Source organism: Equus quagga, chromosome 6 (genome assembly GCF_021613505.1).
Source record: "Equus quagga isolate Etosha38 chromosome 6, UCLA_HA_Equagga_1.0, whole genome shotgun sequence".
NCBI classification, from domain to species: Eukaryota; Metazoa; Chordata; class Mammalia; order Perissodactyla; family Equidae; genus Equus; species Equus quagga.
The window spans coordinates 125,740,767-125,884,945 of NC_060272.1; the positions used below are offsets into that span (position 1 = coordinate 125,740,767).

Here is a 144,179-nt window from a genome sequence, read left to right on the forward strand (position 1 = left end):
ATGCATTGTGCCATGCTGGGATTGTGTGATTGTGAGTTTTGAAAGCAGCTACCACGTCTTCTATATCTGTGTCTTTTCCTACAGTGACTAGCGCAGTGCTTGCCATTTAGACGTGAAAAAAAAAGGTTTCGAGTAAATGGGGTTCAGAGAGGGTCAGGTATTTTCCATAGCCATCAGCTCCACTCCAGACCAGAGTGGGTGTTGCCACTTAACTGTGGTGTCCTGGCTGAAGACCAAGACTTAATTGTTGATGTCCCTTCCTTTTCTGCTAGCTACTGTTGCGTACTGCGGGTTCACAAAAAAACTCATGACAGTCCTTAAGATGCCAGATGTGATTGTTCTGGAAGTTCAGTGCCCACAGCCACACGAAAGGCAGAAGGCCAAGACTGCGCTGCGCGAAGTCAACACCCTGATCTTTTGGCTCACCTCCTGTGGGCTGAGGTGCACTGGATTCTGTGCCTTATTTGCCAGTGGGTGTTTTAAGACACATCCTGCCCTGGGTCAGCCGTCTCAAGGATTTCCCCCCAGTCTTCTTCATTTGTACACATGTGCCCATTATTTTTTAAAATGTTGCAATTATAGAAATTTATTTAAAAAGAAAATAAAAATCAGTTTCTGACAACCCAGAAATAATAACTTTTAACATTTTGGTGTATAGTTGTCTTATATATGTGTGTGCATGTGTATGTGTAGAAATCTCGTGTTGTTCAAACTGTTTTTTCTCAATCAACAATATACTATAAACATCTCTACATCTTCCCATGTCAGTATATACTTCCACCACAACATTTTGACATTTGTCCGATATTTCATGGTGTGCCGTGATCTATATAAATAATCCATGTTTGTTGGCTATTTAGATTGTTTATAGGCTTTGATTATTATCAGCAATGCTTCTATAAGGCCCTTATACGTAAATTTGGAGGCACATCTTTGATTTGGGTTTGGGGTGTATCGTAAAAGTGGGTTTTCTGAGCCAAAGGATAAGTGCTATGTGTTTGTGATACCGACCTCTAGACGTGTGGTACCAGTTTACAGTAACGCTGTGTAAGTTATTTTCTACACCCCTTCACAAACATTTTTTATTATCCATTGATATTTTTGTTCATGTATCTCAAAGACTTTTAATGTTTTCTATAGGTGTGTTTTCATATATCGAGTGCAAAAAGCACAGACTAAAAATCGAATATCAGCCGAGTGCCTTGTTCACTCGTTCATTGGTTTGGTTTTATTTTTGTTCTGCTCTCAGTGTGTCTGGAAAAATCAAATTAAGCTGAGTAAGCTTGACTCATGAGGAATCCCCCTTTCATTCCCTGGAACAAGGCAGTGGAGACCCACAGATCCTGATATTAGTTACTACTGTCATGGAAGCACAGTGAGAATTGATGGCATTTCTCAGTGTCATCGAACTTTTCCATTATCTGTCAAAGTTCCATTTCAAATTCTTTCTAAGGCCTGGGTGTACCCTCCTGGTGTTTGGGATGTTTCCTACATTTCTCTTTATCTACATTTCTGTACGCTGTGGTCTAAAGGTGAACTATGAAAAAAAAGAGTCATACATTAAACTTGCAAAAATCGGAGGCCAAGAGACCAGGATTCTAACATTGCCTCTGCTACTCACAGCTGAGCAAGTTACTTTGCCTGTTTGGGTCTTCCTTTCCTCATTGCCGATAGGTCCGTGTAATAGTCCAGGAGTGGTGGTGGTGGTTGTGGGTGGGGAGGGAACCTGTAGGGAGCCTTTATTAAATACATACTTGTGTCAGATACTGTGCATATATTATCTCGCTAAGTATGCATTATTTTCCCCCATTTTAAAGATGAGGAGCCTGAGGTTCAGAGACGTGAATTAAATTGCCCAGGTCATGCAGAGAGTAAATTACAGCTATACCATGCAATCTAGGTTTGCCTGACTCCAAAGCCTTTTCTAGATATGAGTCTATGAGTAACAATGGGATTATTTTCATTTCTTAGTTCACTGAATATTTATTTAAGACCTATTATGTGCTAGACACTGTGCTCAGCTCTGGGACTTCAGTGGTGAATAGATTAGACATGGTCTTTGCATCATGAAGATTGTGGTCAACTGGGGGGAAAGACACATTGAAAACAATACAAATGCGAATATATGATTATCAATTGTGATTTATACCATGAAAAAATTACAGGGTGTTGTGAGAGAACAACAGGGGAGACAATTTGGATTGAACAGTCAGGGATGACCTTTCAGACTGAGACCTGGAACCTAACTAGCAGTTAGTCAGTCAAGGATAGAAAGAGCATTTCAACCATTCCAGGTGGATGGAGCAGCTGAGGATAGAGAGCGGATCCAGCTGGTCCCCAACATGGCTCTTCAGGGAATGGAGATGCCCTGATGATGGCCACAGCCAGCTTTCTAGAGAGGGGTTGTGGCCATGTCCAACTGTGTGGTATTTCCTTAATATGTTATGTATTGGGGAAAGTCCTGTCCAGACATGGATGTGGCCTCTCCCTTCCCTTGGAAATCCTGGCATACCATCCAGTTTTGCAACTTCCCAACCTGGTGCCAGTCAGCTCTGCTGACCTATTGGCCCCACAGTGCATGGCGAAGCTCGTGTCATTGTTCCTTGATTGGTTCTCCATGTTCTAAAATCCATGGAGCAGAAAGCCGGAGCAGAGCATGTCTGGATACTTTTGTCCACAAGGTATCTTCACTTTACCTGGAATTTATGTACTAAAGATTTAGACATCCCAGAGAAAAGGTGCTCAGCCTTTTGACTAGCTGTATAGTCATAGGCTCGGGAAATCCAGCAGTATTTACTAAATGGATAACAGTGGAAAGAATTAAATGGAATAATCTTTCTGGATCCTGGTCCTGGAAGAGGAGATTAAACTGCATAGCTCTTTGGATAATGGAGAAATAAATTAACTGAACAACATTTCTGGATTTCAGAGAGAAGAATGAAACAGAGTCACTCTTTCTGGATAATGGAGAGAGGAAGAACATGACTAACAATTCTGGGTAAGGATAGATCATTCCAGATAATGGGGGAAGGATGAAACTGAACCACTTTTCTGGATAAGAGGGAGGCAGCCCAGAAAAGGAAGCAAGGTAGTAACACCTTCAGCCTCCAAGAAAGAACTAGCCAGCAGGTGGGATTGTGAGCAATGACAACTTCCTTGTGTGGCCATCAAGCACGAACAGAGGAAGCTGTGCCTGGGGAGGCAGGTGCCCTAGAGTTTGTTTATTTCTAAGGCCTTCCACTGCTGCTCCATATGGCCTGGGGCCAGTGGACCTCCCAAAGTCTCAGCCACCATGTTCTTAAAATAGGGCACATCTGTGACCCTCTCAGGCTTTCACAGTGACAGAAATACAAAGCTAGTATCTTCTTGGAACTGCCTGGATGAAGGGACCTGGAAATCAACTTGGGGATGCTGAGAGTAGGACAATGTAGTCCTTCCGACTTAGGAGGTGTTACAATCAGAAGGGAAGTTAGTCACATCCAGTTTAAATCCTTCATTTTACACTTGAGGAAACTGAAGCCTGGAGATGGGAAATGACTTGTCCAGGGCCTCATAGGCCAATCACAGCAGAGCTGGGACTACAACCCAGAATCCCTGACTCCTGGAATGGTTGTTCACAAGGCCAAACTTAAAGCCATCCCGTGGGAATAGAGAATGGCTTTCTAGTGGAAACTCTGGGACTGAAATCAGAGACAGAATGGAAAGACAAAAGGAAATGAGTATGTTAACATTTCACGAAAGCCGTCTGTGAATTAGGCACAGTGCCAGATGTTTTTACGTATTTTTAAACCTCATCTAATCCTCTCAAAAATCCCCATGATGGCGATATTATTGCCATTTTACAGCTGTTAAAAACTGAGGCTCAAAGACGTTAAGTAACCTGTCTCACATATGTGGCCAAGCCCGTATTTGAATCCAGGTCTGCTTGCAAACAGAGCCTGAGCTTCTTCACCCCAGCAGACTGGAAACATCAGTTGGTTCTCAAGGTCATCGCTGATGTGCTAAAACCTGGGACAGAAATTAGGCAAGACTAGCAGCCTCTGCCTTTTCCTGTGGTGAATAGGAAAAGGAGGAGTAGACGGTTCTTTGCTCAAGTATGAGGGCAGGGTGATGGACAGAGTATGGACTCTATTCTAAGGTCATAGTTTGTGTTATGGAGAAATTACCATCTGGAGAAATTTGGGGTGTCTGCTCTCATTTTAGGTAAGGTGACTCAGATAGCTATCTTCCTTTTGGCCTCTCTCTGCGCTTATGAATAATATTTTTATCCCAATCCAATCACTTATATTTGGTTTTTACATAGGTTATTTTAAAAAGTTTTGGATATAATTTGCTTCTGAAACACCCTTGGCTAATAACCACAAAATCCCTCTCCTTGCTGATTTCTATGCCAAATTCTTTAAGAGATTAGATCACCTTCAGATGAATTGTTAATAAAAACTAAAGCAATAGCCAGTAGCATGGATATCTTTGGGCTCTTGGCCAACAAATAAACCATCTGTGTGAAAGAAAACAGACTAACAATTTTGGACTCTGGTCTCTGTGGCCACATTGAGCGTTGACCTCACCGGTAATTACCTAAATTAATTGCCTTTTGGGTTGTGTTTTCTCCTCACACGAAAACTTCTTTTCCCAATTCAAACCATGTGGTTAAAATGAGAAAACAAAAGCAAAAACTACTCCCACACCCTAAAGCCCCCTCTGTCAGGCCTCCCAAGGGGACCCAGGAGAGCCGTTAGAAGGCTGAGAGGGGCCATCATCGCATACCATACATAGGTGGAGGGCTTGTTATTCGCCGTTCCCGCCCACGAGAGGATACCCCTATTGTTTCTGAAAATGCTGACCAGGACCCACACTTCCAACAAAAATTCCTCTACCCCTACAACCGCAGCAGCAAAAGCAGCAGCAGAAGCAACAGCAATAGATAAGTGTTTTGATGAATTGCAAGATGGATAGGGCTCACGGTGCCCCCAGCTCTGCTGATACCAAATGCCTTTAAGATACAGCCTTTCCCATCCTAATCTACAAAGGAAACAGGAAAAAGGAACTTAAAACTCCCTGTGCTCAGACAGAAATGAGACTGTTACAGCCTGCTTCTGTGCTGCTCCTTCTTGCCTCTGACTTGTAAACAAGACCTAGTAGAACACGCGAATGGAAAGTCAGAAAGCTCTGGGTGTTTGAAAGGATCCTTGGGACCTCATGCACATCTGCAGAACCTGGATGGAGAGATCTGGGGAAGCATGGACTCTTTAGCTGGCTTAGTTCTCTACGGAGTCAGCTTGCTCCTTTCTGGTAAGGTTTGGCCTTGTTTTTTTAATTTAGTTTTTTTGTTTTAAACCGAGTTGGTGCTTCTGGGCTCTCTTATCAACTCTTAGTGCTGGTTAATAAGGGGCAGCTGTGACATAGGGGCGACTTCTCTGGGACTCTCCATTTAATATACGTAAGGATTGAAATGCAAAGTCCCCGAGGCGTGAAGTAATTTTTCTAGAATTTCTCTTCTGGGTAATTGCCCCCTGTGTTGCCACAGACCCTGAGGGCTGATTAGGTCACTTTGTTTGAAGAGACATGCTACTGTGGTACTTTATTTTATTGCTCCTTAATTGTGATTGTTTCCTTATGTAAGAAAAAAAAAAGAAGAAGAAACTTGGCTTTACCTGCTCCAAAGAAAACCTTCAGTAATTTTTATAAAATGAAATTCATGCTGAGAATTATGGGGACCCACTTCAGACAGAGTACAGATTGTCATTTTTAAATGAGAACAAAAATCCTTTTCTATCAAGATTTCATATCGGCATGCTATTTGAGTCAAAGCAGTCAAATGCTAAGCTTTTTGTTTTTTCTTGTATTTGGGGGGTCAGAGAGATTAGCACTATATAATTTTTATTGTGTTTTTAAAAAATATTTGGCATATGGTAATTCATAAAGTCTTCATTGCCCAATGAAACGAAAGTTTAGGCAGTCACCGAGACCCGTGGGCGCAGGAGAGTATCGAAACCTGTTGTGGAGTTAAGGACCGGTTGGCCTGAATGTTTTCAGATTTAGTGCGTCTGTTGCTCAGGTTCCCTAGATAGTGGCATATTTCTGTCGTTCATTCACCCTATGGGACACTGGCTGAAAGGGTTATCAAAACCTGAAGCGCAAACCACAGCCATGATCGCCATCAATCTCTCCCCTTCACTTTGAAAGCGTTCTAATTATTGTACTGAAAATAGAATTGATATGGGAAGTGAACTTGGGAAACTTTACTGAACTTAATGGTGCCGGCTCTATTATATTATTAGAATTTGAGCCAAATATACATAAATATCTGCTATATTATTTTTATATTTTTCCGTATCTTTGAAATATTATTAAATATTCAAAAACTAAATCCAATAAGCTAAGAGAATTTCATGTAAAGTAACTTGTTTATAGCTCTTCAGTTTGTTTTCAACAACCAATTATATTGAGGACTTAATAATATTTTTAAGACTAATGATGTATAATACAAATTGCTGAAAGTGAAAGATTATCTGAGATGGTTTCAATATTTACATAGAAGTTGTCTATGTTAACGTAGAAATGTTGATTTCTCCAATAATATGTACCTTTAAACCAAATAATTATCACAATTCTATGTTGGGTTTGTTTCTTTTCTGTGTGACGTATGTATCAGTGACGTGAAATCTGGAACTGATTCTACACCAGGGCTTGCAGTAATGCAAAGCCCAACAGTCTACAGTCGCTCTGAGATACTTTTTAGGTTAAATAAAACACATACACACAGAAACACACACACAAGTTTTAATTCACTTCTTTTCCTCAGAGTGACTATGTTATGGTACTTTGCAATATAGGCTCAGAAGAGCTGTCATATAATCAAACAAAAAAGTTTTGTGGCCACAATAATTTCTCCGTGTCTAGACCTTAGATCCCTGAAAACACAGCACTGACTTCAGCAGGCAGAGGCCCAAGGAGAGGGCTTCATGCTCCTATTGAAAAGGAAGGGTGACACTAACAAGGTTGTTTCTGGGGTAGGTCTGTTGTGTTGAATCCTACCTTACATCCCTGGTCTAAGCCTCTATGAACATGAATATCCAAGGCTTGGCAATTGCAATAACAAGAATCCAGCATGACCGTGTCCACAGGCATAGGGGCCCATTCCTCACACCAGACTCCACCGGTGGGCTACAGCAGTGGGGCAAGGGACTTATGGCTTATGGGTTTATCTCTCTAGTCCTGTGGGTTCTCATTCCTTTTTTCAGAACAAATAGAACTGAAAAAATATATCACATTTGCCTCAATCATGGTGGCAGATGCTGACCCATAAGAGAGTTGGAGGAGGTATGTAGTTTTCAGAAGCCTTCCCCCTAAACCCACCTGGATTCTGGTACATTCTCATCCAACTGAGAATTGTGGCCAATTTCAGCTTATTAACAAGTTCTAATAAACACACTAGCTTTTCCCTACTCCCGCATCCTCACCAAACCAGGCTTCTTTCTCTAAAGGGTCATATGTACAGAAGAACAAAATGAAACAAATCACTCTTTCTGCTTTATCATCGTATGTCCTATGTGATCACCATGATCTGGTGGGAAGTCTCTAGTAGCATGCCTTCTTTCCTGTCTTATTTGACATTTTAAGTAACAACCTGGATTCAGAGAGAGTGGATAGCTTGTTTGAGTGGCAGAGGCAATTCGGTTATAAGATCAGGGAAGTGGTCCCAGATGGAACCTCCCTGTTAGAGCTGGTCTTGGAAGGCCAGTATCAAGTCTGAGTAATCAAGGGTGGAGGTCTAGAAGCTGGGATCAGAGACACACCTAGGAATTATTCTCAGAGGGAGGAGTTTTCTTTCTTCATGGATGCTCCCTTCTAAGCATTGTCTTTGTTGGGAAGTCTCAGCATTTCCCTTTCAGCCCTACCCTTGGAGAGCTTCCTGTAAGGTCTAATTCTTCTAAGACATCCCTCCAGGAGGGAAGGACTCTTCAAAGTCCGTCTCAGAAGGCCATGCTGTGTCGTCTGGGGGATTCAGAGGGGTGGGCTCCAAATTTTTCTGACATTATCAATTTGTCCTCTGGGGCTCTACCCGTAAGAAGATATGTATGTGATTGTGTCACTTAACTTATTCCCTGTAGATGGCATATTGGTTAGAGCACAGAATCAGGATTTAAGTAGATGTCTCTAGGCTGGAAGGGTGGGACCAAACCCAAAAATACCACTTCATAATAGGTAAACATCAAGTCGTGCATTTGGGTTCAATAAATGAGTTATGTATGTTCAAAGTGAGGCCTAGGTTTGGTGCGTTATAGTGAATGACCCCCGAGTTTTGGTGATACACAAAATTCATGAGAGCCAACACATACTGTGCTTGCTGAAAATGTAAAATAAGTTGTAATAGTTTGCATTTGTAGAAACATAAGGTCCAAGTTAGAAATGGCAGTCACTTCAGTTCACACTACTGCTCAAAGCATATCCATTACTACCTTTTTTATTTTGAGGAAGATTAGCCCTGAGTTAACTACTGCCAATCCTCCTCTTTTTGCTAAGCAAGACTGGCCCTGAACTAACAGCCATGCCCATCTTCCTCTACTTTATACATGGGACACCTGCCACAGCATGGCTTTTGCCAAGAGGTGCCATGTTCGCACATAGGATCTGAACCGGCGAACCCCGGGCTGCCGAGAAGTGGAACGTGCGTACTTAACCACTGTGCCACTGGGCCGACCCTCAAAGCATATCCATTAAACACTTAAGACACTTGAGAAATTTGACAGCAAGTGGAGTAGGCAAAGAGGAAGGTAGGTGCTTTAGAAACCATGTCATATGGGAATATTTAGCCAGCAGAAAAGAAATGAAGAGCAGTGTTTTTAAGGGTTTCCATATAGAAGACATCCTTCATTGACATTCGATTTTGCCAGATCTAGGATCTGGGGATGGAAGGAGTTGTACAAAGACAGTTTGGCTTTACTGATGGGAACCTTCTAAAAATTGAACCATCACCTCCACCGGGAGGAGAGTTCAGGCAAAGGTCAGGTGATCATCTATTAGGGATGTGAAAAGAGGATGTGGAGTGTGACGGTTACTCCCTTTCACATCCTTTTCATTTCACTGTCTTTTTGTGGCTTCTCACTGATCACTTGGCAGGTGGATAAGGGTTCAGAAAAGTCACAAAGATCTTTGCCCAGCGATATCAAACTGGTGTGTTTCCTGAATGTGGACCCTAGCATGGTCAATTTACACTGAATTTTAACTCAATCAACATGCCTTATGAGAAAAAAAAGCACATGTGCGTGTGCTATGATGACTCTTTTGAAGCCACTGCTCTGTGGGACCAAGGTAGGGCTAATCAAGAAGGCAGGAGAAGAAGTGAAGGGTGTGGACTGTGAAGTCACAGACCTGGGGTTAAGCTTGAATTGGATGACCATGGGCAAGTTATTTGATTTCTCTGTCGCAGTTTTCTCATCTTTTATGGATGCGAATGCCTATTTCCCAGAGTTGTTATAAGCCTGAAGTGTGATAGTGCATGTAAAGTGCTTCACCAGTAAGAACTCTCTTAAATGAAGCCGGTGTAATCAAAAGAGGCGTGTTGCTGTGAGGACCACTGGGCTAGTTCAAGACTGGTCTAATGTTTCCTAGGACGTAGGGGAGTCACTTACCACTCACAGAAGCAGTCTCCTTCTAAAAGACCTCCCCATAATCCAGTTCCTCAAATTTTGTGCTGGTCACTTACCACTTGGCCAGCCAGCCCGCTTGGCCCGCTAACCAGTGCCTCCCCTCACCTCTCCATTTATCCCTGCTTATGGCCCTTCTACTTCAACCAGGTCCATCTCCACAATCTATGCATTCTTTCCTCTTGGCTCTTGTTCACACTGTTCCATCCATTTGGAAATGACATTGTCCAGGTCCACTCTGCAAACACAATTCAACTCAACTTGCCTAGGCCAGCTCTTCCTCATGATGTTATTCCCCTAATTCTGAGTTCCTTTCTACACAGGCTGTGTCTTTGAGCTTTGGGCACATAGATTTAGCTCAATTAGCCTCTAACATTTTGACGAGGGATATTATTTCTTTTTTATTCTCCCTAGTGCATGTATTTAATGTTCAGTAATCTTTATTGAATGAAATTTAATATTCCATTGTAAGAAGCCATTGAGATGCCACAGCAGACCTGAAAGAAAGAGGAATTGTGTGGAAAGAGTTTTAGCCATGTTGAAGTAATAATAATGATAATAACAAAAATAATAATAAATCAATTTCATAAACATGGCAGGTACTATTCACTCATATCTTAAAAGGTTGGTTTATGTTAAATATTTGATGTAAATAAGGCCAAAAGAAAACCCCCTTCTTCCCTTAGGTATGAAATGTAAAAGATACACTCATGAAAGTGGGTTTAACCAGTCCTTTATCTAATAGTAGGTATTGTACAATTGTTGAATATTACCCAAAAGAGATGCATACTTTTTACTCAGTACACATTTATTGAGTTGTTACCTGCCTATCATTCATTCATTCATTTACTCAACTCTCATTTCAATCAATGAACACATATTGAGGACTTACTTTGTGCTATGTACTGTACTGGACACCAGGAATGCAAAAAAGGCTGAGTCATTTTTTTGCCTTTGCTAAACTCACATTTAGTAGGAAAGATGACTATAGCAGATGAATTATAAGATGCTGTGATAACTGCTATATTAGGGTATGTACAAAATCTGGTTTTTCAAGAGCTACAAAAATTCTTATTGGCTCCAATAATAAAATATGAAACGTTAAAATCTAAATTAAACATAATAATTAAATGTCTAAAAACATATAATGTCAACTTCATTAATTGCTAAACTTAGTATGAATAAAATTAATAATATTTGAAAACAATCTGTAGGGTAGATTTTCCTCACTTTGCAAGAACTCCTAAATAGTCATGAATATTACCAAAATTATGGCCAATTATAGTTATGAGTTACTCATAGCTGAATGATTTTAAAACTAAAAGGATGAAAAGGAAAAAGGGAGAAAAGAGCTTTCCATTTGAGGGAGCAGGGGGTGTGAAATAGCGGGGCAAGCTCGAGGAAGTCAAGGAAGACTGGAATGCAGGGCGGAGGTGGAGGACTAACGTTGGCGTCAGATCGGAAAGGGCCTCGTGGGCCATTTTAAGTAGCTTGTCCCTCATTCTGTTGAAATTTTGTATGGTGTTTGTTCTATCATATCTGATTTATGCCTTGGAAAATTCACTCTGATAATAGTGTAGGGGATGGATTGACGTGGCAGAGACTGTAAGCCTGGAACAATTTGGCTTCGCAATGCTCCAGGCAGGAAGGACTCGATGAAGTGGCGGATTGAAGAAGGGGATGAAGAGAGCGATTGAGAGTATAGGAGGTGAAACTGTCCGGGTGGTGATTGGTTGCATGTGGGAAGTTGAGAGAAGGGGGGAGAATGAGCATTGTTCCAAGGTTCTGTTTTGGGCAATAGCTGTGCCGCTCAGTGTGCTGGGAAGCATGGCCGCAGGACTTGTTGGAGATGGGCTGGGTTGGAGCAAATAATTATTTTGTACATGTTGATTTTGAATTTTCACATAAAGGTGGATATTTAGCAAAATTTGACTCTCTGGGTCTGAAGCTCAGAAGAAGAGGATTGAGCATGGAATTGAGACATAGAAATTATGGTTTATGGTAAGTGAAGCCATGGGCATGGGTGCATACCAAGATTTAAGTGAAGGGAAGAGAAAGAGGAGACAGCCATGGGTTCTGTGAAGAAGCAGTCAGGGAGTTAACAGGTGAAGCAAACCCGGACTCCTTTCCTGGGATTTTAGAGAATTGGTGTTGTGGTAGCTAAGGAAGGAGAGAGTTTCCGAAGGGGACAGTAAGATGGGGCCAGCAAAGTGACAGCGTCTGGGCCTGGAGTGGGGACACCAGACTACAGGTGTGTTGTTTTACAGAGAGCCAGCTGCACTGATGGCATTACTGAACCAGAGCTGGAAGGGATGTCGGAGGATCAGCTGGCATCACTCCCAGCCTTCAGGAAGAGGAATGTCGAAAGTTGCCTCTCTTACTGCTGGAATTTGAAACAGATAACCCAGTTCCCACCAGTCTGGCCAGATATTCCTTAACTCACATCACAGGTGCAGAATGTTTTTTAGATTGAGCCATGCCTACTTCCCTCTCCATCCCTCCCCCACTGCCTCCTTTTGTCTCTTCAGGAATCTGACCATCCTTCTCCCCCTGTCCCTTCCCATAGCTGCAGGGGCAGGTGTGGAAACGTGGATCTGCCGGATGGACAGAGTCTTGACTCTTCGACACATCTGTTGATGAGAGGGAGTGCATTCCCACTGCCTGGTGGTTCCGTGTCTAACATGGTGTGGGTGTAAGAAAGACAAGCCAAAGGTGCCCATCAGGCAGCCAGTTGAGGGGCATCATGGGCGGCTGCTGTTTGCTCTCTGCTTGTCACAGCCCCTTGCCTAGGGCTTGACCAGTGAGGTGTGTGTGGTGGTCACACCCATCTCAGCAGATCTGTCAGCTTTCCCGCTTTTGTTAGAGGGTGATATCATGCTTCCTGGGGGGAGTGCTGGAAGACAATGCTCAGCCACTTTCCTCCAGATACAATAGGCGGAGTCAGGAAGGCAGTATTGACATTGCTGGGCCTGGGGAGGCACTCACTGCTCTGCGGCCGTCAGACGGTGAACCAGCTTAACCTTGGCACACAGGGTCTGAGTTGTGCAAGGCGTCTGGCTGCAGAGCCAAAGGCGACTCCGCCCTGGGGACAGGAGTGCTTTAGACATCTGGGAATCTGGGATGGGATTCAGATTCCGATCCCTGTGTCAAAAACAACCACAAAACAATAACAGTACCAGTAATAACAAAAATGACTACCACAGATTGAATGCCTCTATTGGCAAGTATTTAATTTTTTCATTTTTTTGGTGAGGAAGATTGGCCCTGAGGTAATGTCCATTGTCAATCCTCTTCTTTTTGCTTGAGGAAGACTGTCATTCAGCTAACTCCTGTGCCAGCCTTTTTCTATTATGCCTGTGGGATGCCACCACAGCATGGCCTGATGAGTGGTGTGCAGGTGAACACCTAGGATCCAAACCTGTGAATCCCGGGCTCCCAAAGCGGTGTGCACAAACTTAACCACTATGCCACTGGGCTGGCCCCTAATATGATTTTTAATATCTCACAACCTTGCACAATAGGTATTATTCATTTTTTTAATAGATGGCAAAACTGGGACTCACGAAGGTTAAGTGACCTGCCCAAGGTTAAAATGTAGTGGATATCCATTACTTTGGACTGTCTAACATCCCTAATTTTCAAGAGCTGCCATGCTTTCCCTCCATGTGATTCTGATGGGACTATCACTGATCTCAGAGTATACCGTCCATCTGACTAGAACAGTTCGTTCAGTTGGAGGATGCATGACCCAAAAGGGCCAGTTAGATTCTTTCTCTGGGCATTTATGAGCAAGATATTCTCTTTTTTCAGTGAGGACACTGTACACATGGAGCTACCAGCTTCCCTGGGCACTTGATGGAAGCATGTCTTTGGTAGAAGAGAATGAAAACAATAACAGAGAAAACAGAACTAAGACAGGCACTCTGATTTTATTTGAGCCCTGGGTCCAGTGGTTTTAGGTCAGGGACCCATCTGCCCCTTCCAGTTATGGGAACCAGTTACTTTTATTTGCTTGTGCTGTTTTGAGTTGGTTTCTGTCTCTTGAAAGTGAATGGTCCTGAGTGACCACATTGTCTCAATGGGAAGTGCTGGAGACAAGAGGTAAACTGAGAATGACCTGCACCCAAAACCTTAGCTCTTTCAAACACTTCGCTGTGCTGTGTTCTAACTTTGCATGGTCATCTCAGGTTTGTTCCTAGAAAATGAGGCTGATAACAGTACTTACTCATGTGGTTTTGGGAGAAGATTTTAAGAGATACTACTTAAATGTACTTAGCACAGTGTTGGTACATGATGAATACTTGATAAAAATCAGATGATCTTAGTTGTTTGCTTATAAACAAAGCTGGGGACTCTTATGTCACCTACATCAGTCCTTTCAAAACACATCTCCATCCATGAGGGCAGGCAATTCATATTCTAGGCCAGATGGAGCTCCCTTGCTTTCTTTGGGGAAACTCAACCTTGATACCTTGTCTCAGGGACAAGGAGAGCAAAGCTTAGAACTGTGCATTCTTGGGCTTTTGCTAAAAATCTGGAGTGTCAGGTGGGAGAATTCTTTCCTGTGGCCCTACCAGCTGGCAAGATGCTTCTCCCTACTTTTCTCCTGCCAGCCCCTAATTTCCTCTTTTCTTTGGTCTTGACCAAACAGAGGCTCTAGGATGATTTGTCATCTGTGGGTCCCCATCTCATTTATCCCAAATCTAATTCCTAGTTCTTGACAATTTACTGTGGAATTGTCACTTCCAGGTGGAATATGCCTCACTTCTGACCAAGCTCATTATTGGATTTTTGGCCCCATCTTGGAGGGTTTGTGTGTGTGTGTGTGTCTGTGTGTGTGTGTGTCTGTGTGTCTGTGTGTCTGTGTGTGTGAATAGCTCTGTCCTCATTTCACCACCGTCTTTCCTCTAATTCCTCCTCCTTTTAGTCTCCATTCCTCTTTGCGTCCAGTACCTTTTGAAAGCACTTTCTAATCTTCCGGGGTTGATTTAAACACCCCCCTGTTTTACTTCATTGCTACCACTTCAGCATCAAAGAGCAGGGCAGTAATGGTAGTTAGTTGTGGTCAACAGCTATTCAGGAGCCAGTCTTTGCCCACTTCCCCAGGCTCTGGCGATTTTCTGTCCCTCATGCTATGGTGGAAGTGTATTTCAGTTACACCAGGTTCTTTGTGGTTTCTGAAACTTCACTTTCAAGCCCCCACATCTTTGTGTCTGCTGTTGCCTTTACCAAGAATGGCCTCTTCACAGTCTCTTCTTCACCCCCGTCTGACTTATTCATGCTTCAAGGTTTATCTCAGGCGTCATTTCTTCCAAGAAGTCTTCCTTAACCTCCTTGCATGGGGTTAGGGACTTGCCTTAGCCTGGATTCCACCAAAAACATGGCCTGAGGCAAAGGCATATGTGCAGGTAGATTATTTGGGAAGTGACTTCAGGGAACAAGAGTGAGGGACTAGGGAAATGGAACTGTGCCAGGACCATGTTGGCTGCTGCAATAGGCGCCTGGTGCTCCAGACCTTCCGAGGAGCCTTATGGAATGAGACTCAGAACTCTTCACCTGCGAGGAAGAAGGGGAGGCATTCATCCATTGCTACCCTCCACCTTTGCACAAGGGTTATGTAGATGTAAGCAGCTAGTGAATTCCCGCAGGTGTCCTATGCTGGTGTGCCAGAGAAAGTCCCACGGGAGGAAGTGAGATATTCTCGCGTGGACTCTGGGGGAGCTACTTTGAGATTACACCTGCTCAAAGCTGGTGGAGGCCTGCTCCGAAGTGGCCTAGGCAGAAGCAGCTGCTTCCAGAGCTGAGACGGGGATGATGCATTCGAGCTCAAGAGATGTCTGATACAGGCAGCCTTGTGCTTACCTCTGTCATAAGACTTAGAACATTAAATTACAATCAACAGTTTGCTTATTGGTTTTGCCCACTAGGCTATGCACTGTGTTTGACATTTCAATGTTCTCAGCACCGGACATAGTATCCTGGCTGGCAGAGAAATGCTTTAATAAATGGTTTTGCATTGGATTAAATATTCTGACCTAGTTCTTCCCTAAGTGTGCTATATATACTACTCCTGGCCAAAAAGGTGATTTTACGTGATGCTTGGAAGAATATTTTTAATTACAATATTTATTTGTCTGTATATATAGACAAAAGTGTGTGTATATGTATCATATCAATCATTTAGCTTCATGAATATTATAGCTTAATATGAGGCTAAGGAAAAAAACCTGAGTTAATTTAAAGAGAGTGGTCAATAGAACAATCGTACAGGTAGCACGTAGACTCAGCAAGAATCATGAAAGGGATGCGTAAATTAACGCAGTTTGGGAGACACTGCTCTAATCGAATAAGCTAGCCAATCCTCTTTAGAACTCTGTGTGTGTGTGTGTGTGTGTGTGTGTGTGTGTGTGTGTGAGCATGCGCACGCACACATGTGCATGCACAAATGAAAAACAGAAAAGTAATTTGGCCATGTAATTAATACTATCCTAGTGACACGCACAAAGTGAAGGAGATTCTCATGGTGACCAACCTGTCTCAAAACACTGTCTTCATCTCTAATCTTGCTTCTCCTAGGAAACCTGGAAAGTGGACATTTGTTAATAAAGCACAAACAAGACCTGTTTCCCCCTTGGGCATACTGGGCATCCCCAAAAAGGCCCAGCAATCAGCCACCAAACCAGTGGGCAATGCCCACCGGTAGAGGAATGGGTAGGTCAGTTAGATTCATTCATTCAAGCTAACGTTTACTTAGCCCTTCCTGTGTCCTGGGAATCTGCTAGGCATGGGAGTTACAAAGATGGTTAAGAAAAGGACCTGACCTCAAGTGGCTTGCAGTCTGGTGGGTGAGAAGTTCTGCTCTAATAGAGGCAGACAATGTATGTTGGGAGCATGGAAGCTGGAGTGAGTAATCCTGGAAGAGAACAGGTGTTTCACCAAGAGGGCGACATTTGACAAGGATGAGTAGAATTATGCTTTGTGGAAAATCAGGAGTGGAAGTGAGAAGTTGAGGCATTCTAGGCAGAGGGAAAAGCATGAAAAATGAGGAATAAAAATTTTAAGAAACACGTGGGCCGTGGTTCTTTTTGGCTACACTGTAGGTTACACTGAAGCAGGTGGCAGGAGATGAAGCTGGGAAGATGGGTTGGGAAGAAGGCAATTTAGTTTGAGATCAGCTGAGTGGGCAGGGACAGAGACACTTATGGAAGCTGTTAGGATGTAGGGTGAAGCTTTATGAGGGAATGAGATTACCCAAGAAGAGGATGGCAGGATAGTTCTGGGAACACCTATATCAAGGGGAGATATGGGTAGAGGAAGAGGAAACTGAAGGCATTCAATGAGACAAGCCAAGGGAGGAGGGAGTTTCAACCACACCAAAAATTACAGAGGCAGGAGCAGGGTAAGGAGAGGGACTGGAGAATTTGGCAATTAGGTGCTGATGCAAATCGTTTCTAGTAGATGGGCAGAGCTAGGGTTGAGGAGTAAGAGGGAGGTAGGGAAGTGGAGTAGGCAGGCCAAGATTCCCTCTGAGAGATGTCCCATGTCCTGGCAGCTTCCTCTTTCCATGTGCTTTTCTGGAAGCTTGATTGCAGGGTGATCTGGTAGGAGAAGAGGTGAGATCCTCTCTGCCATCACTGGCTCAGGGTGCGAGGAGGATATGCAGAAGTTTGAAGGAACTGGGGAAAGACCTCTGCCATCACAGACACTCTGCCCTTCCCCTGGACATGGTCCCCAAATGACCTGAATTAGGGAATTATTTTAGTTTCACAAATATGTGGTAATGGAGGTAGATGTTTTCATGGAGGGGCCACACACTGATCTCTAGAATAACAGAATATTAGAACTGTCAAAGCTTAAAAGACTATCTAGTCCAGTGTTCTGAAGGGTCCCAGAGAATACTAACTCCAAGAGAAGCGTAGAGTCCTTTCTTCCTTTTAACTGAGTATCATGTGGAACTAATGTCCTGCACCTCATGAAATGCTGATGTGATTCAACCTGCTCGTCTGACAGCTGCCCACACAGGCCCAGAGAGTTCAGCACTTTGCTCCAGCTCACTCAGCTCAGCAGACACTAAGCTTCTTCACTTTAATAGGGAGTGTGAAAGGCAAGGTAGATTAGAGCTTAATGCATGTCCTGTGTAGTCAGACTGCCTGAACTTGCGTTCCAGCTTTCTCATTGTAGTAGTTAGCTATTTCTGTGTAACAAATGACTCCCGCAACTCAGTGGCTAAAATGACATTTATCATTACTACATGTCTTTGGGTCATTTGAGGTGTGGCTGATCTATGCTTAACTCAGGAAGATGGTTCTGCGGCAGGTTGCAGCAGCTGGGGCAGCTCTGCTTCTTGCTGGAGGGATGTGGGTTGTCTGGTGACTTTGCTCCCACGTATCTCATCCTTCTTGGATCAGCAGATTACCCAGGGTGTGTTGTTCTCACGGTGATGTTAGAAACACAAGAGGGCTAAGGAGAAACTAATAAACGAGTGAGGCTTCTTAAGGCCTAGGCTCAGAACTAGCATACCGTCAATCCCAAAGTCAAGTGCCATGCCCACAGCCAAGGGCTGGGAGGTACACTGTGCCCGTGATGAGGCTGAAGCGAGTGTATAGATGCAGGGAAGGTTGAAGAGTTGAGACCAACAATTCGATCTGCTACAACCACTACTAGTTTTGTGCTGTGGTGTAAGTACTTGGCTTTGTCTGTAAAATAAGCATCATGATAGCATTTACCTCTTGGGGGAGGATTAAATAAGTTAGTTCATGTAAACCACTTAGAACAATGCTTCGACTTAGACAACACTAGGCAGATGTTAATATGGTTACTAATTTTATCCACCCAACCATCACCACCCATGCATGATGGAGGATATTTGGGGTCTTTGCCACCAGCGTGGTGATGGGAGGGTTAGAGTTGACTTCACAAATTAGCCCAGCATCAGCCATTCTCCACCGGCAGGAGGGCTCAAAGGAGTGACCTTCTGCAGAGCCCCTGAATCACTCATTTATAAATTCCTTTCTTTCTCTCATAAGTGCTTAATGGCCACAGATGCAAGGCCCCTGGCAGCTTGCTTTGCACTGCCTGGCTGTCCCAGCCTCTTTGCCCTGGATATCTCACACCCAGAGTCAGCAGTGCTTTTCACACAAACCATCTGCCAAGAGGTGTGGAACTGGAGCCAGAAACACACAGCAGCTGCAGGAGCTCAGCCACATTCAGAGGCCTGTAGTAATCTCTGAAAGGGCCTGAACAGAGCCCTGACCACTGAGTGAGTCTCAAGTACGTGAGCCATCAGCAAAGTGCGATGGTAACATGAGTAATACATGAATTCTGCCAGCTGCTTCTGGAATCCAACAAAAAACAGTGTCGTTGCCAGCCATGGGGAGAAAAATCACCATTAATTGCATCAGTGTCTTCCCATTAAGGCTGAGGAGAGCCGGTAATGTAGGCTACCTTCTGTTCAAGGGCCTCTTTTCCTCTTGTAGAGCTCACTTTCTGATGGAACTCATGGCTTATAACCGCTCCCAAGCCCACCTTTCACCCTTAACCTGGGGGTTATAAGCGCAGCCTCTAGGGGCAAATGAATCTAGACTAGAGCCCCATTCAGCAGTGTGAGGGCTGGGTGACCTTGGACAAGGCATTTCACCATCCCACAGAATGGGGATCGTAAGGTTGCCCACACTAAAAAGTTGTGAAGGTTACATGATATAAGCAGATCGCATGCTTAGTGAAGTGCTGGTTCATAAGAAATGCTTAATAAATATTAACCATCACTATTATTTCTTATGTCTCCCTATGCCATTAGAGTATTGCCCCTAAGAGCACCCTGTCTCCAAGAATCTGTGTAAATGTTGCTCTATTCCAGTCCATCCCATTTCAACCTCTCTCATCCCTTCCCAGCCCATTCTATTCTATAAATATTCTTTGAGCTTCTATTCTGTGCCCAGCACTGGGCCAGATACTTAGCAGGTATAAAGATGAATAAAAGAAAGCCCTTGCTAAGGAAGTTGCTGTTGGGGTGTAAGTTTCAGATAAATATTATTGGGTCCTCATTATTCATAGTAGTTATGGTCTACAAACCACGAAACAGGGTTAGATTCCTGCAAACCATAACATTTTTGTCAACTGTTCAATACATAATCCAGTTTTGTGTGTTTCTGTTTAAAGACAAATCATTTAATGTATGTGGCTGATTCGTCCAACAGCACTATAACCCCTGCCTGATCAAAGCTTGTCTAACACACATATTTTCTCCTAAGGCCTGTCCCAGCATTCTTGTGCTTAGGAACATTAGACAGCACTTCAACGCTATGCTTGGGAGCCATTTTAAATGGTGAAACTGCTGAGAAAAAGCACAAAAATGTGAAAAAGTGGCAGTAAATATATCGCAAAAAGGACACTGGTTACAGTGTGAGAGCTGAACAGGGTGGTGCTGCTTCACCTCGGTTGGGAACATTTGCGTGTGAGGGAGGACTCAGGGTTTACCCTGCTCTGACGTGTGTGCAAATGACTGAGAAGGCACAATGACTATCAATGTTGAGGTTATAAATAAATCGTAGGCAAATTCCCAGGTATGGAATCAACAAATAATGAGGATAGACTGTTCATACAATTGACTTAACATCTCAGGCAGCAATAAAGTTTCTGTAGTAGTACAGGGCGAGCACAACAGAGAGAGAGGAATGGACTCAGTCTGGGGCGATCGGCCTCCACTGACAACTCAGACTGAAATTCAGAAGGACTTCTCTGACAGAGCAGACAGTAGGGATGGAAACACAGAAGGATGAAAGTAAGTGGATAGATGCAGCCAGATTGGCCAGAGTGGGGCTGCTGGGTGACGGGATTTCTGCCTCCAGCACTGGACTATGTAGCCTAGTTTTGACTGGCTGCCCCGTAGCAGGCCTCTTCCCACCCACATCCTTTTAGAAGGAAGACCCAGCACTCTGAGACGTCAAACAAATGTAACAAAGGGTTTCTTGTGGTCAAAGGAGAAGATGGTTTGTGTTGTACAGTGTGCAAAACTTAATAAATTCACAAGCGGACATCTCTCTGTTCCTCCCGCTAAGTTCCTCTCCAGCCTCCTCGTTGCTCCTCCCTTCCTTCCATTGCCTCTGCTATTCCAGACAATTCCACTTTCACCCTTTGCGTACACCACTCTGCAAAACCAAAGCCAGCCGATTTCCACCCCCATCTCCTCTAGACTCTTAGCAAGAGCCCTGGGCTGTTATTCAGGCATGGCTTTTGGAATTTTTCCTCTACCCTCCATTTCCCACTCCAAGGGGCTTATCTAAATATTCACCCAGTAAACTATTTTCTCCATATTTTGGCATAAGCAATAAATAAGTCCAAGTTTGCAGATGAGTTACCACTCCCTCTCATTGCCTCTGCCAGTTATCCCTGACCGAATAAGTGTTTTCTCATCTCGGACCCATGATCCAGGGTTTCTGCATTTTCAAAAGACGCTGGTCCAGGCCCCAGCCACACTACATATTCAGTAAATGAAGAGATTTCCACTAAACTGATGATTTGGGGAAAAGAGATATCTTTGTAATGTTTTCTTCCACACAACTGATATGTAATTTTAATTATTGTAGTTTTCTTACAAATTCCACAGCAAGGGTTAGAAAGTTTCATCACATTAAGTTCTAAACATTTCTTCCTAATTCTCATCAAAACTTCCAAAGGTACTGTTATCAAAACTTAACAAAATAGTTATGAATTTTATCTTGAAGAATAAGCAGGAGGGATAGCTGAGAAAATTATGGGAAAAAAAGTGTAATGTCTTAGGAATAGCTCTACTAGACCTTAAGACAGGGTGTAATACTGGAATGACAGTGGGGTGCAGTCCAAGAGCGCGGACACACAGATCAACAGACTAGAAAGGCCAGAACCAGACCCGAGTTTATATAAAATTTTAATATCCTCTAAAGGACACAAATCAGTGGGAAAAGGAATAAAAGTTCTGGGAAAATTAGTTTTCTGTTTGGAAAATAGAATTGTTTAAAAAACCCATCTGTTACCACACACCAAAGTAAATTTCAAGTGGATTAAATGTAAAAAATCAAGCCATCAAAAGAAGATGGAAGTGAATATTTATTGACTTTTCATATGGAGAAGGACTTCTTAAGTTTAAAAACAATTGAAGAAACCACAAAAATAAAAATCAATATACTTAGTTACATAAATATTTAAACTGTTAATCCAACAATAAGCAAAATTAAAAGGCAAAGAACAAAATGAGAAAAATGCTTGCAATAAATATGGTATATAAGAGATTAAAGCATTTTTGTGAAAGAAGCTCATTGAAATTGATAGAAAAAAATTAATACAATGCAAAAAGAGAGGAGCAAATAATTCATGAAAGGAGGAAACACAAATGGTTAACATGTGTGAAAAAGCTCACCCTCTAGATTAAAATCAAATAAAAATAAGATGCCATTTTTCTGTATCAAACTGGAAAAGATTAAAAACCAAATGAGAATACTCAGTAACACACAGCTGGTGTTGGTGAAGTGTTCACTCTCGTACACTGTAGATTTAGATAGAAATTTGGCAATGCACAGCAAAATGTTATGATAAGATTTACAATGTTATGATAAGATTAAGTAAAAGTTCAGGATATGAAATTATATTTGGATTTAACCTAGGACAAAACTATGTATGTTGGTTTCTACAGTTTCTCTCTATATATATTCTGGGGAAAAAAATAAAGGATATACATCAAAATGTTAAGAATAAAAATGTTCCTTCCTAAGCATTTCTCACTTCTCACTGTGTTTGGGTAGGCCTGATTTGATGTTTAAAGAAAGACTTCATAATAAGAAAATATATTTTTAAATAATTTATATTCTGAATGCTCTAAAAAGACCATTAAGTATATTATTTTTTAGTTTTAGAGATACTCTTTGATGGTTTTGTTAATTCTTAAGTTGTTATCACCTAACAGGATAAAAATAAATATAAAATGACCCACATTTATCGGGACTGCTGTCTATTTTGAGTACATGTTTATGACTGTCAAGATATTAATTAATGCAGTGTTACTGCAGAAAAAAAGAGAATCCAGAGACATCTCTTCCTTGGACATCTCCTTATTGGCACGCTCAGATGGCCTGTTGAAATAAGACCAGGAAAGATAGTGAGAAATGTTTTTCACAATATTCAGTTGATTTTTAAAGTTTAGGAGTAAAAACTACTATACAAATTGAAACTCTGGGTAGTTTCTTCAGATTATGGCATTTGTGTGCTTAGCTTCATTAAAATGTATATTTTTCTGAGTATAAAAATAATTCATGTTCATGTAGGAAAATTTGGATACACAGAAAAACATTAAAAAACATCCAGCCACCAGAGTTAACTAGACATGCTCCTCAATGATATAAGACATATAACATATATATGTTCACATATATATATAGAGAGAGAGACAGACAGAGGGACAGAGACAGAGAGACAGACAGAGGGACAGAGACAGAGAGACAGAAAGACAGAGACGGAGAGACAGGTTTTGGTTGTTTGGTTTAAACATCTGTTAATTATAGTCTTTAAACATAAAACCAGTTGTGCACGCTCTCTTTTATGATGGGAGCTGAGAGAGAAAAATAAAGGTCTCAACCACGGGATCAATGGCCACAAACCAGAAGGGACCCCGTGGAAAGTGAAGTCACAGAACTAATATCCAGGTCTGCTGGTGCTTCCATATTATAATCAAGTAATGCCTGAAACACATACTTTCCTCTTATCCCTGGACCTCTCTCATCACTTGGACTTAACCCTCAGGGATGGAGTGAGGATTCGGGGAAGTGTGAGGAATGAGGGTAAATATCAGAAATGGGGTGGGAATGTCATATACACATTATTTGGTAATAAAGGAAAGAGTCATGGCTTGTTTTTAGGGTCATGAAATAGTTGGGAATATCCAAGAATGCCTCATGTCAGAGGGCATATTTCAAAATGTCATGTACTTCTGGCTCTGTCTCTTTCGCTCTTCACTTCGCTGTCTTTCTTATGAACCCTAGAGACCACAGTGAGCTGAGTCTGAGTAAGGTGAGGACTGCAGGCCACCACTGCCCTCCACAATCTTCCACTAGGGAAGACTTGTCATTACAGTGGCCAGATGACATGTTCAAACCTGGGGGCTCGTGTCCTGAGCTTATTGCTGCCCTTTCATATTTGTATCAAAACTAATTACCAGGGCATGTCTGATCTTTCTACAAATCTCCCATCAGACAGTAGGCCACTGGCTTTCTTATTTGCTTTTTAGAGCTCTGGGGCTTCCCAGGAAGCGTTTGTGTGGCTGCCCCAGCTGGTGAGAGGGAGGTTGAGGTCTATGCCTGTCGGTCTCTGGGCCCTGTGCCCCTGCTTCACCCCAACTTCAACCAGAGCAGCTATACTTTTATTTAGTTAATATAGTCCATATAATATTTCATTTGGTAAAAGGATGGCTTTGCTTAAACAAAAGCACGTTGGGAAACTGCTGACATAAGGTTAGGATTTGCTCTGGCAAAGACCACCTGGAGCTGGGAACGATAGATGGATATTCTGTATGAGGAATGATTGGCTGAGCCAATAGTGGTTAGAAGTACAGGTTTTGAAACTGAAATATGAGGCATGGAAAGCTGATTTATTTCTTCTATTTGCTGTAGATTGGAAACCAGATAATCTTGATAATCATGTCTGTATATCAAGGCTGGCAAGATGTTGATAGAAGGTTTGAGAGACTCTTCTAGAAGTAAAGAGGATGCATTTTAAGTCATGAACTTACTAACACTGATTTTTGTCAGTGTCAAGGTGAAGCTTATTTGCGAGAAAGCAGAGTTTTGGGTGGATGAACTGTTGCTGTATTCATGTTAATATTGTGTATACTTAAATTAGAGAGTTACCATCATCTCATTGACTCAGTGAGATTTACTGCCTAAAACCTGAAGTTCTGTAGGAGCTTGGGGAATCTACTGAATGTGGGCAGCTATTTCCTTCTACGCTGACATATGAGTATTGCTCCCTTTCAAACATTAAAATTTGAAATCAGCCACACAGACCTCAGCCATCAAGTTTTAATATCAAGCACACACAATAGAGCAAAATGTTGGATTTCTTTGAATACGTTCTACATTATATAATCTCAGAACTAAAGCCAATTTAACCTAGTATTTAACTCCATGAGGAGCCCAAATTAGAAGTAGCAACAATTCTATTTGAAACTTAGGACTCTGGCTGATTAGTCATATTTTAGAATTCTGAATCCAGGGATTTGGGACTTTAGTTCCTAGAACACATGGTAAATCTTGTTTTCCAGTGGTGACCTTAGACCAGAAATGTGTAGCATCCTTACATGGAGTCAGATTTCATCATTAAAGAAACCACAAATTAAAACTTTATGGTCCCTACTAGAAGTCAAGTCCATGTAAAGATCTAACAGATTAAGAGAAGGAGAGCTTTAGCAATGCAGCCCAGGACGCCAGGACTTGCAAGGAAGATGGTTCTCAGTTTTCGGAAACATATATGCTAACTGAGCTCATTTCTTGCCCTTTTTTGTATTTCTTCTCTGGGCTGTTACTACAAGGGAAAAAGGAACAAAAGGGGTGTAAAATACATTTTATAAAGGATCCTTGTCTTATTGCACCATTATTGTGCTGGATAATTAGCTCGCTCTCTGGACCTCATTTTCTCAGGATGGAAGATAAAAATGCTACTGCAAATGTTAACTTTTCCCTGTGATGGGCTCTGCAGGCAGGATCACACCTTGGGAAGGTCTAGTTGTGACTATTTTGCAAGGGAGCAAACCCCGTTTTCTCTTCATGGCTCTCACAACTTCAAGGAATCATAAATCATCATCACCATCATCATCATTACCGTTTATTGAATATTCCACTATTTGTCACACACTCTTAACGCATCATTCATAGAATTTACAAAAGGTATTTTCACATGTGCCTAGATCTGTACATTTATCCATCCTCAGCAAAATGCTTAGAGGTTAGCATCATCATCTCCATTTTACAAATGACTGATCTGAAGCACAGGAGGCTGAGTACCTTGTGTATGGTCCTGTGTTACGTAAGTAATACATGGCCCATCTGGGAATCAAACCTGGGATGGCTTGACTCCCCAGGCTCTGACCACATACCGCATGGCTCAGCTGCTCAGCCAGGCTAAGCTTCCTGGCCCTCCACTGCGATGTGATCTGTTCTGCGACAGGCGTAGCGCCCCGCAAGGCAGCTGGAGGTGAGGAAGACCGTTTAGACACGTCACGACGAAAGGCACAACTGTAGGTCCAAGGCTTGGCGTGCAGAGCACAAGCTGCTTGCTTTTCTTCCAAAGAATTCAATTTTTAAAATGTTTATCTTTTTATTCTGTGTGTACAATAGCACCATCCAGAGATAACCACTGTGAACATTTCCCAGATAAGACTGAATTTTATCTCTCTCGCTGTGGGATTCAAATGCCCTCTGCCAGGTTTCCCCCGTGAATTCCCAGGGCAGTTGCCTTCTCAGGGTCACCTCCTCCACTGAGCTGGCTCCAGTTTTGATCTACTTTAATTCGTGCACTCCCTTGCTCACTCGTGCCCGTGCAGTCTCTGTTTAACCTCGTGTCAACCAAGACGTGCTTCTCAGCCTTTCACTTCGATTAAAACTAAGAATGGCAACAATTCCTCTACACACAGCCAGACACACACATAGACGCAGTCATGAACAAAGAGACCCACAGACAGATAATGCATTTGTGAGTATAATGCATTTAACTGATGAGTTGAGACAAAGATGGGTTGATACTGTGGCAGTGGAGTATTAGACATGCCTGTTTCCTAAAGTCCTTCAGCTACCCATCATTTTGCTTGGCCTTTCTCTTTTCTTCTCCCCTTACTTTTGTGCCACCCATTGAGATGATGTTAAATTTATGAATTAGTTTAGGAAATTAATTAATGTCCAACACTTTACGTTTTCATTTAAGAACACAGAACATCTCTCCATGTCTTTAAATCTTTTAGTAAAATTTCATAGATATATTCATATAGGTCCTACACATTTCATGTTGGGCTATTAAGTATTAAGTGATATATTAATACAATTGTGATATACAAACCATTCTTGCCTTCTGATGATCTATAGAAGTATTTATAGAAGATGAATCATTTAATAAACTGCTGAACTGATTTGCTAATATTTTATTTGGGAAATTTGCTTTTTCATAAGTGAGATAAGGAGTAGTTTTCATTTTTCAGCTATTTATTTTAGGTTAGATAATAGGATTATACTACCTTAAAAGAATTGGTAGGTTTCTATCTTTTAAAAAATGTTTGTGTAATACATAAACTCATCAGCAAAATCAGCTGGCCCTGTGAATTTTTGATGGGATAATTCAGGCTTTGTACTTTTAAAATTTAACTTTAGGAATTTATATTTCCTAATAACGTCATTTCATACATATTTTCAAATTTATTAGCTGAGAATTGAACATGGGATTTTTTATGATTTAAAGCAGCTTTTCACAGGAGCTCTTTTACCTCTTGTTTCATTCTTAATTTTAGATTTCAAGGCTTGCTCATGTGAATTCTACTTGCGCCAAGAACCAGCTCTTGGAATTCTCATTTTTCTATTTTTAAGTTTATTAATATCCTTATTTAGCTCTATTTTTTCTTTCTCCCTTCCTTTCTTAAGTCTTATTTACTCTTTTACATGCTTCCTGAGTAGAGTTCTTGGTTTTTTTAAATGTTCATTAATAAGCAAAGTAGTTGAGGCTGTAAATTTGTCTTTGAAAGCAGTTTTGGACTCGTTGTAGCAGTTTGGAAAGTAGGATTCTTATCTTTTATTTTCTAGAAATCTTGTCATTTTAGTTATGATGGTTTCTGAGAATTAATAATCGTTTGGAAGACTGCTTTATGATTTTTAAGGATTTGGTTTTCTTTTTTTTGTTTGATGATGTATTGTTAAACTTGATTTATTGCGTTGTGGTGTGGGATTGTTTTCTTGTGGTTTGGGAATACTGCCTGGGCGATTTCCCTTCATTGGACTGCATTGTGTGCCGAGTGTGTGTGTGTGTAGGATAGCATGAATTACAGCAGGGCTGATGTTCCGCTGTTTTGTACTGGTTCATCTGTGCTCATGGTTAAAAGAGTGAAATAATTCTGTACCGTTTGGTCTATTACTGCTCCTGGGCTCTCCTAAGCTCCCCTTGTCCTGCCACCTTGGCTGGCTGGGTCCCTCCCTTAGGACTTCCAGACTGCCCAACAATTCGATAACTAAAGGGTTAATGCCTGGCCTATCAAGGTCTTGCAGAACCTTCTGTGGTACTCAGATCAGTGTCCATTATTATTTGTTTGGCCCAGGTTGTTAATATTTTGAATACAACCTCTGAGTCGAAGCAAACTTATTCAAGTCAGGCAAATTCACCTGTATATGCTTGGTCTAAAAGATATACAAATATAAAATAGTGCAGGTTGTTTTGCTTGCTTTTCCACTTCATGGACAAGTGCCCCAGTCTGAGCTTGGTTCTGTGGCCTCTCATGCTCCAGTTGTGACCACTAATGTTCGGAGGTACATACTTTTTGTGCTGCCTGGTTCCTGAACACCAGCCAACTACTTATTCTGGTTCTCACCCAAAGCCATGGTGATCTGTTCCAGTGCCGGAGGAAAAGCCAGCTGTTACATTTGTGGATAAATGATATAGTTGCATATTATCCTTTATGGCTGCTTTAAAGGATTGTCGAGGGGAGTTTTGTCATCTACAGTTTTTCTTTAGGCACTGATCTATTGAATTCTGACTCCTATTAAATGTGTTGATCCATTGGGTGTACTCAATTTTGGTAAAACCTACGTGGATGATTGGGGAAAAAAAGAAGTGGGATGCCTTGTTTTAAGGTACAGGGTTATAGATGCCTGAAAGATACATTTACATACATATATATACTTATTTATAATAATTATTAATTTGTATGTTTGATTTTTAATCTACTTCATCAGTCAAAATTTGGGAGAGATGTGATGCTAGCTTCTAAAACTATGGTAATTTCCTCTCGTTCTTTTTGTTTTTACCTGTTTTTTCTTTGTGTATTTGATTTGATATGATTTGGAGCACAACAGTGCACAACCACTATGCTTTCATTCATATCATTCCATTTCTATCAACATAATATAATAGCCTTTGTTCGATTTCATGCCTTCTATCTTGAATTCCACTTTGACTGAAACTAATATTATTACTTTTGTGTTCTTTTTTCCTTCATTCTTTTTTCTTTTCATTTCTCGATGGATTCTTTGCCCATCTCTTTGTTTTTAAGATTTTGTGATATTAAGTGAGTCTCCTATAAGCATCATCTTAGAGATTTAATTTTTTTCTGAGAGTATTTTTCTTTCTATAGGTGACTTTAAACACTTATCTTTAAATCACAAATAATATGTTTAATCTTAATGTCTAACATACTGTTTTATGCTTTGTTTTTTATACTTCCCTGCTATTTCCTTTTAGGTTTTTTTTCTGTCTTTTGCTTATTTGACTTACATTTTGTTTACATTAATCTTCTCCAGTCATTTTTGATGTATACATCTTGTTTTTTATTTTATTAGTGGCAGTGGTTGTTAGTGTCATGACGTTGATTCTGATTCCTAGTGACCTTGTGGACAGCAGAGCAGAACCCTGCCCAGTCTTTTTGCACCATCTTCTCACCTTCCAGCACCATATCACATGATACTCCGCTGCTGTTTATGGGGTTTTCATGGCCAATTTTTTCAGAAGTGGTGGCCAGCTCCTTCTTCCTAGTCTGTCTTAATCTGGAAGCTCCGCTGAAACCTGTCCACTGTGGGTGACTCTGCTGGTATTTGAAATCCCGGTGGCGTAGCTTTCGCATCACAGCAACACGCAGATGGATATTAGTGGTTACCCTTAAGTTTTTCAAAAATGCTCTTTGACCTATACTTCTCTAGTTATAATAATAATTACTGAAACCATATTTTGGACATCTCTATCAGTGAGGGACTCAGCACATTTTAAGTTTCTCCCACCCTTTTGTATCCCTTCTAAATCTTTGCTTACTTAATATGGAATTTGAAATCCAAGTTACTTTTTATGGTACATATTTTCAATTTTAAGAGGAATTTTTGACATGAAAAATATTTTAATAATGAAAAGAAATATATTGTTCAGTCCAGTTCTGTTGGCCTTTGTGGTTACTAGATGCTGACAATAGGTTGATTGACAGTCTTTTTTCTTTTGTTTTATTGAGATCATAATAGTTTATAACATTGTGAAATTTCAAGTGTGCATTATTATTTGTCAGTCACATATAAATGTGCCTCTTTACTCGTTATGCCCACTCCCCGACCCACTTCCCCTCTGAACTGAACTGAACTGAACTGAACTGAACTGTTTTCTTTGTCCGTGTGTTAATCTTCCACATATGAGTGAAATCATACAGTGTTTGTCTTTCTCTGTCTGGCTTATTTTGCTTGATGTAATACCCTCAAGGTCCATCATGTTGTTGTGAATGGGATGATTTCTGTCTTTTTTATGGGGGAGTAGTATTACATTGTGTATATATACCACATCTTTATCCATTCATCAGTCGATGGGCTCTTGGGTTGCTTCCATGTCTTGGCTATTGTGAATAATGCTGCAGTGAACATAGGGTTGCATAAGTCTCTTTGAATGTTGATTTCAAGTTCTTTGGATAAATACCCAGTAGTGGAATAGCTGGGTCATATGGTGTTTCTATTTTTAATTTCTTGAGAAATCTCTATACTGTATTCCATAGTGACGACACCAGTCTGCATTTCCACCAGCAGTGTATGAGGGTTCCCTTTACTCCACATCCTCTCCACCATTTGTTATTTTTTGCCTTGGTGATTATAGCTATTATAACGGTTGTAAGGTGATATCTTAGTGTAGTTTTGATTTGCATTTTGCTGATGATTAGTGATGTTGAACATCTTTTCATGTGCCTATTGGCCATCTGTATATCTTCTCTGGAAAAAATATCTATTCATATCCTCTGCCCATTTTTAGATTCGGGTGTTTGTTTTTTGTATTTCAGTTGTGTGAATTCTTTGTATATTTTTGAGATTAACCCTTTTCGCATATATGATTTGCAAATCTTTTCTCCCAGGTAGTGGGTTGTCTTTTCATTTTGTTCCTAGTTTCCTTTGCCTTGCAGAAGCTCTTTAGTCTGATGAAGTCCCACTTGTTTATTTTTTTCTTTTGTTTCCCTTGCCTGAGTACACATGGTACTTGAAGAGATCCTTCTAGAGACCAATGTCAAAGAGTGTACTACCTATATTTTCTTCAAAGTTTTATGGTTTCTTGTCTTACCTTCAAGTCTTTGATCCATTTTGAGTTAATTTTTGTGTATGGTGAAAGATAATGGTCTACTTTCATTCTTTTGCATGTGGCTGTCCAGTTTTCCCAACACCATTTATTGAAGAGACTTTCCTTTCTCCATTGTATGGTCTTGGTTCATTTGTTGAAGGTTAGCTGTCTATAGATGTGTGGTTTTATTTCTGGGCTTTCAATTCTGTTCCATTGATCTGTGTGCTTGTTTTTGTACCCGTACCATACTGCTTTGATTACTATAGCTTTGTAGTATATTTTGAAGTCAGGGATTGTGATGCCTCCAGCTTTGTTCTTTTTTCTCAGGATTGCTTTAGGTATGTGGGGTCTTTTGTTGCCCCATATGAATTTTAGGGTTCTTTATTCTATTTCTATGAAGAAGGTCATTGGGATTCTGATTGGGATTGCATGGAATCTGTAGATTGCTTTAGGTATTATGGACATTTTAACTATATTTATTCTTCCAATCCATGTACTTGGAATATCTTTCCATTTCTTTATGTCATCATCGATTTCTTTCAATAATGTCTTACAGTTTTCATTGCATAGGTCTTTCACCTCGTTTAAATTTATTCCTAGATATTTTATTCTTTTTGTTGCAATTATAAATGGGATTGTATTCTTGAGTTCTCTTTCTGTTAGTTCATTATTAGAGTATAGAAATGCAACTGATTTTTGTAATTTGATTTTGTACCCTGCAACTTTGCTATATTTGTTGATTATTTCAAATAGTTTTCTGTTGGATTCTTTAGGTACGTATAAAATCGTGTCATCTGCAAACACCAAGAGTTTCACTTCTTCATTGCTTATTTGGATTTCTTTTATTTCTTTTTCTTGCATAATTGCTGGGGCCCAAACCTCCAGTACTATGTTGAATAAGAGTGGCGAGAGTGGGCACCCTTGTCTTGTTCCTGTTCTCAGGGGGATAGCTTTCAGTTTGCCCTGTTGAGTATGATGTTGGCTCTGGGTTTGTCATATATGGCCTTTATTATGTTGAGGTACTTTCCTTCTATATCCATTTTATTGAGTTTTTATCATAAATGGATGTTGGATCTTGTCACATACTTTCTCTGCACCTGTTGAGGTGATCATGTGGCTTTTAGTCCTCATTTTGTTAATGTGGTGTATCACATTGATTGATTTGCAGATGTTGAAACATCGCTGGTATAAATCCCACTTGATCATGGTGTATGATCTTTTTAATGTATTGCTGTATTTGGTTTGCCAATATTTTGTTGAGGATTTTTGCATCTATGTTCATCAGCGATGTTGGCCTGTAATTTTCCTTCTTTGTGTTGTCCTTGTCTGGCTTTGGGATCAGGGTGACGTTGGCCCTGTAAAATGTGTTAGGAAGTGTTCTGTGTTCTTCAACTTTTTGAAATAGTTTGAGAAGGATAGGTAGTAAATCCTGTTTCAATGTTTGGTAGACTTCTCCACAGAATCCGTCTGGTCCTGAACTTTTATTTTTTGGCAACGCTTTGATTACTGTTTCAATCTCTTTACATGTGATTGGTCTATTCAGATTCTCTATTTCTTCTTGATCCAGTTTTGGGAGGTTGTATGAGTCTAAGAATGTTTCCATTTCTTCTAGATTGTCCAATTTGTTGGCATATAGTTTTTTCTAGTATTGTCTTTTAATCCTTTGTATTTCTGTGGTATCCACTGTAATTTCTTCTCCTTCATTTCTAATTTTATTTGTTTGAGGCTTCTCTATTTTTTTCTTAGTGAGTCTGGCTAAGGGTTTATCAATGTTGTTTGTCTTCTGAAAGAACCAGCTCTTTGCTTCATTGATCTTTGCTACTGTTTTTTTTCTTTTCGTTTCTGTTTCATCTATTTCTGCTCTAATTTTTATTGTTTCCCTCCTTCTTCTGACTTTGGGCTTTGTTTGTTCCTCTTTTTCTAGTTCTGTTAGGTGTAGTTTAAGATTGCTTATTTGAGATTTTCTTGTTTGTTAAAATGGACCTGTATTGCTATGAATTTCCCTCTTGGTATATATTGAAGGCACAGAAATTTATAATCTAAATGACAGAGAATTCAAAATAGAATTCAAAATAGCTATACATATTGCAAAATAGCTTATATATAAGGAAAATAGCTTAGTATATATTGGTATACTTTCATTTTCATTTGTCTCCAGATATTTTTTGATTTCTCCTTTAATTTCTTCAATGATCCATTGGTTGTTCAGTAGCATGTTGTTTCATCTCCATATATTTGTCACTTTCCCAGCTTTTTTCTTGTAGTTGATTTCTAGTCTCATAGCAGTATGGTCAGAAAAGATGCTTGATATGATTTCAATCTTCTTAAATTTATTGAGGCTTGCCTTGTTTCCCAACATATGGTCCATCCTTGAGGATGTTCCATGTACACTTGAGAAGAATGTGTATTCTGATTGTTTTGGATACAGTGTTCTATATATATCTGTTAAGTACATCTGGTCTAGTTTTTCTTTTAAATCCACTATTTCCTTGTTGACTTTCTATCTGGATGATCTATCCATTGGTGTAATTGGGGTGTTAAGCTCTGCTACTATTATTGTGTTGTTGTTAATATCTCCTTTTAGGTTTGTTAATACTTGCTTTGTGTACTTTGGTGCTCCTGTGTTGGATGCATGTATATTCATAAGTGTTATGTCTTCTTGGTGGAGTGTCCCTTTTATCATTATATACTGCCCCTCTTTGTCTCTGATTGCCTGTTTTATCTTGATGTCTGCTTTGTCTGATATAAGTATGGCAACACCTACTTTCTTTTTTTTGCCATTAGCTTGGAGTATCAGCTTCAGTCCCTTCACTATGAGCCTGTGTTTGTCTTTGGGTCTGAGACGTGTTTCCTGGAGGCAGCATATTGTGGGGTCTTGTTTTTAAATCCATCCTGCCACTCTGTGTCTTTTGATTGAAGAATTCAATCCATTTACATTTAGAGTTATTATTGATATAAGAGAGCTTAATGCTGCCATTTTATCACTTGTTTTCCAGTTTTTCTGTGTTTCCCTAGTTTGTCATCCTGTTTATTTTGGACTGCCAATTTAGTTTGAGAGTTTCCTCACTTTTCTCTTTATTTATCATTTGTGTCTAGACTGATTCCATTCCTTCCCTCTTCCCCTTCTAATTTGTTGTTGCCACAACTTATTCCATCTTGTGTTGTGAGTTTGTGGTTAAAACAACAAGTCTATATTTATTTTTGATGTTTTCTTCCCTTCATCTTTAATGTTCTAATTAAGTGTTTGCTAACCTGTTCTGACAGAGAGCTGCAATTTTCTGATTTTGTCTGCCTATTTACCCCTTTCTCAAGGGCTTTGTAAATCGTTATTTTTTTTTCAGGTATGAGGGCCTTCTTGATCAATTCTTGGGGCTGTGGGGGAGGGGTGGGTCTTGTGGCAATGAACTCTCTCAGCTTTTGTTTATCTGCAAAAGTTTTTATTTCTCCATCATATCTGGAGGCTATATTTTGTTGGATAGAGTATTCTTGGCTTAAAGTTTTTGTCTTTCAGAATTTTGAATATATCATTCCACTCTCTCCTAGCCTATAAGGTTTCTTCTGAGGAATCTGCTGAAAGCCTGATAGTGGTTCCTTTGTAAGTTATTTTCTTCTGCCTTGTTGCCCTTAATATTTTTTCTTTGTCATTGGCTTTTGCCAGTTTTACTACTATATGCCTTGGAGAGGGTCTTTTTACACTGATATAATTAGGAATTCTATTAGCTTCTTTTACTTGTACTTCCAGCTTCTTCCCCAGGTTTGGGAAGTTCTCAGCTATTATTTCTTTGAACAAGCTTTCTCTCCATTCTCCCACACTTCTCCCTCTGGAATACCTCTGATCCTTATTTGCATTGCCTAATTGAGTTGGATATTTCTCAGAGAATCTCTTCATTTCTTTTTAGTCTTAGTTCTCTCTCCTTCTCCATCTGAAGCATTTCTATATTTCCATCCTCCAGGCTGCTAATTCTGTCTTCCATAATATCAGCTTTGTTATTCAGGTAGTCCAGATTTTTCTTTATCTCATCCATTGTGTTTTTCATCTCCAACACTTCGAATTGGTTTTTCTTTAAAGTTTAAATCTCTTTTGTGAAGAATTCCCTCTGTTCATTAATTTTGTTCCTGATTTCATTGAACTCTCTATCTGTATTTTCTTGTAACTTGTTGAGTTTTTTTATGAGAGCTATTTTGAATTCTCTGTCATTTAGATTGTAAATTTATGTGCCTTCAGGGTTGATTTCTAGGTGCTTGTCATTTTCCTTCTGGCCTGGAGTGTTAATATATTTCTTCATACTATTTTATGGTGTGAACTTGTGCCTTTGCATAGTGGTAGTATCTGGTTGCAGTTTCCACCTGCCGTCACTTGAGGTGGGGCATCAAGAGCTGTGTATTCTGAGCCCACTGTGATCCCTGGCATATGTGCCTGTCCTTAGAATCTAGACTGACAGGTCCTGTCTGTGATTGCAGGTTTGCTTGCTCACAGCTGCTGCTTTTCTAATGTATGCACAGGCACTCTGGCCGACTGGCTGAGCTGGAGTGCCTGTTAGGAGGAGGGGCACTTTCTTTCACATGCATGATCCCCGGGGCATTCTCACTGTGCCCTCACTGTCTTCTCTCCTGGGGTACTGGCTTGACGAAGACACCCCCACAATAGCTTAGCCACCTCTGTGTGGGGCTTTCCCAGGGGCTGTGAGGGAATTTGGAGAGCAAAGGTGTTCCCACAGAGAGCTGCCCCTCCTCCTTCTTTTCTCAGAGCCACGTGCAGTCCTGTGCCCTGGGTCACTGCCATTCAGGGAGGGAGAGGAGATCCCTTTACCTCCTTCCACTTCCTCTCAAGGGGTTCAGCACCTCCACCTTCAGATATATGACTGTATGGGTCTCTCAGATGTCTTTTGTGTTGTGTTAATGGTCCTCTGTTGGTTTATGAATGTCCTTTTCATTCTATCTTGGGGGAGAGTCTAAGGGAAGAGGTCACTCCACCATAATGCTGACATTGGCCCCCTGATTGGAAGTCTTAGTGAGCACTCTGGTTGCTATTCTTCATTTTTTTCTTGTCTTTAGTGGGAAGTTGTGAGAGGCTACACCAAAGGTGCTAGACAGATAACATTTTATTTATTTATTTATTTATTTATTTATTTATTTATTTATTTATTTTGATAGATTCATTAGAGTGTGGTTAGCGCTTTGTCTCTGAGAACTTAAGACTTTATTCAGTTCTATAAAATTATCAGCCACAGTGTCTTCAGTAACACTTCTCCACTATTCCCTCTGTTCTCTTCTGGAACACCTATATATCTAGACATAGATATATATAGGTAAGTATAGATATATTTTTGACCAGCTTTATTGAGATATAATTCACATAACACATGTAATAATTCACCCACTATTAAATATATTTTGGAACCTCTCAAACTACTCTCCATATTAAAAACAATTGTTATAAATCAAGATAATTAACTTGTAGCATTATGTTAGTTTCAGGTGTACAACCTAATGACTCAATATTTGTATACATCAAGAAATAGTCACCACAATGTCTAGTTAACAAATCAGACATTTTAAATTTGTGATCCAGACTTTAGTATGAAGAGGATATATTTCCATCTCATGTTGTTAATTAAACGTGACCTCATATTTGGTGTATCTTAAAATCCTTTTTTTTTCTTTAATTCAAAAAACAAGTGTAGTGAGTTTGAATCTTCAGTTATGACAGTCTGTAAATTTGAACTTTATTTTTTGAGTTGTGCAAAATAGGGGAACACAGTTTCCTATTACCATTGAGATTTGAACTGAATCTTGGAAGAGATTGGACTTGAACAGATAAATTTACGTAGGGAAGAGCATCCTTGGCAAAAGGAACAATGTCAGCAATGGTCAGGAAAAGAAAGCCTGCAGACGGTTTGGGGCTAAATAGACTGATGGCATTCTAATTTTGCAGTAGTTCAATTGAGAGAGAATGAGTGTGTGAAAAAGAGGTGAAAGTGAGAGACAGTAAAGAGTAAAATGGGCAGAATATGGTGATTGGATGTAAACAGTGAGGGAGAGAGAGTTGCTGACTATAACTCAGAGTTTTCAAGCATTTGTGATTGGTAAGGTGGAGGCTTAAGAGATAATGAGAAAGAAAAGGTTAAGACATGAGAAGATGCTGAGTTCATTCTAGGCATACTGCATTTGAGTTGCCTATCTAGGTGTCCAGGAAGCATTTTCATAATACGTGTTCATAGCAGGGAAGAAGTTAGAACTAGAGACCTGGATTTGGAACGGTGATAACTGAAGCCTTGAGAGTTGCTGAGATCACTGGTGGAAATGGAAATGCCATCTTCCATAGCACCGGCCAGGCCATAATCTCTGAGCTAAGGCCATGGCCATTTGGCTGAGTTTTGGCAAGAAGGGTAGATGAGAAATTAGATCCAATAGAAACAGGCTATTTCAGATTGATGGTCTTACACATAGAATACTCTTGTATTTCTGCTGGGATGATCAAAGTACTTAGGCAAATGGATACTCAGTCAAACAATGCATTTGGTGAACCCCCTGTGCCAAGCTGTCTGTCAGGGAAAAAGAAGAGTTAGGAATTCTAACACTTTTCCGGATGTTTTACATTAAGGTCTCATTTAGTCATCTCTGTTGCTTATTTTGTCTAAGTCAGTTTCCTCATCTGTGATATGGAGATATAAATGACTAATTCATATGGATGTGGTGTGTATTAAGTAAAACAATGCATGGAAAGTGTCTGAATGGTGGTAGGTACTTAATAAGTGTAGGAATTATGTTACTACTAATAATTTTGGTAATTATTCATGTGTGATTGACACACTGCTATTGAAAAACAGAACTGGTAAATACTTGATGGTAATGATTATTTGTAGACTGTGCTCCTTAAAGATATGACAGCTCTAGGGAGGTACCCAAGGGACTCTTCAAGGTTGGGGGAGTTGGTACAAAGCTGGGCTCCCATCTCGCTGTCAAGCCACAGGAAGCATGGTTTTCTCTGTTTTAGTTATTAGACATCAGAGCAAAATTTCATTTACATCAAGGGATCGACTGAAAAATGAGTGTTTCTTGAACCTAGTGTAGATTTGAAGGTGCAAGGGGAAGGAACAGTATAACCAAGATAGAGCAGTGGCAAGGCAGGACTATCTGCCAGAGCTGTGGCTTGTGTCGATGGCTCAGCAGGGAGGGAGCTGGGAGAATCAACATCCTGCTCCATTCTCCTTCCACCCTCCTGTCTCCTCCTGGTGTTTCCTATTAGCTGAGCCTGGCAGGACGTAGCTGCCCCCAAGAACCAGAGCTGGGTGGAGGAGGTTGGAGAGTAGCTGGAGAGGGGCACACCTTGTTAAAATGAGGAGAAGAACCAACGAGTAGCTTGGCCATAGAAAGTGAGACTCTTACACTCTAATGTTTACATGTACATACTAAATTTGACTTGAAAATAGACCCAGCCCATGCCCAGGATATCTGACTTAAATGTTTCATGAAATCACTTCTCCGGTTTTTGTGCTTTTGGACTGCTTTCTCTCAAGTAACTGTACAGACAAGCTCTGTCTCCTTGCTGCCAGAGCAGTCTAAGCAGATTTTACATTGTCTGCTTGGGAAGATAAAAGAGGAGCTGTTTTCCTAAGCTGCTAAAGCGATAAAATGCCTGGCAGCTGCTGTGTATAGGATCACAGCCTATCACACTGCCATACCTACTAGGCACCACATCTATGCAGTTGGTAAGACACAGCCCTTGTCCTGGGGCATCTGGAAGGCTTCCCAGGGCATGTGAGAGCATGAGCCAAGCCTTGGAGGCTAAACAAGAGTCAGTCAGCCAGTTGAAGGAGGAAAGAGGAGAAGCATTGGAGGAGGGCAATACAGGTAAGCATAGCTCATGCAAAGACTACGAGGACAATTTCTTAAGAAGACCTCCCACCGTGCTTTGAATGATGTCATTGCCACTGGAATAAATAGGGACTAGCAGGGGCCCAAGGGGATTGCACTGTGACACCCAGTGTTTGTCAAGAACGCTCTTTTAACAAAGACACAGAGACTAGCATCTTGTGAGATCTTCAGGCCAGCATTTGATAGGGGAAAAACTGACATAAAGTTTAGTTGGAATTCCACCTGGCAAATGTATCTGTAGTTTGGAAGTATACAGGATTTTTTTTTTTTTTAACAGAGGGGAGGGAATATGACCAGACAAGCTGCTTCCCAAATAGGTGACTAATAGTCATAGAAATAATTCACGTAAGGCCTGGAGGACAGTGCTATGAAGCTGGAGGGCCCCTGAGCGCTCTTCCACTAGTGTGTTAAGATTGTGACCCCATTGGTGAGCCAGAGGGGTTGGTGCTTCAGAATGTAGAGCTACTGTCCTGTTCCAGAGTGAAGAGAAGCAAAGTAAAGGTCTGTACTTAAATAGACTGTGCATAGACTGACTTCTACAGGTAATGAAGAAACTGGAAGGGAGCTTCTCTGCCCACAGACACACACGGGGGCCCCTTGGGTTTGGTGAGTGGTCTCCCTGGGGGTCAGCTGGCAAAACCCCATTGAACAACTGCTTATCTTCATCTCTGAGTAGCCCTGATCCCCCCCAGGCTGCCATCATACCACCAAGCTGGTTGTGAAACTCGTTTGCCAGAATCACTTGCATGTGCAGAGAATTGGCTTCCTGTTAAGGTCAGTCTTGTAAAAAAAAGGGCAAGAATCAAAGGAGTTTGAAGGAAACAGAGAATCTTCCTTAGCTTGTGATGGGCCTGTTTCCTGCCCATGTGGGTTTGAAGTGTGAGGGAGGGTAGGCATACGGCGGGACACAAAGCCATTAGCGGTTCTTCCTACTATGGGTGCCTTAGCTCCAAGACAACTTAAAAAAAAAAAAAGCCGGGGCTGGCCTGGTGGCACAGCAGTTAAGTGCACATGTTCCACTTCTCAGCGGCCCAGGGTTCGCCAGTGCAGATCCCGGGTGCTGACATGGCACCGCTTGGCATGCCATGCTGTAGTAGGTGTCCCATGTATAAAGTAGAGGAAGATGGGCAAGGATGTTAGCTCAGGGCCAGGCTTCCTCAGGAAAAAAAAGAGGAGGACTGGCAGTAGTTAGCTCAGGGCTAATCTTCCTCAAAAATAAAATAAAATAAATAAAAATTTAAAAGAATCCTTCCTCTGGGGCTGACCCAGGCCATAGTGTCACACAGATCCCCTTGATCAAACGGGCTTCAGGCCATGCTGATGCAAATAGCCCTTCACACAGAAGTCAATGATTTCAACGTTATTCCCCCATTTCACAGATGAGTAAGATGAGACAGAACTTCATGACCAAAGCTCTTAACTACTTCACTATCCTATTGATGGTGCCAGACAATTAGTAAATTCGCAAAATAGTCACCCAGGTTTAAGGTGTATTACTTTCAAATATTATTGAATTCTTCCAATTCAACTTAAATATATTAAAAATACATTAAAAATATGCTTGATAATGAAAAAATATGAACAGTCTGTCAAACACAGTGCTTGATGATGAACTTCACAGGGAGCTGAAGATGAACAAAATAGAGTTCTTTTCTTCAGGGAGCTCACTGTCTAAGGAAGGAGACAGACCTGTCAGTAATTAATTAGAATTGATTAGATTAGATTAGTTGTGTGTGCATTTCTATAAATAAAAATAGTTTAAAATTATTAAAAAATACAATACTCAGTGTATAAAGCAATAAGTGAACATTTACCGTCTTCCTCACACCACCCTTAATCCCTAAGCCTGGCAAGAACATTAGCCAGAGATAACCATTATATCAGGTTGGTGTAGGACTGCTCCGTTTTTCTCTATATTTTGGCAAAAATGAGATCATAATACTGTTCTGCATCTTGTTTTCATTTAATATTCCAAGGACATAATTCCATGCAATTATATAATAGGCCATTATATGTATGAACCGTCGTTGATTTTGCCACGCTCCTGTTCCTGAACTTTGTGTTGTTTCTAATTTGTGGATATACGCTGCAGTGAATGTTCTTGCCATAATATCTTTGTGTTTTTTAACTGATAATTATGGAAGATACATTTTTATTATAATTTTAAAAGTTAACATACAGTATAATTGACTTTTTTTGGTGTGTGTATGGCTTCATGCATCCTAGTGCGTGTGTAGATTCATGCAACAACCGCCACAATCAGAATACAGAACAATTCCATCACCCCAAAGTCTTTTTTTTGGCCCCCTCTATAGTCAAATCTCTCCCAACCCTAATCGCTGGCAGCCACTCATCTGCTTTTCATCCCTATAAGCCTGACTTTTCCAGAATGTCATATAAATGCAGTCATACAGGATGTGGCCTTCTGGTATTGGCTTCTTTAACTCCGCATAATGCCATGTTGTTGCAGGTAGTACTAGTTTATTCCCTTTTGTGTTGAATAGCATTCCATTGTGTGGATGCACCACAGCGTATTTATGCATTCATCTGTTGAAGGACATTTGAGAGTTCCCAGTTTTGAGTGATTATAAAGAGTTGCTATAAATATTCATTGTATGAACATAAATTTCTATTTTTGTAGGAGAAATACCAGAAGTGGGAATGCTGAGTGATAAGGTAAATTTGTGTTTAACTTTGTAAAAAACGGTTGAATCATTTGCTGCGGTGACTGGATCATCCATTTTGTGTTGCCACCAGTTATGAATAAGACTTACAGTTGCTACACGTTCTAGCTCGAACTTGGTATTATCAGGGTTCTTTCGTTTTGGGGGTGTTTTTTGGAAATATTCTAATAAGGTGTGTAGTGGTATCTCATTATGGTTTTAATTAGTATTTCCCTAATGGCCACTGATATTGACCATCTTTCTGTGTGTTTATTTGCCATCTGTATATCTTTGGTGAAGGGTCTCAAATCTTTTGCCTATTTTTTAAAAAATTCAGTTTGCTTTCCTACTGTTGAGTTTTGAAAGTTTTTTATACAATCTGGATACAAGTTATTTGTCAGATATGTGATTTGCAGATACTTTCTCCCAGTCTATAGTTTGTCTTTTTATTTTAATAGTGTCCTTCATAGACCAAAATTTTAAATTTTGATAAAATCCAATTTAAATTGTTTTCTTTATAGATAATACTTCTGATGTCATAGTTAGCAACTCAGTGCCTGACCTTAAGGTCATTCAAACTTTTCTCCATATCCCAAAAGTTCTGTATTTTTACCTTTTACATGATCCATTTTCAGTTAGTTTTTGTATAGAGTGGGAGGTTTTTTTAGTTCAGAGCTTGTTTTATTTTCTTTTATTTTGGATATGGATGTCCAATTGTTCCAACACTATTTGTTGAAAAGACCAGGCTTTCTTCAATGAATTGTTGGAAGATGCATTTTTATATGAGCTGGTATGAGTATAGTTTAATTGTTAAAAGAATGGGTTTTGAAGCCAGTCTGCATAAATTTGAATCCCAATTCTTCCACTAATTACCTGTGTTACAATGACAAAGTATTTAACCTCTCTTTGCTTTAGTCTCCTTTTCTATAAAATGAAGATAATCACAGGACCTACCCTAAGATTGCTAGGAGAATTAAATAAGTTATAATGTGTAACACACTTAGAGCAGTGCCTGATGTTTAATAAGTGATGATTTAAGCTTAGGTCTGTGTAATTTTACGATTACTGTAGACATTGCAAGCATGTCCTGTAAAAATGTTTTATCAATCACATTCCCTACCAACAGTGTAGATCTTCCTATTTATCTGCCAGTGCTAGATATTATGGTCCTCTCTATTCTTTGTCAATTTGATAGACAAATAATGAGATGTCCTTTTAGTTTGTATTTTGGGATTTATAGGCAAGTAAATCATCTTTTCATCTTTGTTGGTGTATCACTTAATTTTGCTGAGTAGCAAGTCATCCCAAAACACAGTGGTAAAACAGCAAACATTTGTTATATATTATGATTCTGTAGGTCAGCTGGAAAATTCTTTGGTCTGGGCTGGATTGGCTGCTCTCCGTCGTCAGCTGATGGCTTGGCCGGGGTTGGGTGGTCTAGGACGGTTAACTTACATATCTGGCAGCTGCTCTGTTGGACCTTGGCTGGAATGGCTCGTGTCTCCTCTGTGTGGCCTCTCATCTTCCAGCAGGTTAGCCTGGGCTTCTCTTCCTGGTGATCTCAGGGTTCCACAGAACAGCAAGAGAGGGCAAGTCCAATGGGAAAGCACATTGAAAGCCTCTGTTTGTGTCACATTTGGTAATGTTTCATTAATCGAGGATAGTCCCATGGCCAAGCCTAGATTCAAGGGGGTGGAGAAGTAGACTCCTCTCTCAATAGAAGGAAATGCAAAATCTTGTGACCATTTTTTTCCCCAATCTACTGATGTTGGCTATTTATGTTTCTTCCTCTATAAATTGCCACTGATTTATTGATTTACAGAATTTATTTATATAGTATACATATTAACTCTTTAAGTTTTACATATAACAACGTTTCCCACTTCGTCATTTAACTTCATTTAAGTAATCTTTTGCCGTGTAGAAGTTTTTGGCTTTTTCTATAGTGAAGTCCGTCGGTGTTTTCCTCTGTGGCTTTAAATATATTCATGCCTTTGGATGACCAGACTGTAAGCTTTTTGAAAGCAGAAACCAAGTTTTATACTTTTCTTCACCTACAAAATGCAGCATAGAGCCCAGTTCATAGTACTTATTAAGTAAATGCTTATTGAATGAATTCATTCCTGAAGGCCAGTCTCATTTACTTATTTATTTATCCATTTATGCATTCATCAGTACTTATTGAATATCTATCTGGTGCCAGGAACTGTGCTAATTGTTAGACAATGGTGGGCAAAAAGCAAAAGAGACTTCTCTCATGGTGCTTAGAATGAAGCATTGTGGGTAGTAATGGAACTTAATATCAGTGAGACATGGGTTCAGATTCCATCTTTCTACTTGTGTGACCTTGGCACCTATTACTGAATATCCTTGAGTTTCAGATTTTCTTAACCTATAAAATAGAATATGAATACCTTCCTTCAATATTATTGTGAGAATTCAAATGGATAATGTTGGTAACACCTAGCGTAGTACCTATGATGCAGCATATAATAAACAGTGTTAGCTTTCTTCCCTACGTGGTGCATAATCTGAGGCCTACTGCAAAGGCTGGCCTTCTTCCTTGGTCGCTCTCCTCTTGGCAACTACCAGAATCCTGAACTTCTCCTATTACACTCATTTCTTTGGTTTGCTCTTCTGATAGATCGCAGGGTTGTCACTTTAACCTGTTCTTGGTCATTCTCTTTTTTGTGCAAGCAGATCGATCAAATTGCTTTCTCTGTTGGTAGCTGGGGAGCAGGGCAGTGAGGAGTTAAAGAGTTCTGTGGAATTCGGTCTTGGAGGACAGAGATACTTGGTTGTGGGTGTAGGTATGCATGTAAGGGAAGAGGGATTCTTGGCAGGTGATCAAACGAGGAGAAGAATGCAGAAAGAGAGGGCAGCTGGGCTCCAAAGACAGACTCTTCTCACACCAGATACATTTCATGGCACTGAGTGAACATGCTCCTATTAGAGAGCTTCCTTCTCTTGGGGGGAAGCGGACAGGAAAGATTATAAGGCAGCACTGTAAGGCTTGGGGGAGTTTGTGAGATGGGCAACCCTCATTTCCGAGTATTCCCAATCTCTCTGTCCTGTTCCTTTTCCAGTTTTTTGGCTGCCTCTCCTCATTGTCTTTCCTCCCTTGCCCCAGTTTCTACCAAGCTCCAGGATTATCCAGGTACCATGCTGCCAGATCTGTAAGCAGTCTAAATTCCTTCTCATTAAAGATTTGCCAATTTACACTGCTACGCTGGAGTGACAGAAAGCGTCCTGGAGAGAAATCAGCACTCAGTGTAGGGGCTGTGCCACTGCTCTTCGTGTGACCACCGACCAGTCTCTTTGCTAGGGCCTCAGTTTGCCCTTATAAAGCGTGGGGCTTGCACCACGCGCTCTCCTAAGTCCCTTCCAGTTTAAACAATCCTTGATTTGATGGTACCGTGTCTCCTCCACCTCATCTCACAGGATGGAGTTTGCATGTAAGTGTGCATGTGTGCTGGATGTTTAGTGAAGTCTCACTGTGCAGATGCTCTGCCTATTCCCTGGAAATAAAAAAGTTTCCTGCCAACTGCCTCATGCTAATTCTAATGTTCTAACTAGAACATGTGGTATTTATCCTGGATGGGAAATTTTTGGAGTTCGAAGGTGGGAAGAGGATGCCATTTCCTCCAGCAGACAGAAAAGGGCCCTATTTGGCTGGGAGGCAGTGATGGGAAATGGGTATCCCCTTTGGGAATACCGGCTTGGCACAAATCGTGGGTCAGAACAATTTGTCGTTAGAGAGACACAGCCTAGTCACATCAAGGATGTCCTTGTCTAACTTCAGACTCCCAACTATACAATAAAGTTAGCAACTTCCTTTAGTTATTTCCAGTCTTGTTCAATTTGGTATCTTCTTGTTAATTGCCCAGTATCTTCTTGGAAGGAACCCTGAGGATAAAGTTATTGCTCAGAGACTTACTACATACATAAAAGGATCATGGAGAACAAAAAAAGATTAAAGTGTTGGAAGCGTGCCTGGGAACTGGATTTCTTCAGGGGAGACAAGAAGGCAGCAAAGATACTAAAAATGCTTTAACATAGGTTAGACACATAGAAATGGCGCCAGTAGTTCTTAGGATTTGATAAAAAGAAATTAATGCCAACTTAAGGATAGACTTTAGAAAAAACATTCTAGAAGTGAGTCCTATTAAACACTCAGTGTCATTACTCAAAACCCTGCTCAGTTGTTACCTTTTGGGGAAAGACTTCTCTGACTATCTTCTCATATCCCTTTCACTTTGCTTGGGTAACTCCAACTCTTCTTCAGGCCAAATGTCACTTTCTCATGGAGACTTACCTGATCCACGAACCTTTCCCCACTCCAGCCAAGTCTGGTTAAGTTCACCATTATGCTATCCCATAGCACCTTGTAATTCTCTCCCATAGTACCTATCATAGTTCCAGTGTCACGTTTATTTATGTGATTAGTTTTCCATATCTGTCTTCCACATTTGCCTGTAAGCCAAAAGGATTCAGATCATATCTGCTTTATTCATGTCGTGTCTCTAAGGCCAAGCGCAGTACCTAGCACATGGCGCGTACTCGATACATTTGTTTAGTAAATGGATGAATGGACATCTAAATGACTTAATGAGTATTTTTTAAACTGAAGAGGATTTTCCTTTTCTGGACAGCATAAAAAATAACCAAGTAAAATCCAAACAATTCCACCAGTATCCTGGATAGTTCTGGGATTGTCTTTGCTTCTTTGGCACATTGCCACAGCTCTGATTCCAGAAATGCTTTTGGCTACAACTTTTTCAGTTCATTGCCAATCTCCTGATTTCAGAATGCTTTTGGCCAAGGTAGTGCTCATTGCCATTTTGAATATTTAGAACTTTAAGATCTCTACTGCTGTTACAAAGGTGAAATGATCAAGAACACCTTGGAAAAATTTTAAATGTGCTCAATACCAAATTTCCAAGAAACCATACAGACACTTGTTCTGAAGACATGATAACTTATTCCAAGCACATATTAGTGGAACTCCACCCAACCCTACAATTCTGAGTGATAAGAAGCACCAGGGAATGACCTCACCATGCAGTAATTTAACCTGCTTTTTCCTTGTGGCTTGCCAGTGCTGAGAACATCAGGGAGCTGGGGTAATCAGACGCAGACCATCTGCAGCTGTGCTGAACTTGAATGTGGAATGGGAGGGACAGAAGGCTAATTGGAGGAAGCAGTTGTGCTGCAGTGCAATGTATTTTCCTTGATATTCATGTTTAACCTTTCCTTTTCCTCATCTGTTAAAAAAAATAGTTAAAAGTGATGATGACCTTTGAGGTTTTATGTGTTTTTATTTAAGCAAAATCATTCTTTTTTTCCAGATGAAAACTTATGTGAAGCCCAAATTTGAAAAACAGATGAAAGTTGAGCTGCTGGGTGAGAGTGTATATGTGTGTGTGTGGGTCTCTGGAGTCCACTCTCTTGATTTCATCTCCACCACTCTCAGAAACCTCTGGAACAGCTGTTTTAGAAAATGAGAAATAACTCCTTGCAACACAGTTTGAAAAGCATGGCTTAGTCTCTAATTTCTAGCTCAATTTAGTTGTATTATTTGGGTGTGGATTTAGGTCCACAATTGTTTCTATTTTTAAATAATTTTTATTTTTAAATAAAGATATTTCCATGTCTTAGATAATGGGTCATTATTCAAAGCAATCCTGAATACAAGAAAATCTAAATAAGAAACAAGATTTAAACAACATTTTGAGTTCACCACAATGGGCTTTAGTGAGAAAATGTTTCTGTGAAAGATTAGATGCTGTTCAGTACAGCACACAGAAAATATAATGAGCAAAACAACATCTCAGGATATTGTTATGCTTCAATTGTGATGAATGATCATTTATTAACTTGGCTGATGCCATGCTATGATGGCAAGTATTTCCTTACAAACAAGACACACTTTTATGCAAATATTGAAAAGTGTTCGCAAGGTCTTTGCTAAGGAAAAATAGTATCAATCCCCCAAACATATAAGATGTATGAAATTCAATATGCATCTTACTTACTTATAGAAAACTCTTAGTCTTGATGATGAAGCGTAAATTGAATTAATTAATAAATTTGATCAGAGCCCTTCCGGCTCTGGTTGTGATGAAACAATTCAATACCAGTCCCCAGCTGGTAGGGGGATAGTGCAGTAATATAAGGAAAGATGTTAGCACAGGGGCTGTCATTGGTATGAGCCAGATGGGATCTATCTTTTGGCAATCATTCTTAGGAAAATGTTCCTACTAGCAGATTCCTTTGGTGGCACCAGCCGTACAGTTGAAGTCATACCTTTCACAGTGTCAGTAGCAGACTCTTTCAAGAAGCCACAGGCCTCTGCTCCTCTATTCTCTTTGAAAGACTAAGTTTGGTCACTCTCCTCTTCCCTTTTTAAAAATTTTATTTAATCCATGTTTTTTTCTTTTAGCACTGTGGAATGACATCACATTTCCTATTATTAGTCCAAAGAAGAGAGAAAGAAAAAAAGCATTATTTGGATGCAATCCAAGGAGATTTGGAGCAAGTGTAGGAATAAATGATGAGAGATATATATGTGTCTATGGATCTTGATTTCCTTCCAAATGCACCTTCTTAAGGGAAAGGCAATAACACTGACTTTTTTCATTTAATTTTTCTGCATAGGTAGTATTCAAATGGTTCAAAAGCCAGTATACATAAGTTTACAGTGAAAAGTCTTCCATCATTGTCCTCCAGCTACCCCATTCTCCCCAATGGGTCACTCTTGTTCGTAGTTTCCTGTATCACTTCCCATAAATTCTTTAGCCATATACAAACAAGTATAAATATGGATTCTTGTGTTAGGAAAACTAATCAGATGATTTTAATATCTGTTCCAGGAACCTGGTAGGTGTTTCTTCTCATATCCAAAGCTCTTCTACCAAATCCTTCTGAAATTTTATTGTAAATGGTGTTACAAAGTACAGAGAACTCACTGGTGGAAGAGGACTTCCTATAACTGGCATGCTGAACAAGGGTAGCAAAGTGTAGACAAGTCCAGACTCTCAGAGTACACAATTTCCCTTTCTGTCACTGAAAGTAAAGGGAGAGAGCCAGAGGAGCAACAGATCCATACCCAGAAACAATTTACAGATGAAGTGTGGTTGCCTTTTCAAATCAACTGCTTTTTCTATTATTTCCTGAAGTCATTAAATAAACCATGACCAGTGCCGGTGCCGTTCAGCGAATTCAGAACAGATCCCTTGGTTTTGGCAAGTCACTCACCTGGCCCTAGAAATGGGGCTGGATTGAACCGGAGCTGAAAGAATTACAGTGTTTCCTTCCTCTCGATGACTCTCTCTGGGAACATGCCTGGAATGAGTGAGTGTGGGAGGCGAGGTGGTGTTCGCTCAGAGGCAGGGCTGGGTGTGCCTGTGGAGGCAGTGCTGTGCTCCGGTGTTGTTTTGGGAGGCTGTAATCCCACTGCTAGGTTTCCTAGCTCATCTGCTCTTACAACATTTTTCTTATCCTAACTTCCGTCCCCTCTCTTGAGATCTTGAAGTTCTCAGTGAAGCTAGAAGCAAGATAGATGGTTCAGGGGTCAGTCTTGGAAACCCATTCTAGTCACAATTTTCTCACTCAATCCCATGTATTGAGTTAACATTACCAGAAAAAATGCAACTCTTAACTCCCACTCATATTAAGACTTGACTTTTGAAATTCTTCTTAACTAATTAGATAAAAACGCAACTCCTAGCTGGATCATCCTCAAAACATCATTTATACATCAAACATTGGCAATGGCCATTAAGAACAAATTGTTTGAGGACTTCATGGCAGGCACAGTGCTTGGCATAAGTAAGTGCTCAAAAAAGGTCTGGTAAATAAATACCAGTTAGCCCCAAATGCTCAGCAACGATTGATCATGTTTCTATGGCATTTTGTAAAAGCTAATATTTGCTTCTTCCCCTATAAATTCAGTAATTGTCAAAACGGTCTTTTAAAAATGGGCAAAAAAGTCAATTTAGTCTCAGGAGAGCACTTTCATTGTTAACCCCATTCTAGAAGTGGGAGCCAAGTGAATAGATGGACTGAATCAGGAAGATCTGGAATAAAATTTGCCCATCCATCCATTCCAACAAATACTTATTAAATCCTCTATGTGTTGAGACTAGGCAGGATATTCCTATATAAATCAATGTGAACAAAACAGCTTCACTTCTCATCCTCATGGAACTTACCATCTAGGAGAAGAGAGATTAAATAAAATAATCAAAGATTATGGTAATGTTTACGAAGGAAACCAACAGGAGGCTGAATTAGAGGACAATGGGATGAGAGTGTGTAGATATTGTAGATAAGGTAGGCAGAGAAGCCCTCTATGAGAAAGGCATTTAAGCTGAGACTCAAAGGATGAGCAGAATTTAGCCATGCAAAGAGTTGAGAGGATCATTTCTGGTGCAGGGATCAGCATGTGCAAAGGCTCTGAGGTAGGAAAGGGCATAGTATATCAAGGGAACTGAAAGACTGGTGAGAATTTGAATTCAGCTCTGACTTCAATAGCTGTGGAAGATTGAATAGGCTACTCAATCTTTTGAGCCCTCATTTCTTCATATTTAAAAATGAGCTAATGGCACATACCACGCAGGGTTGTTGGGAGAATTTAGTGGGTATTAAATGAGATAACATGTAGCTTACTTGAATCACTTTATATCTACACAAAGGTCTCTGAGACTCCAGTTGGTCCTCATGACCCAATGTGCTCAACCTGTCTAGTCTCCTAATCATTTTATGTAGTCTTGGGAATCAATCATCACTGGAGCCAAAGAACGTCCTCCATCTATGATTTTTCCACACTCAACAAGAGGAGAGAATAGGCACAGATTTCATTTGCTCATCTTATAAACTTTGGAAATCAAAAGAGAAGAGAGAGAGAGAAATACTGAGAAAGTGAAATGAGAGGATTTTCTTTTTTAAAATGTGCTTCATTACTTATGAAATAAATTTATAGAATACATTGTAAAGGTCAGGTAGGATTTTGTTTTTACATTTGAGGAAGGTTGAGGTTTGGAACTAGTGTTCAGGAAACAGAATAAAGAGAAATGAAATCGTAGTCATTGAGTATCCCCATTGGGTAATCAGTATATGGCAGACACAGTGCTTGGCAAGTTACGCACTTTATTTCATTTAATCTCCACAAGAATCCTGCAAGACAGGTCTCCTTAGCCTCGTTTTGAAGATGAGGCTCAGAGGGAAACACTGACTTCACTCAGTCCCTCTCTTATCTTGTGGAATTTAGTATGGAATTGGACAATTCTTTGATAATGATGAAAGTCTATGAAGTTAGTATATGGTGTATGTAGTTATATAGTTTTTTAAAACACCTTATTCTTGTGGTAGTACCACATTATCATTAATTGATTAGTCATTAATGATGATAAATAATAATGATAATTATTAATTACAATTGACAATGATAATAATGCCATTGTCATGAATTTATTTCAACACACACTTACTGAATACCTAAGTACATCTCAGGTATTATAGTGGGTAGAGATACATAGTGCACCGCTTGTTTTGGGCATGGAGAATAACTGATAGTTCACTGCAGCTAGGGTGTGCAGTGGGGCAGGAGTGGTTAGCAGCTTCTAGCTGATGAAGGGTCTTGATGCCATGATAAAGAGTTTTGGATCTTGTCCTATGAAAGATAGGCACATGATCAGAGTAGCACTTTAGAAAGACTGCTCACATAGCTATTTTTAGACAAGGCTTTCTAAGCACCAGTTTATCCTGTAAGGTCATGTTGATAACCTTTATCGTACATTGTGCTCCCTTTATCTTTTCAGGAACAGTGGATGGTGCCATGGACTTGATCTTGATCAATTCCCTACCTCTTGTGTCTGATGCTGAAACATCCCTCACCTGCATTGCCTCTGGATGGAGCCACCACGAGCCCATCACCATAGGAAGAGACTTTGAAGCCTTAATGAACCAGCACCAGGATCCACTGGAAGTTACTCAAGATGTGACCAGAGAATGGGCTAAAAAAGTTGTTTGGAAGAGAGAAAAGGCTAGTAAAATCAATGGTGCTTACTTCTGTGAAGGGCGAGTTCGGGGAGAGGCAATAAGGATACGGACCATGAAGATGCGCCAACAAGGTAACATACCCCTTAGTTGTGGGCAGTTGAGGTCCACTGAGACACACACACACACAAACACACACACATGCCTTTTGTTTTAGTAGCTGCTCACTCAGAGGCTGAACATGAGCTGCCTGAGTATGATGCTTGAAGATCTTGTCTGCCTCTTTCCAAGGCTTGCTGTCTCTGGTACACAGAACATTAGAGATCAAAGAGACCATCAGTGCAACTCCCTCACTTTCAACCCCTGCACTAGACACTGTGCCTAGTTCATGAGATGAAATGAAATATATCATATATTCTACTAAGGGCTCCGGGATCCTTACAGAGATATGAACATGTTATGTGTATGTGGTATAAAAATCACAGCAATGAAGACAACTCTCCATTGCCTCTTGGCTCTTTTGAACTTTTTCGTTTGATTTTTTGTTTTGCTTGCCCCTGAGTATTCTAAATATAGTTAAGTTTTTCAGGGAAAAAATATAGTAGAAAATCAAAAAGTGAAACATCTATCAATAACTCAATCTAATTGGTTACTTGGTATATCAGTTATCTGTTGTTACAATAATGATGTGTAACACACAACCACAAACCACAGTGGTGTACAATAATAAGAGTTTATAGCTTGTGAGTCTAAGTCAGCTGGCTTGACTAGGGGCCTCTGCTGATCTTGGCTGGGCTTTCTCACATGTGTGGGTGGTGGCTGGCTGTGGCCTTATTCGGCTGACCTTGGCTGGGGCAACTTGGCTCTGTTCCATTATCCTTTAGCAGGCTAACCAAGCTAAGTTCTCCTGGAGATGGCAGAGGTGCAAGAGAACAAGTGGTGGAAGCATATGAGGCTTCTTGAACCCTAGACTCAGTATTGTACACTCTCACTTCTACCTAATTTTACTACCCAAAGCAGGTCAAATAGCTGAGCCTAAAGTCAGAATGGGAGGTACTACCAAGTTAAATGGAAGGAGTAAGGATACAGGGAGGGATGAAGAATGGGGACCCTTTTTGCAGGCTACTATTCTTGGAAAGAGACCATAATTTAATTTTAGCAGTCAGGTCCCCAAGCCTAGCTCACAGAACTCCAGAACTTTGAAGGAGGATGTTGAGAGCCTTCTGCAAGGGGAGAGTGTTACTCCTTGCTTCTGCCTCACGAGGCAGTGATGTGGTGAGCCTTTCTCCCATAATAGAAATGTGTCCTAAGCAATATCTTTAGGCCAGTCCATGGAAGGCTATTGGAGGAGATAGCATTGAAAACATTCTTTAGTGATTCTGTTCTGCTCTAAGGCTCCAAGGCTGGACAGGGAGGTAGCCTTCTAGTGTTCTTGATGCTATCTGCTGGGAGGAAGGTACAGATTTCAGCAGAGATAACCTCTGCTTGTTCTCACTGGAATGATCTGGCCCCTTACCCACAGCCCCCTTTTCTGGCTGGTCTACCTAGAATGAAGGAGTCCTTACCAAATTAACATCATCGTAACCACAGGAGGCTGTGGACTGAGTGTGTCGTTTCATGAGATAATGACAATGTAAGTTCTTCAGGGTTTAATTTTTAATTGTGAAACTGATCCAGATAAGTAACACACCTTTGCACGTTTCTCTGATTGGCAGTTTCTTATATAAGAATGTGCAGTTTTTTAGATCAGTGCTTCTCAAAGTTGAAAGTGCTTATAAATCACCAGTGGGTCTTGTTAAATGTGGACTCTGATTCAGTAGGTCCTTAGGGTGAATCCTGAGATTCTGCATTTCTAACAAGGTCCCAGTGAAAAGGTACCCCTGAGCCGTGGACCAGACTTTAAGGAGCAGGAGTTTAGAGTTAGCCCCTAGCTCGGGTCCACCTGTAAACATTTCTTTGAATTTGCCAGTGGTGGTAATTAAAAGATTTGAAGGCAGCAAACTCATTTTAAGGTCAAAAGTGATAAAATCACTATTCATTAGATTAGAAATAAAGGAAAGAGTTTTCTTAGCAAAACTGTGATGTTCACCTTTAAATGACGCTAGGCGACTGGGAAAAGTGCACAGCAGAAATTCCCAGGAATGCGGCTCTCCGGTGAGGGAAGAGAGGTTGAACAAAGGATGTGAGGTGTGCCAAAGCTATCATGGCTGACAAGGCAGCTCTATTATTTTTCATATTTCATTTGGGATTTGATTTGTATAAAGAGTTATGTCCTTCTGCTGATGTTTCCACATTCTGAATGAAGATGGTCTGAGATTTGTGCCAGTGGTTCCATAGGAACGTAATGTGCAGTGCCACGGTGCCCTTTCTGGGCTGTCCTGGGGCTGTTGTTGACGATGTATAAATAAGAACCTGTAGAAAATATTAAACCGGAACACTAGGAATCAAAAGCCAACTGTAGTGATCCCTTCAAACTGAGAGTCCAGGTCACCACAGATAAAGGATAGCTCAAGTTCAGTTAAATGAGGCGAAGGCAGGCGTGGATAGCCAGCAACGGTGGAGAGAAGATGGCTTTTAGATTTATATCCACCTGAGTTTGAATTCTTTCTCCACCACTTACCAGCTGTGTAGCCTTCGGCAAGTTAACCTCCATTGGTCTCATTTTTCATCATCTGTGAGATGGGTATAATAATATCTTCAAAACTGTCTTGTTTTAAATAAGATGGTATATGCAAGAAGCCAGTCCTCATGAGTGCATTTAAGATAAGATTTGATTTACATAATAGATGTTTTGCTAAATGCTTGTGTAAAGAGAGACTTTGCAGAATAAGTTACATAATAATAACGCTAGCAGTTTGTAAATGGTGGGAATGGGATCTGATGCCAACAGATCTGACTTCAGAGCCTGTACATATGACTCTGTCCTGCCCTCTGTGTGTCGCTCTCACTTAATGTTAACCACCCTCCCCCATTCTGAGCATGTGTTTTGTAAAGTAGAGTGAGTCCAACTGAAACACTAAGAAAGCAATCCAGGGCACAGAGGAGAGGCATGGGAGTGGAAGTCAGCCAGACATGTGGCTGAGCCCAGCTCTGCACCTGAACTCTATGACCTAGGGCAAGTTACTTAATTGAAATCATAGTTTTCACATCTGAAAAAAAAATGGGGAAAGAGATTTTACCACATACATTTGAGAATCAAATGAGATCATCAACATTATCCGGCTCACAGTAAATGTTCAATGATTATCATTATTATAGTGCCTTGGAATAAGCAATAATTTACTGGGACTGTTAATTTTCCTACTCAATTGTGGAAAATTTTAACATCATCTATTAACATAATTGTGGAGATTTATACAAAATAGAAAAATAGGTAGTACTTTCTCTCTCGTGTTTTAATAATAACGACACCTCAGCATCAGGCTGTTGAGCTGATTCGGTTTCTTTTGCAGACCATCCAATGGCTGAAATATGGTGCGAGGAAAGTGATATCATTTATGGTGAATTAGGAAAACCTCCAAAACTCTGTCTTCATGACACTGTTAATTGCCTAGTAAATCATCGTGGGAACTCAGAAGTGCCTGCCCAGGGACACAGCAGGACAGGATAAACATCCATATATTCCTGCTCGCTGCTGACTCCCGCATCTGGGGAGGAAGTGGAAAATCCATTTGCCATGTGCCAAAACATGGCTTGAGTTGGCTCGCATAGCCCAACTGGCCAAACTGTTTTTATCAATGGCATCATCCAAAAAAGTCAAAGGCAATTTGTTCAAACCTCAATGGTGATTTCATTCAGGGGTAAGGAGGCAGAAATGAAGTTTGAAATGTTTTCACACCCCAAGATCTGTTTCAGAGTGTCCCATCAGAGGAAACATAGGTTATCTTTCTTCCTATTTTCATTTAAGAAATAGCTGTACTTTAAGAACACCAAAATTCCCACGCATGATTTGTGAAGTTTATGGAGAGGAGCCATTTGTATCTAAATGACACAAATAAACATGTTAAAATGCATAAAGAAAATAGGAAAATTTGAAGTCAGACATTCATTTATTCTTTCATTTCACAAGTATTCTTAGGCCTCTGTGCCTCACTCAAGAAATGCAATGATGTTAACATTTTCTGAATACTTCTTGCATGCCTGATGTTCCCTTGGTAACTGGATATACATTACTGTATAATTTAGTCTTTACCAAATGCATGTCTGATTTGAACTATTATGACCCCATATTAATAGATGAGGCTAAAAGCAGTTGTAACTTAGGGGCATTCCCAGCATTGGCTCCCAGTGTTGGCCCTGGGAAGGGTAACACTCACCTGATCCCAGAGGCCAAGCCCTACCTACCACCCTGTGCTACCTTTCAGGACAGACTGCCTTCCTGGAATGCTCAGTCCAGTAGGGGAGATACACTGAGTGGGGCTATAATGGGAACACGCAGGTATGAGGCACTTAACCTGGATTCCAGGGCCATATAAGGTCCCTGGAGAAAGTGACATCTAAATAGAAACTGATGCATAAGTGGGAGCTGGTGGGATGTACGACAAAAGAAGGAGCAGAAGGGAAGGCAGGAAGTTCATGACTTGGACGTGAGTGATCACATGGTCTGTTGGCGGAACTGATCTATGAATCAGAATGGCTGGAACTGAGAGCTAAGGATGCAGGCCTGGAGGAGGATGAGTCTGAAGAGCTGGTGTTGTGGAACAAGTGGGGAGGTCTTGAGTTTGTGTCTCAACTTTCACACTTATTCACTGTCAGGAAGCCTTGAGTAAGGGACTTAGTCACCTTTAACTCCATTTCCCACGTCAGTAGACGTGGATATCCTGTCTTCACGGGGCTGTTGTGAAACTATAGAAAATAATAATGGACGTAAAACTACGCTGTTACTCTTAGTCCTTATCTATCATTAAATTAAAGGAAACAACTGAAATTTTGCTCAATTATTTTTCGTCAATGAGAAACATCTTTGTTTATAATGTTTACTACCATCTATTCTCTTCTCCAGTCCTTAAGGCATAAGTGAGTTGTATTCTTAGTTAAATTCTGTCAACTAATTAGCCCATCCCAATGATCTTGAGCAAGTCATCTAACCTAGGCCTCAGCAATCTCATTTATAAAGTGAGGTGGTAGGCCTTTAAAGCCTTTTGAGGGCTAGCATTATACAACCGATGAGAGGTCTCTGGAGCCAAGTTACCTGGTTCAAATCCTGGCTGTCTCATGAAATTGCTGTGTAATCTTAGACAAGTTACTTAATCTCTCTGTACCTTAATTTCCTCATTTGTAAAATTAGAATAATTGTAGTTCCTATCTCATAGAGATAGTATGAAAATTAAATATATGTAAAGTGCTTAGAACAATGCCTGGCCCCTAGTAGGCACTATTAAAATGTGCTTATTTCTTTCATGATCCAGTTAGGTCATGTGACATCAGTCTATGTCAACACATTGTGTATGGGCTGGGCTCCTGGGTTCCAAAGTATAACATCAAGGCTGTGGACCCCTTCCTTAGTGCTCAGCAGAGAACAATCAACAGAGAGACATTAATGCAGGAGGTGGCAGGCTGGACAGCCAGTGGAACTCTGGGGTGACTGTGTTCCTACCTAGGAAAACAGGGAGCTTAAAAGGCACAAAGTCTCAAATAATAAAGAGCCACAGTGTGGGGAAAAAGAAAAGCCACAATGGAGTTGTGCCTAGTAGGGAATCTCAGTTCCTTTTCAGAACACAATGCTGAGGGAGAAATCCCACGGTCACCTAAACAATTTTCATACAAAGGGTCAGAAAATATAAACAAACCGCACAGAAAGGAGCAACAGCGTGACATGGTCAGAAAAACTCTCCCAGGAGCCCAGGAGCGCAGGGGCCCAGGGGCATGTCACAGGGAGCAAGAGCTGCCCACGTTAGAATTGCTGAATGCAGCACCTTGTCAGAGTGAGAGGGAGACCCCAAAAGTCCCCTCACACAGTCCCCTGCTTGCCTTCCCTATATGGCCGGTCCATTTGAGTACTGCTGAGAAGGCTGCCACTCATGTCCATATTACCAATGTCAGCACAACAGTGTGGCTGTTTATTTATATTTGGGAAGGATACTGACCTCTTCTAAGCACCTGGGGCCTTGGCATACATCATTTAATATTCCTAACAGTCTTTTAAGGTAAATATTTTTACTTCCACCTGACAGATGAGGAAACTGATGTTCAGAGGTGAAGTAACTCACTCAGAAGGACAGTAGTGGTAGAGGGTGGCCTCAAGCCCAGGGCTATCTTATCCCAGGGCTCACAGTGCCCTTTGATCTACACCATTCCCATCTGTGTTTGCCCCATGTCACTGTCTGCACCAAGGCATTTATGTAGGGGTCCTGGCAGGCCACTCTGCCTGGGTCAGTAGGCACAGAGGAAAACAAGCAGGCGAACCTAAAGCCCTGGTCCTTCTGAGTGTGGGTCAGAGGCAACTTCTGGCCTCCTGGGTTAGCTCTCTAAGCCAGCAGTGCACATGGCACTTGGTCAGCCTCTCTCAAGCCACCAGTCGGAAAGTCACAGATGAGACAAGAATGAAGGCTGACTCACCCACGGTCCTCAGCGAGAGTCTCTCTGGTCCTCAAGACTTGGTCCTAGGCTGAAACTCTATAAGAATTCAGACTTTAGGGCACAGAGTGTTTTGCTATTGGTCTCAAATTTAGGTGCATTCTGGTCAGAGAATTTGTTCTACAGGATATTGATTCTTGGTTATTCATGGAGATGTGATTTATGGCTTAACAGGGAAGCAATATGCTTGAAAATAACATGTATTCAGATAGCTGGGTACAAGGGTCCATGAATATCCAACAGACCTTTAATTGTGTTGTTTAAATCTATCTTTGTCCTTGGTATTTTTGGTCTGTTGGATGAATCAGTTTCTGAAAGTATCCATTATGCTTGTGGATTTGTCCGTTTCATCCTTTAATCCAGGCAGGTTTTTTTTCAGGGGTTTTAAAGCTCTGTTGTTAGATGCATATATGAGTTCAGGATCATTATATCTTCCCAGTGGATGGGTCCTTTTTATCATCATGTAAAGACCATCTTTATCCCTAAAATTTTATTTTGGCTTTAGAATAAGTTTTTCTTCTGATATACATATTGCAATATCAGCCTCTTTCAGTTGTTATTAGTCCAGTATATATTTTTCTATCCCTTTATTCTCAATCTTGTGTGTATGTCATTATGTTTAGCTCATGAAAAGAGCACATAGTTATATATATATTTTTAATTCATTCTGAAAGTCTCTAGCTTTTAACGTAGATTTGGCTTCTGCCATTTTGTTCTGTCTTTTCTGTGTTCCATGATTTGGGTTGTGGGGGGGTTTTCCCCCCTTCCTTTTATGTCTTCTGTTTAGTTTCATTCTCTCCTGCGCTCCAGCTGCAGAAGGAATTCTGTTTCTCTTTTTTTATTGGTGATCCGTACATTTTTTACGTTGACTTAAATTATATGTCAATTATACCTCAATAAAGCTGACATTAAAAAATTGGCTTAACTTCATAAAGCCTGAAGTTAATCCCCTCTTATTCTTGTAGTTGTGGCTTTCTGCAGGTTATGGTGTCAGTTAAAGGAATTCAGAAAATGTTGTGGCTGGAAGTACGTTAGAAGATTTTATTCACACATCTTGTCCAATAAACCAAGGAACTCAGGCAATGTGGTGTTCCAAGCCAGACACAGAGACAGAAGTTTCCAAAATGATCTTATAAGACAAATATACAGTGACTTCTCCAGTCTCCTCCTAGTACTGTTCAGTCCCATGACTATGCCAGTTCATATACAGATAATTAAAAGGTAGAAGGCAAGTATTGGATCCCATCTTTGACTTATTCTTCAATATTCCAATATTTACAGCATTAGTAATAAATATAGCATTGTGCTGATTCCGTTTGAGAAATGCTTGGGGAATTCTAAAGCAATGAGAATTATTTGGAGCCACAATAACCCAAAAGGACAAAGGGACAAGCCATTTGGCAAATGTCTGGCCATTCATATTCCTTTCCACTTTGAGGAAACTTGGTAGGGATTTGAAGAATGCTGGCAGATTCATACTTAATATAGTTTATAGTTAATATCAGGTCTTCATTTGGTAATAGATATTAATTGGCACAAAGTCCTCAGCACCCCCCAAAACAATTGCATGGAAAAATTGTGTATATGTATATTGTGTGTATATATATTTACCTTTTTACAGAGGAAGTGACCATTCCTTTCATCTGATTCTTCAGAAGGTATATAACCTCAAGAAAGGTTAAAACACCTTAGCTACCACTGTTTTTAATACGAAGACCAGCTGACTCCTGCCTATCGCCAGCCCTCATCTTCTAAAGTTCAAAGTTCAGTCGCTCTTGAAGAAAGCGTGCGATCTGATTTTTCTCATTTGTTTTCTCTCGCTCTTTTAAAGCTTCCTTCCTACCAGCTACACTAACTATGACTGTGGACAGGGGAGATAATGTGAACATATCTTTCAAAAAGGTGTTGATTAAAGAAGAGGATGCAGTGATTTACAAAAATGGTGAGTATGTGTTTTGTTTCCTTCCAGCACGATGGTGTGAGACATCAGATAGCACAAAACATATCGAGTTGTTATCCTATTGCAGTCTTCGGGACAGACGTTTGAAGCACAGCTCCTATGAGGCAGGCTAAGGCAATTCTGTGATAGAAGCTCTCCCAGGCAAGGTTTGTTGATTTAGTCCAATAAATTAAAGTGGAGAGTCATATACATACATGAATGTGCATATATTGTACATTTATGGATGTACAATATGAATTATGGATGTACCATAAAACCCCATCCTGATGTGATTTCTGCCATGTAAAATGTTTGGTTGTTTGATTGCAAGTTTAAGGAAATGACCAGAGCAAACCTGGGAGCCAATTGGCAGTAGTTCTGGGGGTCCAAGTGTGCAATCCAAATCTGTCTAGGGCCAACTACGGTTTGGCATCCCTTGGTGGCAGTTGTCTGGTTGAGCTGAAATATTTATGGGGATTATTCTGAGTTCTGTGGAGGGAGAGGGCTTCCAGATTGGAGTGATTCTAGGTATCTCCTGGTTAATCAATTAGTTGGCAGGGTTACCTGACATCTCCCACCAGCTTTGCCTGTTCAGCTCTCCCTGCAGAAGATAAGAACTCTAGCCTACCCTTGTTTCATGTGTTTCGTAGTGGGTCCCATAGACTAACCTATCTGCTCAGTCACCATAGCTTTCTTGACTGTTAGGAGAGCACCAAATAGCTCAGCCTTTTCATTCCTCAGCCACATCCAATATGCGAGAGCACATTTTCCATGTCAGGTCAGGGAAAGCTGATCGAGTGGAGGGACCAGACAAGGAAACAGGAGTGTTTGAGTGTGACCATTGTTCTCCGCTCTCCTCCCTTACCAGGTTCCTTCATCCATTCAGTGCCCCGGCACGAAGTACCTGATATTTTAGAAGTGCATCTGCCTCATGCCCAGCCCCAGGATGCTGGAGTGTACTCGGCCAGGTACATAGGAGGAAACCTCTTCACCTCGGCCTTCACCAGGCTGATAGTCCGGAGTAAGTGACTGAGAGCCCGCCATCTGTGATGGTATAGTTGTTAGGATTTTCAGTTGCAAGTAACAGAAACTGACTCTGGCTACTTAATCAAAAACCAGGGATTGGTTGGAAGTTTACTAAGGACTCTTAGAAAATTGATGGAAAAGCTGACAAGCAAGTTTCTAGAAAAGATAGGCTCCAAGGAAGATCTGGGGCTCAGCACTGTGGGAGAGAGGGTGGGCTTTCTCTCAAGGATGCTAACTTAGCTTCAGTGATGTTTCTTTGAATTCCAAATTTTGAATTCCCAGGAGAGAGAAGCAAATTGGCCTAACATATATTGCATATCTACTCGCCTAGACCAATGAGCTGTAAACAAGGATGGGGCCACATCCTACAGTGCAGGCAGTAGGACCTCACGCTTGAATAGCAGCATCATTCCTAGAAAAAGTGGGAATCACAGCGAGCTGGCGTCTCCCTGCCAGGTGTCTGCTACAGAGGGATGAGCTGGGCCTTCTGGGTTGGTCTAATATCTAGTCAAACATTTAGTCTGTAAATCCCACACTTTCCAGATCATTTAACTCTCTAATGTGATTTCTATTTTCAGGTTTGAAAAATACAAAAGTTAGAACTAGTGAAAACAATTTTTTCCCTTATCGTAACTATCAAAATGGAGACTTACTGTCACCAGTAGTTTTCACAAGAACTTGATGTACAAAAAATAAAAAATTTGCCCTGAATTTTCCCCAGCTATGCCAGGTAGTTATGATGTTGAATATTCAGGCCTTCGGGTCTAAGTAGTTGGATGCTCTGTCATTCCTCTAAAGGTTGTTATCTCTAACGCACGAAGAGTATTTATTTTGCTTTGCATTATATTCATTCATTCATTCATTCAACAAATATGTGTAGATTGTACCTCTGTGTCAGGCATTGTGTTGGTGTTGGGAATACAAGGATGATAAGATGAATCACTGTCCCTTGGGTAATTCCAAATCAGAACAGGTACATTTATAAATAGACAAACAGATATAGCGATATGACAGTACGATTATGAAAAGTGTGATTCATCTAGTTTGGGCGGATGAAATCCCCTTTTGTTCCACTGCACTCATGGAGAGTCTGAGTGGCAAGGATACAGTTTGCATTCATTTCATTTGGATAGTTTTTCTCCAGTCTGATACAGCACCAGCTGCCAGGGGTACTCAGAGTTGGGGCAAATGGCAGACTTTCCAGCAATATCAGAAACATCAGATGTTGATATATAGTAAAAGGTTTAAAGCTTTTTTTTAAATGTCAAAACAAAGTCGAGTCTACCTGACTTAGCGTAGACTCGAATTTAAAATTCACTTGAACTTTTAAGATAAAGCAAAAGACTTCAACACATTTCGATCTCCACGTTGTCTCTTTTCAGATTGCTGGGAGCACACGTTTATCATCTTTTGCTCTTAGGAGTATTTCAGTGGAACTGTCTGAGAAGCACAGCCAATATCTAAAATCACTCTAAGAAAGTTTGAGTCGGGCCACAGTCATCCCATTTAAAAGTATTTTTCCCCAGTGTGTCCTCTTTGATGTTTAGTAAGGAATGAGGTAGAACTGAAGGCATTTGTCCATTCCCCATAACTGTAGGGTGTCTTTCCAGGATGAGTTGAAGCCTAGGAATAGTCAGTACTTAAAGCTGTGTGTTAAAAATCACACTGGTTGTATTTATAGAATCGATATCCTTCCCAATGCACATTCTCTTCCTGACAAAAGATTTCTCACAAGCACAAAGTTTATAGGACATCTCTCTGTATTTCATGAATGTATGGTTTCCTAAAATACAAAACCACAAGGCTTTTGAAGAAAATACCAGAAGCCTAATTACATACTTGTTGCTTATCAACAAACTCTTTCCCCGATTTCTCCATCCCCAAGAAATCACCCCAATTATTCTCTCAAGGTTTATTCTTTTCTCCTTCCTAGGATTAGGAGTGAGGCTGGGACAGGTCCACAGATAGGTACAGGCTGAGAGACATAGTTTAATGTAACATGCAGCCCATTCTCATCTCCTGTGTCTGCCATCATTAGTTTTCAACGTGTGCCAATAACCTGGGGTCTGGTTCTCAAGAAATTACTCATTGTGCAGAAGCATTTTTCCCTGTATATGTAAATATTAGCTTTTAGACATTCTGTAGCTCTATCTTGTATGTGGAAGCCTGTAAAAAAGGGTCTGTGTTGACAGTCTTCCTGATTATTTTAGAGAAAATACTGATAACCAGGGGTTCTTGCCAAAGAAATTACGAGGTTACATCAGCTGTAGGCACAGGTCCAAACTTACCACTGTGAGACTAACGTTCAGGGACAAAGACACTACTTCCTTTCAGGAGAGAAACTGAATTAAATTCCTGGCCACAACGGTCACCCCAACCCCACTGGGTTTGCCTTATATTGGAAGGTATCCATGGACTAATTGACAATCTAAAATTGCCAAGTGCTGGAGAGAAGTAGCTGGGAAATATGACTCCAGAAGCATTCTACCATCCTTCTCCTTGAGGTTTTGTGTATCTTGTTTCACTTCTTATATGTTTTCTACCTGAAAAGTAGGTGGATGTGGCCGCTGCTGCTGCCCTTTTTAGCTGTATCCCTTCTCCACATACTCTAGACCAGAGGTTCTCGCATTCTCTGTATCAGCATCCTCTGGGAAGCCTTGTTTCATGCCCTCTTCCATCCCCGAGACAGGAATAGTACTCCTTGTCTTTGTTTCTATCGTTATTTTCTGTTGGTGTATCTGTTTCACATGTTAGCTTTCAGAGAGCAGAGGTTGTGTTAGATTTACTTTATTCGCCGGTGTCCGCTAAAATGGCTGACACGTTGCAGGTGCTCCGTAAAGGTTTGTTGAATAAATGTGCTCCACTCACCACAGCCTTGTCTTCCTTCACAAAAGGATGTGAAGCTCAGAAGTGGGGACCGGAATGTAACCGTGTCTGCACCGCCTGTATGAACAACGCTGTCTGCCATGAAGATACTGGAGAATGCATTTGCCCTCCTGGGTTTATGGGGAGAACATGTGAGAAGGGTAAGTCAAGAGTTCTCGATGAGTAAGTCGTGGATTTAAAAGGCCATCATTGTTGGATTTAGAATTTTAGATCTGGACAAAGTTGGGAATGGAAGCTAAATGGCCACTGCTAGGCCGTATGGTACCTTTGTGTGAATTAGAAAAAGATGCTCTTTCCTAAAGGTTCTTTATTGCCAACTACTGGAAAGTTGTAATAAGTATATAAATCTATGATGTGTGTGATATGAATGTCACCCCCTAGGTTTGTGCAGTACGCAACCTGTACAACTGTGGGTGGTGGCTCTGATGTCCTCTCTGTGGGGCAGTTTCATTATCTGTAAAATAGGCCATAAGGGGGTGTTCACCCTGCCCATGCCACAGCTGAGACTGGATAATTTTCCATGTTCTTCCACCTAGGAGAGATCCTTTAAAAGAAGAATCATGCATGACAAGGACTTGCCTATTTCACTCTGAATCATCTTTTTCTCCCCTCAAAGCTTGTGGACTGCACACGTTTGGCAGAACTTGTAAAGAAAGGTGTAGTGGACCAGAGGGATGCAAGTCCTACGTGTTCTGTCTCCCAGACCCCTACGGGTGTTCCTGTGCCACAGGCTGGAAGGGTCTGCAGTGCAATGAAGGTATGCACCAATCATACTCTCCAGCAGAAAAAGTTCTAGCAGGTGTCCCAAGGAGCTCCAGCTGGCTGCCAATCATCGTGTGGGGTATACCTGGACTGCTCAGTCAGCCATCCGTCCCTGAGCCACAGGGCTTTGAATCACAGATGTTTTCATCCGAAGTTACTTATGCCTTTACATTAGACTCTGGGCCTCATAGAAATTGCTTCTCATACACATCACCTGGGAATCTTATTAAAACACAGATTCTGATTCCATAGGTCTGGACCGGGGCCTGGGGTTCTGCATCTCTAACAACCTCCCAGGTGGTGCTGATGCTCTTGGGTTCAGAGCACACTTTGAATTGGAAGGTCACAGAAGACTTGTTTTTTCAGTACGTCATAAATATCAGCCCTTTTTAGGTCACCTCCAGACAGGATTTGGGATTTGAAAATCAAGGAAGTTAACATCTTATCTTCTGTGGAACTTACTCAAACAGTCCTAACTTCACCTACTCAGAGGTGCCCTCTGCCCTTTCTCGAATATACTTTCACATTTGATAGGGCTCAAAGGCGTGTATTTCGTGTCTGTTTTCCAGTATGCTCCTCACATCTCCTGTACACAGTAGCTTAACGTGAACCTGCAGCCAAATATGCCAGACCACCCCTAGTGAATATGAAGGCGTGAATTAGCCATTACCTCACAAAGCCACCTTTATCCACATTTGGCACTACTGGGAGCTGTGAGGGGGTCCCCAGTGACTTGATAACAATGCTCTAGGGCAGAGCAGTTCAGTAGAAATATAAGCAAGCCAGATATGTAATTCAATTTTTTTCTAGTAGCCACATTAAAATAGTAAAAGAAACAGGTGAAATAATTTTAATATCTATCTAACTGAATATATCAAAAATATTATCACTTCCATATGAAATCAATAGAAAAAGTATGAATGAGATGTTTTACACTCCTCTTTTCATACTAAGGCTTTGAAATCTCCATTTGGACTAGCCCTATTTTGAGCGCGCAGTAGCCGTCCGTGGCTAGCAGCTGCCGTACTGGATGGCAGAGTGCTGGGGCTGAGTAAGAGGGAAAAGAGGAGATTACACGAAAGTCAGCTTCAGCTACCCACAAAACCTCACTCGGCTCGCTCTAAATGCTGCCTCTGCACAGCAGTGGATGAATCCTACCTGGCCTCAGAAATGTATACCTTAAAGTAAAAGGCGCCTCCAGGTAGGGGCAGATCCAGTCCCTCTTTCAAGAGAGAATATTAAAAAATCATACACAAATTAAAAAAAAAAAACGTTCATATGGGAACACTTTGCTAGGGCCCAGGAAGGGATGCATGCATGCGAGGAGTCTAGACCATAAGCTTCATCAGCTACACAGTCAATGTGTCTCCACACCCAGGTTTATAAGAGCACATTTATTAACTCACTCCAACCCATGAAGCTCAAAAAATTACTAGGATTTTATGAATTGAAGTATTTTAGTGTTCTCTCAGACTCCTTCCTCGGACCTCCACTTACATGTGTGTCACACCCTTCGATATTGTCCCCTAGGTCCCTGAGGCTCTAATCATTTTTTGTAGCTTTCTCCCTATCTGTGTTCTTCAGGTTGAATATCTATTGATCTAACTTTGTGTTCATTGACTCTTTCTTCTATCATCTCCATTGTTTTGCTAAGTCCATATAGTGATATTTTTATTCCACATATTGTGTCTTTCAGTTCTAGAATGTCTTTTTTTATTTTTTATAGTTTTTCTTTGCTGAGATTCCTCATTGTTTTACTTGTTGTGAGCATATTTTCCTTTACCTGACTGAGCATGCTTATTATAGTTGCTTTAAAATTCTTGTCTACTATTTCCAGTATCTGGGTCATCAAGGTTGGTCTTTATTGATTTTCTTTTCTCCTGAGGCTAGATCGTAATTCTCCATTTCTTCTGTGTTGAGTTATTTGGGATTGTATCTTGGATATTGTGATGTTACATTGAGGAGACTCTGGAGTACGATATATTCTTTTTGGGAATGTTGATTTTGTTTTGTTATGATTTAGTGGGCAATCAACTTGGTATGAGTCAAACTGCAAATGCTGACTCTTAGGCATCGGCTCAGACTCAGTTCAGTACTTTTATCCTTGGGCTGCTTTGAATCCGTACTTAGCGTGCGTGGTTCAGGGGCCAGGCAAAGATTTGGGACTTCCTCGCTCTGGCTCTCCTTTCTAGATTGTCCTTGCCACTTTCCAGTGGTGCTGGTTGCTCTGAGTCTGTCCCCTGTTTCTTCAGGTCAGTGAGACTACAGGTTTTCTCTGGAGTTTTAGGTCCCCAACATAGCGTTAGCTGTATCCAACTGTGAGACTAAAAGCAGGAAACTGGGAAGCATGCCATTCCTGTCTTCCAAATTTCAATTCCCCTTCAGAACCTGCCTGGTTCCCCCACTCTTCAGTGCTTTCAGGTAGCTGTCTTTTTATAGTTGTTATTAATGAAATTATATTAGTTCTTATTTATCAGAAGACTGGCTTAGTGGGAGCTTATTCAACTCTCCTGGAAACAGAATTCACCAGCCCTTTAATTTCCTGGGAATCCCGATAAATAATGCTGATAAATCACATACTACCTTCCATGAATCAGCAAGGTTGATAACTTGGAGAGAAAAATAAAACTAGCCACCTACACCCTGAGTTTTCTCCCTTCCCCTGGATTAACTCTGGTTTTTGGTGTCTCTGTTTACAGCCTGCCAGCCTGGTTATTATGGGCCAGACTGTAAGCTCAGGTGCAGGTGTACCAATGGGGAGACGTGTGATCGGTTCCAAGGGTGCCTCTGCGCTCCAGGACGCCAAGGGCTCCAGTGTGAGAGAGAAGGTAAAGCAAGGTAACACGGTGGTCAGGGCCATGTTAAGCGTGTCTGAACCAGGCTTTGCTGGTATAGTTCCTGCCCCAGTACCCCAAATTCTCAAACCACTCTGTTTCCATCCACAAGTTGGGAAGAATATAGCCCAACTCCTACAGGACAGCTTTCTGATTCTTTTCTACAAACTCTAATACTGGCCTTCATTTCTCTTTCCACTAGGAATAAACCACATGCTCTTTGTAGCACAGTGAGTAATGACAGGCCAGCTGAGAGCTCCACTCACCTCTTTTGCCCCCTTCTCTAGGACCACCCTTTGCCCTGGATATGTACAGCAGGGAAAGAACTGCTTTGGAGAGGTTGGGGCAAAAGGTATTTTTTAAAAGATAGTAAGAAAGAAGAAAATAGAGGAGGCCAACCCCATGCCGAGTGGTTAAGTTCTTGTGCTCTGCTTCAGTGGCCCGAGGTTCACTGGTTCGGATCCTGGGCACGGACCTACACACCACTCATCAAGCCATGCTGTGGCAGCATCCCACATAGAAGAACTAGAATGACCTACAACTAGGATATATAACTATGTATTGGGACTTTGGGGTGTGGGGAGAAGAAGATTGGCAACAGATGTTAACTGAGGGCCAATCTTCCTCACCAAAAAAAAAGCAAAAAAAAAAGTCCTAAAAAAAAGAAAAAATAGAAATAGAAAAGATTGCCCTCAAAATGAAATTTTAAATAATTCTAGTGCAGAAATTACCATAGAGCAGAGGTCAGAAATTACCATAGAGCAGAGGTCAGCAAACTCTGACCCCCAGACCAAAGCCAGCCCCCATCTTTTTTAAACAACTTTATTGAAATATAATTTTTATCATGAAGTCCATCCCTTTAAAATGTATAGTTCAACGGTTTTTAGTATATTTGCAGAGTTGTGCAACCATCACCATAATCTTTAGAGTATTTCCATCGTACTGAAAGAGATCTTGGGGCCACTCCCACTCTTCCCTCCTCCCAGCCCCTAGGAACCATTCATTCACTTTCTGTCTGTACAGATTGGCTTATTCTTGACATTTTGTATACTGTAAATGGAATCATACAGCGTGTGGTCTTTTGTGGCTGGCTTCTTTCATTACCATAATGTTTTTGAGATTTATCGATGTTGTAGCACCTAGCAGTACTTCATTCCTTTTTCTTGCCCCACCATCTGCTGTCATTAAGAAAGTTTTACTGGAGCACAGCCACGCCCATCCGTCTGCAGTAGGTGGTACATGGCTGCCTTTACACCACAGCAGAGCTGAGTAGCTACCACAGAGAACTTATGGCTTGCCGAGCTGAAAATGTTTACTATTAGTCCTCTGCAGAATGTTTGTTAACCCTTGCCCTAGAATATATTTTTTAAAATTAAAAGAAGCGTATTTTCAAAATTTAAAAATAATAAACATATAGTACTTTTTCAGTCGAATAAATATAAATGTCATAGAAGGGAACACATCCAGTGAAATCTACACTCAGAGTAGAAAGATGTTGATAACCTTTTCTCTGCGAGTGTTAGAAATCAGCAAATACGGGGGAAATACGAACAATTGTTTTCTCCAAGGCTTTGGCTTCTCAGCTTTATCCTTTTTCTTCTTTCTCCAGACTTTGGACTTTCTACAGGGCAGGAATCTGGGAGGGCCTAGGAAGGGAAGGAAATGCCTTGGGGCTGCCAGAGGCTTGGATTGTAAATGGGCAACTAAAAAGCTTAAGGATTTGGATTTTTTGTTTTGCTCCTTCCTTTCTATTCTAAGGCTGATGTTGCAACAGGTGTGAGAATTTGAGACCTAGATCCGGGCTCTGGGCTTTCAGAGAGCAGCCCCCTGTCCCCAGCACCCCATCCCCGCCTCCACCTGTGCATCTACCTTCGCCTCCATCCAGCTACAGAAAATGCAGGGGCAGAGGGAAGGAAAGAAATACCGTAAAAGCTTCAAAGCACTTATAAAAATTCCTACGCAAATAACTAATAAGGTTGAAAGATTTGTAAATTTTCTAATCACAAGCTCTCCACGTCTACAGATATAGCAAGGAATTACCTTTGTAGGTATCAGACCTCTTTCTCTCTTGCTCCACACACTTTGCCTGTTTCATTACAGGCCTGAGAAATAGGATAGCCATATAAACTGTCAATATTGGTGTGTTTACTTAACCCCACCTTCTCCCAGCACCCCTACGAAGCAGCACGCGAGTGAAACAGCTCCTTCTCCTACATTCCTTACAGAATGTTGGACTGTTTTCAACCATGTCTCACATTTAGTTACAAATGGTCGAGCTTCTCTAAGACCCTACAGTTCAGAATAAAATTGTTATATTTCAGGCTTATTCATTCTCTACTATGCAGATATTAGACAGGGAATCCTGATGGCTTTGTTGATATCAGAGACATTTTTTCTCCTTTCAACATCGGCAGCAACATTTTTGATTTGGCTGTTGACTAGGAATTGATTTGGGGGAGTTATATTCCACTTTACTTCTTAGATGTAAACGTGAATATTTTTAATCACCCGCCGCTTGCAGACTTCCCAATCAATGAGACAGCTCTCATATCTCAAAATCAAGGATCATCCCTGGTATTGCTTGCTGAGTGGAAGAAGAACTAGTTTTTGTTTTTTGCTTTTGTTTTTGTAAAACTTGTCTTAAAAAGCAAGAGGCGGGGGCCGGCCCGGTGATGTAGTAGTTAAGGTTGCATGCTCTGCTTCGGCAGCCTGGGGTTTGCCAGTTTGGATCCTGGGTGCAGACCTAGCACTGCTTTGTCAAGCCACTCTGTGGTGGCATCCCATGTAAAATAGAGGAAGATTGGCACAGATGTTAGCTCAGCAACAATCTTCCTTAAGCAAAAAGAGGAAAATTGGCAACAGATGTTAGCTTGGGGCCAATCTTCTTCAGGAAAAGGAAAAAAAAAAGAAGAAGAGAGGGACTGAACAATCGGGTCTGCGGAGATGTGGCGGAGATGATCCTTTCAATATTGAGACTGTACCTCCCAGGTCCACCACAGCATTATAGTAGAGTGTGGACTCTGGATTCATAAAGATCTGAGCTTGAATCTAGACTCTGAGCCCAATTCTCCTCAACTATAAAATAGGGACCACAATAGCACCCACCTCACAAGTTTATTATGTGATGATAAAACAATGTAAAAGTTGCGAAGTTCTTGCCCGGTGCGTGACTTGCTAAATGTTAGCTGCTTTTATTGTTACTGTGCTGGTGTGTTACAGATTAGATTTTACAGTGCTACTTTCTTCGTTCAGGCATGCCAAGGATGACCCCAAAGATAGAGGATTTGCCAGATCACACAGAAGTAAACAGTGGGAAATTCAACCCCATCTGCAAAGCCTCTGGCCAGCCACTACCTGCTAATGAAGAAATGACCCTCGTGAAGCCGGATGGGACAGTGCTCCATGTAAGAGCTATTCTTAACCTGACCTCCTGACATCACTGGATGCTTTCAGTGTAGTCATCACTCCCCCAAAGGCTAGATTCCATCGAAGCTTGCATCCTCCTGGGCCACTGTGTTGTTAGCTTTGACAACATGCCATATCCCTGGGGAGTAGAGCAGACTGGCTGCAGCCTCAGTGGTTTCCCCTGCACGGCCAGCCCTGCAGTGAAGGCTGGAAATACGCCACCACAGGGGAAGTGGTGGAACTGAGTGCCAAGGATGGCACTTACTCTGCAGAACTGTCTGGCTGTGTATGGTAAGATGTGTGTGTCAGCCTGTGCCAGGCTCTGCCCCCACCATACCCTCATCTCTGACTCCTCAGATCAGGAAGGGAGAGGTGTCCAGTGGCCATGAAGGAGGGTTGCAACCCGTGAGTCAGCAGGAGACTCATGTGCTACCTACCAGGTGCTACCAGCACATGAGGCTGTGATCACTGGCCTCCTCCTAGCATGTTCTGTGGAGCAGCAATTAGTGGAGTGTAGAAGAGGAGAGTCCAGCATAGTCCATTTGTCTCCAGATAGACCTGCTCCCACATCTCCAGTTCAGAAACCACGATCCCGGACTCCCTAGGTCTCAATGCATTCCCTGGGTCACCCGCCTCTTCACTTTGCCCTCATTGCTTGTGCTCAACACTGGTTAGGCCACCATCACCACGGTTATTCTTTGCTGGAAAGGACTAAGCCACTTTTCCAATACGCTTCCCTTCTGTCTCCCAACGATCCCAAATGCAGACAGGAGCCACCCCAAATTTCTCCATGTCACAAGTGAGCCTCAGGAAGTTGATGCATTTTCTTGTCTAAAGATTTTGAAATAGTTATCTTATTTTTCTCTCAATGGTGACTGAAAGTCAACTTGATCAGAAGGCAGATTCTTGTGACTTGTTGGGGGCAGGTTATATAGAACATGCCGTTACCAGTGTCCACACATCAGATATTCCTGATTCTACTCAAATTAGGTAAAAGAGGCCAATTGACAGCTTCCAAAATCTCGTCAGTTTTTTCATGCATTAATGGAAGTAACATTTACCATTGAGTGAGAGCTGACCATACTGTATACAACATCTCACTTCATACTACTTGTCCCCTTTTTGCAGAAGTGGAAACTAGCTGGGTGAAGTTAAGTGAGAAGGGAATTGGTCAAAAGTGGCAGAGCTGGGATGTGAACTCAGGTCCATGTGTCTTCGAGCCCTGGCTTTTTCCATGATACCACACTCCACAGCCCCTCAAACACTTCAGGGAGCCATTTTGTCCTCTCCCCGGCCATCTCTGTCTTAGACCGGAAAGGAGCAAACGTTACCAGAAGCAGTTTAAAGGGAATTAGACTCCTTGCTCGTAAGTGTTTACCCCACACTCCCAAACACACAAACACAACAGCAGGATCTGAGAGGGCGTCAATCCAATATAAACGGTCAGGGCTACGACAATAGCTTTGGAAATAAGCCAATGATTATACTAGCATTGCATTGAGCTTCTTAATCTCTCCTAGAAAACGTCTCATTAAACAATGAGATGGGGTCAGCGTTATGGACCTTTGTGTTTATGCCGCCCTAGAAGCTTTTATTTTTTTGTCTTTAACCTTTCCAGCCAAAAGACTTTAACCACACGGGTCATCTCTCAGTGGCCACGTTCACCATTGACCGGATCCTCCCCCCTGACTCCGGAGTCTGGGTCTGCAGTGTAAACACAGTGGCTGGGATGGTGGAAGAGCCTTTCAACATTTCTGTTAAAGGTAAACTCCTTTTCCCAGAGGAAGAGCTCGTATCCTTGATGCTCTGTATTTATGTAACCGCTGGGGGCTGCTTCTAGATAGAAAGGCTATCTGGCCACTAAAATGCTTTCTGGATATTTTCCAGGATACTTACCCTCTTTAAAAAAAATTATATGTGTGAAAATGGAAAGGAGGGATTAAGTATGTAACCTTTGGAGTCACATACCCGGGGTTTGAGTTTTGTCCCTAACAGCTAGTAACCTTGTGTGTGGCCCTGAGCAAATGCATTTAACCTCTCTGAGCCTTTTTTTATTTGGAAATGAAGCGGAGTTTATCTACCACTCAGGGTTATTGTGAAGATGTGTTAAATATATAAAACACTTGGAATTGTGTCTGGCACAACGTGTCTGGTAATGTTTACATTTCACAGAAAGTTTGGCTTCATCATTGTTGCGACTTCTTCTGCATGATTGTAGGGAATAATTTGGGGAATCTTTATTTTGAGGATTGCTCACTTAATAGGAAGCCCAGGCTATGATATATAATCAACACAAATGATTTTTTTTAAATGTTCAGGGTTTTAAGTATTCTTCCTGCTATGCATTAGTATTTCAAAATTCAAATTAATCTAAGCGGATGTGTGTACATTTGTGGCTTGAGGGGAAGAAATAAAGTGGAGGTAAATTCAAGTTAGCCTGGCTGGTGTACGTAGACACAACAAGGAATTCTGAATTTGGAAGTTATTTATGAACTCATTAGACAAAAACACCTACCAGCTCTCTGGTGTATATTCTAGAAAGGCAGCGAGCTGAGTGCCTCACATACTCCACCTTATTTAATTTTCATGAGAACCATGAGCAGTAGGTGTTGTTATCCCCACTCTACCAGTCAGGAAACAGGTTCAGAGAGTTTAGTTAACGTGTCTAAGGTAGCACAGCTGGTGAGCAGCAAATCCCAGTTTCGAACCTGGGACTCCTGACTCCCAAACCCTGCACCATCTTTTCTAGACCATTTTGTTTCCTGAGTCTCCTGTGTTAAAGATGAGGAAGCAAGATAACCAAAGTTGATTTATATTTTACCCACTTCATTACTTGATTAGGAATCTTTGGGCAATCCCAGAGGTATTTCTATAAAGGAAATGAATGTAAATACCCAGAACATAATCTTTTTTTTTTTAAGGCCAATAATAACAACAGTAGCACAAATATAGCCTCATAGATTTGGATTCTCTGCCCTGAGAATCATGTAAACCACCTCAGAATCTTTAATATTTTTTGGATTACTGGAAAAAGCCTGGGTCTGTTTTATTCAGTAGAACATTCACATGATCAAAATAATTTATGGAAAGTAATTGCATGTTCTTTGAAGAAAGGAAATGATATGCAGACAAGACAAATTACCTTCTTCGTCTTGTTTTTTTTTTTTTTTTTTTTTTGCTGAGGAAGATTTACCCTGAGCTAACATCTGTGCCAGTCTTCCTCTGTTTTGTTTGTGGGACACTGCTGCAGCTGTGTAAGTCTGCACCTGGGACACAAACCCAGGCCACTGAAGCAGAGTGCACCAAACTTAATCACTAGGCCATGGGGTTGGCCCCAAATTATCTTTTTTAAAGCTTTTTGAAATGTTTACTGCCCATGGAAAATAAATAATATTAATTCAAAACAAACCATATTGCTAAGATTCAGGGGTCACTGGTTCTAATTTTTATTTTTTAATGAAAGATACAGTACGCAACATCAATGTATAAAAAGCATCTCTGGGCCTAAGTCACTGATGCCTCTTCACTGTCATATTGACTGATATCTATAAAATGGAAATAGCCATTAGGTAAATTAATCAGTGTCTTTAACCATGGTATTTTAAAAAAAAAACAGATACAAGGCTTCACTATCAGAGTACAAGTTGGTATAACCACTTTGGAAAACTGGCAATATCTAATAAGCTAAGCATGCATCTCCCCTGTGACTTGACAATTCTACTCCTACGTATATGCTCAAAAGGAATGAGTGCATATGTTCAAAAAAGACATCTTCAAGGATGTTCCAAGCAGTTTTATTCATAATAGCCCAAAACTGAAATTAACCCAAATATCCATCAACATTAGAAAAGATAAATAAATTTTGGTAAATTCATATGAAATAATTTGCTAGGGCTGTCATGGCAAAGTGCCACAGACTGGGTGCCTTCAACAACAGAAATTTATTTTCTCACAGTTCTGGAGGCTGGAAGTCTGAGATCAAGGTGTTGGCAGAGTTGGTTTTCGAGGCCTCGCTCCCCGGCTTGTAGATGGTCTTCTCCTACTGTCTTCACTCCTTCTTCCCTCTGTGTGTGCGTGTGTCCTAATTTTTATGAGGATGACAGTCAGATTGGATTAAGAATCACTCTAATGACTTCATTTTAACTTAATCACCTCTTTAAAGACTCTACCTCCAAATACAGTTACATTGTGAGGCATTGGGGGGATTAAGACTTGAACATATGAATTTTGAGGAACACAGTTCAGCATTCCTCATACAATGGGATACTAAACAGCAATAAAAAAGAATTAATTCCTACAACAATATGGATGGGTCTCACAGACATAAAAATTAGTAAAGGAAAGTTCGTGATTTATGATTCCATTTATACAAAGTTAAAGAACAGGCAAAACTAATCTATAGTGACAGAAGTCAGGAGGTTAGTTCCCCATTGACGGGGAAGGGGCACAAGAGTGCCTTCTGGGGCGCTGGAGGTGTTCTCCATCTCAGTCTGGGTGGTGGTTACATGGGTGTGTATGTGGTAAAGTCCCTTGAGCTAAATAAGCTTAAGATTTTTGGTCTTTACAATATGTCTATCTCAATAAAAATGATTAAAAGATAAAAAATAAAATATAAATTACAAAGAGAAAGATTTGGGAGCGATTTTCGTCACTCTTGTAAAAGAGATGATTTTGGAATTCATGGCTATAATAAAATATGCATCGGATGGTTTAAACAAGCAGGTGATCTTATTTGATCACACAAAGAAAGCATGACGTAATGAATGAACTTACTCACAACAATGACCTCGTTTCAGAAACTGATCTGAGTGAAATGTGTGTCCAGTCTTAACCTAACTCTGTGCTGGCATTGTCTGCCTCCAGTCAGGATGCTGCTGGATCAGGCTTCTTACTGGCTTTATTATCCTGACCTTGGACAACTTCCTCCTACGTCTTCATTCAGTCAATAGAATTTATTGAGGGCCTATGATGTTTCAGGCCCTGTTCTAGCACTGAGAATACAACAGCAAACAATAAAATAAAGCTCTCCCATCGCGGAGCTCACATTCCCACAGGAAGATAAGCAATGAACAAATAAGTGAGTAAAATGTATAGTTCGCTAAAATGCTAAGTATCTTGGGGAAAATCAAAGCAGAAAAGGGGGCAGAGAATGCTAGGGCAAGGCAGGAGGGGTGACTGTAATTGTAAATAGGCTGATCCGGCTTTGCGGGGAAGATGATATCCGAGCAAAGACTTGAAGGTAATTATTACTGATAGTGAGTCAAAATATTGAGACAGAGAGGTCAAGTAAAATTATTGAAACTTGTCCCCTGAAATCTGGAAGATTCTACATTATGTAACATACACTCTTGGGGAGAAAAAACCAACAGTTATGCATTCCTAAGAAGGTCAAGCTAATGGAGCTATAGAGTACACTGCAAATTCAGTTGACGTTTATTCAATGTGATTCACTGTGAACAAACCTACATGGTTTTTGCCCTAGTGGAGTTTAGAGTTTAGTGCAGTGTTTTACAATATTTTTATCATTATCCTCCTGTTAAGGAGCCCTTTTAGACATTTTATTCAAAACTCTCCTCCCATCACCATAAAATGTTATGTCATAGACGTGCCATATATCTGTTTATGTACTGTGGCTCATTGGAAGACCACAAACCATTGTAATAACTAAGATATTTTCACCCCCCAAGGACCAATTTTCATCTCCTTGAGGGTGCTATTGCCCCCATTGAGAATATGTGGTCTTTGAGATTGTTCTGGATTATTTGGTGGATCCACTCTGAGCACATGAGTCCTTGAAAGTAGAGAACCTTTCCTGAGTGTAGTCAGAAAGAGATATCACATTGAAGAACGATCAGAGAGATGCAGTGTTCTTGATTTTGAAGTTGGAAGAAGGGCCATGGACCAACAGACGAAGATAGTTTCTAGAAGCTGGAAAGAACAGGGAAACTGATTCTCCCCTAGAGCCTGCAGAAAGGAGCACAGCCCTGCCAACATCTTGATCTCAGCCCACTGAGACCCAGGTCTTTCTGACCTCCAGAACTGTAAGATGATAAATTTGTGTTGTTTGAAGCAGTGAGAGAGAGAGAGAGAGAAAACACATAGTCTAGTGGGAAGACATATTAAATAATCACACAAAATCACAAAGAATAGTAAAATCTGAAAATTACAATGAAGGAAAAGTGTAAGTTCTGTGAAAGTGTGTGACACACCTGAGCCTAAATGAGGTTCGGGGATAGCACCTGTGAAGAAGTCACATCAGAGCTGAGAGTTGAATGATGAGTAAGAGTTAACGGGAGAATAGCGGGAGGTCTGGAGCGTTCTTTGCAGGAGGACATCTATAAAGAACCTGAGACAGGAAGCAACTTGGTGCATTGTTAGTTGGATGAACTGACAGGAGGTCAGTGCGACTGGAGGGTATTGGGTGAGGAGAAGAGGAGGCTGGGGCTCCATCGTGCAAAACCTTGGCAGGTCATGGTATGAATTTAGACTTTATTCTGAATTAATGGGAATCCATTGAAAGGTCTTCAGCAGAGGAGTGCTCATATTTTATGAAAGCACTTTGACTGTGACTAAGGGGTTGAAGGGGCAAGAACAAGCGAGAAGCTCACAGAGCAGATGATTGTGTTGAATCGCAGCAGAGAAGTCTAAGAGGGCTTTGTTGGAAATGTAAGGGTATTCACCCTCTTTCCTACCTAAGGACGATGATGAAGCCCCAAATCCAAGGACTAATCTGATTGCTGGAATTTTATTCAGTTCTTCCAAAGCCCCTGAATGCCCCAAATGTGATCGACACTGGACATAACTTTGCTGTCATCAACATCAGCTCTGAGCCTTACTTCGGGGATGGACCAATCAAATCCAAGAAGCTTCTATACAAGCCTGTTAATCATTATGAGGCCTGGCGGGACATTCAAGGTAAGGTTTGGACAGGAAAGGCTGCAGCTGCAGATATGGCACCAGGAAAAAAATTGTCCCCAAGTGTAGAAATCCCTTCTCCCAGTCTCAATGGTCTACCCCAAGGTGGCATCTGTACAGAGGATTCTGTTTCAGAGTATTCAGTCAAGAGTGCAGGGGCCTCTGGGTTTCCGGGCTAACTTTCTGGAAGTTGTGGGACCTAGAACCAGCCTGTGTCAAGAGTTACTTCTATGTCAACATTTCCTTTCCAGGCCTCCCTGGATCTCCAGTCCTGTTTTTAGTCACTCTGTCTTGCTTGGTCATGTTGAAAGACACAGGTTTATGCCACGAATATGGTAACGGGAAAGTCTAGGGTCGGCTGGGAAGGCAGAGCCCAATCTTCATAAATCTGAGGAGTGATTGTTGCTGCCATGTGGAGTCATTTATTCTTTTTCTCATTTGAACCTTGCCCCATCCTGCAGGCCCCTAATGCACAGAGATTTTAAGAGGAATTTGGACGTGAAAAGTTTGGGTTGTGGCAGATGGGACTGGGGTGGAGGCAGGAAGGGGTGTGGGCAAAGAGAACGATGTCCCCCTCCCCCAACTTCCTGAAAGAAAAAAATAATTCAACGAAATGTGATAAAATATCAAAAGCTTACGAAAACAGTTGTTTATTTATTAAATGTATCTCATACAAATTACAGTTCTATTTGTTGCATGATGATGTAAAAATCACAATTTTTAAAAAGAAAACTGAGCATTATCATTGACCATGCTGCTTTAATCGTGCCATCTTGGATGGAGATCTGCCACTCTTAGGCTTGTAGGTAACATGCATCCTTCCACTAATACTTGAGTCTCATCTCACCTGTGATTTCCTAAAAAGGGCCCTCTACCCACTATGTGTAGGTAATTGAGGAAATTACAAAAAATGAGGGGTTTTGGTTTAATAATGCTAGCTGACCTGGGTATGCTGAATAAAGTCATGGTATCATTCCTGAGCTGTCCACATTCTATTGTAGACTCAGCCAAAATTCAGAACCCCAGCGGCATAGGGCTGATTTGCTGGATTGCTGTTCCTAGCATCAATGGTTAGGTCTTATTTAAAAGCAGATTTTTTTTTTCATAGAGTGGTAATAATCCATCAACTCTTTCTACAAGTGGACACCCACAAAGGGGTCTTCTAAGAACTCTTAAACACAGCCCAATTCTTTTCTTCCCAATTGGGAATTTATCCTATGGTTAAGGCAAAAATCTGCCTTTGCAATATCCATGGAGAAACAGGGGCTGGCTAAAGTGGATAGCTAAGGAGGAAAGAAGCGTGTATCACTTGTTAATGGGATCTGTTTTCAAGTCCTTCAGAGCCCTGCATTTGTAGTGATACGAATCCATTGTACGTCATTGTAAGCAAACTCTCAGAGTCCCCTCTCTTGATAGCTTGATTGCAATCTCTGTATGTACTTGAAAACAGTGGAAATTAGTTTACATTATTCTGAATGAGATTTTTTTCCCTAAATTTGATTGGTATTCCATATACTCAAAGATTTGTGCCGTTTTACTCTACGAATGAAAAGATAGAAACACTGAGCAGAAGTGTACAAAGATACTTCTATGAATGTATACATCTTGACCTGGAAACTTCTTTAAAAAGCTTCATTTTCCTTATCTTAGGAATGATGAGGCCCTGAAGATGGAATTGCCTCTGTTAGTGTTTCACTAAGACATTGTATTTTTAAAAACCAAACATTCGTTCACATGACAATAACAATATTCCAGTTTAACGAATGCCAACTTAAGTTTCCTGGACTTTCCCTCTCCTCAGTGACAAATGAGATCGTTACCCTTAACCATTTGGAACCTCGAACCGAATATGAGCTCTGCGTGCAGCTGGTCCGGCGGGGAGAGGGCGGCGAAGGGCATCCTGGCCCCGTGAGACGCTTCACAACAGCTTCCATCGGTCAGCTGAAGTCAACAGCATTTATTCCTGAGCTGGGTGGGAGGGGGAGGAAGGGGAAAGAGGAAGGAAGACCAGGAAGGGTGGTGGTGGGTGAGTGGGTGGGTGGGGATGGAGGTGGAAGGAGTTTGCTTTTGAATGGGTGGGAAAGTGACAGGAAGGGTAGCAATTTGGAGCCAAACCGGCCCTTTATTTGGGCTGCACTCCTGGTCTTTCTCCCTGGGGGAGGGGGTCTGCCGCACTCCACGGGGACAGAGAAGGAAGCAGATGAGCCTTCAGGAAGGCAGGGCCATCCCTTAGGAGTTGGATGTACTTAGTAGCGACTGTGCTGAGCCTTGGCTCCCGAGGGTTACCACTAGCTTCCTGTTTCCACCTTAAGGGCCCAGGCTAGGCTCTTGCAGCACACATACTTCAGAAATCCCAGTTTATTTATTTTTAAAAATAATTTCTAATTTTTCAAAGTAATTCATGGACGTAATTAAAACATCAAATAGAATCAAAGGCTCGTGTGCAAAGAACAGCAGTCCCCCGCTCCACCCCTCCTCCTCCAGGTCCTGCTTCCCATAGGAAGGGGCTGGCTAAATCTCCTTAAGCGATTTCTTAGAATAGATACTTCCATGTTTCTAAATCAATGGTTCTCAAACATTCGTGTCCATCAGAATCACCTGAAGAGCTTGTTAAAAAAGATTTCTGGGCTCCATCCCCAGCATTTCAGATTCAATAGGTTCAGGTTGGGTGTAGGGCTCAAGAGTCTGCATTTCTAGAAAGTTCCCAAGTGATGTTTGATGTTGCTGGTCCTGGGTCCAGACATTCTAAATAATATATGTAGGAGTATTTCGTGATTGATGTTAGTCAGTGTTGATTGACCTTCTATTGTGTTAATCGAGGAGCCCTTGAATTCGTGAAGCTTTCTTGATGCTAACCTGGACCCCAGCTCTCTGAGACCAGGTACTCTCCTCTGAAACATTAGAGTGATCCCTTGTAAAGTTCTCTTTTCTAGTGTCCACTGGGTATGATTATTCTGTTACTATCTCCTGGTCAGCGCTTTATAGTTTCAACTTCACATATATTTAATTCTTACTACCTTGAAGGGTAAGAATTATCATCTTCCTCATTTTACAGATGGAAAAGTAGAGTCTCAGAGTGGTTAATAACTTGCCCATAGTGATGCATCTTATGCATCACCATACTAGATCTTCAGACTTGATACCCTTTTGTTTGTCCAATTATTATTATTATTGTTTTTACCTAGGAGCCCACAGGCACTATTTCCTTATCCCATTTGATAAATTTTCCTACTTTTAGTCCATTTACCAAAGGCAGAAGGATACGGAATGACGCAGTGAGAGACGAGGAATAGCATCTAGCTCTCCTGCAGGGGTTGTGTTCTCCTCGCAGAGACCCCCCTTGACACCCCTACCTAGCTTTCATCTGACCAGCAGTATCCTTAAAGAACCAAATGGACTCGAGAGCTACTCTGGCACTCGTAGGAGCATTGCACAAGGCAGAAATGGCTTCCTGGGACCCCACCGGGTGGTGAATACAAAAAGTAGCAGTTAGAGGGTCCAGAGATCTCCATGGCTCTGATCAAAGCTGTCCCCAATACGTTGTCAGGTTGCTGCTACAAAGGCAAATGGTAGTTAATTCTCTCTCTGGCCAGTTTTGATGAATCCAAAAGGGAAGGTCATAGTCGGACTCAGATGGAAAGTATTTACGAAACAGAACATAAAACACTTCACAGACCCACGCTGCACTGTCTTCAGCCCTCAGAATATGTTCCAGCCAGGATGTATTTAGAAGTCTCTTGGAATATTTCAAAGTAGTTCTCAGGGCTGGGCGGGAAGGGAATTCTTGAAGGCTCTTTTTTTCCCATCATTTGAATTTTGCTGATGTTTGTTTTTTAATTCATCTCTGGCAGTTGCACTATTTATATGTGGGTTGATTGAGTAGTGAAGGCCAGGGAGGCCAGGGGGGAGAGAAGAGAACACATCTGAACACATGGCAGAAAGAGGGCAGGTAGGGAGAGCTGAAGGGCAAATCATGTTCCCAGAGGGAAGGAAGAAGGAAAAGGCCCATTTATCAAGTTACTCCGCCGTCCCAGGCCCAGGCTTAGGCTTACGTGCGTGCTCCAAAACATCATCCCTCTGCTCTGCTTTGTCATCGTAAGTGTGCCTAACCACCCTGGGGGGCTTATTCTGGAATTTAAACTTTAGAGATGAGCAAAAGGAGTTGACATCACTGCTCTCAATTTGCAAAGGTTATAGAGAAAGGACCAATAAGACCTTTAGCAAAATGCCAAGCAAATCGCTGGACCTGGTTGCTGGTTCTCCCTAGTCTAAGAGCAGTCAGAGCTGGTCCGTGAGAGTTGCTCTCCTGGTGGATGGACAGACTTCCTCTCACTTCCAACGAAGAGTTAGAGCAGTGTTTCTCAAACTTGTTTGTTTGTTGTTTAAATTACCACCCCCAAAAGAGCTTTCTAGATATTTTTGTCTTTAGGGCAGAATGTCTATTTTGTCCTAATGTCTCTCTGCCATGAATTTTAATACCACAGATCTGTTCTGTATTGTGGCCCTTCCTAAACCATTGCAATATCTAAAGTTTTCTCATACCCAAGAACCAATTTTTAATTGATTTTAATTGAATAATGTCCCCCTTGAGACTGCATAAGTTAGAGGATCTTTCTTCTATGTTTTGAAAATACTTCATATCTGGAATTTAAAAATAGATTTACTGTTATTAACTGAAAACAAACATTCCTCCTCTGTCTGTTGACACAAGATAAGACATCTTAGGAAGGAGGGAAGAGAAGGAAGGAGAGAGGTAACGCTAATAGAGCCCCATTTTCTCATTTACCCCTCCTGAGTCTGGAGGATGAGTGTTACATGTGAACTTGGAGAGGTTGTGAATTTTCCCAAGACCACAGAACTAAAGCAGCATGCCCCTGTCTCTTTGATTTCAAAACCTATAGTGTTTCCGTTCAGTTACCTCTGCAGTAGCCCAGGTTCTTCTGGGTAATTATGACCAGGCAGCTGTGGTTGTAGCCAATCCCTCAATGTGATCAGAGCGGGGCCAGGCCTGGCCCTACCGTCACAGCTGCTATGATGTCTGAAATTCTCCTTGCCAGGGGGAAGTAACCCCAAAATCGCTTTAAAATGTATTGCTCAGAGTAGTGAGAGAAACCCTAAAAACTCAGGAACCCCACAACCTCAGGAAATGCACTGTTTTCATTTTTATCAGTTTCCTCCCTTTCACCACTTATAGACATGACTTTTACCAAGTTCCAATGAGAGTTTTTTCTCATGTATTATAAATATTTTTATTGGGCTTCCATCCTTCTCCCAATTATCTATTTCAATCTATTGGATGGCTATATCACAATTTATTAAAGCATGTCCCTATTTTGAGCCTTTAGATTTCTTCCAGTTGTTTGTTATTATAAATAATGCTGTAATGAACATCTTCATGCACCTAGGTTTTTCTCTTCCTTTACATTATTTATTCAGATATTACAGGGCCAAAGTATATGTAATTTCTAGGACTCTTGAAAAATATTCCCAAACTATTCTCCAAAGGACTTGTATTCCTATATTATAATTATTCAAACTACGTGTTAGAATTTTTTTAAAGATTTGCAATTTTGGTAGAAAAAAATATGGCTACCAGCTTGTGTTTCTTTGATAGCTTGTGAAGTTGTGTATTATTCTAGAAGCCAAGGTGACTCTGTGAAGCTGACCTTTGGGGCTGTTACCTTCCACCTATGTAAAAATAATGATCTTTCTGGTCTCTCCCAGGTCTTCCTCCTCCAAGGGGTCTCAGTCTCCTACCGAAAAGTCAGACCACTCTAAATTTGACCTGGCAACCAATATTTCCAAACTCAGAAGATGACTTTTATGTGGAGGTGGAGAGGAGGTCTGTGCAAGTGAATAGTGATCAGCAGAATATTAAAGTGCCAGGCAACTTGACCTCGGTGCTGCTTAACAATTTACACCCCAGGGAGCAGTACGTAGTCCGAGCCAGAGTCAACACCAAGGCCCAGGGGGAATGGAGTGAAGATCTCACCGCTTGGACCCTCAGCGACGGTAAGTGGCTTCTCCTGCCCCTTCTTGCCTGAACATTTGGCTACTGCCACGTGGACTTAGCTACCAGCACTTCAAGACTGTTCATTAGAAATTGTAAAAGGCTAATTAGTGCCCCCATCCCAACACATCAAATCCTTTTAATAACCTGCAATATATAAGAAAGCGCCATGTATTTGAATTTGCAATAATTCAGGCAGGACTGCACTAAAATTTACCTTTCTGTCATATGGAGGTACTTATTAAATAATTTAATAACATGGATAAAGTTTTCTGGGGCTTGTTCAATCTGTTCCAGGACAGTTTTCCGGACTGTCATGTATCTACACGTACATGGATGCCAATTCATTATAGATGAGCCTTTCCTAATGGCAAAAGCCGAATAAGTTTGCTTAAAAAAAAAATCTTTTTAACAGACAATTCTTGGAGCTACAATATATATTTCAGAGTAATCAGACCACTTTTCTTTCAAAACATTCTGTAATTCAGGCTTTTCTCAATTTTAGATTGGTCATTTAAAATTAGTTGGAACTTCTTGGGTTTCTTTGTAGCAGTGAAAGTTTTTTCATCATTGAGCAGAGAGTTCTTTTTTGATTGACTGCATTAGAACTGTGTCTTTGCATTTTTGAGCCCTTGGAAAGACTAGATATTTCTTGGCCCCACCAACTACCTCTTGAGTCAGGATCGTGTGGTCCCTTCCGAGCGCCCCCCGTCTGAGGCTCTCTTCTGCAGCTGTGTCTCTATTTCCTCAGTGACAGGTGGAGAAACTGGCTCAGTGTTTCTCCAGCTACTCTATTCTGGTAGCAGTGACATGCGGAAGTCTCCACTGTTTTGTCAGTGTTTGGAGATTCTTCATTATTTTTCAAAATTCTGTGGAATTTAAAAGTTACTGAATGGTGCAGAGGATAATACAACAAACACTCACATTCCTACCACCCAGAATTACCAACTGTTAACATTTTCTCATACTTGCTTCCAGCCTTTTTGTTGATTTGTGGGAGTAATAACACAATACAGATCCAGTCGTGTGCCTCATGACAACATTTCAGTCAATGTCAGACTGCATATGTGATGGTGGTCCCGTAAGAAAGTACCATGTAGCCTAGGTGCAGAGTAGGCTATTCCATCTAGGTTTGTATAAGTACACTTTATGGTGGTTGCACAATGACAAAGTTGCCTAACAATGCATTTCTTAGAATATACGTCCCCTTAGAATGTAAATAACCCTCCCCCTATTCAAATACATAATTATATACATTATCCTCATCATTAAGCAATGTATGACTGTATATCAAATCCCCTTTGGCCATCATCCCTACTCTAATTCTATTCCCCTCTCCCCAGAGACAACTAAAATTGTTTGTTAAGTATCTTTCCATTCAATGTCGTATAATTTTAATACATTATATACATCCATAAATGTACATATATACATATTATTCTTCCTCTTGCTTTTGTGAATAAACATTATGATTTTTATCTATCTATGTTAATTTATTTAGATCTGATTAGATCTAATTTGTTTAGATGTGCTTTTTGGACTTCTGCATAATATTCTATGTTATGAACATAGTATCTTATATATCCATTCCCTTTTAGCTGGACATTTAGCTTATTTTCTTTTTTTTCACTATCACAAACAAAAATGCAATGGCCGTCCTTATACATGCCTCCATGTGCAGAGGTGTGAGGGCTTTTCTAGGGAGCATGTCCAGAAGAGGAACTGATGGGCTGTTACCCTCTAAAGTGGCTATTCAATGTGTACCATGTCCAGGAGTATATGAGAGTACCATTTTTCCCTACATCCATCTCTGTATCTCTCTCCTGTTCCTATATCTGTATCACTTGATATTGTCAGACCATTTTATTTTTGTTAATCTCAAAGATAAAAAATGATGCCTCACGGTTAATTTCAATTTTCATTTCCCTGATAACTGGCAAGGTTGAGCATCTTTTCTTGGGCATTTTGTTGGGCAGTTCGATTTCCTCATTTGATAGATTTGTTGATAAACTTTGCACATTTGCTAATGATTGTCTTTTCTTACTGATTTGTAAAATTGTTTATACAGTTTGGACACTAATCTTATTATATATATTGCAAGTAAATTCTCCTAATCTCCTTATTTTTTGTGGTATCTTTTACCCTACAGATAGTTTACATTTTGATGTAATCAGACCTGTGAATATTTACCTCTGTGGTTTGTACTTTTTATGTTTTGGAATTATTCCCTGTTTTGGAATTATTTGCTGTTTTAGAATTATTCCCTGATTTGGAATTATGACCCCAAGGTCATAAATACACTGTCTGTATTTTTTTCTGCTAGTTCTAGTGTTTTGTTTTTGCGTATTTAGGTCTCCAAATATAGGGATGTTATTTTGGGGTATGGTGTAAACATTTTAACCTTTTTTGTTTTAATCCTATTTATTCACATATGGCAAGCCAGTGGTCCCAATGCCACACACTGAATAGTGACTTGTGATGCTTTCTGTATCAGATGCCAAGTTCTCATATTGGTTTTGCATCTATTTCTGGGCACTCTGTTCTTTTCCATTGATGTGTGTGTGTTCCTGCACCTTTTCCAACCTCTTTAAATTACTATAGATTTATTAAATGTCGTGATAACAGTAGGGTGAATCACTACTTTCTTTTCCAAAGTTGTCTTAGATGTTCATTCACTATAAGCACTATAGTTTTACCCTCATTAGAATTAAATATCAAACTATTAAATATTGAACTATCAAAATCACATCATCAGAATCATATTTATAGGATTAAATGAAAACCAGGTAGTAGTCACTGAAAGAGGGAGGTTGAGTGGAGTTTGACTAGGGGGAGGATTGTGCTGGTGGTGGTGGTAGAGATGCTGAGATCGGCAGGGGAGGAGCCCGTCCCTACAGGGTCAGGAAATTACGGCAAGGAGGATGTGGATGAGAACATTTCAGTCTTAACTGATATATTTGTTAATATACTATGTTGTCATTGGCTGATCTTGCATATAGGTTGTTCAGAAATAAAATTAATGCTTTTAGTTATAAAGTTTATGTTAATGTCCAGCCTAGCAATTCCAACTGGACCAAGTGTAAGGAGTGGAATGAATTAGATTTGGTATATGGTCCCAAACATAGGTAAAAAATAATACATGTGTATAATGTGTTCCTGTCTATGTGTATGCAGAGTATCTCGTTTGATACAATGACTTTATGAAGAAAGTAGAGTCGGAATTATCATGACATTTAGCAGATGAGGAACCTGAGGCACAAAGAAGGATCAGTCACTGACCAAAGGTGTACAGCTAGTAAATTATGGGCTAGGACTCTCAATCACATTTCAGTTCTATGTTTTGTTTGTTCTTGCCAAACCATGCTACCCATTTGTCTCTTTGAACGGGCAACCGACAGCTTCAAAGCAAGGTCGGTTCTTGGAGAAGCTCCTCTCACAGGCGTATCCCACTTCCAAATCGTTTACAATCTGATTAGCATCTGCTAAAGTGTTTTAGAATCAACTTTAGAGTTACTGGGGGACCTGATAAAATGTAGATTATCAGGCTCAGTCTCACTGAATCTGAATCAGACGTCCACTGAGCTATCCCAAAGGGTGACTTCTTTTAGGCATAAAGTGGATAAATTGGCACATGCAAATTTATGATTTTTAGTTGGCACCAAAATTATATTAATTATTCTTCCAGCAGGTGTCTGCAAGGCACTGCTTCTTTTTGTGACAGGCTTGGAATCCCACTGGTTTATGAAGGTGAATTTTTTTTGAGGCACTGTTATACAAATATTAAATATATGTTCATAGTAATCTGAAGATGTTAATATTCCTAATATTCTGTAATCTCCTTGTGTAAAGGAAGGTTATTTTATATTTTTGTGAGGATATACAAAAGCTTGGTACTGGATGCAAAGGAAGTTAAGATATTATACTGTTGATTAATTGTGATTTTGGATAATTTACCACCTGTTAGACATAGAAAATGACAATCAGATTTGGAGGGCTCAAAATCCAGTACCTAATTCTCATAAATTGCCACAGTTACCTAAGGAGTATGATATGGGGAATCAACATCATGGAAAGAGGAAATTTAGAATGAAGAAGAATCTCTGAGAATTGAGAATAGAAAGAATGTACGTTAAAACATTTCCAGAAGGTTCTAATTTGCTTATAAGCAGTAACTTTCATATGGCGTGAAGTGGCCTGGCTCTGCTACTTGCTTATCAGGACAGTACAAGTCCCTTACGTTTTTGAAGTGTTAGTTTCCTCATCTCTAGGAATTTGAATAATTAAAAATCTCAGCCTTGCTTACCTCCCTGCCTGTGTGGTTATGAGGGTCAAGAGAGAGCCTGCATTTGGAAGCAGCTTGTAAACAGCCTCACAAATGTAAGCTCCAGTTACTATCAAGGGCAAGACTGTGGGTTCCTTCTTTCCTTGAGTCCCATAGCTTTAGGCTCTGTGGAGTCACAGAGTTCCCTTCCAGCCCGTGCCCTTTATCGGGAGGGAATTTGAGTGCAGAGATGATTCTGCATGCCGTCTTCATCTGGAACACCTCCAAGCACCTCTCTCTCTTCCTCCCTATGCCCCTGAACGGAATGTTCTCTTTTTCCCAAATCCTTACAGCACTTTGTCAGCTAGATGCTTAACCAGTTTCTTATGTATACCCTGACTTGCTAGTGCTCCATAAATGCGCTTAGCGCAAGGATAGGCCACATGGGACAGTGGCTAAGACAGTGGCCCATGCCGTCAGACTGCCAGGAGTCGAGTCCTATTTCTTCTACTTAATAGCCGTGTGACCTTGGCCAAGTCCCTTAACCTTTCTGGGCCTCCATACCTGTGGTAAGATTATTAAGAAGAGGAAATGAGTTACTACATGGAAGGGCCTATATAAATGTCGGCTCTCGTAATCTTTCTATCCTTCCCAGCACCAAGAACAGGGTAATGTAGATTTTTGGAGTAACAATTTCTGAGGCCTTTATTTAGTGTAATTTGATGCAAATATGTGATATATGTGTTGCCATTTTCGCATCTTGTGCCATTCTGTTGACTCTGCAGGAGTCTGCTACCAACTGCTTGGAAGTACCATCTGAGAAAGTGTCTATTAGCCGTTCGTGGTTTACGAGCTCACATTACCTCTCTCTCAGAAGCATGATGATCTAAGAGACAGTAGTACATCTGAAGTGAAATACTGTTTTTTTTTTTAAATTTCCAGTTCTCCCTCCTCAACCAGGAAACATCAAGATTTCCAACATCACAGACTCCTCTGCCGTGGTCTCTTGGACCATCTTGGATGGCTATTCTATTTCTTCTGTTATCATCCGCTACAAAGTTCAGGGCAAGAATGAAGACCAGCACATTGATGTGAAAATCAAGAATGCCACCATCACCCAGTATCAGCTCAAGGGCCTAGAGCCCGAAACAGCTTACCAGGTGGACATTTTTGCAGAGAACAACATAGGGTCAAGCCACCCAGAGCTTTCTCATGAACTGACGACACTCTCCAAATCTCAAGGTTGGTGGAGTGGACAGGTATTTCCGTATTTCTGGAGAGTATCAGCAAAGCCCCATTGTCAAGATATTTACTCCCTATTCGTATCATGTGACGTATTTCATTTGTCCTAACAGGCTTTACCCTCTCTAGATTAGGTCCTTAAAATGAAAATGCCCTGAGAAGGATACCCTGTGGATCCATTTTCCATTATTGAACCATAGACCAAAGTAGCCTATCAGCAACCCCCATCCAGCCATTGCAGCTCCGAGGAATATGAATTTGACCCTGCTTCGTGGAGGTTGCCCTGTGCAGGTGCTTCAATGGGAGGCTCCAAGAACACTCTCCATACCTTCACAAAAATCAACTCCTCTTTTAGCTTGGATGACACCATGCTATCCTGAGTTTTCTTTTACTTTTCAGATCCAGGTTATTACGTCTCCACATCCACCGCTAACCCCTCACCCCAGAGAGAGTAAGCTCTTTGAGACAGATAGAGACCCCTCAGGGTGCCGAGCCCACGATGCTCAGTAATTGTGATGGAGAAAACCTGTTGAACGTAATTAAGTGAACGAGGGCCTGGGGTGGACGGGACGGCAGCACGTGGAAGGCCTTCCTGCCCTTCCAAGTCTGTCTGAAATGGCATCTCCCAGCCCTCTGCACTGTGCCACGTGTGAAAGAGAATGTAGAGAGCGGGACATCAGAGAAAAACAGCGAGTTTTGCAAATTTATAATTTGGACTAGGGTCTATTTTTACAGAAAATTTTGTAGCACTAAAAACTTCTGAGTTCTCTTGAGGGTTATCTGAGGCTTAAGAAATAAAATCACACAAGCTCTGTTTTCAGGGCTGACCCTTTGGAACACTTTTGAAAGGTCGAAGGGATGATGAGTCCGCCAACTACAGAACATCGTAGTTTTCAGATCACATCCTTAATAAATGCATCATTTTTATAGTTACTTGTGTTTGGGTAAAATGTGTACAGGCCCTAAATCCAAGCTATACATAAAATACAAACAGAAAAATTTAAAAACAAAACAGGACAAAACAAAAAACCCTCACCGTTCCTTTCTAGATGTCTCCTTATGCACACGTGTGGAGACAGAAGGAAAGATAGAAAGTCACAAAAGAATCCTTGTAAGAAGATGAGATTATGCTCTACATCCTGTTTTTCATAAAAATATATCTAATTTCATTTTATTTGCAAAGAAGTAGAAGGATTAGACCATAGTCTTTAATAGTTGATTTTGACCTAAGCCCTAAACTTAATGGTTTTTCTCTTCCGTCATTTTTTCCTTCCTTCTTCCCTTCCTTCTCCCATTGGTATCCTCAGATTTTCTCCATCAGCTCTTTAAAACAAGAAAAAATCTGAAACAAATATCTTACGGACTCCAAGCTCTTAGCATCCTAGAACTTCAACACTTTTCTAGGTGGGGAAATTGTGCAGGGAGATTTAGTCACTTTCCCAAAGTCCCATATCTCACAAGTCAGTCACTCTCACTGTTACTAGACAAGGTGCATCTGCTTGGGCCTCTACTTGGAAGTAAAAGTTGAACTAATCATTAGCACATTGCCATTTAAAAAGCATTCTTGCACTTTTTTTTTAAATCTTGTAACAACCCCTGAGTCAGACTCACCTGCACTGAGTTTCAGAAAATAATTGAGCATCCCCAGGTCACCTAGCAATTAGGTGGCAGAGCTAGAGCTGCCGCTACACCGCAACTTCTCCCAAGATGGTCTTGGCCTCTCTTTCTACCTAAACTAACCCGCTTCTCCTGTGTTCCCCTGCACAGCACCAGCAGACCTCGGAGGCGGGAAGATGCTGCTTATAGCCATCCTTGGCTCGGCGGGAATGACTTGCCTGACGGTGCTGTTGGCCTTTCTCATCATGTTGCAACTGAAGAGGGCAAACGTCCAAAGGAGAATGGCCCAAGCCTTCCAAAACGGGGTATGTCTCATCATCCTACTAGCTCATGAGGGCGAGTCCACATACATGCAGAACCTCCACTGCAGGATGTGGACCAGGAAATTTACTTGTAAAGCAAGTAGTTCCCTTAGGCAAGTCTCATCTTCCCTTTGGCTTCCATTGTGAAATGGGAGATAAGAAGCATGACTATATAATTTCTTGTCCAAACTGAAACAATTTTGAGAGTGAAAAGGTTTCTTTAATTATGCAGGAAACTAGACCTAACACAGGCCTGTTGTCCCACCCAAATGAGACGTATGATCATCCTAGTGATGTCACCAGATAGTAATCTTGCCATATAAAGAAGTGAACATTTTTGGTGGGGAAGGACATTGAGGGTAAGCAGACCTCAGTGTGATGTGTAATGATGTGCTGTGCTGGACAAGTTTCCGGTTCCCATTTCCTACATCTAATATCTCCCTCAAGCCTGTCATACCTCATATATTTATAAGAACCATATATACCTGGTGTATATCTCCCATTCCTGTGAACCTTCGGTCTGCAGTCACGGCTCATGGCACTTGGCAGTGCCTCATTCTTTCATCTGGGAATTTGACCAGTAGCAAAGGTCCACAAAATCATACTTGACCAAAAGGCACCCCTTTGGCGTCCTTTTGGTATACGACAGCCTGAACGTTTCTCTAGTTTGTGGTTTCAGGCTCTGTACAATTAATTTGCACCTGACTTTATCGGTTCTGTATATAAAACATTGAGTACAATGACATGGTCCACTGATGTATACCTTGCTGTACACAAGTCCCCAAGACCCCCTCAGTTTAGGACAAGGGGAGATTTGTTATCTGACTTCACGCCAGAGCTGGATCACCTTGGGCTGTCACTGGAGAGGAAGGACCACGACGGGGTTAGGAGTGCTGGAGCTCATCCTCACACCCGGGCTTTGTCATAATTCCATCAGCAGTCACTTCAACTTGGGAGAAAAGGAGACACTGTGAGGGCTTTGCTCTAAGCGTCAGTCATTCTGGACCAGAGGCTGCTCCAGAGTGGGCTTGAGAGAGTCTAAGCTTTAGGACAAGCCAGAGAGAGTGAGTGAGAGCCAAGAATAGACCAAGGTGATGCCAGGAAAGCTCTCACTGAGGCACGTCCTATGACTCCAGAGATAGGATCCTCAAGTTCTTTCTGAAACCAGGACTGAACATCTGCTCATTCCACAGCATAGTAGAAACTCAAGTGTGACTAACTTGGGTATGTGCCGTGCCATGGCACACGTGCTGGTATTCTGCCTTCCCTTGCCCTCTGCAGACATTGCTAATTGATTGTGGCATGCTTTCCACTGAGGCCTGAAACTGTGCCCATGTAGCTGTATGGACAGCCAGCTCATCAGAGGGGGCCTGTTAGATGACACCTATTTCCATCTTCATTCTAGAATTAGATATTTCTTTTTTTACCTAGTGTGGATACAAACCAGGAGGTATTATGCGCCTTCAAATTATGAAAAACACTGACATACAACAATGAAAAAATTATTTTTCCAGAGGGAAGAACCAGCTGTGCAGTTCAACTCAGGAACTCTGGCCCTGAACAGGAAGGCCAAAAACAACCCAGATCCTACAATTTATCCAGTGCTTGACTGGAATGACATCAAATTTCAAGACGTGATTGGGGAGGGCAATTTTGGCCAGGTTCTGAAAGCGCGCATTAAGAAGGATGGGTTGCGGATGGACGCTGCCATCAAGAGGATGAAAGGTCAGTGCTCGGCCACATCGAGTCAGCATTTCACTAGGGTGGGGAGAAAATCTGACTTCCTGTTGAATCTTTCCTCTAAGGTCTTATACTCTTTAAACAAAAAATTGGCATGCTGTGGGATGTAGCTGTTCTGTGCAACTGGAGGTGATGTTTCCTTTGAGGTCAGGCTGGGAGCGGTCAGGATGTAAACATGAAGGCACCAGCTATTTAAACACCACTGTCTTGATTCCTGGGGACATGAGGATGCAGATTCTCTGGCGCACGCCGCTGACTTTTGGGGGGCATTGTTCTCTTAATGCAGTGGTTCTCAAAATGGAATATGCATGAATCGCCTGGAAGGCTTGTTGCCCCCCGTGCCCCCCCCCAACAGTTTCTGATTCAGTAAGTCTGGGGGAGGGCCAGAGAATCTGCATTTCTAATTAGTTCCCAGGTGCTGCTGCTGCTGAGGGTTCGGAGACCGTACTTTGCAAACCACTGCCTCCGTGGATTGTCTGCATCAAAATTCCTGGAGACCTTGTTGGAAATGCTTCTGCTCAGCTGCTTCTCCCTGTTCTGTTAGATTCAGATCTCGTAGTGGGGGCGCCCAGGGGAATCTGTGTTCTTAACAAGCTTTCTCAGTGATTCTTCTGTACACCGTACACTGTTTCAAGTTTGAAAACCATTGATCTAAGGTCCCAGGAACGAAACCTTTTCCAGTGTGTTCATTTCAAGACTGCTGGGTGCCCACCCATTTAACAATCCTGGGTGATAAACGTCTTCTGAGAAAGCAGAATGACTATGACTAGTCCCTGGCGGCACTAGCCGTCTCCTCTTCTGTGTGAAACAGCACTTCATGCACGGCTTGATGGTGAAGCGGCGCTGTCGCTTTTACAGCATCCCGACTTGGAAAGTGGTGTGTCAGAGCTGGGAAAGCTGTGAACTGCTATTGTCGGGCAGCTCACAATGAGGGCTCCCTGAGGTTGCTGATGGGGTTTCCTTCTTTTTGACTGCAATATCAAGCCAAAGATGAGAATGAATGCTGTGTCTTATGAAATCATCGCTGCTTTCTGCATTGTTAGAAAACACATCAGAAAACCAACAAAACAAAATATTATCTATGCTTAGAGATAGTAATATGTTTAAAACACACACACGCATGCACATACCCCCCCTTGTTTGCCAGCACGAAATCCCTTTTCTGTTTTGCTACTTTAGTCACAGGGAGTTTTGGGGAGCAGTAAGGAGAGCGAGAGGAGAGAGGGTATAACATCTTGTAAAATCAGTTTTTTGGGGAGCTGACCTGAGCTGATTGTCTGTCTCATGCCCCTGTAAAGAGGTAAAATAGCTTCAAAGGGCGCCAGGGTAGGCAATGTCTGCAGGGACAGAAACACATCCCAAGGAGGGCAGTTACCAAAGTGCGGGGACAGCCTCATCATAAAGAACTTCATCTTTAAAATGCTCCCAAGGCATTGACCCTCAGGCTCCTGTCGTCTGAACAGGGTTCTCCAGTTGGAGCTGCTCACTAATCAGTCTAGCGGGTCCCCACGTGAAACGTTCCCACAACGTCCGAGCCTTTCAGGCATGCGCACGGCCGCCAGCACCCCGGTCCCATCCACCCCGCACCCAGTGTTATTTCTCTGCACAGTGTCATCGACTCAAGGCCGATCAGTCAGTCTGTGCATCACAGAGCCTTCTCTCCAGGCTGGCCGGTGCCTGGTCGTTCTCCCTCTGATCCGAGCGCTGGTGGAGAGATGGGATGACGGGAAGAGAAAGAGATACAGCTCAGTTTCTCGCTACCAAGCAAGTTCTATAAAAACGTCATCAGGATTTGAGTTTTTTAGCAGGGCTGATTTGTGAAAAAGCAGGTTAAAATTATAAATAAAGTGAGATGGATGCATTATTGGTGATGTTTTACCGAAGTTTTGATTCTCTTCCTCAGCGTAGTTACCTCTGGATGGTAGCTTTAGCTGGTAGAGCTGGAGTCTCAAAGTGGAGGCAGCTCCGTCTCCACCAAGTCGTTCCCCTGGGCATTTGAGAGCTTAAACAGGAAAACTTCAGAGCAGTGGTTCTCGACGACAGGTGATTTTGTCCTGTGGGCGACATTTGGCAATGTCTGCACACGTTTTTGTTGGGCTACTGGCGTCAGTGGGTACAGGCCGGAGATGCACAGCACAGCTGCTAACAACAAAGGATCAGTCCAAGGCGTCCACAGTGCCACGCACTCTGCGTTAGAGTAATCTCTTTGACTCTATACAGTTTTCCAGACCTGACGGTGACTGAGTGCACCTGAAGGTCCTGGGGAGCAGGAGGGGTCACTTGTTTCTGAAGAGGAGTAATGGAGAGGGGTCACAACTCTTGCCTTTCTTCCCAGAATACGCCTCCAAAGACGACCACAGGGACTTCGCGGGGGAACTGGAGGTTCTTTGTAAACTTGGACACCACCCCAACATCATCAATCTCTTAGGAGCGTGTGAACATCGTGGTAAGATGCCCTTTTCCTGCCAGAATATTGTTTTTTTTTGGAAACAAGCACCTTCCATATTGAAATCAGGAAAGAGAATAATCTTAAGAATGATACCTATTTTTTTAAGTCGCAGTTTCAATCTCAACGTCTAGTCCCATTTATAGATTGGGCCGCGGTTTGGTGTCTTTCTGGAGGTAGGTCCCAATGCTGGATCGTTTGCCCTGTGATATGGTTCAGCTGTTACTGCCCAGAGGCATCCACGGTTCCTGCATGCCCCCATCCTTGCTGAGTCAGAGGCTTTCTCAGCCGCCACTAGAAGGTGGACAGGGGGAGCCCTCAGCGCCAGAGACAGTGAAGTGCATTGGTTCTTCTTAATTGCCTGTCTTCTTAATTTTCCTACAGACCCAAGAAACTGATACTCTGAATGTTAAATCCATGAATGCCAACAATCTACTGTACTATGAAAGCACTGGTGATGCTTAGGGTAAAATAATAATAACACTAATAAGCTTATATCTGACAGAGTGTTGCTTTTTTCCAAAATGATTTCCTGTACGATTACTTTGGAGCTTTAAAATGATCACATACTCTTAGGGGCCGGCCCGGTGGCTCAGCGGTTAAGTTCGCACGTTCTGCTTTGGTGGCCTGGGGTTTGCCAGTTCGGGTCCCGGGTGTGGACATGGCACCGCTTGGCACGCCATGCTGTGGTAGGTGTCCCATGTATAAAGTAGAGGAAGATGGGCACAGGTGTTAGCTCAGGGCCAGTCTTCCTCAGCAAAAAGAGGAGGACTGGCAGATGTTAGCTCAGGGCTAGTCTTCCTCAAAAAAAACCGATGACATACTCTTAAAGTTCAACTTATGTTATTAATTCAAATATTTATTGAGTACCTCTATAGGTTTACCTCTGCCTGCTACCTGGATTTATAATTCTGAATCTATGCTTCAACTTGATTTCTCATGGAAAAGTTTGCTCCCACAAAAAAGCTCCACACAGTAATTATTTACAAACTTGACAGCCTCTTGTTGACTTTGCGGCACAAACACCAACAATAGAAAAGAGACTACTTCCTTTTCCTCAATTTATTAAACTAAAAATACTGGTACTTCAAACAATATATCATTTTGAGATCCAATAAGGGTGTAATTCTGAAAGCCAGATCATGTCCCGTAGGTTAAATAACAAAGTAATGACATTTATTTTTGAGCTGTTTCCTGAAAACAGTAATCAGCATGGGACAGCAGGAGACGAAAGTCAAAAAAAATCACCACCACCAACAGAAAAATATGTATCTTTTAAAATTTTGCTCTGTCAGCACATTAGCACATAATTGGTTGGCTGGCTCTTAAAATTTATAATTCAGAGACTGGCCCGGTGGCATGGTGGTTAGGTCCGCACACTCTGCTTTGGCAGCCTGGGGTGCGCAGGTTCAGATCCCGGGGTCAGACCTACACACCACTCATCCAGCCATGCCGTGATGGCATCCCATGTACAAAATAGAGGAAAATTGGCACAGATGTTAGGTCAGGGACAATCTTCCTCACCAAAAAAAAAAAAAGAAAAAGAAAAAAATTATAATTCAGTAAAGAAGTGAGAAAGCACATTCATACCAGAATTGAGGTTCATCTTTCCTGATAGTAAAACAGGGTTCAAGAAGACTTTTCTTTGGCCAGAATTTCAATTTCTTAGAATATCTTTGAAGTCCAAATTCATTCAACATTTTAAATTTAAAAAAATGGTATACCAAAACAAATTTATCTGTAAAAGACAGTAAAACCACTCTACTTCTCACCGGCTCTGAAGATCCATGTTTTTATCAAAGATTACTTTTAATTAAAAAAGAAGAAGAAGAAAATAATTTGGAATAAAAATAAGGCAGTGGACTACAATTTCTTACAGGAACTATTGTTTTTTTTTTTTTTCCTAAAAGTTTGAGTTTTCTGGTTTCTGTAAGCAACATGCCATCTCTGACACTAGACTCTGCTGACCAGTGACCTCATCGGCAATATGGTGACACAGCATGGGTTTTAGGGCAGAGTAGAAGGCACAGGAGAGAGAGAGTTGTCTGTTGTAGGTCCTTGGGCTATGGATGTGTAATCCTTTTTTTTTTTTAAACAAACACAAAATAACCTCAAGAAAAGCTGGAGACGGACTGGAATAGAATGCCTGGCTCACGTTAGGTTCTCAGTCAATACTGAATAAAAAACAAAAGACCACGTGGACTAGCTGTCCTAAATCTTCTGGCAGCAAATGCTGTGCTCTCATTCTCCTATTGTTATCCAGTAGGTGAAAGCATTCCGGAAGCCCCCCATGTCTGTCCACACTTGGTAGGAGAGGGGAGGGGATGGGGAAGGAGGAGAACCCCAAGTTCTAGCATGGCCCCCTTTAAGTGTTGCAGGAGGACGTCCCTGATCTGCCTCCTGTCCCCAGCATGATGGAGGTTGGCACCACTACACACGTTACTTTCAGATAAAATGGAGTTTTATAAGCAGTTCCCAAGGACCACAGCACGTCTCAGAAACGTCAGAGCTGTTCAGGGCTACTGACGCGCTGGTGTCTCTCCCTCTCCCCACAGGCTACCTGTACCTGGCCATCGAGTACGCGCCCCACGGAAACCTTCTGGACTTCCTGCGCAAGAGCCGAGTGCTGGAGACCGACCCGGCGTTCGCCATTGCCAACAGCACCGCCTCCACGCTGTCCTCCCAGCAGCTCCTGCATTTCGCCGCAGATGTGGCCCGCGGTATGGACTACTTGAGCCAAAAACAGGTTTGTTCTGAAGACCTTGCTTTGGATATCTTTCCACTCAAGTTCTCTCTAGAGTGGGGGTTTAGAGGTTTGTACATTTTTTTCAGTCAACCTCTCTTAATTCCTTCTTACCACCTCCCTAATTTTAATCTCTTTGTGCATATCTCATCTATTTTTATAGAGATTAACGCCCAATACTGACAATACATTTATCTAGTGAATCGCATTGTATGTATGGGGTGAGGGGCCCTAACAGATCTGACCTTCGTGTGGCTCCAGATAAGGCCCCATAGCAGAGGCCTTACCTTATAACCGGAAGCTTTAATGATCTGGGTTTTTTCCCCGAAATGCTCCTCCCAGGATGCAGTGGGTCACTGGCAGAACCCACTAACTGGGGATTTTGGAAAAGAACTTGGAGGGCACTGGATTCTGGTGACTTTTCAGAATGTCTTTTCCTACTATCCTCTCTTCTCTAGTTCCCGAAGTTCTTGCCCCTGTGGCTTTGTGCTAACAAAATGAAGTGAAAAAGCAAATGTGTGGCTGAAAATACATGATGTTTTTCAAAAATTTCAGTTTATCCACAGAGATCTGGCTGCCAGGAACATTTTAGTTGGTGAAAACTATGTAGCTAAAATAGCAGATTTCGGATTGTCCCGAGGTCAAGAAGTCTACGTGAAGAAGACGATGGTGAGTTCAGAATGTGATGTTGACAACATCCTTTCTAGGCCCGCGTTCCTCTCCTGTGTGGCTTCTCTTAGAACCCCACTGCTCTATTGAGGCACCTGACCGGTATCCTAGTGGATATTGTCCTGGCCCAGCAAACATCCTTTCTAAGTTTTGACTCCTCAAATGACTGGAGGGTCCATATTTACCTAGGAAGAAGGTTCTGTCACACGGGGCCAAGTAACAGGACATGTGCCCTGTGGTGCAGGAGCTTGGTTCCGTACCCTGTCCTGACTCCTCGGTGTCTCACTCACAAACCTCTGGGCAGCTCCCACAGTCCCCCCTTTATGCACAGCAAACATAGCAGGGGAAAAAAGACATTTAACATCCTTTCCATAAAATCAAGGAAATAAATGAATGAGGTTTCCACGTGACCAGGAGGCCCTATACAGAAACTCATCACTTCTAAAGGCCCAGGTAAGATTTCCCTCTTTGCCAAAAGTTCTCGAGGCCTTCTTCAAGCCCAGATTGAATCCACTTTCACCTGATGATATCTGCTGTTCCAAACAGTAATATTTATCTTCAAGTACAAGATCCCGGGAGAACCCAAACACAGTGTTAGGAGAAGAGAGGAGATGGACTCGTTCTGCTTTTGTTGCCCTCACTGGGATCATAAAGCCCTGGAAATGCCGCATCCCTGGACATTGGTGCTGTGCCTACAACATGCCACCACCACCCCCTGCTTTCCCTGTGGGATGAGCAGGTGCAGGGCCTGGGGCTGACAAACCCTTAGTCTTTGCGAGTGTTTGGTGGGTCCACTTGAGGCGCGTGGCTCTCCCTTTCCAGGTCTGGGCTCAGCTTTCCTGGGGCGACTCCAGTTTTCCTATGATACAGAGGGTCCTTTTACTCTTGTGGGTACAGAATTGCCTCCTCAAGGCTCCGGTTTTTGTTTTTATCCTCAAATTCAGGTTTCCTTTCTTTTCAACATCCTTATTTCAACATACTTAGTTGCCGACAAGATAACACAAACAATCTTCGAGAATGTTTTGAAAAGGAAATGACCCATAGTTCACTACCTTGACACATTTTTTTTCTCCAGTTTTTACTTATTGCCTTTCACAAGCGCACGCATTTTTACATAGTTAAGATCACAGTGAACATAACCATTTTAGATCTTTCCACTCCTTTTTGTGATAAAGGTGGGGTGGGGCCCCTCTGGCTCTTAGGGACCACCACACAGCCTGGCCCTGACACTTATCAACATCTACACTCTCAGAAGCCAGGGGTGCCGCCCTCAGGGCTGCTTTCCAGGCAATACTTTTTTCCCTTTCTCTGGGGAGGGGCTGGGCTCGTCTTAAAGAAGCAGGACCCGCCACTCACCCAGGTACTCTGCTCTCCCAGCTGCTCCTGGGTCCCCTGGAAGCCTCCTGTCTCCTCCACAGAATCCTTTCCCTGCTGCACTGCGACATTTGGGGGAAGTGGTGCCCTGGATGAGGGAACGAATGGAGGAAAACAGTTTACCCCACAACCTGCGCTTTTTATTTGAATGCTCTCCTCAAATCACCAAGGCGAACCCCAAGCTGGTCTGCTTGGCATTTAGTAAAGGGCAGGGATTTCTGTAGACTTGGGGCGCTCAGGAGGAATTCTTAGAGGGGCAGAGCACTGGTCAGGGCTTCACTGCATCTCCTAATTGCAGGGTAAAGTGTTCTGTGGCAGCTTGGGGTCTGGGGAGGAAAGGGACAGGCTGAGGAAGGAAGAAAGGAGAAGGCTTGGAGAGGAGCGAGCTTCGGCAAGATGGGCGCAGTGTGGCGAGACACCACCAGGAGGCAGAGTGGCCCCCTCCTCCGGCCTGCGGTTTAGGTCCGCGACTTTCACTGTGCCGCAGAATCCTCTGGGAGCTTTCAAAAAATAGTGATGCAGAGCCTACCGCTTAGACATTATGATTCAGTTGTTCTGAGCTGGGGTCCCTGCATCAAGTTTGTTTGTGTGTTTTTAAAGTCCCTCAGGTGATTCTAATACTGGAAGTGTTGCCAACTAATGTACTCAGTGATTTGGGGTTTTAGTATCATTGATTTATATATCATCCCCTCATAATCATTTTATTTATTACTACAGTGTTTCATGCTTGTGCTAGGTTTTGGGGTAACATGAGTAAGACAAAGTCTCCACCTTCAAAGTGCTCACAGACAAACACACAATGAGCAGTTGTAACAGTTGATAAGTGCTGAGGGCAAGGAAGGCACAGGTACCATGAGAACACAGAGGGAGCACCCTGAACCGGGCCTGTGGGCAGTCCTGGAGGGCTTCCTGGAGGAGGCTAACTCCTGCGCTTTAAAGTGGATATTAAATAGACATTGGAGAAGTGAGAATGAATTCGATAACCTAGAGGATGCAATATATATAAAAATATAACAGCCTAGAGACGAAGGAAAGTATGAAACATTGGGGATTAAGTAATTCAATCTGGCTGGAGTGTAATGTAGAAAAAAGCAAGAGTTACAATTCAAGGTCAGAGGTGGAAGCAGAGATAAGGTCTTCTTGAAGAGCCATGAATTCCAGCTAAGGATTTTGGACTCAGCTGAGGATTTGGGATCTTGGGACAATAGGGCCATTAAGGAATTTTAATGGAAGGAACCATGTGGTGGGATTTGCCATTTAGAGAGATCCTTCTGATTGTGGTGTGAGAGCAGATCATTAGGGTGAAACCAGGGGCAAGAGACCAGGTGAGAGACAGCGGCCTGAACCCCAGTGAGAGTAGTAGGAACAGACAGAATTGGACAAATCCAGAAGTCAAAGAAGAAAAAAATGACAACATGCACATGGAAGTTGGTACTCAGGAGACATGAGGTCCAAAGCCAGCAGGCAAATGAAAGCAAAGACAACGCAGAAAATGTAGACAATTCTTTCCATTCCTCAGCTGCGAATTAATGAGCAGAGAGAGCTAGACTGACAGGCCGGAGGCGGGGTGGGGTGGACACGGAGAGAAGGGAGGTGAGGCTGCGAGGAGAACACTGAAGGTGGAGATGGGAGAAAGGAGACTTTCATAACTGAACCGGAAAGTTCAGAACTACCATTTGGGATTTGTGGTCAGAAAGAGCTTCAAAATAGCGCCTCTTCACAAAGAATTGGGGGCGAACTGCACATTCAGGAACAATCTTTGGGGTCCACAGCAGTGGAGTCCCAGGGATGGGTGGTCTGGGAGAATGCCCACTCCGGTTCCAGGGGGGCTGTGAAAGATCCCCTGAATACTCCTGATTCTCTGCCCCACCACTGGCTAATGTGGGCTGAAATGCCACTGGTGGACTGGGACAAACCCCCGGGAGGCAGTGTCCACATCTCCGTAGGGTTCCTACGATTCTTGGGGGGGTCGACAGGAAGAGAACCCCAGATCGTAGCAAATTGGAAGAAACTGGGAAAATAAAACTCCGAAGTCAAACTTCCCAGTGTCCAGTCCACATCTCCTTTTTCCCAGGCTGGACTCAATAAGCCAAGAAGCATGGACAACCTGGAGGGAGTGAGGGCCAGGCATGCGAGGGTCAGTGAGCGTCTCACATCTGATCTCCAAACCCAGGGGAGACTGCATTGCCTAGAACTTATTCCTCTTCTCCATACATATGTTCACTCTTCCCTTCGGCCCCTTCCTCCCCCTCCATGAGGGTGCCCACACAGCCTATAGAGCCGAGCTCAGCTTCCCCTCTGGACAATCTTCCCCGTCCCCTCCGGGCACAGTCGGTCTCCCCACATGGCCTCAGCCTCTCCCACGGGCTTCTAGGCCTGTCTCCCCTTTCAGACCTCTGAGTGCCTCTGAGAGCCACAAAGTGAACAAACTAATCAATGAATGACTACCAAATGCACACCCATATTCACACACACACGTAATTATCAGTTTTCTTTATATAAGACTGTTGTAGGGACCCCCTGAGGTAAGTAGGGCTTATGCTATTCGCATGTCTTTGAGTGTGAAAACACAATTGTGGGTGGGACCCACACAAACCAATTCCTGAGCCTGCCACAGCTTGTCTGCGGGATTCCACACTGGGCTCCCTGCGGACTTAAGCGAGCCACGGCTCCTGGTGAGCTGCAAGCCACGTGAAGGGTCCCTGTCCTGCCTAAGTGGTCTCTCGCTTTGTTGTCCCCATCCCCAGGGAAGGCTGCCAGTGCGCTGGATGGCGATCGAGTCGCTAAATTACAGCGTCTACACAACCAACAGTGACGTGTGAGTAAGCCTCTTATTACTGAGGGTTTTTTTTTCCCAGAAAAATATACATTTGACAGAAGTCTTAAAGAGAAGCAAGAATATCATCGTCCTCTGCAGAAGAAAGCTAATCCATAAGCCCAAGGAGGAAATTCATAGGCTCCGTGAGCCCAGAGTGGACAGATTTCCAGGTGTAGCATCAGTGGCGGCAAGCTTTGGCTTTCCTTCCGCATGTCGAGGAGAAGGGCTGAATTCTTCATCCTCAGAGGAGCGAGGGGCGCTCCTGCCTTCCCGTGGCTCCACCTCCCAGACTGACCTGGGTACACAGGACCCAGATGAGGAGGGAGTCAGAAAAGCTGCTGAGGGTCGGAGGCGGCAGCGACAGAAGGAAGGCCACACAGGGAGACCTCTCTGCTTGCCACCTGCAGTGACAAGTCTCAGGCTGGCCAGGGAAGGAAGGGTTGGGACCGAAACTTAGGCCATCTTGCCCACACCACCTATTTTCAGGGGGAAAAACTGAGTCCAGGGGGTTGAGGTGACTTGTCCAGGGGGTTTTGCTTATGCCTGGGGGGGGGGCGGCGGGCAGGGCTGGCACTTACTGTGTCCTCACTGTGTACGAGGTGCCTTTAATATGTTATCTCACGTCATCTCTGTGTAACTCTGAGGCAGAAATTGCTGTCCCCACATTCAGAAGAACATACTAAGAGGCCTCAAGACATTCGGTAACTCGTCCCAGGTCGCACGAGTATTAGGTGGCAGAGATGGGATTGAACTCAGATCTCTCCAGCTTAGAATCTCGCCTGCTTTCCACAGAGCACCTCGCATGCTCTGCCTCCCGTGAGTGGGGGCTCTCGCAGAGCTGACATGGGTCCCCTGTTACCATCCTTCCATTGGCCCAGGAGGAGATAACACACGCAGTGTGCAAGGCCCTATCCTAGCGAGCAGATAGTAACATTTCCTTTTCTGACAAGGAGTCAGCTATGTGGCTTTGGGGGAGAACACTGACGGGTCCCCCTGTTTGCTTATGATTGGTTTCCCTGTTGTCCCGTCTGCAGATGGTCCTACGGAGTGTTACTCTGGGAGATCGTCAGCTTAGGTGAGTGTCCGTGTTTATCTACCAGGCGAGACTCGGCATCGCCTGTGCTCCCCTCTGTGTAATGCCACGGGTACCATGTGTTTGTGGGGCCACCAGCTGTGACTTGGAAACGGAACCATCTGGGCTTCCATGTATAAATATCTTTATTCCCATGTTTCTTCTTCTATAAGCCCTGTATCTAATGTCATATTTAACACTAATAACCTGGTGGCCGTGAACTTTGTTGTAGGTTAATTGTCTCTGCTGTGCAGAGTTGGCACTGAGCTAGCACAAGTTTACTTTTCCCACTTGAAGATGGTACATTATGCAGCCATGAAAAGTCTCATTTTTGAAGGCCATTTAATAGTATGTGAAAATATACGAACCAGAAAACAGAAACATTTCCTATACACTATGATCCCAGTTTATGAATATTACACATTAAAAAACTGGAAGGACTACACAGAAAGGTAATAAAAGCTACTGTGGGTTTTTTTTTCTTCATGCTTTTTTTTTTTTTTTTTGTATTTTCCAAGTTTTCTACAATAACATGGGTTGCTTTTATAATTAAAACTGGGCAGGAACTCTTACAGATAAAATAGGAATTGCATAACATAACCATAGACTTCTCATTAGGAAAAAGATAGATTTCATTGGTCCAGTAGATGTGCTGTGTGGACAAACTTAGGGAGGAGGACGAGCACTTTGGCTAAGAAACCTGTGGTGGACGGTGGATCCTTCCACAGACGGAAGGGCCACACTGTGGTGCAGGCTGTGGCCTGAGTCCAGCTTTGATGGGCAGTGGGCTTGCTCAGAGAGGAAAGACCACTGGGGGCTCGCCTGCCCTTGGCACACCCTGTCTTTCTCCCTGTCCTTGACTTTAGAGCCCCTGGGCGAGACACACTGCCTTCCACCTGGGGGGCTTAGGGCAGCACCATTTCCTGTCTTCCAGGGGGCACCCCCTACTGCGGGATGACGTGTGCAGAACTCTACGAGAAGCTGCCCCAGGGCTACAGACTGGAGAAGCCCCTCAACTGTGATGACGAGGTGTAAGTCAGGCCTCGCCCTGGGGCTGTCTTATCTTAATTTTTATCTCCTGTGCGTTTCTTGGTCAGACTGACTCTAATGAAGGAGTTATCTGATACGGACACATATACCCATACTTGTATGTGAGCTCGCGCACACACACACACACACACACACACAATGCCAAATAGCCAGGAAAAAAAGCTGGAAAAAAAATAGCCAGAGGAAAGTTCTTTAAACCAAGTCTGTCATGCAATGGGCAGTGAATAACAGCTTTGCAGGCATAGAAATCCAGGAGGAATTTAAGGGGATGATTCTCGGGAAGGGTGAAATCAGGAAGTGCAACAAATGCAGAGACGATCTGAACTAAGCTGATGAAATTATTCATGAAGAAGTAAATGTATGAAACCGCAAGACTAACCTTGAGGATGGAGGGGTTACATTAAGGAAGATGGACTTTTCTTCATCAATCCCGCCTCTGCGAGGATTATTTTCTACGAGTAAGAATTGTTCCAAGGAGAAGAAGGATTCACTTCAGTGATACTGCCATTCCCAGAGCTGGCTGAGGGAGAAGCTGCCTAACTGGCACGATTTGGAGAATGGAAGAGTCTACACTGAGCAAATAACATATTGCCCGGACTGAGCCACTTCCGAGAGTGAGAGAGGATGCTATTAATTACGTAACTGGTGCAGGACACTGAAAGCTAGAGCATCCTGGGTCCCACGCCCAGACATTCTGATTCTGTAGGTCTAGTGTAGGTCCCAGGGATCCAGGTTTTAACAATGCAAGTAGTTCCAGCCACATTTGGGAAAGTACTGCCTTAGACCAGTGCTCCCCAAACTATGTTCACGGAACATGCAAGATATACACACGATACAAGGGAAAAGGAGTTCTGTGGTCAATCACGTTTGAGAAGCTTCATGTGAAATCTGGTTAAAAAGGTTTTTTGTTTGTTTTTAATGGCAGGATTTCTCAACATTTCACTATGCTGCTCCCTAAGAAGGAGATGCAATAGGTGGCATTTTGCAAATTTATTTGAGCATGGACTCATTTTTTTTTTTTAATGAAACGCGAACATTTTGAGAGACGTAGTATCAAATGCTGCCCTAGAAACATACCTCAGTTCCTGCCAGACCATCAGAATAGCTCAGACCAAGATCCTGCAGGAGTCGTACCCAGGGTAGGCACCAGATCCGCCAGGAGAAGAATGTGGGCTTGGATATGGAGGTGGGAGGCCTCACAGAAATTCCTAGATCTTCGTTTTGTCTTCTGCTGGCCAGGCGCAGTGACCATATGTTGCATCCCCATCCGCCACCCCACCCCACCCTGAATCATAGGTGTTATCTCTTTAACTCTTTGTTTTCAAAGGTATGATCTGATGAGGCAGTGCTGGCGGGAGAAGCCTTACGAGAGGCCTTCATTTGCCCAGATATTGGTGTCCTTAAATAGGATGTTAGAAGAGCGAAAGGTGAGTGTAGATTTCAAAGTGGGGGGCTCTTTCTGTGGAATTCCTCTTGTGCCCAGTGTGGTTAATAAAAAGTTGATAAAATTCAACAAGTTCTTCTGGGCGTAGTGTTAGGTATTACAGGGAGATGAAAGATGCGGCCTCCAACTTTGAGGAAGTTACAGTTTTGGAGGAGGTAAGATTGCTATACAAGATATAGTCATACATGGTAGAACAATATATGGAATTAGCCTATTGGAGCCAGAAGGAATCTTATCAGTCATATAGCCTGACCCTTTATGGATGAAGAAACAGAGATGGAAAGTGACTGGCCCAAGGACACACAGCCAGTAGACAACAGGTTACTATGGGGAGGGTCAGGAATTCTATAAAAATTGCTAGAAGGAAGTTGGCTCTACCTATCTGGGGTTAAAAGACAAATATGGGCTATGGAAATAGATTTCAGAAGTCATCAAAACCCAAGTGGTAATTAAAACAGAGATGTGGACGAGATCACACAGAGAGATATGAAGACGAGAGGTGGACAGGGAAAGGAGCCTTAGAGAATGGGACCATTTCAGGAGACACCATGGGAGACAATGAGAAAGAGAAGTTCAGAGACTGAGGAAAGCGAGAGAACGAAATCTTACTTGCAGAAGTCAGGGGATGCATTTTAGGAAGAAAGTCGTCAGATACAATAGAGGGCTTGAGGACAGACAAACGTCCCGAATTATCTAGCGTTTGCCGTGTAGAAGCTAAGGAAGCAAGGTTTTACCGTGACTGCCCTGAGGGGGGCAGCACTAAGGCAGCCTGTGTCTGATCCACTCTTGCCTTCCTAGACCTACGTGAACACCACGCTGTATGAGAAGTTCACCTACGCAGGAATCGACTGCTCTGCTGAGGAAGCAGCCTAGGCAGACCATCGTCATCGCGATATTCCGCGCCCCTTCCCTGGCATGACAGACCCTGGATACCTTGATGCCAAGGAAGCAAGCAAGCAAGCCCTTGCCAAGAGAGGTGACATAGTATATAGAAGTGTATATATATTGCTGTGTGTCTGGACTTCCACCACAAAAACCCCCGTGCGTGAACCTATAGTACACTCTAACTCCAATAGGACTGTATATACTGTTTTGAGTAAGAATGTGCTGAAATCAGAATGCCTGTTTGTGGTTTCATATGCAATAATATATTTTTCTAAAAGTGTGGACTTTACAGGAAGGTGTGAGAGTACAATTACTGTAATGCATGACTCATTATTGTCCTAGATATTTTTGATATTTACCTTTATATTGAGTGCTATAAAATGGGTTGCTGTGTAGCACTAAAATATTGTGAATAAACCTAACACTGACCCTGATAGGACAGATGAGAAAGGTGGGGGAAATGTATGCGTTCTAACAGGACACAGGTTAACGCTGAAGAGACTGAAAAACCCAAGCGAGGTAAAAGAGATTCTTCTACCTATAAATGTTCTCCCTCACCTGCTGAAGCCATCCCGCTTGCATTTGGTTCTTTGACAACTTTGTCATGTGGTTCCAGAGCCCACAAGTCAACGCAGAATGACTAACATTTAAAAACAGACTGACATCTCAGTCCTTAGAAGCCCAAGAGCCTTTGGAGAAGTATAAATAAGTTTAATAGATAAATTAATGGGATTTAGTTTTAATTTCTCTGGTAACAATGATTTGTGTATTTTAAGAAATTAGTAAGCCTGGAATTACATTTGGGAGACATGTGACATTTATCAAATTAACATTCTTACATGTATTGCACATTGTAAAAAGTTTTAGTTTTGATCGAGTGTGAGCTTCCCATTTATACTGTAGGCACATGTTGCACTGAAATCATATAGTGAGTGAATAAATGTCTTGCCTACCCACTTTCCGTCCAGGAATCTCACAGGTATTGCCAAATGTCTTTAACACACTCTATGGAAAAACACCTTAAATTATCATCCTCTAACTTGTCAGTAATACGCAGGTAGAGCAGCTGGTGGGTATACGCCACCAGACATGGTAATCAAGCTCACAAGGCTGGAAACATCTTCCAGAAGTGTTCTCCTGTCTAGTCCATTTTCTTGCACCAGGGCGGCACAGCTCGGTGGTGTGCCAATGTGAACTGAGGGCTTAGAATTGGGATCCCTTTTAACTGTGTTACAATGTTAAATAGTTCAACATACCGCATAAAGTTTCATATCCCTGCCATATAACCAAACTGATGTGCTCAGAAACAATGACCATGAAACTGAATTTATCCCGTGCGTTCTTTATTCACAACCGCATATTCAAGCAGAGACAGAGCGGAAGCAGGGCTGCTGGTGGACCATTTATGTAACCGACTAAGTGGAAACTCAATGAAGAGCCATTGAAAATAGGTCCAAATATATATATGAGTTACTTTTGCTTGTTACTCAGATGTTGTGACGATACTCCTGACAACTCCTATTTGCACATAGATGGAACTGAACGAGAGCAAGGATGATCTAAAGATGTAGATAATGTTTCCAAATTTTGGCTATGGCTTTGGAATGCGTGGTAAGTTTTTTCTATAATAGTTTGGCCTTCTTGAGTATACCTTATTTAAAATCACATGTTCTCACATCAAATACGTAACAAGAGAGATGACTAAGAAGTACTTGGGGTAGGAAGAAAAAGGTATTCAGTGATCATTAAGATTTATTTGTAAATTCACAATTCAAGGCAGCCAACGTGCGGTATGTTTATTGAGAGCATACTGTCACAAGGCAACTAATTCACTCCTGGCACAAAGGCCACACGATTGATTCCTCTGTGACTTATCTGTTCCACTGGGAAAGAGTTCTGTAGCGTGTCAGCAGCATTAAGTTGAAAAGTCATGGACTTTCACTCAAAGGCAAGACTCAAATTGAATCAAGCCATGTAGTTTCCACATTACCAAGGAGCAATTAAGATAGAAAGAACCAACCCCTGAAAGGATTAGTCAATTCAACTACTGGGAATACAGATTAGAATTTAGCGTGTTTAGAAGATCCATAGGACACTGCCTTTAAAAAAAATATCGGTGGGGGCTGGGCCCATGGTGTAGTGGTTAAGTTCAGTGCTCTCTGCTTCGGCAGCCTGGATTCGCGGGTTCGGATCCCAAGAGTGGACCTACCCCACTCATCAGCCATGCTATGGCAGTGACCACATACAAAATAGAGGAAGACTGGTACAGATGTTAGCTGAAGGTTAATCCTCCTCAAGAAAAAAAAGAGGAAGATTGGGGCTGGCCCTGTGAAGTAGTGGTTAAGTTTGCACGCTCTGCTTCAGCAGCCTGGGGTTTGCAGGTTCAGATCCCAGGTGCAGACCTATGCACCACTTATCAAGTCAGGCTGTGGCAGGCATCCTACATATAAAAAATAGAGGAAGACAGGCACAGATGTTAGCTCAGGGCTAATCTTCCTCAGCAAAAAAAAAAAAAAAAAAAAAAAGGTGAGTTGTTGATATAAATTAAAATCAAGTAACAGTACATCAGTTAGAATAAACACACATTACACAATAGCCAAATGACCAAAACCTTTATGTTAACAGAGTGCATTGAACATTTTACATTTACTTCCATATATTTTGTGAAGAAAACTTCTATTTATATATAGGAGATCTAAAGAAAACTGTTACAATTTTGTTAGGTAAAAATGTTTTTAACTCCAAGCAGTATGATGGTTTTAGGGATTCAGAGAAAGAAATAGAAGTAACCTGAGAAATGACCTTTGTGAAGGTCATGGACCCATTACTTCAACTTTAACCATCTTGCACTGTTTTCACACACTCCCCACGAAGATGAGTGGAAAAGTCCACCGAACTTATTCCTCCCCCCACCCCCAGTCACAACTTCAGAAATTGCTGTGGAAATTTAACCTTTAAAATGTAATAAAATAAACCTCAACAGTGTTTTTTCTCTTCCTCTTCTCTTTGAAAGTGTCAAGAAACCTCAGACCTTTATAGACCAAACTCCACGGCCAGCACCGGAGGCCAGAGGAGTCCCTGAGGCCACAGTGCAGAGGTTTAAGATATTCTTGGGCAAAGTGATTACTTCTTCCCTTTCAGGTCTTCCTTGACCTTCCGGAGGACCAGTTCCATGCAGGCGGTTGCATTTTCACTGGAATCGTGACCTCCAAATAGTCCAGAATATAAAACAATGCATTAGACACACGGAGACTGTATCTGGGATGTTACCCTGGGATGTTCGCAAGACGAGGCCTTGAGTTTATGTTGATAACACAATTGACACTGGCTACTTACCAAAATATGATTATTGAACACCTATGACAACCGCTAATGGCTGCTTTATAAATGTTTACATAAATCTAGATTAACAAACATCTCCCATTTTCTGTGTAGCCTGTCCTCAGTCCCATTGTCACTATCTTGCTGTGAGTGGATAGCACATCAGTATCTTTTCCACGGATCTCTTTTCCAGGGACATATAACAACAAACTTCCAGGTATCACTAAAGGACACAGACAGGCAAGAAGCCAGAAATAGGGGATGCCAGAAAAAGTACTCCTCTCTAAGCAAATAAATGACCTTAGGTACAAAATTACATGGTTTTAAAAAGTAGATGAAATTTACCCAAAATATAAAGCCTACAGTTCTGGTGAGAATAATAAATAATGTCTGAGATTAAGTGAATAAAGTCATATGGTCAACACTTCTAAAATGGTATCCTACTTTTCTTTATCTGTGTTATTCTGAAGAAACGATGGTATGATATAATTTTTGGAAGATTCTGTTTTATATAGTCTATTTTTTTGTTAGGTGAAATATTTTTGCGGCCATAATTCAAGATTATTTTCAATAGAACACATTACAAATTTCATAATAGAATTTTGCGGGAATTCTTTGAGATATGGATATTTTTTAACGAAGCAGATAATGTAAATTATAGACCCTCTGCAAGATGGTATTAGTGTCTAATAGACACAGAATGAAAGAATAAAGACCATGGGGTAAAATCTGAATTGTGTGCAATTAATGACATGATACAGGACCATCCCATATCGTAAGTATCTTTAGAAACATATAGCATTATAATTTTAACATGCTCAAAATTAACTTTCTCTTCTGTCTTGTGCAGAACAGGGGCCCCTATGGCTATGCACAAATGTATGGAGTAACGAACCTCTACTCCAAACCAGACGCTGGTAACTTGTGCACATGGCAATGCTACTAACAGGGTAGTTGCTGGCTGTACTTGATTCACTTGTTTAATGTTGGGTATTTTTCATCAGAAAAACCAAAAAGAAACAAAAGGTTCTGAGAATGAGATATGTTAATGCGGTATAAAGCAAGTGCATGCATAATAAATCTATTAAATTTGAGCTATGCGTCTCCTAACACAACACACACACACACACTCTCTTCACTCTGCATGAGATAACCTTGACCCAATCAATTTTAGAATCTCCTTTGGTTTAAGGAAAAGCACCTATGAAAAGCGGTATTCAGCAAAATTTGGAATGGAGTTAGATCTCCCGCCAACAAAAGTGTTACACATGAATCCAAAGGCTAGGCAACCTGCTGAACGATTGTCTGGGCACCATTCTCAGTGTCAGAGCTGTTTTGATGCCTGTGGAACAGCCCAGACTATCCCAGGTAGTGGGCATGTAATGCTTTTTACACAAGCAGGTGCTTTAGGGTTCTTCATCCTAGGAGAAAACCCACAGAGGGAACCTACCCTAAGCATTTCAGACAGCAGACCTTAACCATGGAGCTCTCGGTTCGTTCAGTCAAGTCAGACTTAGGATCCTGATATTAATCACGAGCAAGCGGCTCTTACCATCCTCCTGAATGATTCTCTGCAGGTAGTCAGCCACTAGACTCTTAAGGGATCTCTTGTGAGGCAAGCCCAGCCGATGAGGAAACAGAACTGTGGTGTCCACGACTGACGTATGAATTAACTGTCAAATGAAAGAGAGAAACCTATCAGAAATTCTTGCAAAGCGTAAGGATACTGAGAGCAGCAACCATAACTGTAGCTGCAGTAACTACGCGACAACAGCAAGTAACAGGGCAGTCGCGATCAATCAGTAACTGAGCACTTTACCTGGGTTATCCCACTACAACTTGCAGAGTGACCTAATGAGGAAGGTATCTTATTGTCCCTTTCTACAGCCAAGGAAACTGAGGCTTTGAGAGTTTAAGAAAGTTGCCTAAGCTGAGTTAGTAGACTAAAACGGAAAGTAAATCTATGCAGTCTGACTTCCGGATCCACCTTCCTACCGTGAGACACCACCAAGGGGCAGCAGGGTTGCAGGGAGGTTCCAACAGACTTGAGCCAGGCAACTCCCACTGGTGGCTCAGCTGATGGGGGCAAAGCTCTCACGTTTCGGTCCTACCACGTTTCAGTGGTTTAGTTGTCTATCTCCGGGAAGTTGCACAGGCAAGGGCGCAGTCCCAAAGTCCACATCTCCTGTGCTTACACAGGGAAGAAGGTGACTACATGTTGACTGCAGTCTGATAAAGCGGGAAATATGTACAATAGATGGGGGGAGAGGGGTCAGATAACCCAGAGCCTAGAAAGTCAGGTGTCAGCTGGAGTCCTCATTAGGAGAGCTGCATTTTGAAAAAGCATTAAAGATTAGCCTCAGGACAAGAGTAATTTAAACACTGATGGAGAACTGAGGAACTTGAAATTTAATGTTTAGCACCTACTCTGCATATCCATAAACACTTTAAATTGTCATTTAATGTGTCAACCTCCACCTAGCCACCAGTTCCTGGCTGCAGGGTATTGAGTAAATAAAAGAAGGCAGTAATGGAAATAGAGAAAAATAGGAAAATCCATGAGTTATCGGGCCGAAGAAACAAACTAATGGCAAGGAATGGAGAAATGCAATGGTTTGAAATTTCCTGGTGTGAGAGGCAAAACAGAATGGTTCCTGGAAAATGAGAGGAAAGTGAGGATGACAGGTTCAGTTTGAGACGTAATGTCTCTGAGGTGACAGAAGTACATCCCTGAGACCCTTTCTTACAGAAAGCTTATGTCCTCAGCCCTCTTTTCCCATAGTTTGGTAGGATCTGGATGGAAGCACATTCCAGTCTTATCTGTCACCTGCAGAGACAACACTGCTATTTGAAACAGCTATCTATACTTTGGATACCAGCTCTACAGAAAAAAAGGCTGGCCGTCACCTATGAAAATAAATGGCCTGACCTGTATTCTTGCACTGAAGTAGAACCAGCCCTTCTCTGCATGAAGGTAAGTCCTAGGGGTGGCCGAAACAATACTCAGTAAAGGTCGCCAAAGTTTTAGAGCTGTGCTGTGCAACATGGTAGGCACGAGCCACCTATGGCTATTTAAGAAAAATTAAAAATCTTAGTCACTTAAGACATATTTCACGTGCTCGACAGCCCCATGTGGATAGTGTCTACCATAGTGGATAGTGAAAATATAGAATAGAAAGTCCTAACCCATAGCACTGTTCTAGAACAGAAAGGGCCACCAAATTCTTTCTTAAAGAGCCAGACTGTGAATACTGTAGGCTTGCAGGGCACACAGTCTGTGTCACAACCAATCAACAAGGCCATCGTAGTGTGAAAGCAGCTACAGAAAATACATAAATGAATGGATGCGGTGGCTTTGTTCCAATGAAAATATTTGTAAAAACAGGTGGCTGGCATGGGCCATAGTGTGCTGACTCCTGTTCTAAAACACAGAGCAAGAAATAGACAATTTTAATCTGGAGTATATTAAGGGGAAGATTTTTAAGTCTATCAGGCCAAGAAAATGAACATGACATTTGATTTTGAGCCTGCCTATAAAGCGCTACCCAATTTAATGTGAAAAAGTATCTCCAAGTATGTGAATAAAATAATCTATTAACTAAACTTAGTCTTACTCATTTGAATATTAAAAGTTTGTCTAAACAGTGATTTTGGTTTTATCCTAATTGCTGATGGACTGCATCAGCAGAAGGATCAGATCCTTCTAATCTGGATGAGCCAAATGGTTTTAGAGATCTTCTCCTGCTTCTGGTGTGTGACAACTGGACATGTCATCAGCACAGACAACAATTCTTGTCTTCTTGGTTAATAGGGCAAATTAAGCATCAATGATAACACAATGATAATGACTACCAATACAACACATATAGTTTTGCAAAAACAGGAGCCAATAATTCTTTACCTTAAGAGCATACAGACTGTGTTCAAAGCTATGTCCAATTAGTACAGGGTCGGCACTGAACAGGTTCAACAAGACGGCTTGCACATCACAGATTGATGTTTTAGTGTTCCTCAAGGCACCTTCCCCCACTCCAGAAAACCTACCCCAATAAGACACATAACGCGTATAAGTAAAGAATGTAACTCAGTGGATGTCATCAGTTAGAAACCATGACTGACCAAACATGACAAACATTTGCTGAAGAAAACAAAGATCTTACTTGTATGACTTACTTGTATGACATCAACTACCCCATTACTACAACTTACCCCATTATTATCATGGTAACCGAGTAAAACATAGTTTGGATCAATAATGTGAGGCTGAGGGGGAGACATTACTACAAGTTCATAGAGTTCCTTTTGAACTCTGATCTCTGTATAATCTGAGTTTTGTCAAGTACAGTTAAGTTGCCTGTCTCCCATTAAGGAAGCCTGAAGATGGCCTGTGGGCAGCATGCAGAGCAGATGGAGCCCCAGGCGATGACCTAAGTTTGACCTGTGTGATGACTCTGCCGTTTAATATACTTGATTTTTCAGCAAGTTATTTAACCTTCTGGTTTCTATCTTCTCATCTGTAAAGTAGGGTTAATTAGGAATCTTAATGTTTTATGAGAACCCAATGAAAATACATGCAAGAAACTGACTATTCCAGTGGCTTTCCTGGAGCACTACTAAATAAGTGTTCAGAAACATGACTCTTGCAGTGTTTCACTGCAATTTACGAGAAAAGCAAGAGATCAAAATAATGCAAAGATATTTTCAACTTAAACTACATGTTGATATTATTGTCTCCTGTAAGGAGCAAAAGATACCCGATTGCATCATCTGGCTTAGTTAGGGCATATGATACATAGTTAATCACATATTTGGATTAAGAGGAAATTATCATGGATGGAGTACTTGGGTTTATTTTCAACTTTTTAAAAATGCAACATGAGGCCTGCCAAGTGGCACAGTGGTTAAGTTCACAGGCTCTGCTTTGGGGGCCCAGGGTTTGTGAGTTCAGATCCTGGGTGCAGACCTAGCACCACTCATAGAGCCACGCTGTGGCAGCATCCCACATAAAGTAGAGGAAGATTGGCACAAATGTTAGCTCAGAGCCAGTCTTCCTCACACACACACACACACAAAGCACAATGCATTGAAGCCATTTTTTTTTTTTTAAGGTTCAAATGTTCTTTTATTTATAATGCAAGCCCTTCGGTTATCATTTTGCCACTATGAACTATCAATAATTACCAAAGTATTTCCTGACTTGTTCCAAAAAGGAGTTAGGGAAGATGCAATTAAACCAGTAAGAGTAAAATAACTTTAAATATAGTATTGTTATATTTGTTAGTTGTACCTCAATAAAGCTGAAACAAAAAGTACAATAGATGAGGCTGTTAGGATATAGCCAAAATGAGTAGGAAAAAAAATCAAATGAGGTCAGGAGAGAGATTAGTACATAAAATACATTTTCTGAGAACTGCAGCCTTTACTGTTTTCATGACTACAACAATTTTTCTGAACTGTGAGGGAATTTAAGTTAAAAGAATGTTGTTAACAGAATTCTCTATAATTATTCTCAATATTTATCATCAAAACAACTTTTAATTTACATGGCCACCTTGCTTTATTGTGTTCTAAAATTACAGACATAGACATATTATATAAAATGTATTATATACACCATATATAATGTGTGTATATGATACATATGGTATATGTGTGTACAAGTCATGTTTATATATATATATATAAAAACAAGTCATATTTTAAGTGCCATTGGAGAGTTTGTCATTTAAAGAAAATTGAGCAATAAATATAGTCACACCAGTAATAAACACTTCTAAATTTTCACTCCAGAATAAGATCAGTGCCTTCGATTTTACATTAAAATAAACATATAAACATATCATGTCATATGGCTCAAACGCCTTTAGGAAACAAATTTAAATTGATCAGTGATATCACTGGTGTTTCATAGGAGGTTTTTAAAAATTAAACCCATATCTATATCATACCATCTCACGTTAGCACAGAGTTTGGATCAGAAATATGTCATACCTTAATAATAATGATTAATAAAACAGAATGTGCACTGAAGCAGTATTCTGCATGCCACATCAAAGCTATGTATACTCGGGGACATGTCTACAAGATCACAGAAATTCTTACCTAAGGAAATAATAATATGGCATTTTTCAGAAGGAACCGATTAATGATTGAACTAATGAATGAATAAAATAATGTATTCAATATTTTTGCCCGTCTCTCTGGCCTCCCACTTACCACTTCAACACCATGAGGCCTGAGGCCTCGTCCCCTATTTAGGGTTGTAACCCAAGGCCTAAGATACTATCTGCGTAATTTCAGAAGGGACTCAATAAAATATGTTTTTGAATAAATTAAAGGAAAATAGTGTAACCTATGCTGAAAGCAGACTCCAATAAAAGTACCCCAGCTAACACTTCACATAAACTATAAGTTGAATGTTCTACAGTCTCAAAAATAAACGCCTTTATATACGGCATACCTAGTGTTATAGTCAATGACTTCTTCATCTGGTTTCACGAATGTATCACAGACCACCTGGAGGCTGGGGTCAACCACTGTCACTCGAGTAAGTTCCAAACCTTTGGCTGTATAGCACTACAAAGGGGGAAATACTAAATTTGTATATCATATTGAGTAAATATATTCTCTTTTAACATCTGGGATATCTTAAAGGGATATTCTTAACTAGAGTGTACAATTTAATCCTATCATTCGGTTTGCTAACAAAAGCCAGTCTGTGGATATGACAGCCTTGTAAAGGATGTTCCAAGCTTTATTTCTTCCTTAATGTTTGTAATATTTCTGCTAGTAGAATAATTTCATTTTCTTGGCTTAGCTTTACAATTATTTTTATTAGACATCAGTGCTATTCAACAGAACCCTCTGTGATGCTGACATGTTCTCTTTCTGTGCTGTCCAATGTGGTAGCTACTAGCCACGTGTGGCTATTGTGTAATTGAAATATGGCTAGTGTGACTGAGGAACTGAATTTTTTTTTTTTGAGGAAGATTAGCCCTGAGCTAACATCTGCCACCAATCCTCCTCTTTTTGCTGAAGAAGATTGGCCCTGAGCTAACATCCATGCCCATCTTCCTCTACTTTGTATGCAGGATGCCTGCCACAGCATGGCTTGGTAAGCAGGTAAGTGCGTGTGTCCGCACCCAGGATCCGAACCAATGAACCCTGGGCCGCTGAAGCAGAACGAGTGAACTTAACTGCTGCGCCACCAGACTGGCCCCCAGGAACTGAATTTTTAATGTTAATTTACTTAAATTTAAATAGCCACATGTGGCTAGCAGCTACCACATTACACAATGAAGTTATAGAACTCGTTGAGTGAAAAAAGGAAAACCCCTACATAGCTATGTGAACCTGGCCTGGCAGAGGACAACATGGCAAGGATGCTTGATATCTAAGCCAGAAGCAGCCTACATTGTGTCCAGTTAAAGATCTAATCTTGAAAACTGAACACTGCCCTTCTGTATTTATTATAATTAAACAAACACTACAAATCTGCTTTCCAAATATACTACAGGGAATAAAATTTTAATTTTGTATGTCTTGTTAAAGACAACTGTTGGCAGGATGTTTGACACGTACAAAGCGCTTTCCCATATGTTAGTGGATCTGATTCTCACGGTCACTGTGGAATTACGATTAACCCCGTAATTTACACATTAGAGCCAGGAGACTTGCCCAGGAGTCACAGCTGGTAAGTGGTGGAGCTTCCAAGGTCCCATGATTCCGAGTTCTGTTTTTTCTCTCCTTTTTAGTACTGATTCTCATACAAAGAAAGATAAATCTCTACCAATATTTTACTATCTCTATAAACAACAGTTTTTAAAATTTTAGCAAAGCTTTTATACTGATTTGGGAGATAATATAGTATTCATAACATTTTCCAGCATATAATATCAGCAATTTGGTGAGTAGAACCACCACAGGTTATATATAAAGAAAAATTAATAAATAAAAAGAGGGTCATGGACCAGCTCCTGGCTCCATCACTTACGAAGAACAGAATTCTGCGCACTCACCTGTTTTCAGCTTCAACTGCTTCCTCTGAAAATACGTGAACAACGTCACACAGCTAGGTGGGACTGAGAGAGAAGTCTAGAAAAGTGCGGTGTACAACACAGAGCATTTCACCGTCATTCGCTTGTAAATACTGCAATAAGATCAGATTAAGACTGACGTACCACCTCACAATTCACAGCAAAAACACCGTGAGTGCCAGCACGGGGTGGGAACTTGACAGAAGTCTTCACAAAGCCCTCTAGGTTTTCTCTGTGGTTATGGACGTGAAGCTGAAATAAACATTGCCAAATGAACTACGGTACGTTTTTGCAAGAGCAATTAAGCTCATAAAAATGTCATCAACTGAAAATTAGCGAATTAATTCTTTCAAATGCTTATCGATCCCCAAGGTCTGTGCCGGCAGCAACTCTGGTTCTGAAAGCTGCAGCCCTCTGGGTGACAAGCCCTGCCTTGGCAACCTGACACCCAGGGGATCCAAGGACATCTTCACAACAGCTGTACCGAGATTTAAGCCACCGCGGACTGCAAACCAACCGAAAAATAAAAATAAAAACAAGCAGGTTTACAAGGCAGGGAGGCTAACTCCCAAAGCATGTGTCTTATCCTACCTTCAAAGAGCTTTAAGGACTCCACTGTGCAAGTGACCTGCTGTTACTTAGATATCACACAACGAACAGGAAAATGGACCCTGGAGGCAGAGTCCTTAGGGGTTGCATTTTGAAGGTGAATTACAATTACCCCACGTCCTGTACACCTTTCATCTCCTTCGTCCTCTCTTTCCTCCATCATTTGCCATGGTCCCTCAGCTCCCCTCTGGTGTCACTTCTTTATCCTGTTTTGACTGCACTTCAACCATCCTCTCAACATCATCTACTCCCTACCCTTTTCTCTCTGCTAGAGCCTTCTGGATGACCAGCTCCAACTACTACCTTCTCCTTTTCTGTATCTGAGTTGTGGATCTGACCCAAGAAACATTACCCAGTGATGGAGACTGAAGGCACAACACAGATGTTGTGTCCAACCTTGGCTGGATCTCCAAAATCCTGACTCCTCCTTCTTTTGCATCCTTGCCCAGGCACTTTGCCTTTTCACAGCAATAATCCCAAGCCTTCAATTCTCTTTTCTTACCCCACTCCCATCTCCTATCTCATCTGTACCCTTACCTGCCCTGAGCCCTTCTTGCCTATGGCCCAAGGTCATGTTCTCCCAACCGCTCCCTAATAAACTGCTCTGCCTTCAGTGGTTTCCACATCAATTTTCCTATAAAACGTGGTTAGACTGATCTTCCCAAAGTGCACTGTCATTATATCACTTTCCTCAAGTGGTTCACTTGTACATTACTGATCAAATGCAAATTTCTCGGGCTGGCGCTGAAGGCTCTTGCTTTACCTGTCTTTTATTACTCACCCAATCTTAGCATCACAGAGCTTTATCTTACCTCTCCTGTGATGAGAAAGGGAGACACAGAACCAGTACTAACAGAGCATTCGTTATATGCCAGGAATCTGACAGGTCAGCTTACTGAACTGCCGCAGAAAGCTCATCCTATGAACATGGTAACAAAAGCTCAGGGAGCTCAGGTAACTTGCCCAATGTCTCAGAGAAAGCAGTTGGCAAAACAGCCCCAAATCTCAGGTCTGCTGGCGCCTAAGTCCCCATTCTGTTCATTACGCCGCGTGGTCTCGTTAGCCCAACTGGTCCATTTGCTACGCTTCTTCAGGGTCTTCCTTCTTTGTTCTTCTCCTTCGGAAGTCGCAGTCCCTGATGCTCCAAAACTAAGCCCTCCATACTTTAAACACTCAGGTCAAACTAGCCTGATTTACGTTACTACATTATTTATTCACGTTATCTATTCTGTCATTCAATCGTACCCACTCTTCCTCTCTATTTCCTTTGTTCTGCTTTATTTTCTTCACTGCATTTATTACAATATCATCCATATTCATGTCTATATCTACATCAATCATTCATCTGTCCACCCATCTATCCAAATGCTAATTGATGGCCTATGTATTAGGTACTATGTCAAGTGCTGGGGAGACAATGGAGAGGAAAAAAGATGGATGGTTCCTCCAAAAGCCTACAGTCTTTTGGAGAAGGCAGATAAATTACTAAACCATGACAAAATGTCGTTAGGTGCCAGGAAAGAAGAGACAGGGAGCTGTGACAGAAGCGGGAGGACCTTATCTTAGACGGTGGGGCTGGGAAGCACTGTGAGGAGGCAATATCTAAGCAGAGACCTAAAGGATGAGAAGGAAGCAGCCATATGAAAAACAGAGGGAACAGAGGTAGGGCAGCTCCAGAAAGTTGGCTAGTGTTGGGTGAAGCTAACAAGACTAGAAGATAGGGGGGCAGAGGTCAAATTAGGCAGGGTAGACAAAGTAATTGAAAGGTTTTTTTTTTTTTTTTTCTTTGAGGAAGATCAGCCTTGAGCTAGCATCCTTGCCCATCTTCCTCTATTTTATATATGGGACGCCTGCCACAGCATGGCTTGATGGGTGGTGCGCAGGTCCGCACCCGGGATCCGAACTGGTGAACCCTGGGCCGCCAAAGCGGAATGCACAAGCTTAACCACTGCACCACCAGGCTGGTCCCTAAGAGTTTTAATTAAAGCAGGGAGTGATGTGAACAGAAATGTGATGTAAAAAAAATCATTCTGGGGTTTGTTGGGTGAAAAACAGGGAGGGGGTGGGGAGAGAAAAGGGCACAGTAGAAGCAGGGAGGCTGGGAAGGTGGACGCTGCAGCAACTGAGGACAGAGGGGAAGGTTTGGACCTGAGTGGTGGCAGCAGAGGTGGAGAAGAGACAGGGTCGGGATACATTTGTGAGGCAGAAAAATGAGACGTGCACGCTGCTTAGATGAAAGGGTGTCCAAAAGGGAGACGATGGTGGTGCCCAGGTTTTTTGTTTGAGTAGGAAAAAAAACCCAGCCAAGTGGACTGGAGGGAACCTACTGTGCTGGAGAAGATGTGGCTGGCGGGGCAAGGAAGCAAGTGTGCTCTTCACTCAGTGCCTGGCAGGGGGCACGGAACTAAAGCCGTTAGCAGAGAAAGTATTACAATGCTGGCCTGTGGCAAGCAGGTGACATCAGGAGGCAGCTGATTGACTAGAGGTCTTAAAAAGGCAGAACTTTGAGAGTTCTTGGGCCAGTGGGCTGCACGGGAAGGTGGTGGTGCTCAGAAGCAGGTGTAACTGAAACTTCAGCGTGCATCCCGTTTCTCTCTGCTGGGCTGTATTTAACAAATAGATATTGAACCGAATACTTTAGTCCACTTTTCTCTGAATAGCATTGGTGCTGGCATGTCCAATAAATGAAACAGAACTACCAAATACCTGCCTTTACGACTCGACACTCAGCCGAAGTGGTAGTTACATTGGTCCACCCTGCCATGTCTGCCGACGGGAGCCACACCATATATCTTCCCACATCGACAACATATCTTCTTAGAAGCTAAAACAGAACTGAAAGTAGAATTATTCATGAATAGATGGAAGAGAAAAGAAAAAGGGACCCGAACGCAGGGTCTTGCCTTGCATTCTTGATCTGTAGTGAGCACATGCCCAGTGAGACCTGAAGTAACAGAAATAGAGGATGACTCACAGGAATACTTAGAGATGGCCTGCTGATTGCTCCAGGGCCGCACCTGCTCACACAGGCAGACTCCTGCCTCCCCCACTAGAGGGAGTTTCAGCACCACAGCTGGACTACAACCAACTTGCTAAGTCATCAACTCCAGGGCACAGGAGCTCCTGAAACAGGACCCATGTCTTCCTGATTATTTCATCCCTTTTAGACATACAGTGATCTGTATGTTTATTAAGGCATTGAGAGTACAGCTGGGCTTTTCACTAGACCCATTTATGAGTATCTGTCTTTTATTAATAACCCTCAGACTGGTTCTGATGATGAGGATAGTAACTCTTACTTGAGTGTCTACGTGTGATCATGAGGCAGGCACTGGGCCAAGCACTTCACATGTGTTATTTTAACTGATTCTCACAACAACCTGATGGGGAAGCTGCCCTTATCCCATTACTCAGAATGGGGAAACTGAGGCTGGGAGAGGTTAAATGACCTATCCAGCATCCAAACCACATTTGCCTGACTTTCTCCTTCAGAACCCATGTTCTTAACTGCTAAGTGTACTGCCTTCCACTGAGAGGGTTTACAGAAAAAAAACAGGAAAGCAAATAGTGAAGATAATCCCAAGAGAAGTTCTAAAACCAAAAAGATGAAGATAAATATTTTCTAGTCACTGAAAAATATTTCTGGAACTGCATTTCAAACTCCAACGGACCTAAGATGTGACAGTTATGACGTTAAATATCCTATTTTTCTCTTTTTTGGGAGGGTTTGGGGATGAATGTTAACTATGCCTAGTATTTGGAGAAAATGCAAAATGATAAGGCTAATTATAAATCTTTTTATAAGAATTCCTCATGAAAGGGTGTGAAGTATTCAAAACATGGCATTGCGTATGTATGTGAGTGGTGGTGAACAATAGGAACGCCATAGTCATTGGTTCAGATTTTCAGAGGGACCTGTGACACATTAGTTGACCTCTCTGAGCCTCATTTGCGTAAATGGAGGTAATAACAGTACCTACCTGAAATGGTTGTTAAGAAGATTTAATAAAATAGACTATGTAAATAAAATCAAGTACTTAGATAATGGAAATGAAATGACATGGAAAAGGAAATAACTGTTAGGGTTCCAGTCTTAGTATCCTTAGTAGAGAGGATAACTTCCGGTCCCATATGCTTACCATCACTGACAAGAACTTTTGCCACGCCTGGGTTTAAAAGAATACTTCCTGGTTTGTCAGGGTCGGGTTGGGGGTGGTTATTTTTACGTAACTCTTCTTCAGTTGGAAGGTAGTCTTTAAGACGTTCGTAGAGACTAATTCCCGTGAGCACTAACAAAAAGAACAGTCGTTCAATAAAATTTAAATAGCATTTTCTTCTTCTTAAGTAGTGGTGAGTTGAGTCTCCTAACCTTGTCAGATACGAAATGCTAGGATTCTGGTTAACATTAAGTAAGGTAATAGCCTAAAACAACCCAAGTCTTCACATCCTTCAACAACAAAAGAAATCAGTATTGTTCCCTGCACCGCGTGATGCCCTGTGCGTTGGGTGAGAGAAGGCAGAGGAAGAATTCTATCAGTCACAGCTGCTGCATACTAAGCATGTCAAAAACCGCTCTAGGGATTTTGATGTAAAACTTATATTAGCCCAGAAAGACAAATATACTGACTTCCATTTTTACAGATGAGGAAAATGAGGCTTAGAAAGGTGAGGACCCAGGACCAAAGTTACACAGTGCAGCTGATGCACAAACCCAGGTCTCCTGGTTCCAAATCATGCTCATTGATTCTTACCACTCACCCAGATAAGGACAGCAGAAAAGTTTATTAGCAGAAAACAACGGGAATCACGACGACTCTCACAGGGGCAAAACAGCTCAACCCAAGGATCTCTTTCCAACATCATTAACCCAGATCCAGATCCCTTCCTCTAATGGATTCTTAAGAAAGTTTCTCTAATCTGTTATTAAAACTTCTAGAAGAATTGGCTAGACACACTTGGGCAAACCCTTTTGTAAAAGAAAAAATGCTTCTGTATGAGAAGTATCAGGAGATTCTAAAAGCACCTACTTTGTTTGGATTCTTACAGCTAAGGCTTTCTTAGAGGAGGGGCACCACCACCCAGTTTTATTCAAAATGAAAGCAAATTCAAGGAACTCCTTTGCTCGAGCTTCTTGTCCCGGGAGATTGTTATACATTTGGACTTTGAGGCTGTTCGCAGACTTACTGAATCAGAATCTGCATTTTAACAAGATTCCCCAGGTAATTCCACATATGCAAAGTTTGAGAAGCACCTTACAAGAGAAACTCTTCTTCACTGGATATATGTCATCAAAAAAGAAAAAAAAAAAGTCATGAATTCAATCTAAATATTGCTTAAATAAAAGTGCACTTTTTCTTCTGTTTATACTAATTTTTTAAAAGGATAACAAATATGCATGGTATGCAGCTGAGCCTTCAGAAACATAATGGTTTAATAATTGCATTATACCAAATTTACTCCCCCTTTAAGGTAACAATTACAAAGGTCTATCATGATTCCAGTAAGCTTACCATGTTTCTTTTCATTCTTTTTCAATCCAGTTGTCTTGCTGTCATTACTGCTTCCTGACACACCTAAAACATACAAGAATTCTTCTCCTGAGATAAAGAATTTGTCTGCTTCATAAAAACATATAGAATATAAATGAGGTCTATGGCTTAGTAAACATTCGTTCTTATCTTAAAACAGGCGCCCAGCATGTGAGACCAAACATCTTCACAACCAATTCCAAGTTGAGAAAAAAGTTAAATCTAGAGAACTACTAAAAAGGTCAGGACTTCATACTTGCCAAAGCTAATATCTTTTGAATACTGGATGGAGCATGTCTATCGCTTCTCGGCCTTTTGGCTAAGATCAAGTGTGGATGGAGTATGTCTAATTTGAGTCAACAAGTTGCACCATGATTTACCACAACTCTAACAGCTTGCAAACCATTTCTGTTTTCACTGGGGATATTGAAAATATGTACTTAGACCTCTGTTTCTATGTGCTATATTTAATGTGAAGAGGGAAAACCTAAAATACCATGAAAATACTAACCTAAGAGAACTTGCATATTTTAATACATGTAGGTAAGTCTACTTAAAGTGTTACACATTAAAAACGCCATAAAGAAATCATAGATGATCAATTTTTATATTCTTGAGATTGGAACAGCCTTTCTAAGCATGACACAAAACCCAGAAACCAAAAAGGAAGAGATTGATTATACTTTGTAAATAACTTCTACATTATAAAAAACTTCATCAATAAGGTTGAAGCACAGTGACAAACTGAGGAGAAGGAGATATGCAAAAAGTCCCAAGTGAACAGGCCAATTAAAAACGGGGACAGAAGAATGCAAACAGGGAATTTAAAGAGACAGAGGGGGAAAAAAAAGACAGTCTTCAACATCTTAGTAATAAAAAAAGAGACTAACTTTATTTTTGGTCTACACCTTTGCACTCCAAAAGAGAATGAATGATAAAGTTCAGTAAGCTGTGAGGAAAAACACATCAACTCCTATCTTAGTGGTGGGGAATGTAAGTGGACAAACCCTTTCTGGAGGCAGTTAACAATATTTACCAATTTTCAACATGCAGACCCTTCTGCTAGCTTCTCTGCACAGGAATTTATGCTGAGGCCATATATGCTCGACAACGAGGAAATGTTAGAGTTTACACAGACACTGATCACAAAATTCATGGTAGAAAAAAACATAAGCAATCTAAATACTCAAATGTGCTTGGTTCATCTAGATGACAGATTCCACATAATGGAGCATCCACAGTATAGGTTCTAGACAATAGAGTATCATGTAGTCATTAACAAGTATCATATAGATCTAGATGCTAACACGGATTCTAATTAGCTGACTACAGACCTCTATGATACCTTATTCAGCAAAAAAAGGTAGACCAACTATACGTATATAAATGACTGATTCATTAAAATTACATACATCTCTATAGTCACGCATAGAACGGTCTATATAAGACATCTGGAAGAGAGTTATCTTTGGCTTTTTTTGTTTAACGCTTTTCTGTTTTATTTGAGTTACGCTATGCATTCTCAGCGGTGTGGTATTGCCCCCAGGGGAGCAAAATTTGCTCTTGAGGAATGAAAAATATCTTAGATAGTGCAGCGGTATGTGGCTCTCCAGGACTCAACCTTACCTGACCAAATATTATCCCTCAGGACTTAATTTTATTTGGGGGGGGGGTGAGAATAGAAAAAACAATGTCTAAGAAGATGTCTTAGGGGGACAAAAATTTAAAAACAGAAGTTGAGAACTACTATTCTACATGGAGGTGAGTTACTCTTATAACTAAAACCAAATTTAAATATCTCAGTGACAACCTCATTCAATGAGGTTATATTTATATTTCCAATTTCATATCTAATTTGTTATTTTCAACCAAAAATGCCTGCTGCACATTCTCCTCAAGAGAGTATTTAAAACATACATAACATTGAAGATCTAAAAATGACCCTGCTAACAAAGAAAACACATTCAGTGTCAGTTAATCACAAGTTTTTACCTTATTACTTGATTAATTGAAAAGAAATTACCTTGATTTCTGAGCTTTTTAAGAGTATTTATCGCTATGTTCACATACATATTTTTACTGCCACAGCGTTCATAAACAGCCATTTCTTCTATTTTAGCCTAGATCACAAAGTGAACAATTAAATGAAAATATTAAATCCAAAGTCTATGCATAAATGTCATCTGCAATATAATGGATAAATATGTATCTAACTCAACAGATGGGGAAAAATGGTGCCACATATAAAAAGCAACTTATTTTACATGTTGTATTTCTGTTTTTTGAGAAGGAAAGAAAAAAATGAACTTAATCCCATAAATCCAACCCAAGAACCAAATACCTATCTTCACAAACTAAAGACCACGGTACATGTATACAGAGTGCACGGTGCAAAGCCCATACGAAGTTGACAGTGTCCACGGACTCATTTGATTCTCAAAGCAAGCCTCTACCGTATCAGAGGCACATACTACTTTTTTTTTTATTGAGTTATTGATAGGTTACAATCTTGTGAAATTTCAGTTGTACATTAATGTTTGTCAGTCATGTTGTATGTGCACCACTTCACCCTTTGTGCCACCCCCCACCCCACCTTTCCCCTGGTATCCACTAAACTGTTCTTAGTCCATAATTTTAAATTCCTCATATGAGTGGAGTCATACACAGATTATCCTTCTCTTGCTGGCTTATTTCACTTAACATAATTCTCTCAAGGTCCCTCCATGTTATTGCAAATGGAATGATTTTGTTCTGTTTTGCAGCTGAGTAGTATTCCATTGTATATATGTACCACATCTTCTTTATCCATTCGTCTGTTGATGGGCACTTAGGTTGCTTCCACGTCTTGGCTATTGTAAACAGTGCTGCAATAAACATTGGGGTGCACAGGACTTTTGGGATTGCTGACTTCAGGCTCTTTGGATAAATACCCAGTAGTGGGATGGCTGGATCGTATGGTAGTTCTATTTTTAGTTTTTTGAGGAATCTCCATACTGTTTTCCATAGTGGCTGCACCAGTTTGCATTCCCACCAGCAGTGTATGAGGGTTCCTTTTTCTCCGCAACCTCTCCAACATTTGTTGCTATTAGTTTTAGATATTTTTGTCATTCTAACGGGTGTAAGGTGATATCTTAGTGTAGTTTTGATTTGCATTTCCCTGATAATCAGCGATGATGAGCATCTTTTCATGTGCCTATTGGGAGAGGCACATACTATTATTCTTACTTAAAAAGTGAGGAAACTGAGGCTAAAGGGGCCTCACAATTTGCTTAAGATCACACAACAAAGGGAAGACACGGTCTTCATTTCATTATCTTTCTTCTATAAGTTACTTTCCTAAAACCATTAAGTAATTACTATTTTTATACCAGGACTTATGACAGTAGCTCAGTAAAAGAAAAAAGGGATGAAATGTGAGAGATACAAGCAAAAGGAATATAACAACAATAAATAGTATATTACTAATTTATTGTGCACCTAGTATGTGCAGGTTTGGTATAAGCTCATTTTTTCTCGCTTAATCTTCACTAGGACTCTACAAGGATGGGTGCCATCATCACCAATTTCCATGAGGAAACTGAGACTCAAGAAGGGTAAATATCTCGCTTACTGTTGCAGAGCTAGTTACTGAATCCAGGTGCGCCCACATGCCAACGCCGAGACTCTTCTCCCTACAGTAACCATCACCGACAGAAAGCCATAGGGCTGGGAGGAGCAGAGAAGACAGACAGAGATGCTGAAAAAGACAAAGTTAGAAGAAAAAGGGTAACATTTCTCTGTAAGAGGTTCCTTTTTTGTTTGTCTTTGTTTTGCCCTTATTCTTTAATCTATATAGAATCCTAGAGGAGACAGACTTCCAGAATGGCAGGGTGAGAACCTTCATGAACTTGTTGCCCCACAAAAACAATGAAAATACTGGCAAAACCAACTATTTCAAAGCTCTGAAAATTAACCAAAGCCACAGAACAAACTGAAAATTGTGGAAGAGAAACTACTGAACCTTGGTAAGATAGCGGGGTCTGTACCATTTTAGCTTGAGGCTATTCCCATCACCCCTTCCCTCCCCAGATTGGTGGCACCATAGCTGTAGAAAGTTGGCAGAGAGGATACACCTCTTGTAGAGCTAGACTAAAGGCACCATCCCCAGGACACTGTCAACATTTTGTCAGAACGAGCAGCTCCCTGGAATATCTCTAGTCCCAGGGTGTTGTGGGTATTTAACTTGACTCAGAGCTCAGCTCATGGCGGGGGACCCTATCCCCAGAGCGCTATCAAAACTACAGCAGCTGGGTGGCATTATGGCAGCAACCCAATGCTATGATTTCAGTTGGGCAAACAAGAACCTGGCCAGGAATTTAAAAGAAAATCTTGGAGAACTAGATGACCATAAGGAAACTTGAAAAGCTCTGGGATATTCCTGGGGCTTAAAAGGTGGCCCAGGAAAGATCCGGGAAAAGAGAAGGTCCCATTCACTCCCTAGTGGCTGACCTTGAAGCCTGGCACAAGCAGGAAGTAAAAGCCAAGGCTGTCTTATAAACTGAAACAAGCCTGAAGACATGCCTTCTCACATGGGTTCCTGTGGCAAGGGGTGGAAGACATGTAGATAAGGCATTTAAGAAACTTTTCTAGCCAATCCTTGGCTGACCACTAAATTATACTGACACTAAATTATACTGACCCCATGAAGCCAGCCTTAAAATAAAAAAATTAAAGCAAGAACTTAAAAGAAAAAATGCTATCATACAATTAGTGTCCATACACTGGAAGAAATAAAAAATCTACAGAATTATTCCTGGAAAGTCACTAAACAAATAAGTAGCAACAAGAAAAACAACAACAAAAACCAAAAAAAAAAAAAAATAATGTATCTGACACCAGAGTCATTACAGTTATATTTATATTATTATATCACATTATTATATTATTTAACTGTACAATTTTCAACAAAAAATCATGAGACATGTAAAGAAACAGGAAAGTATACCACATCCAGGGGAAAAAAGCAGCCAAGAGAGAATGTCCCTGAGAAAGGCCCAATTTTGGACTTAGTAAACACAGACTTTAAATCAGTTATTATAAATATACTAAAAAAAAATTAAGGAAACTATGTCTAAAGAATTAAAGGAAAGTAAGAAAATGATATCTCACCAAATAGAGAACATCAATAAAGAGAAAGTATGAAAACAGAAAACTTTTAGAAGTTTTGAGGTTAAAAAGTACAAAAGTTGACAATTCACTGTAAGGACTCACCAACAGATATGAGCTATCAGAACAAATAATCAGTGAACTTGAAGATAGATCAATAGAGATTACAGGTTTCCCGCACTATCCAAAAGTTCACTTTACGCCACTTTGCTTTATGAAAGACTGACATTATTTCCTGCTTTCACTAACCAAAAGAAACTGCCTTACAAAAAAAGGCAAAAAGCAAAGATAGCATTCAGTGTTTGTTTTGCAAGGAACAGTTACAGAGGCAGCATGCACATGAGCAGTGAGAGGGGTGCCACCAAGCTCCTTCCCCAGGAACTACACTCGACATCACAGCGTCAAGCCTCTATAGCTTGGAACTGTGTTTGTGAGCATCTGTGCTTTATCTTGATTTATTCTGGCAGGTTTTCTTGGGGGTCTGGGAATGCTCAAAAGTTTTTGCCCATATAAATTAACGGTAATTGCTTCCTAGCTTTACGCCGCTTTGGTTTACAAAAGGTTTCATAGGAATGCTTTACTTTCAGATAGCAGGGCAAACCTGTATTGTCTGAGGAGCAGAAATTAAAAAAAAAAAAAGAGAGAAAAATGAACAGAGGCTCAGACACCTGTGAGACAACATAAAGAATACCAGCATATGTGTAATGGTAAACCCAGAGGAAGAGGAGAGAAAGGAGCAGAAAAAAGTATTTGAAGGAATAATGGCCAAAACCTTCCCAAATATTATGTAAAATATTAATCTATATATCAAAGAACCTCAACAAACTCCAAGAAGGAATTTCTTCACAAAGAGCCACATCTAGACATATGATAGTCAAATTGATGCAAGTCCAAGACAAAAGGGAAGATCTTAACAGAAGTCAGCGAAAAATGACTGATCACGTACAAAGAAGCTTCAGTAAGATTAAAAGCTGATTTCTCATCAGAAACCATGGAAACAGTGGGATGATATCTCAAAGTGCTGAAACAAAAAGACTGTCAACCAATAATTCTGTATCCAGATAAACTCTTCTTTAAAATGAAAGTGAAATTAAAAGATTTCCAGATAAACAAAATCTAAGGGAATTCATCACTAGCAGATCCTATCCTATAAGAAATACTAAAGAGAGTACCTTTAGCCTGAAAAGGACATTAGATGGTAATTTGAATTCACATGAAGAAATAAAGAACATCGGTGAATGTAACTTCATAGGAAAATATAAAAGAGAGAATAAATGTTTTTGTTTGTAATGCTTTTCTTCTATTTTAAAAGACAATGGCATAAAAAATAATTATAAAATTGTGTTGATGGGCTTATACTATATAATGATGCAATCTGTATGACAGTAACGGCATAAAGAAGAGCATAGAAAATGGAGATACAGTGAGGCAAAATTTTTGCATAGTATTGAAATTAAGGTACTTTTAATCTGAACTAGATTGTCATAAATCAAGATGATAATTTTAATCCTCAGGGGAAACACTGAGAAAATAACTAAAAATATATAGTCAAACAAATGACATGGGCATTTAAATGGTACATTCGAAAATACCTATTTAACACAAAAGAAAGCAGTAATTATAGAGGAAATAAAAAGACATAAGATATATAGAAAACAAATAGAAAAAAGGATGACGTAAACCCTATATTATTAGATATTAGTCATTAAATTAAATGTAAGTAGATTAAATACTTCAATAAAAAGGCAGTTTAAATTCAAAGGCATTTTAGATTCAAAGCCCAAATAGGCTGAAAGGAAGAAAGATATACTTTGTAAGCAGTAACTAAAAGATAGTTGGAATGATTATACTAGTATCAGACAAAAGAGAGTTTGAAACAAGTTAGTAGAGACATTTTATACTGACGAGGGTCAATCCATCAGGAAGACATAAAAATTATAAATGAATATTCACCTAATAACAAAACACACAAAGCAAAAACTTACAGAATTGAAGTGAAAAATAACAACTCAACAATAAGAGTTGGAGACCTCAATAATCTACTTTCAATAATGGACTCAACAAGTAGAAGATCATGAAGAAAACAGAAGAACACTATGAAGTAACTGTACCTGATAGACATCAATAGAACACACCACATAACAAGAGCAGAATACATGTTCTTCTCAAGCACACATAGACAGATCTTATATTAGGCCATAAAACAATCCTCAATAAATTTAAAAGGACTGAAGTCATACAAAATATGTCCTCTGATCCCAATGGTATTAGATTAGAAATCAACAATAGAAAATTTGGGAAATTGACAAATATGTGGAAATTAAATTACACACTATCAAATAACCAGTGGGTCAAAGAAGAAAATCACTAGGAGATTAACAAATTCTTTGAGATGAATGAAAATGAAAACACAACATACCAAAATGTATGGGATGCAGCTAAAGCAGTGCTTACAGGAAAATTAATACTGTAAATGGCTGTATTAAATAGATCTCAAATAAATAACTTTACCTTCCATTTTAAAAAACTAGAATTTTGGGGCTGGCCCCATGGCCCAGTGGTTAAGTTCACATGGTCTGTTTCGGCAGCCCAGGATTTTGCTGGTTTGGATCCTGGGTATGGACATGGCACTGCTTATCAGGCCATGCTGTGGTGGCATCCACATAGCACAACCAGAAGGACCTACAACTACAATATGCAACTATGTGCTGGGGGACTTCGGAGAGCAGAAGGAAAAAAACAGATTGGCATTGGCAACAGATGTTAGCTCAGGTGGCAATCTTTAAAAAAAAAAAAAAAAAAGAAAGAAACTAGAATTTTAATAGCAAACTAAACACCCCATCTCCCATAAAGGAAAAAGGAAGGAAATAATTAAAAAACTAGAGTGGAAATAAATGAAATAAAGAATTTTTTAAAATAGAGATAATCAACAAAACCAAAGGTTGATTTTTTGCAAAGATCAAGAAAATTGACAAAACATTAGCTAGAGTGACCAAGAAAAAAGAGAGAAGACTCAAAATTACTAAAATCAAAAGTGAAAGAGAGGACACCACTACAGAACTTACAGAAATAAAAAGAATTTCTATGAACAGCTATATGCCAACATATTAGAAAATTTAGATGAAATGGGAAAAATTCCTAGAAAGACAAATCTCCTGCAATTGACTCAAGAATAGACCTACAACAAGATATAAATTAATAATTTAAAAAAATTCCCACAAAGCCCAGACCTCACTGATGAATTCTTTCAAACTTTTAAAGAAGAATACCAACCATTTACAAAATCTTCCCCAAAATAAGAGGGAACACTTTCTATCTCATTCTATGAGGTCAATATAACCCAGAGACTCAAAAAGACAAAGTTATTACAAGCAAACTACAATATCCACCAACAGATGAATAGACAAAAAAAAGTGGTATATACCCATAATGAAATATTATTCAGCTGTCAAAAGGAACGAAATTCTGATAAGTGCTACTATATATGAACTTTGAAAACATCACGCTAAGTGAAAGAAGTCAGACACAAAAGGACTAATACCATATGAGTTCATTTATACGAGGTACCTAAAATAGGCAAATTCATAGAGACAGAAAATAAAATAAAGGTTATCAGGGGATGGCTGGTAGGAGAGAGGAATGGGGAGTTGATCTTTAACAGGTACAGAGGGGCTGGCCCTGTGGCCAAGTGGTTAAGTTCGCGCGCTCCGCTGCAGACGGCCCAGTGTTTCGTTGGTTCGAATCCTGGGCACGGACATGGCACTGCTCATCAAACCATGCTGAGGCAGCATCCCACATGCCACAACTAGAAGGACCCACAACGAAGAATATACAACTATGTACCAGCGGGCTTTGGGGAGAAAAAGGAAAAAATAAAAAATCTTAAAAAAAAAAAAAAAACAGGTACAGAGTTTCTGTTTGGGAAGAAATAAAAACTCCGGAAATGGATAGTGGTGATGTTAAACAACACTGTGAATGTACTTAACACCACTGAATTATGCACCTAAAAATGGTTAAAATGGTAAATTTTAAGTCATGCATATTTTATCAAAATAAAAATATAAATTAGGTTTTAAAAAAAGAAAACTATAGACCAATATCTGTAGACCTGATGAATATAGACACTAAAATCCTCAATAAAATTCTAGGAAACTGAATCCAGCAACATATAAAAAAAGATTATACATCATGGCAAGGGGGGTTTATCCAAGGAATGCAAGGTTAGTTTAACATAAAAAAATCAATCAATGTAATATACAGCATTTATAGAATAAAAGACAGAAAGTACCTGACATCTCAAGAGATGAATAAAAAGGCCTTCAACAAAATCCAATATAAGACACAAACTAGGAACAGAAGGGAACTTAACCTGATAAAGGACATGTTAAAAAAAACCCCACAGTTACCGCTGTACTTAATGGAGAAAGACTGAAAGCTTTCTCTCTAAGGAAGGAACAAGACAAGGATGCCCCCTCTTACCACTTCTATTCAACATTGTACTGGAAGTTTGTGCTAGGGAAATTAGGCAAGAAAATGAAATAAAAAGTATCCAAATTGGAAAGAAACAAGTAAAACTATCTCTACTTGCAGATGATATGATCTTAAACAACAACAAAAAAATCCCAAGGAATTCACTAAAAACCTATTAGAACTAATAAACAAGCACAGCAAGGTTGCAAGAGACAAGATAAAAAATCAATTGTATTTTTACATGCTAGCAATGAACAATCTGAAAAGAAAATTGCAAAAATAATTGCATTTACAAGAGTATTAAAAAGATTAAAACACCTAGGAATACACTTAACAAAAGTTCAAGACTTGTACTCTGAAAACTATGCAACGCTGTTGACAGGAACTAAAAGATCTAAATAAATGGAAAGACGTCCCATGTTCATGGTTCACAGACTTAATGCTGTGAAATGGCCACGCTCCACAAACTGATCTACAGATTCAAAGCAATCTCTATCAACATCCTAACTGGAGATTTTTGCAAGAAATAGAAGCTTATGCTAAAAGTTAGATGGAAATGTCAGGGACCAAAACAGTTTGAAAAAGAACAAATTTGGAGGACTCACAGTTCCAATTTCAATACTTATTACAGAGCTACGGTAATTAAGACTGTGTAGTACCGGCACAGGATACAAATAGAGACCGAGGGAATAGAATCAGAGTCCAGAATTTATGGTCATTTATACTTATATTTATGACCAACTGATTTTTGACAAAGGTGACAATTAAATGCAGAAAGATAATCTTTTCAACAAATGGTGCTATGACAACTGGATATCTACATTCAAAAGAATGAATTTGGACTCCTATCTCACATCTTTTACAAAAATCTATTCAAAATGGATCATATACTTACATGTAAGAACTAAAACTGTAAAATTCAGAAAAAAAGAAACATAGGAATAAATCTTTGTGACCTTGGTTCCTTAGATACAATAGCAAAAGCACAAGCAACAAAGATAAATAGATAAACTGGAATATATCAAAATGAAAAACTTTCTGTGCTGCAAATGATACCATCAAGAAAGTAAGACAATCCACAGAAAAGAAAAAAATATTTGCAAATGTTCTGCTAAGAGACTTGTATTCAGAACATATAAAGAACTCTTACAACTCAACAATAAAAAGACAAGTAACTCAAAATATGGACAAAGGATCTGAACAGACATTTCTCCAAGAAGATATGCAAATGGCCAATAAGCACATGAAAATATGTTCAACACCTTTAGTCGTTAGGGAAATGCAAATCAAAACCACAATGAGATATCATTTCACGCCCACTAAGATGGCTATACAAAAAGACAATAAGAAGTGTTGACAAGGATGTGGAGAAAGTGGAACCTTTATACATTGCTGGTGGGAATGTAAAATGGTGCAGCCACTTTAGAAAACAGTTTGGTATTTCCTCAAAAAGCTAAATACAGAATCAGCATTATGACCCAAAAATTCCACTCCTAGATACACGCTCAAGAGAAATGTAACCATTTGTCCACACAAAAACTTGTACACAAATGTCCATTGGTGTACAAATGTTCACTAATAATAATAGCCAACAAATGGAAATAACCCAAATGTCCATTAACCGATGAATGGATAAATAAAATGTGTATATCCATAAAACAAAATATTATTTGGCAATAAAAAGGAAGTAATGATACATGCTATGACATGGATGACCCTTGAAAACATTATGCTGAGTGAAAACATTAAGCTGGTCACAAAAGAACCACATATTGTATGATTCCTTTTTTATAAAGTGTCCAGAATAGGCAAATTAATAGAGACAGAAAGTAAATTAGTGGTTGCCTAGGGTTAGGAGATATGGAGGATTGAGAGAGTGACAGCTAGAGGGTACAAGGTATCTTTTCGGGGTGATGGAAATTTTTGTTTTGTTTTTTGGTGAGGAAGATTGACCCTGAGCTAACATCCATGCCAATCTTCCTCTATTTTGTATGTGAGATGCTGCCACAGCATGGCTTGCTGAGCAGTGTGTAGGTCCACACCCAGGATCTTAACCTGTGAACCCCAGGCTGCCAAAGCAGAGTATGCAAACTTAACCACTACACCACCAGGACAGCCCCATGGAAGAAAATGTTTTAAAATGGATTGTAGTGGTTGCACAACTCTGTGAATACACTCACTGAACTGTTCATGTTAAATGGGTGAATTATTGGGTATGTGAATTATATCTCAATACAGCTGTTAATAAAGAGAATCTTTAAATTAGTCCTTCCTTCCTCCTAAGGCAGGAATCTCCTGTTATGACAACAACTTAGCTTATATCCCAAACATTTCTAGCAAGTGGCAGCTCAATGCCTTGTGAAGCAGCTGCTTTACGGACAGCATATCAGTTAGTAAGGTCTTCCTGATATTGACCTGAAATCCACCTCTTTTGGCATCTACCCATGGTCCTTTTTATAACCTCCAGAGCAACCTGAATCAGCCTCAAGCAGAGGAATGGCAGTACTAGGCCAAAATCTAGTGGTCAGACATGCGTTTGTCTAACAGTGTCCAAAATAGAGATTTTAACATAAAAATTCCTGTCAGACTAGAAAATTTGTAAATATTGGACTTGAATTTCCAAACTGCAATAAGCAGATGGAGCTGAGTAATGTCTCTCCTCCTTTAGATGGGACTTATTCTGTCTAGCAAGCCATACTCCCCACCACTCTTTATTATCTACCCTCTGGGTTCTTGAAGATAGGCATGGGAGTGGGAGCTACAGTTATTGCCAATGATCTGAAAGGTTTCAATTTGGAAAAAAGGTTTTGAGTAGAAATTGCAAACACAGGTGCCTCCAAGAGACCAGGCATGGCCCATAAATGAGCATAAGTAGGTGTAAGCAATAGGGAGTGCTGCGGACTATGGCTCACCAGACAGTATGTGCCCCATATAAATGGGGTAGGAGACACTACTCAGATTAATATACTACTGATCTTAATATGAAAATCAAGGGACTAAGACAGTTTTTATCACCAGAAGCAATCGGGGTAATTTTTACAACTTAAGAAGACGAGAAAAATCTTCCAAGAATGGGTCCCACAGCCTTGTTTCTCAAAAGCAGTGGAGAGAAAATGAATCAAGTTATTTGCTAATTGTGCCCCATGAGTTTCTTATTCATCATAACGGTTACTAAGTGTGTGTGTGCCTTCAGATAAATTACAGTATTCAGTACTGACCTTGCTAAAAGCCTCATCCTCTGTTTTATAAACTCTCAAATACTTCTCAAAAAAGAGGTTGACATAGCGTTGTCTTACTTCCTCAAGAACTTTGGAAGAGGACTCTGATGTCACAAAAGCCCGCTTCCGACTAGCCGCCTTATATTTCGGCATCTTAAACACAGAATCGTTGATGAGAGCAAAGAAGAACAGGTGTGTTTCTGTTTAACATTCCTACTATGTGTATGAATGAAGTAAAGCTATCTTAGGTAAGTTCTATGTTAGAATTAAATTAAAAATAATTTCAAGTTTTCAATTCTTTAAAAGTAGAATACATACAAGATATAAAATTATTTATACTCGCAAAAGGGAGAAGCGAGGTTGCTGAGTCAGCGCCGCTGTATGTGCACCGTAATGGCGGATGTGACCGGATCCAGAATCTTAGAGCTGAGATCTGGTCCTCTGGTCAGCACAGAGGAAAGCGAGCAGTCTACCCTTCTTAAAATAAATATACGTCCCAGTGTCTTTCAGTTACCAATTCACCCAAAAAAATGCTCAGGCTTAAATAAAATTTATGAAGGATTTGTGCATACTCAATATTAAAACGATCCCAGCTTAAACAATTTTAGCATTCCTTTTGCAGGACTTATATAGACTGTAAGAATTCTAGAATGAGTTCATCTGCCTCACTTTTGGGGGATAAAAGCCAATATTATACCTCTCAGTAGTTGTTCCCTTGTAGCACAAAGAAATTTTCGGGAGGGAAAAACTGACAGGTAGTTTTCTGCTAAAGAATATTTGGTAAACAGGAAAAAAAAAGTCATTGCCACAAGTAGGAGAAAAATTACTAAAGAGGTAAGGTCGTGCTATCACATCACTGATGACATTATTTACTAACAGTCTGCCTGCCTGTCTCTCACATCACATACATACACCCCTCACTGGGTGTAGCTTGAAAGCTATATTCCAATACGAAACTTGCTTTTGAAAACAGTTGAGGAGGAAGCTTAGGTTAATCATAGCATGTCTTAGGGCTAAACAAATGCCTAAAATTTCCAAGGATAGGATAACGAAAAGAGCCAAAAGTGACACAGAGACACACATCCATCATAAAATGAAAATAACTATAACGGTAACCAAAAAAACTTTTGAAATTTCTCTCTAATGAGTCCGGTGTTTATCTGAATTAGGGATCTTCCAAAAGAAGAATACAACCACTTTCCCAGAGGCTCTTATGTAGACAGGACACGACGGGTCTTAGAAATGAAACTCTGGTCTCCACACTTGGTTTATCATACCTTTCCAGGGGAAGCAGCAATGCTCTTCACGGGAACGTGTGACCTGCTTGGCTTTGCAGCTGCGTTTTCCCTCGAAAGAACTACATCCAGTGAATTTTCTAAGAAGTTTCCAAGAACCAGAAAAAAAAGGTAAATTTTCATGACATTAGCCTCAGATGATCAGTTTATTTTAATCATCGATTCAAAATTTCACAACACGTCCTTTATAAGCTCAATATATATATATTTTTTTCCTTGAAGAGAACAAAATACAAACACAAAAAAATCCCAATAACCAACCCCAGTATAATCTAGAAGAACAAATTTAGATAATTTATAAAGCAACTTGCTCCGTGTAAGAAGGCTTGCAAAATAGTACCATCTATTGCTTAGCATTTAAGGACAAACAACATAAATGATTTAAATATCATGCTAATCATATGATCTCATGTAAAGCTCCGTATAGTTGACTCAGTTATAATTGGTAACATATGGACTTCATAGGAAATATTTAAAAAATAAGGTAAAATCTCATTTCTTACATAAATGATTTAAAAAAAAAAAAGGTTTTCTCTACCTCCTGAGGCTTTCCTCTGGGTCTGAGAGGCTGGACATGCTAATGCGTTTTTCTTCTGTTCCGAAGTGGCAGCAACAAAAGCCTGCCCACTCCTAACGGCAGCTGTTATCTGCACTGCCTGCTGCTGAGCCCGAAGGATGCCGGTGGGACTAACTAGAGGAACTGGTCCCCTGAATGGGCTAATGATCTCTTTACTGGTTGGAACCTAAGGAGTATCAACATAAAACAAAGGAAAATGATCTTAAAAATTGATAAGATGGATAATTTCACTTTACTTGGAATCGCTACATTCAGAACACCACATGTGACCCAATACACACATAATTGGAGTATTCCTGGACACAAACTGAAATAATAAAATTGAACAACTATTTAAGCACCTAAGAAAATTTTCTTGAAATAAGAGAAAAAAATCAAATCTCATATGAAATTTTGCATGCCAGTAAAAATGTTAATGAAATGGCTAACAATAAGACACATTCTACCAAAGTTACTGGAATTCGAAGTTAAAGACCCCTTTAGGTAACCAGGCCAAAGCATCAGGTGACTCATGAAGAGAAATAGCAGGCTAGCATCAGACTGAACAGCAACATCCATTACAGGAAGAGAATGGAACATATGAAAGAATGTTCTGCTTGACTAGTAACCAAAGAAACATAACAGAAAACAAGGAAATAAAATTTCACGCAGATTTACAGGTTTTAAAAAAATTATAATACCCATTTTTGGGAAGGGTTTGTGGGAAGGGAACCCTGAAACACTGGGTAGGACTGTGAGTTGTCACTACCCTTCTAGAAGGCAATATGGCAACATACTTTTAAAATCTTAAAAATCTTTATCTTCTTTTGTCCCATGTCTTTCATTTGTGAGAATTTAAGGGAAAAAAAAAATCACTGATGAAACCAACAATTATTTAAATATAAGAATATGGGAGGAAGTTATACAGCACAGTAAAACGCAAACTATAAACACCACAGCACTCAAAATTAAAGGGAAATAATGTTAACCTCCAAAAAGCTTTCTTCATAAGAAAGAGAGAAGGGGAAAGAAACTAGTTTAGTAGGTACCTAAATATCTGACCCTGGGAAAAGCAGGCACTCAACATTTCCATTTCACAGATAAAGAAAAGGAAGCTCAGAGAAATTGAATAACTTGCCCAAGGACATCTAACCATTCTGTGAAGAACTGGAATTCAGGTTCTTAATTGTGACTTGGAAGCATCAACTCCTTTTATGCCATGCAGAAGATTCTGCTGTCAGCACGTACAGAATACAAATACCACAGAGATGAGAGCAGAGAAAATTCGTGTTAAACAGCACTTTCAGTACAAGAGTGTCAAAGGACTACTACTTGCTACCGTGCTTCTTCAACTTCTTTACAGGTCATAAAAGAACTTCACCATTTATAACAAAAATTACAAGAGGTTCAAATTACTTTGAAAAACTACAGTCAATTCTCCTTATTCACGGCAGTTATGTTTTATAGAATCTCGCAAACACTGAATCAGCGAATCCTGAACCATTGCTCCGAGGGCAAATACAGAGGCAGTCACAACATTTTCATCAACCAATCAACACCATCCTTGTTTTAAGTGTGTTTCTGTTCAAAGATACTTTATTTAGTACACATTGATGATTCGTTCCCGTTGAACGCGTGGTCAACAGCACTGGAACTCACAGCTGAACGAAGCTGATCTAACACACACATTTTCTCCATAAAGCACATTCCAGCCTTCTTGCTTGTAGGAACGCTAGACAGCACGATACTTGGGGGTCATTTTAAACAGTGAAATCACCAAATAAAACACAAAAATACAAAAACCATGGCCCTAACTAGACTGAGAAAGGGACATTAAGGCAGTGTTGCCTTGTCCCCCCTTAGCTGGGAATGTGCTCATTAGGCAACTCAAAATTTTTGGCACAACATATGTCTGCAAAAGACCACAAAAGCACGAGTCTTGATTTTAAGATCACAAATTTAAGGTTACAAATTAATTGCACTGAATAGGTGAATTCGCCATTACAAAATCTGAAAAATAATGAAGATTGACTAGATTAATTTATGGTTAAAAGTCTATGCAGTAGCAATACACCTGCTTTTAATGAAAATGTTAGACAAGGGGGAAAAAACAACGGGGAAAATGCTTACAAGTAGGAGTTAATTTTATTGACTGCCCACTTGTGCCCCCTGTTGGCTACCAAGACAAGTACTAGAATACAATTAAAGCTCAAAATGACAAGGTATGTACTTTACACAATAACGTGCCACACAAGACAGGAACTAAATGACTCACGTCAAACTTGGCAATGTGTGCGATTCTCCTTTTTGGTCCAGGAATGTTTTGGTAATACAGCATATCTAATTTCATTTGCTTTCCTGAAGCCTAGTGAGATAAAGATAAGAATCATCCAATTTCAGCATAGGAAAGGTAAATCCAGCATGTTTCCTGAAGAGCCACAGGGATCCAAGCTACGAAATACTGGACAACTTACTAAGAAACAATTCACAAGAAATAATTTAATTTGGATAATCTGACATGCAGAGATTCCTATAAAAGATTCCTCTAATTTGGGAAATCAACTATACATTACTGTATGTAATAACAAGGCCTCCGGATACTGTCAAATCTGCAAGACACTATTGCCAATTATCAAGGCTTTTGCTTTGTCATTCCAATATATTATTGATCACAAGTAGTAGAACATATATATGTGTTGTGTGTGTGTCTGTGTGAATATATCCTATAGCGTTTAGAATACAGAGAATATGTACTTAAGGGAAATTCCTTTAGCTTTAGTAAAAGAAGGGTAAAGAAAACTGGCCAACCTGCTTAGCAGCCTCTCCCCTCCGAGCTTGACTTTCGGTGAACTCATTGAAAATTCGAAGACATTCCTTCACAGTGTCACCAGAATCAGAGGGAGTGTCAGCTTCAGGACGCTCCTTATCAAAATCAAATTCCACTAATTTGCTGTCTTCAAAAGTAGTGAAGTCTTGACTACCGCCTCGCACGCTCAGCACACTGCCTTTCGCGTGCTCATCTGAGTAAGCGCTTTGCGGCTGGCTTGCTGAATACTGACATTCGGTTTCTTTTTGAGTATCATAAATTGTTTTTACATGGTTTTTCCTCTTTGGACAACTTGCATTATGACTTGTGTTCTGTGTTTCTTTGTCCCTGAGAAGTGCACAACATATACTTTCTTCTGAAATACAGACATGCTTTTTCTCACCACCAAAGCTTCCCATCCTAGAAATGTGGTTTTTAACACCATACATGTTTGTTACTTTTAATATCTAGTGAGGTGTTCGTGAGCGATTTGGGTGGTTCTAGTCTGCTACCATCATCAGCTATTTGCACAGCTAGTTGGGTTTTATCTACTCTTTCCTCTTCTGTGCCACTAATTTGAAGGTTTCTCTCCTCCAGGGGCATTATATGTACCCTTTCATCTATAGTCTGGTATTTGAAGCCTCTAAATGGTCTAGATTTTTTAGAAGTAGGCATGACCGGAGATACATCTATCACAAGGTCATCTTCATCAGAATCTTGAAGATTTATTTTAATTCTTATTGGTGAGACACAAGGTCTCTGGCTCTCCTGGGACTTGTGGCAATTTTCACCCACAGATTTTTTCAGGTGGCAGAAATGCTGGGTATCAGTGTCACCCTGCTTTGCTTCAGATGTCCCCATCGGCCCTGCAGAATAATTGAGCAAAGGATCACATTCAAGATCCGCTGCCGGACACGCGTGGTCCCCCGCATGCTTTCCAGGCTGACCCTCTCTGTTCTTGGGTGGCTCCTCCCGCTTGTCCTTCTGGAGCAGGCTACCTTCGGGAAAATCTTCTCTCACACTTGTGCCACGAATGGAGGCCACAGGGCTTCGCAATAGCTCTTCAAGTGCTGAAGTAAACTGAGGCAGCCTCTTCTGCTCTTCAACTTCAGTCTTGACTGACTCAGTTTCTCTGTTGATTCTTTCCAGTCCTTCCATAGTTTTGCCTGGTGTTGTCAATGGAAGATGAGTTTTATCTTTAAAAATGACTTAAGATGAAAGACAGACTCCAGAATATCCTGGACAAGTAGCTTCCCATTAGAAGGACATTAACTCTTTGAAACCCAGCCTTAAACACAAGCAGCTGTTTACTAACTGATCAGTTCTTGGGAGGAGGAGAAGTCAATGGCTATCATTGTTTAAGTCTTTCGAACGTCGAGCTCATTCTCATGACTGATTAAAGTACATTCATATCGTATTACTAGAATGGCTATACATCAGTGAGGCAGGCCAGGTTTACACATAATTATTAGACCGTGTCAAATGTCACATGGATGGTATACACTATTTACCAACCAGTGAAAATTTGAAAACAGTTCAAAAGCTGAATGCCGCTTACACAGAACTGTACATAGCATCACACACCAATACATCTCTTCTGTCATAATTTATTTAAAGCTCTAGTCTTTCCTTAATTTAGTGAGTCTAAACATTCCCACTAAGGTCTCTGATGTCCTACAAAATGACTCAAACACAAAATAT

At 41.1% G+C, this 144,179-nt stretch overlaps 2 protein-coding genes across 3 annotated transcripts in view; both read left to right on the plus strand.

The window, feature by feature from the left end:
• Positions 1 to 511, plus strand: part of IFT74 (intraflagellar transport 74) — a 100,766-nt gene extending 100,255 nt beyond the window's left edge. The window contains exon 23 of the transcript XR_006889041.1: positions 273 to 511. The gene's annotated coding sequence lies outside the window, so the exon portion shown is untranslated. The remainder of the gene's footprint in view (positions 1 to 272) is intronic.
• A 4,358-nt stretch (positions 512 to 4,869) lies between these two features.
• On the plus strand, positions 4,870 to 108,820 carry TEK (TEK receptor tyrosine kinase). 2 transcript variants are annotated; one of them, XM_046664773.1, is made up of 23 exons: positions 4,870 to 5,292; positions 51,301 to 51,612; positions 59,886 to 59,996; positions 60,862 to 61,014; positions 63,914 to 64,045; positions 64,522 to 64,662; positions 67,367 to 67,495; positions 70,754 to 70,905; positions 72,525 to 72,669; positions 77,660 to 77,821; positions 79,623 to 79,757; positions 83,546 to 83,833; positions 89,035 to 89,334; positions 91,102 to 91,256; positions 92,768 to 92,978; positions 95,329 to 95,439; positions 97,995 to 98,185; positions 98,738 to 98,851; positions 102,973 to 103,043; positions 104,078 to 104,118; positions 105,050 to 105,146; positions 106,493 to 106,592; positions 107,408 to 108,820. In XM_046664773.1, the coding sequence occupies exons 1-23, from the start codon at positions 5,241 to 5,243 to the stop codon at positions 107,480 to 107,482; spliced, it is 3,378 nt and encodes a 1,125-aa protein (XP_046520729.1). In that variant the 5' UTR covers positions 4,870 to 5,240; the 3' UTR covers positions 107,483 to 108,820. The 2 variants fall into 2 exon arrangements, with proteins under 2 accessions (XP_046520729.1, XP_046520730.1); XM_046664774.1 differs by lacking the exon at positions 4,870 to 5,292 and adding an exon at positions 46,833 to 46,882.
• Positions 108,821 to 144,179: the final 35,359 nt, after the last annotated feature.

Excerpts from the sequence above, each read along its gene's own strand:
- TEK (XM_046664773.1), top strand. The coding sequence starts at position 5,241 with ATGGACTCTTTAGCTGGCTTAGTTCTCTACGGAGTCAGCTTGCTCCTT. Across the intron at positions 59,997-60,861 it reads TGCAGTGATTTACAAAAATG|GTTCCTTCATCCATTCAGTG; the intron begins GTGAGTATGTGT and ends CTCCCTTACCAG. Across the intron at positions 72,670-77,659 it reads TTTCAACATTTCTGTTAAAG|TTCTTCCAAAGCCCCTGAAT; the intron begins GTAAACTCCTTT and ends AATTTTATTCAG.